This window comes from Schistosoma haematobium, chromosome 6 (genome assembly GCF_000699445.3).
Source record: "Schistosoma haematobium chromosome 6, whole genome shotgun sequence".
In the NCBI taxonomy this organism is placed as follows: Eukaryota; Metazoa; Platyhelminthes; class Trematoda; order Strigeidida; family Schistosomatidae; genus Schistosoma; species Schistosoma haematobium.
This window is the reverse complement of record NC_067201.1, coordinates 8,885,204-9,029,382: the sequence shown is the minus strand read 5'-3', so window position 1 is coordinate 9,029,382 and position 144,179 is coordinate 8,885,204. Positions and strand designations below refer to the sequence as shown.

The 144,179-nt window shown below is 32.9% G+C and overlaps 3 protein-coding genes across 4 annotated transcripts in view; 1 reads left to right on the top strand and 2 right to left on the bottom strand.

Annotated features, from left to right (window-relative positions):
* Positions 1–7,812, top strand: part of MS3_00008461 (uncharacterized protein) — an 8,099-nt gene extending 287 nt beyond the window's left edge. Inside the window, exon 1 of the mRNA XM_051216799.1 lies at positions 1–7,812. This exon is cut by the window's left edge and continues 287 nt beyond it. Within this exon, the coding sequence (XP_051065416.1) occupies positions 1–893 (893 nt within the window). The 3' untranslated portion in view covers positions 894–7,812.
* Positions 7,813–11,605: 3,793 nt separating this feature from the next.
* MS3_00000585 (uncharacterized protein) lies at positions 11,606–18,951 on the bottom strand. Its single transcript, XM_051208295.1, has 3 exons — positions 18,839–18,951; positions 18,673–18,772; positions 11,606–12,703 (listed from the first exon to the last, which is right to left on the bottom strand). The coding sequence occupies exon 3, from the start codon at positions 12,264–12,266 to the stop codon at positions 11,883–11,885; it is 384 nt and encodes a 127-aa protein (XP_051065415.1). The 5' UTR covers positions 12,267–12,703; positions 18,673–18,772; positions 18,839–18,951; the 3' UTR covers positions 11,606–11,882.
* A 20,434-nt stretch (positions 18,952–39,385) lies between these two features.
* MS3_00008460 (uncharacterized protein) lies at positions 39,386–106,723 on the bottom strand (the record flags this gene model as incomplete). 2 transcript variants are annotated; one of them, XM_051216798.1, is made up of 7 exons in its annotated part: positions 39,386–40,206; positions 41,684–42,184; positions 45,791–46,051; positions 47,411–47,663; positions 49,530–49,633; positions 77,500–78,018; positions 106,250–106,723. In XM_051216798.1, the coding sequence occupies 7 exons, from the start codon at positions 106,488–106,490 to the stop codon at positions 39,713–39,715; spliced, it is 2,373 nt and encodes a 790-aa protein (XP_051065414.1). In that variant the 3' UTR covers positions 39,386–39,712. The 2 variants fall into 2 exon arrangements, with proteins under 2 accessions (XP_051065414.1, XP_035589130.1); XM_035733555.2 differs by lacking the exon at positions 106,250–106,723 and having other exon boundaries at positions 77,500–78,151.
* Positions 106,724–144,179: the final 37,456 nt, after the last annotated feature.

Genomic DNA, 144,179 nt, shown 5'->3' with positions numbered 1-144,179 from the left:
CTACAATTCCAAATCAAAATGATATTCTTCATACAAATTTATTGTATAGAAGGGATTTACTTGATTATTTATTAAATTATATGATAAATAATAATCGAATGGATATTTTATGCTCAAACTCATTTATTATGGATTCTTTGTTAAATGTCAATTCACAATTAAATCATAATACTGTATTACATAATAGTCAATTTTATTCAAATTTAATCTCTTATTTATTTCCTATGGATTTAAATGCTAATATATTACAACAACGTCAAAATACCCAGATACAAAATTGGATTAATGATTGGTTAGTTAATAATAATCATAGCAATAATGATAATAATAATAATAATAATAATAATAATAATAATAATAATAATAGTAATAATAATATTTCGGATCCAACATTAATATACCTTAGAGTAGCTACTCAATGTATTCTACGCTACCTATTAACAACAAATCATTATCAACAAACTTTATATTTGAATTCTCTTCTTCATTCTAATTATTCATCAACATTGACTACATATAATACAACTAATCAGAATAATATATTATTTCAATCAAATAAAAATACATTAGAATCTAATTATATAATAAATGAAAATTCATCTATTACACGTATAAAACGTTATAAGTGTACTTATCCAAATTGTACAAAAGCATATTATAAAAGATCTCATTTAAATGAACATTATCATTTACATACTGGTGCTAAACCACATTTATGTAATCAACCTGGTTGTAGTGCAAGATTTACACGTGCTGATCAATTATCACGTCATAGACGTGCACATACTGGTGAACGTAATTTTCGTTGTAATGTTTGTTTAAAACGTTTTAAACGTAGTGATCATTTAAAGGTACATTTAACTAGGAATGTATGTACAAAATTTAATTTATAAAAAAAAATCTCCTATATATTTAAAAAAAAAGTATCGATTTCTCTTTTGAATAGGTGAAGAGGTAAACAACAAACAATAATATTTCAGTAGTTGAGATCATGAGTCAATTGAAGCTAGACCACCATGGAAGAACTGGAAGCACTGGACGGTTGTTTCGTTCTAGTATGGAACTCTTCAGTAGTGCACATCAACGATCCCGCCTAGCGATATTCGAACCCAGGACCTATCGGTCTCGCGCACGAACGCTTAACCTCTAGACCACTAAGCTGGCATCCAGATTTTCCATCGTGGTCTAGCTTTAACTGACTCATGAATTCAACTGTTAAATTACTATAATATCTACAAAAACCTAATCTCTATTTTACCAAAAATATTTACTATATTTTAACAAAATGTATCATTGAATAGTTTATAAGGTGTTTGAAATCAAATACTTATTCTAATAGTAATCATTTGGAATAGATATTTTTAAAAATATTTTTTACATAATTTAGTAAGCAAGTTATTCATGAAGTTGTTAACAAATGGACTGAACCATGTTGGTAGTTACAGGCTACCTGATTGTTGTCCACATGATTATTGTAACTAACAATTCAAGAGTTTAAGTGAAATAATTCCCTTAAATGCCATGGTACGGCTGAGAGTGGAGAGAGTCAGCTCTCCCTCTCCAAATGCTCTCACATGGTCACGTGCATACAAACACTGCCAGGGAAGTCCTACTCAATGAATTCTCGCGGCATTACTGTTGTTTACGAAACTGAGAGGACGGACAGCGAATGTCCGTCGCTTTAACCGGGTTGGTGGATATGGAGGATACATCTAAGAAAGCTGGAAAACACTGATTCTAAACGAATGGTGCACATGGCCTCCTGGGTCCTGAAGGGACAAATGGTGTATGAACCTATTGTTGGTCACCGACTACCGTGAGAATGCGTCTCCTAACGTTGTCGCACTACCTTATGGATCAGACCTCTTAGTCAAAGGCTCGGGGTGTGGCCTCCTAAGGTAACCACCTACTTCGGTTTGGACACCCGGGCAGCATCCAGTCCTCACACAAATCGAATGATGAATTGTGGCGCATATGTGTTTAGTGCCTCCTTGTACTAATGTTTATACAATGTTTAATACAATTTTGAAGTATATATGTCTTAACAGATGCAAACGTTCATAACATTGCCGAATTCATTAATACATGCCTTATTTTTGGCCCTTGTAAAATATCATAATTATGGACTTATAACTGTAGAGCCTGATGATGCAGTTATTGAAAACAATTGTTCCCTCAAATATTCTTCATTTTTAACGTTTATGTGTTCAAATGAATAAATAATTAATATCAGAATGGGTTTTGCGGAGATTTTAGAAATTTCACAGATTGAAATCATGAGTCAGTTGAAGCTCGACCACCATTGAAAACCTGGAAGCACTGGACGGCCGTTTCGTGCGCACTGCTGAGGAGTCCCATACTAGGACGAAACGGCCGTCCAGTGCATTCAGGTTTTCAATGGTGGTCGAGCTTCAACTGACTCATGATTTCAATCTGTGAAATAATTAGCATCACACGTAGATTCACCCTTTGTCTTTTTTAAATTTATCTTATACAGTTTATTCGGCGAATTTATCATTCCTTATCGAATCACATTGTCTATCCCTAATGTTTCCTACTATCGGTGATACTGTAACTAATTCTACTGTAACATTTGTCTTGATAGTTTCATCTTTCTGTATTGATATAGTAAGGCAACTTGAATCGATGCTCAAATGTGCTAGGTTCTTGTGTGCGTTGGAAAGTTTTATGTACATGAGGATCATCATAAATAAACAAGAAGGATTTGATGAAAATATAAAGGCATGAATTGGCAAAGCAAGGGCAGCGTTCCTACAGTTGAAGAATATATGGAACTCGAAACAACTGTCAACCGATATAAAAGTCAGAATCTTTAATACGAATGTGAAGTCAGTTCTATTATACGGGGCTGAAACTTCGAGAACTACCACAACCATCATCAACAAGTACAGGCATTTATGAAGAGTTGTCTACACAAAATACTCCAGATTGGTAGACCGGACATCATTAACAACAAGCTAGTATGGGACAGAACAAACCAGCTTCCAGCTGAATAGGAAATTAGGAAAATACGATGGAAGTGGATAAGACATACATTGGGGAAATCATCAGACTACACCACGAAGCGAGTGCTAACTTATAATTCTGAAGAAAAACGGAAAGGAGAAAGGCTAAAAGACACACTGTGTCAAGAATTGGCAGTAAACACGAAAAGGATGAATAGCAACTGGACACAACTGGGAAGGATTGCTCATGATATAGTTGGATGAAGAATACTGATGGTCGGCCTTTGCTCCTCCACAAGGGGTAGCAGGCGTAAGTTTCTTGTAGTCCATCAGTCGATTTTAGTCCGTGATATTCTGTTTTCATGTTTATTATTGACCAACACATTTTACTCTGAATAAATACCCAAAATGCCATATAAATGATACAGATTAATCTATTAAAGGTGAACTATTCAAAACAATAACTGCCTTGCTTGTTGAAGTGTTTCTTTTTATCCGAGACTTGTTATCCGGATGTACCTTCATTCCAGTATTGATATCTACACTTGGATTCGAACTTAGTTCTTATTCGAGACTTCTTGGAAGTTTCTTAGTGGTTATTGTGTAGGTGCAAACCACACCACCTACTTCGGTTTGTGTAATCGGATAGTATAGCTACCGCTCACATTTAAAGTACAACTCGGACCGAAGTACAATTATCCATACCTGGTGATGAGCAAATGATAATGGAGTTGAAATAACCAACAATTTGTTTAACGAGGATAATGTTCTCACCATATGTAAGACTTCGTATCAGTCCGTTGACAGTATTCACGATCTAAGTACACCAAAATTGAATAACTAAAATTCCGCCCTGAATATCAATAACAATCCATAATAAAGGTGACTGTCAAGTTCAGTGTGTTTTCTGAACCCATCTTGACTATGGAAAACCTTTTATCATTTTTCAATATGGTATCAAAAATAATAATTAGGATGTGATTTTGAATTAATAAATTAACCATGGATATGTGAGGTTATCTATATGTTTTTCTATGTTCAATAAGTGTCCAGTATTCAACACTTATCCATTCATTTAATGGATAAGTGCCACATATAAATATAAGTTTATTGGAGATTTCATGCTCTACACTGACAACTTCATAATAGACAGATATGGATAACTTCAAATGCATGAAATGAAATCCTCAATGACAATTATACTCTTCTATGCCCACAATGGTAAATGCCCGGAAATCTTGAACATTATACAAATATGTAACACACTATTGATTACTAAGGTAATTAAAAATCTTTAATTAAACGACATGTTTCTAAAATATTCTAAAACTAATCAAAGTATCCAAATTCTAGTTTAATCACATCTTATTATATTTTAATTAAACTAGAAATATGCCGAATTCTCTCATAAAACCGATTATAAAATGTCAATTTTATTTTCCCTCCATTTATAATCTTATGTCATTAGATATAAACTCTAATGCTTTAAACAAAAAAAAGAACAAAAACAAACCCCCTTTCAAATTTAAATATTCTTTAGAAAAATATCTATTATTGATCTTTCTGCCGAACAGAAAGAAAAACAAGACAGTGTTTTCTCCAACTAGACCATTGTTTCTATGATATTCATTAAACTTGATAAATTATCGGTTCCTTTACTCATTCATTTAAATAAAAAAGAAAAGACGTTCCGTTTTTTTTCTTTTATTCATTGAATATAATGTTCATTAGATTTGTTAAACTTACAATTAATTTGGTAATGAAATGTAAAATTTCAAGAAAATATTCATTCAATTATCGGTGAATTGTCTTTGTCTATGAATGATATTTCTAATCCTAGAATGATGACAATATATGCATTTATTCTGAGTTTGTAACGGATACAGATTATGAGTATTAAAATATACCATGACAGAAAATTAATTTCATTCGGTATACCTTTTATACAATAATGATTAATAATAATAATAATAATGACAAGCAGTATTATGGATTTGTTTTTCCCCCGTTTACTAAATGTGATGTTTCATTTAGATTAGAGGAAAAATAATGACATTTCTTTGGATAAAAATATTTTATATGATTATGAGTACTACTATTAATAACCATTACCATTACTATTATTAGTATCATTAATAACAATAATAATAATAATAATAATTGGCATAGTGAAGAAAATCATACCATTTTACAATTACATCAATATTAAATATTCATTATCTACGTTAAATCAAAAAAAATTCGTGAACAGTTGTATTTCATGGTCTCTAAATATCAAGCCTCCGTCTTTCTGATCAGTCCTGTAAATTAGTGTGGATACTGTAATAATTATATATATATATATATATATATATATATATATATATATATATATATATTCTCCATTGAATATCGACCAACAGTCAAATCTCATGCTCAATGAGCCACTGACCTGAAAGCTGTTGACACGAGTCCTCCCTTGCCCCGGTTATGGTTATCATTACCGAATGAATTTGAATTGAATGATCGATTCAGAACTATCGTTACTGTGAACTAATCAACTGAACTATGATTAGATTGTGAGAGAGAGAGAGAAGTCCGGTTTGTGTCATCAGCTCATTCTTATTCAGTTAATTATTTGATAGACACATGTATTGCATAAAAATGACTAATTTTATTGTTGTAAAGCTTTCGTGACCAGCACATATTTTGTGTCAGAATAGTTTATGTTATTAACTTCTTATGGTTGATCAGTTGGTCCAACAAAAGATGTGTGCAGTCTTATGATTTAGGCCAGTAGATTATAAAAATAGGATAATAATATCAATTACTTAACGTATATCTATTTATTTTTCATTTGAATCTTCACGTTAAGGATGTCGGTTATCAACAAATGAAATAATAAACATCTGAATCCTGGTTTCGTGCTTGTCGCAATTCCATAGACCGGTAAAAAATTACTATGCTACACATGTTTCTCAATTAAAATCCAAGATTCAGTGATCAACAATAGAAAAGTAATATTTTCATTAAATATCATTAACCTACACATTTCATGGATTTAACAATAGAGATGAGCCTATGTGCACCATTCGTTCGGAATCAGGGTTTCCTAACTCCTCTAGGTGGATCCTGCATATCCACAAACCCGGTTAAAGCGCAGGACGTTCGCTTTTCGTCCTCTCAATTTCGTAAACAACAGTAATGCCGCAAGAAGGCAGTGAGTAGAGCTTCCTTGGCAGTGACTGTATACGTGTGGCCATGTGAAAGCATTTGGAGAGGGAGGGCTGACTCTCTCCACTCTCGGCCGTACCAAGACATTTGAAGCATCACTCAATGAACAAAAAAATGTTTGAAGTTGATGAATATTGAAACTCGATCTCAATCGTAATCAGTAATCGAGAAAAAATTGTTTAAATGATAGAATAATTGAATTCTAGAATGCTTTATACAAACCTACAACAGATTTTTCACTGTAAATCCATGAATTAACAATAGTTTATCGTTGATTAGACATTGTGACTCACTTTAAAGAAAAATAATTCACTGTACTAAGCAACAAATTATTTTGACTAATAGAAAAGATTTATTTAAGCTTAGTTTTAATTTAACGTTTAGTTCTATGGTGTTAGGACCCGAGAAACATAATGAATGGTAACTTTGGCATCCTTTTATAGACCAATACTATGAGTATATGTTTATCCTATCATTATCAGAAGGGGTTTTGTGGAGATTTTTACAAATTTCTATAGTTGAAATCATGAGTCAATCGAAGCTAGATCACCATGGAAAACCTGGAAGCACTGGACGGCCGTTTCGTGGTGTTCAACCGGATCAGTTGTGAGAGTCCCATACTAGGATGAAACGGCCGTCCAGTGCTTCCAGGTTTTCCATGGTGGTCTAGCTTCAATTGACTCATGATTTCAACTATCCTATAATTGTTATGTAACTAAACTATTCATATTCATGTTCCTCTTATTATAAGCTTTATTTTGACCCAGAAACTATTATTATACGTTTTACCATTCTTGAGTTATACCCAGTATATTAATTCCTACCTCCATTATTCACAGCCACATCTGGCTAATTCTTGTACAAATGTTGTTACATATTTTATTGGTACGTTGTGGTTTGCTTGATTGGTATATGAACAGAGTATGTTTGAAATATAATGATTCATATTGCAGAGGCTGAGACTGGTGTTCTGGACTTAACTGGCTGGGCTAGGCAGAAAGCAGGACCAATCAGGACTCTAGGCTGCTCGCACGTGTTTTACGCATCCTTGGTCCTATCGTTAATTCACTGCCCTCTAATCGGCGGTCACAAGTTATAACATATGGAAACAAGTGTAATGAATCAATAAATTCACTTAATCACATTCATATAAGTAGAGATTATAACTCGGTCAATATTCTCAATATTATATTCTATAATTATACTTTTTAAACGGCACATATTTTATGGAAAATTTCCTAAATGGACAAATAGTTATTAATTATAGTTTAATGATTTAAATAAGTAGTTTCATCTTGAAGATTTTATTTCATTAGATTCTAGTTTTGAAGGCCTGCTTGAGCATCTGAGTTACCTGTTCCTGCCATCTAGGTATTTCAACAAGTTATCTATTTTTGTTTGTTTTAATATATCGTTATGTCTATTAATCGCATACCCTATTCTGCTGCGTTTCTGAAAAGTGTACAACCTTTCGTTATCAAAGTTACAAAAAACTTAATAAGAGACAATGTGGTTGCTAGCAATATACAACGAAAAGAATGCACATTATTCAGATGTTCATTCAGTGAACTGCTAACATCTAACTGGCGATCACTCAGTATTTATCGCCAGGACCGACCACGAAGAAAGAAACGGAAACTTGTTGAAATACGTTGCGCTGAGAATTCTATATTGTACCAAAAATATAATATTGAATAAAGCTTATATAATAATAATAATAATAATAATAATAATAATAATAATAATAATAATGAAAATAATAATACAGTTTAAATACGATAAAAAAGATTTAATGATTTTGTATTTGAAGTATTCTAATCTCTTTACTACAATCGATATTGGTAACCGGAGATCATTGTTTGGAATGTAGTTGCTAGATGTTGTTTAATTTAATCAATTTTATAAGAATAACTATCTCACTATAATTTTACTTGATAATGCCATCAATCCTGTGTTTTTGTCAAACTCGAATAGTTCTTCGGGTATAAAGATCACCAATAAGCATGAAAGTTCTTCATATTCTTCCAACTAATATTAAGAATAATAATTATGACAGTCATTATCATTAATTTTATTATTATTGATATTATTAGTATTGTGACTAAACAACAAAACAGCCCATTACTGTCCGAAGCCTCATCGTTTATTACAACTACGTATAAACTTGTCTGGTATCAAATATACTGGAGATTATCAGATAATGACTGTCTCTGGTACTCATCGCAAAGTTTTCTCAGTTCTTAAGTCGATATAAAGATTAGTCATGAATACATGATGTGATTCGAGAGTACAAACACCATAAAGAGTAGTAATGCCATGGTAACATCTTAAATTTGGCTCCAGCATATCAAATAATTAAAAGTTTTTGCTTAGAGCACTCTCCTACACGTTATTTACTTTTTGAATCAGCATCCCCTATAGATCAATGGATTACTCAAAAAGAGAAATATTCATATAAAGATAACATTGTTAGTATTTGGATTTACCACGGTGCAGCTAAAGTTTACGGATGTTCTTGAGCGATGCCGAAAGTGAATTGGCGGAATTTCAACCACTTACTATGTTCAAAAACTGGTTAAGACTTGGTGTCATCAGTTAGTGTTCAAATCGTCTAATTGGTTCTGAGCTGTCTATTGTATTCTGTGTTTTCCTTCAGATGTCGAGGTCCTCATAATCCAGTCGACCACCAGAAGAAAGAGGAAGGGAGAGAGTAGACAGTTTTGTCTGACTCTGGTCCTTACTTGGAATGCATCTGTCAGCTGTCCTCCATGCACGACCTTGCACTGTAGTCCATCGTATGAGTTCCGGATAATGTTGACAATCTTCTCAAGAACTCTATAGTGTCGAAGAAGTTTCCATAACGTTCTCCTATCTACACTGTCAAACGCCTTTTGGTAACCAATGAAGTTGATGTATAGTGACGAGTTCCACTCAACTGATTGTTCGACGATGATCCGTAGTGTTGCGATTTGGTCTGTGCACGACCGATGAGTCTTTCATCCAGTTCAGCAACATTTTGTTCAAGACTTTCCCTGGTACTGATACTATTGTGATGCCTCTGTAGTTTTCACATTTACTCAGATCGCCTCTCTTTGGAATCTTGGTGAGGTGTCCTTCTTTCCAGTCCATCGGTACTTGTTCCTCCTCCCAAATCTTCTTGAATAGAAGGTGAAACATGTTATAATATAATGGAAAATTTTTCATCTACTAAAATATAGTTTTAACTAGCAACAATCAGAAATATAGAACACTGCATACAACTTCATTCCCACCAAAAGTATGTGCTGAATATTTGTACTTTGTACCTCAGTTGATAACAAGTGAGTGTTCGATACAATAGTAAGTTTGAGTTTAAATCTCAGTGTAAATATCAATAATGAGATACAGGTATACAAACAGCTGATTTGTAAATAGGATGTGTAGTGTCTAGTACTGTGTCACGCGTACACGAGTTATTCTTGCTGTCGAACAGACCAGTTAATTAATTCATCTTGAGTCGCACTTTAACCTTGTCAATTACTTGCCTATGACCTTGACTGTTTTTACTTAAACGTGAGTGTGTGAGTCGCTTACTCTGTTCATCACATCTTTAGCTTTGTTGTTCCTGGCCATAAATAATGAGTCATACTTCACGAAGATCAGTTGGTACGCTTACCTTCTCTGATCCTCTTCGCTTCTCTTTCTCGCTTCCCAATTTTAATGTCTATCTGAGTAGACGAATGCTTGAAATAAATTTATCCAACTCAATCTGTATTTGGCTTCTGATTACCACCATCGCTCAAATGGAGTTAGTCTAGGTGTATTATATACAGAATTAAACGGAAGATCTATATTCATGTCATATTCATTGGTTTGTCCAAATTGAAGTCAGATCTCGAGACACTAAAATAATAAGTCACTATAGATGAAACGCTCATTCCAAGAAAATCAACCAGGGGAATAATATGCACACACACACAACATTCATGCGAACGACAAATGAGAATTCATCTTCTTCTGGTTGATTAAACAATAAACTGAATTTATACAGCAATTATTTGTGTTTCATTCTTTGAAAAATGAGGTATAATATTTGTTTAAATCAATGTGAATATAGCCTACTGTACAGTTGTATATTTCGTAGCATTCAAAATTTTTTTTTGTATAAGGAAAAAAAAAGACAATGTTGTCTGACATTTTACATTATGCTTATTAATGGTGATCAATGTAACTTGAACAAAAAAATGTTACATTTTCAATTACTGAACTGATTATTCTACTTATGTAATAGCGATTTATTTTAATGGTGTGGTTAACAACAAAAATCGTGTTTATTTGCCTCTCTCTCTCCTTGTGTGTGTGTGTGTGTGCTTGTTCAGTCAGTCATATACAACATAGAATCTAACACTTACGTGCATCGGTTCAAGTTGCCACATTATATTAGTACAGTAATATGCAGTTATCAAGACAAATGTCAGAGTAGTGGAATTAGTAAAAAAAATCGGTGTTAGTAGTATGATACATTAGGCACCGACAATATGATCCGATAAGGAAGAATAAATTAACGAAATATGAAGTATAAAATAATTTTAAATGTAAGGTCTAGAAGAAAACAAAGACTGAGTGCATCTGAGCCATGATGATCGATTGTAGATCATTCCATTCAATATCTTTAGTCATAGGTTACCATAATCGCTTAAGCACTAACCAGGTAGCTTGTATGTACCAGCATAGCTCAGTCCAGCAGTCAGTGACTTCATAGACTGGTACCTAGTTTTGGCTTGATTGCCCAGCTTTTTTCTAACTTAATCCCACTTCAGTTATCACAAATCATAACAAACACAAGGTGCTTGGATTATTTTTCATAAAATTATATCATTAATACATACACATGCGGGCTTAGTGGTCCAGTTGGATCGCACGAGACTGGTAGGTCCTGGGTTCGGGTCCCGCGAAACGGGGTCGTGGATGCGCACTACTGAGCCCCACAACAGGGAGAAACAGCCGTCCAGTGCTTCCATGTTTTCTATGGTGATCTAGCTTCAATTGACTCATGATCTAAACTGTTGAAAATACACATATTTACTTGTTCAGGTTTTAAGTGAAATGATAATATGTATCCTGTCTTATATTCTGGAATTTGTTATAAATGATCCATTCAATATTCTCCAATTTATACATTATCAGGTTAGTATTTATCTATGGGGTTAGAACTCACATTTTATTGACAATGATCAACTGAAAATATAAGATGTAATTGTTTATTCATTGTTCTCGATGAATTTCGATTAATCCCCTTTCTTCTTTGACACTATGGTTTATTGCATCTTCCTAAGATAAAAAACATCTCGTTACATATAATATTTGAACGCTGATTAGTGGTTACCGACTATTGTTATTATTATTATTAGTAGTAGTACTTTTATTGTTAGGTGGTTGTCTGTCACTAAAGAAAGTAGTTTTCGGATTTTTTCAGGGCTTACATTTTGTCCTATTTAGGACTTGTTAATAAGATGCTCTTAGATTTCAGAGTTGATATCTGTTCCACAATTCAGATTAAGTGCCTTTCACTTCCAGCCTCAATATGTTATTCCTTTAGCTACTTAGTCCAAATAGTCACTGACTTGTGTAGTGTATATGAATGTTTATTGAATTTGTGGTGGTATGAATTGTCCCGTTGTTGATATTTAAGTTTTAATATTAACGAAAAGGTAACCCATACCATCACAAATTGTATGCTGCAAACATAAGTGGTACATAATACCACTGAGAAGTAGAAAGCTTGGCAACAGAAGGTTTGGAAGATGGAATTGAAGAGAACGAGAACGTGAACAGAGTAATTGTAATAGCAATGAAGGAACGATGAAACTTGAGATAATTGATGGATGATTTGCAAATCAAGTATTTAATGCATGGTTTCTGCCATTTTATATTTATACATATAGATTGATATAATGTGTATGCTACACTGTCGGTTAGACTTATAAGAGTATTTATAATAAGATAATTAAAAAAAATTTCAAACCAATCATTCAACGAATAGTGACAACTTTTACACTTCCTCACATTGTTTCCTCTTTTCTCATTTAAGTGAAAATAACGATCCATTCAGTGTAGACAATCGATAAGGAAGAGACCTTTTTTTAAAGTAATCTGAGCTGTTTTGTTTTGCAAAGAAAATAATTGATGTATAAGTGTTCACTTGTATGTATCGAAATGAAAGAAATGAGAACAAAGAGAGAAGAATAGGGGCTAAAGAGAGTTGGTGACAACGAAGAATATGACAAATTAATTTACTATATATGTAGCTCACTTTAAGAAAAATAGGTGGAATATGGTTAGCAACAAAATCCAAGACTCGCGTTTCGTTTTATTTGGTACTTGTCATCTGGATCTGTCTGCATCCCAGAGTTGATATCCATTTCGAGATTTGAACCCAGTATCTTAGCTAACATGGATTCGATTCATTATTGTGCCATACCCAGTTAATCAGTCATAATCAACTTAGAGTATGGGGTTAACGCTCGTTAGCTTCGGTTAACTTACTATATCATCAAAAAGAGATGAAATTAACATGAGTAGAAAACAAGTCAAAATAGTGTAATAGCTTTGAGAATAGGGTTTAAAAAGATAGAATGAGAACGTATATATGAAGAAATACTGAAGCTCAAGAACTACCAGAGGATAAATAGTGAATAAATTTGTACTATTGCGACCAATTCTAAGCCATGTCATGTAATATATCTAAACACTGACTGTGGTTATTCCACTAATCCCAACCAAATAGTTTGTATCTACCGACATCGTTTGAGAATACAAGATGAAAAGGGATATTATAATGGAAGATCTAGATGAAAATGATAAATAGCAAATGCATTTGGGCCATTGTTACGGATTTTTCTGACATAAGTCTAGCAATATCATCAACCACTGATAGTAATCATTGCATTGATCTTAATCATGAACCTAAGGAATATGAGAAATACATAATCATTAAGATATAATAGATCTAAGTTTTATGGATGTGAATGTTGAAAAAGGTATGTAATGTCGATAATAACCGAGAATCCTAAGTTTATAAATCTTTTATACTACTCGAAAATAGGTAAAAAGTTAAATTTTTTGAAAAACAATACGAAAGGGAATCTATCCTCATAGACTAAATACCACTGTCCCAATTAAAAATTACAGATACAAATTCTAATTTTCAATGTTGCTAGTGTTATACTTAAAAATCGTCTGGACAGATCGATTCAAAGAATAGGTTCCACACAGAAAATCACCGTATAATTTACATATATATATATATATATATATATATATATATATACATATATATATATATATATATATAGTAGTTCACCTGTTTGCTTATAGCTAAGTACTCACACTATTTATCAAGGTCCTTTTTTCTTACATTCAACATTATCTACCGGAATTAACAGATAAATGATAACAGTAAATGAATTACATCTTCTATCCTTTAGCATAGAGTAGGTTTAGGAATCGGTATCATCTTTTAACATAATTCATTCAAACTTTTCTTGAAAAATGTTATCTACATTTTGTGAACAGTTTAACATTTACGAAAAATTAGCATAATCATTCATAAAAAGTCTTCCATTACTCAATATTCTCTTGAAGCCCATACTTCATTCAAAATTAACTAGAGTAAGAGAACGTAGCAGGTAAATTCTTAGTCAGTTAATCGATAAATACATGAACTGAGATCATAACATTAAAAAAAGGCTAAGACTACGTCACAACCCATACTCCACTAGGAGTAACAGACGTAAATAAGTAATATCGTACCAACTACTTGATGGTTGTAACACCAACAATTTAAACAGCATATTGCAAGAATCGATAAAGTACAACTTAAAACCATTGGTACTAAAAAAACATTCAGTAACGATAACTCTTGAAAATTCAATATCTACTGTTATAACGTTAGTATTATTAGTGACATTAATAAAAATTTTGAGTCAGTAAACCTGATTAACATCAAATGTTTACATATAAAATCTGATCATGTCAAACGTATATTATACTAAATTGTACTTTACAAGATTTTTTAAATAAATTACATTTTTGCTTCCACCAAACTACGTCGAGAAATGGAATCAGATATGAAAAGGATGAATAACAACTGGAATGAGCTGGAAAGGATTGCTTGGGACAGGGTTGGATAGAGAGTGCTTGTGGGTGACCTATTCTCCTCCACGAGGAGTAACAGGCGTAAGTAAGTAAGTAATAAAGTTAGTTCAACCAAGCTATAAACGAACTTATTCCAAGAAAAAAAACAACTTGAAAGACTTTTTCATATTCCAATTATTTGGCTGAAAAGAAATACGATTAAGCTACACTAAAAGCAACTTTTCAATCTAGTTGTGTAAAATAGATTTCTAGTTCGATGTTTGTAATCACTGATATCTGGTTACCTAACATACTACTCTGAGCAATCAACAAGCTGATGTAAAAAAATTACTGGTTTTACAACATCTAAGTTATATTGATCTTGTCCCCTTTGAAATTATTCCCTCATTTATTGTAATAGTTTTATTTAGTCTAGGTTTCTATTGTTTAAAATATTCATCCAAATCCTTAAAAGTTAGTCCTTCCAATTTCACCGTGGATTTTAACGCACAATTTTCTCAGACTCTTGTTTATAAATGTGTTGTAAGTAAAATATTCATTCTTCTCATATTCAGTACATTAAGAATTATTCAGACAATGAATTGATGATATTAAAACACGAGATACACGTACACAGAGAGAGTATATGTTCGATGTTTTCAATACTTAAAAAGTTTCATCATAGTTCTGACCTTTCATGGTCTTTATAGCTTTCGAAACTTTCATTGAAACTATTGATTGTGTTTTTCATTATTTAATACTGATATGATTAGAGGCATCAACTATAACGTTAATGACACTTCAAACTTGATATGATGGAAAGAAAAGTCAATTTTCGATTAAATTACTCATTATGAGTTTTATTCAACATTCAACATCCGTTTGATTCAACGTGAGGATCATTCAGTGTAGTATTTGATTGTTTTCCCAGTATGATATTTTCTTCTGTATAATGTACGATATTCTTGTATGCAGTTGATATGAACTATGCTCAGTAAGTGATTTGTTATAACTGAGTATGTGATTTAATCCTAATTATTAATCAAAATGGGTGTACAATCAATATATAAATGAGTGTATTTTAGACTATTATGATTCATTATTATTATTATCATCATCATCGTCGTCATAGTGTTTTGGGGCTAATAAATCTTCACTTATACCAGTCTTTGTGTTTTTACTTTCGCATCGTGGGAATTGCAGAGGTCCCTCGTTCCGAGTATGAATGATCCGCGTTTTTTCCGGCACAGCAATCAGCAACGACCGAATATAACAAGACTAGAATAGAACAGCTCGCTTCTCCCTTAGTTCCAACTACTCTAAGAAACACAAATCATGTATAGGAGATTTATTGATCAACATCACAGAAGAACTCAACCTTATATTTAAGCCTATTTGGTTATATACCGATTAAATTCAATGAGTAATTAATTAAAGAAATGATCAAACTGACCAATTTTCATTTAAACTCAAAAACCACAAAGTAACACAACTAGAAATTATACTTAAACAACAAATCAACTGAACAACAAATCCTATTAGAGCAAAAATCACATTGAATTCATTCCAACTCTCATGAACAAAGATATAAAAATTAACTGAATGAAATTACATTTTAAAAAATCAATATGATTGTAACATTTGATGCTGGAAACCACTAAACAATTTTCACTATACAATTAAAAACAAGAAAACTAATTACAAAAGAAGATTCATCACGAGCAAAGATAAATAGTGGCTAGTAGTGGGATCTAGTGGAATCGCGTTTCGTCCTACTTGAGAATCATCAGCTGGATGTACCTGCATCTCAGAGTTGATACTCACTCTGGGACTCGAATCCAGCAACGTTCACTTTAAACGCCATCGCGTTATCCACTTAACTACTGAGTCCTGATAGCCACTCGTTTGTGCAATGGGGTGGAATTTAAATTCACTTGGTAATGTTTATAATGCTTGTGAATTAAGGCAATATCGAGGCAATCCGCACAGGATGCACATACGCCAATAAGAGACTGATCAATTGCAGTCCTAAACATTAATGGTAAGATTCAAGTAAACAATACCAAGTAAATTTAAGATTCATTACATTCTCAAGAAAATATCAACAATTGTCGTAATATAAGCAAAGATAGATGGTGGATCTCAGTGGAGTCCAGAACACACGTTCCGTCCTATTTGAGACTTGCCAGCTTGATGTACCAGTATCCCAGAGTTGATATTCACTCCAGGATAAATTGGTACTGACTTACTTGAATTTATGAATCAAACGTAGCAAGTAAGAACACAGAGATGTTAGAAAAAAATTTATTTGACAACAAAACTAAATTAATAGGAATACCTGTAAACACTATTTTTAGTGAGTTACACGGAATAATACTCAGATCTCGTATACATTAAACTGAATAGTACTTGGTAATAATTAATCAACAACTTACTGTATGAACATATATTTACAATATCATGAAATATGGCATTTATAAGCAATAGATACAACAAATTTGACTACCTTTAACAGTTAAATTCATGAGTCGATCTGAGCTAGACCACCTTTGAAAACCTGAAAGCACTGGACGGCCGTTCTGTCCTAGTATGGAACCCCTCAACAGTACACATCTACGATCCCGCACGCGGAACTCGAATCCAGGACCTTCGGTTTTGCATGCGAACTCTTTACCTCTAGACAACTGAACCGGTATCCAACGGTGTTAATGTCTAACTTCAATTGATCCATAACCTTGCACAATCCTTCACTGATTGCTCAAGGTAGATAACTAGGATGAAACGGCCGTCCAATACTTTCAGGTTCTTAATGGTGGTCTAGTTTAGATCAACTAATGAATTCAACTATTAAAAATACTACAATCTCCACAAATTCTCTTACTGAAAATATGACTACGTCTTAAAATGTGATTACATATTTCAGACAATTGGGAAAAACCATTTTCGTGTATCCTTCGCACTGTAATCATGTAAGCCTTTGCTCATTAATATCACGTCTATTATTCTATTCAATGTTTTTTTAAAATACTACTACTAATACTTCCATCAACAACAGCCTTCTATGAGAGAGAACAAACCAGCTTCCAGCTAAAGATGTAATTACGAAAAGACAATGGAAATGGATAGGACATAAATTACGCAAATCATAAAACTGCATCACGAGGCAAGCCCCAACTTGGAATCCTGAAGGGAAGCTGAAAAGTGGAAGGCAGATATGAAAAGGATGAATAAAAACTGGAATGAGCTGGAAAGGATTGCTTGGGACAGGGTTGGATAGAGAGTGCTTGTGGGTGGCCTATGTTCCTCCACGAGGAGTAACAGGTATAAGTAAGTAACTACTACTTCCACTTATAAATTAATGAAATAATTCATCTTTTACCATTAAAATGAACTATTAGCGTACATTACAGAATTTTCGTTTCCTTCTTCCTGTATTCACAAATACAACTTGGTTAAATATTCAGTTTTTTATTGATAAACGCAGTCATTTCTATTTTCTACTATGAACTTATAAGTAGAACGAATTCTTTAACTTTAGTGTTTAGTGTATTTGTCATTTATAAAAAATAATACGAAAAATTAATGTAAAATCCTAATTTATCAATAAATAGGCTGGTTATAATAGTAATTTTTGTTCAACTACAATTATTTAGACAGAAAGTTTTTAGAAGTATCAGGAAGTGAGTACCTTTGAAATTCAAGATATGCATTTCGTCCTATTTGAGATTCGTCATCTGGATATGTCTCTATTCCAGTATTAATGTCCACATTGAGATTCAAATCTATCTACCTTTCACTTCAAACGTCAACTTTGTAATTGTACTGAGCTAATGAGCTCAAATAATTCAGCAGGTTAATAACATGTTTATTGAATAAAAAGGATGTTTGTGATGAGTTGTAATTTCCTTTTGTTAATAATTCAAGATTAATATCGACCAATCTATGTTGTCGTATACACATTCTCTGTCTAATTGTCTAAGCATGTCCTTTTAGTTACAAATTATTAATTTTATTATTATTGGTAACTTTAATGAATAGAGACTGAGAAACAATAATCACTGAAGGTTACATTAACCAACTAGTTAATTATTCTATTCATTATATTCGTCATAATGACAGTTAGTCTTTGTGTCATATGATTGAAGAGAGGATGATAAGTTTTACTGACTTTTTTGACAAATGAACACAAACCCATGTGATTCATTTTCGAAAAAACGTACACACATGGATACAATTATATGTGGGAGAATAATAAACATGAGTTTTAAACTAGATACTAAATCTCATGGTACCATTATTAGTTCGAGATACTAATTACCACAGTTAGTTATAATAATAATAATAATAATAATAATAATAATAATAAAAAATAGCTCACGTTTGTTTTTATTTATCAGATAGAATTGTAGCCCATTACATTTCACCAAAAGGTATTTTGTGTATTAAGGGGACATTCAGAGTAGTATGAATGAAAAGGACTGGAAAAGAGAGAAACAAAAGAAAAGGTGAATAGACCACTCAGAAAGTCCACACAATGCACTTACATTTGTTCAGGAAAGCAATAAACAACAATTAGAAATAACATAAGCCACAGATTAGGATCATCTTTAAAACTGAAACTAGAAGTAGACAGTTTAACCCACTACAAAGATAGTTAGTTAATTTTTCCCACAAAATTTTATCTATCCGATGAGGGAATAAAACAATAATAACAATTTTAAATGAAGATGAGAAATTGATGAATTATTATTTGTCTCGAATTGAAAGTAATTTTTAACCAGATGAACAAATCAAAACAAGGCTGATAAACGGAAAGCAGATAAGAGAGGGAAAGAGAGAGCTAGGAAGCAATGGATATAAAAGAAAAAAAGGAGAGAGAGAGAGAGGTAGAAAACAGATAGAAAAATTTGTATGGAAGCTGAATCGATCATTGCAATATATGATCATCATTTTTGTATGATGGCGGTGTTTTTGAAAAAGGATGAATTTTATTGACTTGGTACGGCAAATTACATATCATTCATTTAGATTAAATAATCTGATACAATTGTTCAACATTTATCCTTATGAGTTTTTGTTACGGTAATTTTGAATGGGTCTATGAGAACTGGATAGATCGAATGACTAATAGACCTTAACACTACAGTGTTAATAATTCACATGTGAATAGAAGAAAGAAAAAGAAAGAGAGGAGAAAGGACTTTAAGGAGAGCTTCCATATATATAAAGTTATTCATCCGCTTTTCAGTGTTGAATAAGTGTGCATTAACCAGCGCTTCTCGGCATTTTTCTGTTCGTTTAGTAGTTATGTGTTGCTTATAAGAGTGTAATTATCACAGAAGATTTCGTATGAAGCTCCAAATACCATTTTATTTATGTTTTACATCTGCGATGTTGGATTATGCTACACTGATACATTCATAGCAGACGGATATAACTAAATTTTGATGCTTTAAATGAAATCTTCAATGAAAATTCCACTCTTACTTGTAACATTCACTCAGTAAATGAACGGCAAAATGTCAGCTAATGCTGAATACTGCATAATTATTGAAAATTGAAAACGAATGGATAGCCTACCACACTTGATATTTGCAAATGAAGATAAAACTGTAACAGAACAACTTGTATGTATATCAACAAATATGACCCTGAGATATATGATAAACTATAAGTAATGATAACTGATTGCATAGCAGCAAGAACCAGTGAGAAAATATTATGCCAATCGGTCAGAATTCGTTTTGGAATTAAGAATCATCAGTAGTGTTTATTTGCTTGCCATATATAATCTATGGAGAAAGAATCAAGCATTCGGCACATTTAACACCATTATTCTTACTCATGGAGCAAGATATGAATTTTTAGTTACCATTTTAAACAACCGGATAACTACACACAAATCTCTCAGCTGCTTGGTATACATGATACGTGAATTTTACGCAAAAATCTAATATTCACCTTCACGATCCTGATTGGCTAATGCCTTCTGCCCCTGCGGTATACCTAACATAACGAAACAAACATAATAAAATTAGATAAATTACGTCTTCTTAGCTGTTTTCCTGGCTTGAATTCTTAGTAGAAGCTCATACAAATATGTATTTTTTTTCAATGACTGGAGATCGTATGCAGTTATTCAAATCCCTAATTATTGATGTTTCTCGAGGTAAAAATGTAGTAGAAATAAGCCAAAACCTTTTACACCAAGAGATTTCCATAATTGCAAGACAAAGAAAGACTCTAAATAGTGCAATCAACAAACATTTCCTTGACACAGGACATCAGGTCGATACCCCACAATCATTCAAGGTGATTAGTAAGCAGCCAAACTCCAGTCTTCTGAAGTTTGCTGAAGCAGTTGCTATCAGGTGTCAAAAACCTAATTTATTTGTTTAAAAGGAGATGGTTATTAATCTTTCCTTGTCTTGGTGACTAATATTCCTTCACTGTATCCTAATATATATATGTATTTTTTTCTTTTTCTTTAATCTTTTTCTTGCACTTATCACATCATTGAGTTTCATTTCAACTATCTTCCAAATTAATAATCTTATTTTATCAACTGAACTCTACTCATTTTATTCCTATCATTGTTTACTTGTTTCTAACCGTTTGAACTGTTGTCACAATGTTCTTTCATCACATAAGGTATATATTTACAATATTCAGTCTATTAAATTTATTTACACCCTTGCTATACTATACGAGTATGTCTTCAATATAACTTCCAATCAAACTCTTTCATGTAAGTAATTTAAACCCATTATGTAATTACGATTTCAAATATCACAGGTTGTAATTTAGCTGATGGGAACCTACGAAATAAAATGAATTCATGCTATTCTGCTAGAATCTTTGTTCTTGGTCTTTTCAAAATGTTAAAGGGAACTATGTGTATGAAATATCCCAAAATGTTTTGAAATTAAAGATACTGACATGTATTCATTACTAATGAAACTAATGATTACGGTATCGATCAACAATATTAACACGGTGCTATTCAATGTCAACAGATTTTAGACAATGAGTTAAGCTCTTCAAAATGTTTTGGAAATTCATTATGGAGCGCTGAAACCTGGCAATTGTATTGTTGAGTATAAGTTCAGCCAAACTATTTGTACAGATAATGTCGAGAAATCAACAAAGTTTCTTAATTGAAAAGAAGTTAGAGTGAGTTTGATTCTGAATGGTGTTTTTTAAGATCTCAATATGAAGTTTCATGTTTGCTTAAAGAGAATTCCAAATAATCCCAACTTTAGTTATTAGCCAGCTGTTTCATCCTACTTTGATACTCCTCATTACCAGAGTATGCATTCAAACCATGAACCAAGATTGAATCAAAGATTTTCATATTTTACAAGTACAATTACCTCAAGACTTTTTAATGTAAGCCAAACAATTCAGATTTTCAACTGGTTCATACATTTACAATAATAGTGTACAGGTTCATTCATGTCACTGATTAATTATTCCCTCATTTAAAATACGTATTAATGGATGTAAACAATAGTTTTTTTTTAATAAATCAATTATCTAGTTTTAAAGGGTTTCGTGGAAATTGATTTAATTTGTAGGCGATATTCACAGCAGACGTGTCTGGAGTGAAACAATAATCGTTAATGATATGAGATGATCATAGCGATGTATCACAAATCGACTGTAGTTAGAATTCCATGATTGGACGCTGACTTAGTGGTCATGATGGTCAGTCATTTGTTGTGAAACTTGGAGATCCAGGTTTTGATACCTGATTGGGTATTGGATGCTCATTGTATATGAGTTGCATATTAAGACGAAGTAATTATTCAATGCCTTCTGTTCCTCAATGATTTACCGATTGAGACGAGTCTGTAACGAATACAACCTAAGAGTTCATTTTTCAATTAATATGGTTTCCTAATAAAAATTAACTTACAAAATTTTACACCATCTCTGTTATAAAACTATCATGGCTTAAAAGAATTAATATTCATTGTTTAAATTATGAACATATCTCAGCTAGATCACTAGTGAGAATCAGGAATTACCTTGTAATTATTTCTCCCTAGTTCGGAACTCCTCAGCAGTGTGTAAACACGGTCTTGCCACAGGGAATCAAATCTAGGACTTCGGGTGTTGGGCATGAACGCTTAACCTTTAGACCATAGATCTGAAACCTAATGGTGTGCATGTTTATCCTTGATCAGTTCACCATACTGTAGAATCGTCTTCTATCACCTACAGTGGATAACTGTCCTATGCTCGACACGATTGAACTCCATTGGTCACAGCTTTTCACTAGAAGAAGGCCCTAGGTTCGATTCCTTGTGGCGGCATCGTGAAGGCTTAGTGAGGAGGGTTTTCCTATTGGGCCGAAACAGCTATCCAGTGCTCCCACGTTTTCAATCGTACTCTGGCTAAGATCAGTTTGTATTTTATTCTGTTAAGATCCCACAATCTCCACTAACTTCACTCTATTACAAAGATTGATGAGACATGAGTTAGATGTTCTGTTCAAATGGCCATTAACTTAATTTATGGATCAAATGAAGATTAATATCATCATGAACTAATGGATATGAGGTAGAGAGAGAGAAGTATTTAAAATTAGGTAGTACTATACAACTGTTTCATCCTATACTTTTTATCTTTAACTCATATAAGTTACAGAATTACTGGAAACTAAGAAGCATTGGACGACTATCTCTTCGTCTCAATCACGGATATTCACGACCCCATCACGTACCATATAGTATTTCAGCGAACGATTAACCACTAGACCATTGAGTCAGTAGCTGACGGTTTACATTTTAAACTAAGGTCAATTCGTGATACTGCTCAACTATTCCCCACAGATATTTGTGAGTAACTGACAGTAGTAACTTCCCATTGGTCACGGCTTCTCACTATTATTGTAGTTTAATTGGAGATAGCTCTTCAGAATTGTTCAAAACTCTCAATTTTATCTCCATTTTGGGTAGATAGATTATCAGCGTTGACTAAGCCTGTCCATTTTCAATGAATATTCGTTATAAATAACGATAGGTAAGAAACACATAATTGTTACTGGAATGGCTACATTTTATCGCTTGTCTTCCATATGATGACTCATTCATAGATTGATTGACTAACTGACTGACTGACTGACTGAAGGTAGGTAAGTAGTCCTTTTTATCTTAAGATTAAGACCAAATAAATGAACAAAAGTACAAAATGGTATTTATTAATGAGATAGCACACAAATTGTATAGACAGTGTTTAGACCATTTAGATTGCTTTAAATGTTCAACACAATTAAATTCATGTCGGGTAGCTTGTCACAAGGCCTAGATTTTGGATATTATTGGAAAGGTATGATACAGTGTTTATTTTATGCTAATATTATACTAACAATGTGACTTTAACAAGCGTGTATTTCTTTTTTTATAAACCAGGCCATACTGGACCTTCACACTATGGTAGAGAAAAACTGGTAAATTCTTTGTGACTCAGACTTTGATTGCAAAAATGGACTACATTTGGGAGTGTTGAATTTCTTTATTCACAAAAATTAAAAATTATGGTGAGGCTTATGATAACGGTATACTTTAGGAATGAACCAATGAGAATCAAGAAAGTAACTTTTGGGTATTTGCGCGAAATTCAAACATGTATGTAGCGGATTAAACTATCTGCTTCTAGATTCAATTCTAAAGATTATCTTAATATGAGGCTTATGTTATTTCTAAGTGTTGTTTATTGCTTTCCTCAACAAATGTAAGTGCATTGTGTGGACTTTCTGAGTGGTCTATTCACCTTTTCTTTTGTTTCTCTCTTTTTCAGTCCTTTTCATTCATACTACTCTGAATGTCCCCTAAACACATAAAATATCTTCTAGCTAGATGCGAACCGTTACATGTATGATGAGCAATAAAAATATTGTTGTGCACTGCTCAAAACGTTTAAAATAATTATGAGCAATTAATCTTTGCAACTGTAGGGTGAAAATAATAACTTTAAACGTATCAAACAACAAATTCTGTCTTATTGTATAGAACAAGCAATATAAACACTTTCACTAAATTCTAACACTAGTCTCTTTTGTACTGAAATAAACCTTAACCCGGTGGCACTATATTTTGTGGATAAACTGGTAAGATAGGGCTTCTTGTGCTTTTGGGCGAAATTCACTCAGTTGTATGGCTATAGAGTACATTTAAATCATAATTAATGTCTGTTCGTAATTATAACTTCAACCTTAAACCCTATAGTGACACGTAAATTTAATAATTTCTACAACTAAAATAAAAGACCATATCTTCTTCATTGCGGCATTCTGTGTGTAATCATATTTATTACTTACTTACTTACGCCTGTTAATCCTAATAGAGCATAGGCTGCAGACCACCATTCTCCAATCCACTCTGTCCTGGGCCTTCTTTTCTAGTTCCATCCAATTCTTGTTCATTTTTCTCATGCCTCTTTCCATTTCTCGACGTAATGTGTTCTTTGGTATTCCTCGTCTCCTTTGGCCTTGAAGATTCCAAGTGGGGGCTTATCTTGTGACGCAGTTGGGTGCTTTCCTCAATGTGTGTCCTATCCACTTCCAGCACTTCTTCCTGATTTCTTCCTCCTCTGGGATCTGGTTTGTTCTTTCTCACAGTATGTTGTTGCTGATAGTGTCTGGCCAACGAATCCGAAGTATTTTGCGTAGACAGCTGTTAATAAAGATTTGTATCTTCTGGATGAAGGCTGTTGTAGTTCTCCAGGTTTCCGCCCTATACAGTAGAACCGTCTTGACATTTGTATTGAAAATCCTGACCTTGATATTGGTTGACAGAGAGTTGTTTTGAGTTCCAGATGTCCTTCAATTGTAAATACACTGCTCTTGCTTTACCGATCTGCGCTTTCATATCTGCATCAGATCCACCCTGTTCATCAATGATGCCGCCCAAATATGTAAAAGTTTTTACATCTTCCAAATCTTCTCTGTCAATTGTGATTCGATTGTGTATGTTGAGACCTACTGCTACTGAGGCTGTTGCTACACTGATCGTCTTCTCCTATATTTGTTCTTGCGTGTGCGATAGGAAGTCACATTTATATTCAATATCTGTTTTTTATTAGTATTGATTATGTATAGACTCTATCAACTGATTGATTGATACCTACGTTACTGTTGATGTTCAAATGATTACTATCTACGTAGTTCTTTTTCCAGTTTGTTGACCACGACTGGTGATTGAACAATACAATCGTGTTGTAATATCCTATTAGACCATTCTGTACTCTGTCAAACTCTTAACCTGAATTACTTCCCATGATTGGATTTATATTTCTTTTTTTCGCCATCGGTGCCAACCGTGCGGAATGATATTTAATAATCGACTAAACTCTAATTGTGCTGACTAGTCCCAGAAACAACTAAGTGTCGTTCATTGCATAACTGTTGTTAACATTTTGTCTTTGATTTGAGTATTATTTCTTTTTACGGTCTCCTTAGTTGCAAACGGCCACTTCAGTTTATCGTACTAATATTTGTTCTGGTATATTATTTGCTTTGCATATTGTTAGATCTTGCTTAAGTTCCCGTACAGTTCAACCACAACTTTTAATCCTTGACCTTAATCCCTGACCCTGGCTAGGAACAATCTATGGAATCAAAGATCTGTTCAAGTCCTTTAGAGGGTTACAGAATATGGACAATCTGTAACCATAAGAACTAATTTATATCTCATTGTCTTTTCGATTTATAGGCACAGTAACTTGAAGAAGACATAGTTTTATTAATTATGTAAAATATGTTTACATTTTGTAATAGTATTGTTTTGTTTGCCATACACTGTTCATCTACAAAAGTATTAAATTCACTAAATGTTGGTACGATTCACTTAACGTTTTAAATTTCGCACAAAAATCCAATAACCTCTATCTCAAATCTGATTGGATTCTTGGTAAATTATAAGTCTCAAAATAAGATAAAATGCAAATCTATAATTTTCACTACTAGTTACCATTCGAAATAAGATCAACTTGTAGATCTAGTCCATATCGATGCATTCACTCAAAGATCATATTCGATAATGAATACCGATAGTGAAAAAGTGTCTATAGTTCGTATAATAATGAAAACGATTACTGCTATTATTATTACTCTCTGATTAATTTACTTTATAAGATGTACTCATCAAAAATTGATTTTAGTTAGGGTACTATTGAAAATCAACAGAAATTGAATCGTTGTTTCAACCTAATGTTGAACTTCTTAGTAATATGTACCTAGAGATCAAATTCACCACTTTGAGGTTTCATATTGAACGTTTAACCATTAGAACTGTTGGGCTGAGATTCACTGGTATAATTTTTAACGCTTTTTTTACTTAGTCATTGGAGTTATTTATCTCTCTTTCTCAATCATTTAACTTCACACAATTATACCAGCCTACCTGGATGATAACTTATACAATGTGTGAAATAACCTGTTCATATATAAGGAACTGTACTGAAATATCAGTATTTTCCTATGATAACAGTTGCCATGTTAGCATAATGATATAGGATTATATATATATATATATATATCTTTTCTTTAGAAAAAACATAGCTACATGTAATTGTGTATCTACGTGTGTGGCTTTAAACATGTAACTTCAGTTTATTTTTTCCCAAATATGTTCTCTGAAGTGTTATTTATTACAATAATTCTTAAAGATGTACACAAGTGTTGATGTTATTAACTATTATTAAATAAATTTATACTTAGTATTTAAATAAGTATTGTGCAACTTTTCTTATCATACCTAAATAGGTTAGTACAATTACAATAATAATTAACATTTAGAAAGTGAATTAATTACACAATTTAGGGAAATCATACTTACTACTTACTTATGCATGTTACACATCGTGGAGGAGCAATTCTTATCAGTTGTTTCCAGTTGCTATTCATTCATTTAATGTCTGCTCCAAAATCCTGGCAAAATACACTTCTTCGTCTTCCGCTTTCAACTTCACGTTCAGGATTCCAATTTAGTGCTTACTTCGTGATACAATCTGGTGATTTCCTCAATGAATGTCAAATCCATTTTCAGCATCTTTTCCTAATTTCCTTTTCAACTCGAAGATGGTTTGTTCTCTCACATACTAGCTTGTTGCTGATAGTGTCCGGTCTATCAATCTGGATTATCTTGTGTAGACAACTGTTAATAAATACATGAAATTCATAATGATGTTTGTGGTAGTTCTCAAAGTTTCAGCTCCGTACAGAAGAGCTCACTGTCTTCACGTTCATATTAAAGATTCTGAATTTGAAAAAAAAGAAAGGGAAAGAGTAGGCAGTCATGTCTGACTCCAGTCCTCAATCAGAATACGTCTGTCAGCTGTCCTCCATGCATCACTTGCACTGTAGTCCGTCATATAAATTCCATTTGATGATGTTGATTACTTTCTCAGTAACTCAGTCCATACTATTGAAGAAGGTTCCATACTGTTCGCCTAACCACACTGTCAAACGCTTTCTCACAGTCAAGCATGTTGATGTATAGTGACAAGTTCCATTCAATCGATTGTTCAACAATTACCATAGTGTCGTGATTTGGTCAGTGCACGACCGATACTTACGGAATCCTACCTGTTGATCTCGAAGTTGGGCGTCTACTGAGTCTTTCATACGATTCACCAACAATCTGTTGGAAACATTTCGTTCTACCGATAGTAGTATGATTCCTCTATAGTTCTCACATTTGCTCAGACCTTCTTTCTTTGCTATCTTGTTGAGTTATCTTTCTTTCCAAATCTGTCGGCACTTGTTATTCCTACCAAATTTTCTTGAATAGGACATGAAACATGTTTTCAGTCTTTTCTATATCTGATTTCATTCTCTAATTGGTGTTTTGTCAGATGTTGCTGCTTTCCTACTCTCGAATAGTCTGATGGCCATCTTGATTTCTTTGATCGTTGTTTTGGTGGTATCTATAGGAATGTCTGTAGCAACCGAGCTATACTGGCTGGAACAACCATCCCTCAAGGTCCTATCATGTCAGACAAGTCGGTTGAAGAGCGGTAAGACTAAAAGCAACAAACCTAAGGTCCGAAGGCGAATCCGTACTGCTGACTGTACAGAGGTGTGACAGCAGTAAGGTGTTTCCTTCAGGCAACCAGCATGACAGCGATGCTGCCTTCCCACAAGGAGGGGTGGGGTTAAAAAAGGTCGACCCTAAAAACGCACACCTCGTCTTATCCCATGGATATCCGTCTCCGGTGGTAAGGTCTCAACAAGTAAGGAGCTAACACAAAAATTACCCATAGAAAGGTCGTGTGTGACCGACCTCAAGCAGTTGTCCCTTGGGCACTGCGGTCACGCTCTTAGGTCACTAAGACCACCTCTAATCCAGTGGTGGTCTAGCTTTAATTTAACTTTGAAATTACTACAATCTCCAAAATTCCTCATACTGGTTATTTATTATTGAAAGAATGTTGATCAACAATTATTAGTAGATCTGTCATAAATTTACACTTCTGAATCAGATACATTTATTGCTCAAAAAACAACGACTATTACCACTGCAGTTGTTTCCGAACAAAGGTTTATGACTCATCATCCAAGACAGTCCGATCTTCTATCTCAACTTATTAAATTTAATACATCTATATATTTAATCATATATTAATGCATAGTGTTTTTAATTTTAAGTGGATTGGACAGATGGAATAGTGAAATCGTGCTGATAGTTTGTCGTTGCATATCAGACTACTATAACATGTTGTATACTTTGTTTATCAGGTTTTACTCTTATGAAATAATATGAATCAACAATTATATCAAGGTCATTTAAAGTACAAAATGTATCATGATAAAGATGATGGTTAGACAAGTACACTGGATATTTGTACTATACAGTATATCTGTAGACATATTTTCATACATTTCAATGTTACTTATTTGTATATGTTAGTTATTGAAATAAATATTAGGCTACATACAACACATTGTTCTATTCAATTAAAATCATTAAAAAGTTGTTGGCTGATTATTTGGATCATTGGAAATTTATTAATTCACACACCCTCAGCCTTCGACCTAAAAGTCTAATCCACAAGGTAGTGGAGCAACGTAAGGAGATGCAGTCTCATGTAAGCCGGTGACTAATAATTGGTTCATACTCCATTTGTCTTCTCAGGATCCAGGAGCCCATGTACACTATTGGTTTGGAATCAGGGTTTTCCAATTCCTCTAGATGGACTCTTCATATCCACTGACCCGGTTAAATCGCTGGACATTCGGTTTTCTTCCTCTCAATTTCGTAAACAACACCTGTGGTGCGAGTAGGCAGTGAGTAGAACTTCCCTGGCAGTGGCTGTATGCACGTGGCTATGTGAGAGCATTTTGAGAGGGAGAGCTGATTTACCTCACCCTCGGCTGTACCAGGGCATTTGGGGGCTTTAAGTTTGAAAATATGTCGTAATTAATGATGGATTGGATAGAGAATAGATGACCAAAATTGAAAATGTTAGGTGATTTGGGGTTACTGAGTTAAGAATGATGGAATTTTAGTATTACATAAGTAGACACCTATCACTGATTATTATGAGTGATTTTTGTAGATTCTGAAAATCGATAGTTTACATTGAGAACTGGTCATCAATGGCATGGGAAGATTGTTGTATAATATTGTGAATCGATTGGAGTTAGTAATTTAATTCAATGGATACTTTTCGATTGAGATCATGAATCGATTGATGTTAGACGATTGAAAACCTGGAAGCACTGGACGGCCGTTTTGTCTTATCGTGGGACTCCTCAATAGTGCGCATCCACGATCCCGCCTGTGGGACTTGAACCCAGGGCCTTCAGTCTCGCGCGCGAATGCTTAACCTACTGGATCACTGAGCCGACTTTCGATGGTGTTAACGTCTAACCTCAACCAATCCACGAAATTGCGCAACCATCTTCCATTGTACTGAGGTAGATACCTGTCTCTACCCGACACGAATTAGCTCCACTGGTCATGGATACTGACTGAGTGGTCTAAAGTTTGTGTTTTCATCACGAGACCCGTCAGCATTCCATCTGATCTCTGTAATGGTTATAGATACGTACTGCTTAGTTGTCTCATACCATTACGAGACGGTTGTTTGGTGATTTTTGGTTTCCAACGGTTGTCTAACTAAGAACAGTTCGTGATATTAACTAGAGAAGTTATCATTTAGTGTTTGAGTCACACTAACTTAATGCAGAACTGTTAGAGAAATGTACATGTGATCGGAGTATGAGAAGAGTGGAAATGCAATAAATAAGAGAGTACGTACTTATTGATGAAATTACTTAAAATTTTTGGAAAAACTCATAGTTATATTTTAATATCATTTACATATCCATTACATAGTCTAGTATACTGACGTGTTCAATGTTAACATTATCTGCTAATATCCGTTACATTCATACATGCAGTTACCATAGTTTTCTTAATACACATATTGGAGCTTGACTGGATACATTAAAGAAAACGTTTTGACCCGGGAGTTCAACCAAAAACTTGATGGGGTTACAAAAATTAAATGCATGAGAATAGTATATAACAGCTAACAATACAATTGACGGGGACTTCTTTTAATTGAGGGGATTATTTTCATTGTTATAAAGAATATGAAAAAGGCTCCAACAGAATGGTCAACGATTTTTGCTCTGAGCCATGTCTGGTAAAACATCAAGCTGCTAAGTTGTACCCAAACAGAGAGTCGTGAAGGACCGACAGATACCAGTCCTGTATAGCTTTCTTCCATACTATGTTACCATATCATACAGTGACCACCCTTCAGCTTCTACCAACCAGGACTAGCGTCTGAAAACAACGCACGAAGTGAGATCCTCTGGGATGACATTCGTTACACATATCCAAGTCATCGAGGTCAGCTTTTCAAGATGTTGACAACAGGTGAGTAGTCATAGTCATACATCGATGACTAAAGTTTGTGATCAAGTGAATCAACCAAATTAACTATATTTTAAATAAATATTACTGAATTTCAAGCCAGTGACTTAAATTTACTGTGATCACCCGGAAACTTCATGTTACTAGATGGGTAGATCACGTTTGTGTGTATGTGTTTGTGGTTGTACACTACAAGCAAACAGCTGTTCAATAAAAATATATTGATAAAAATCATTGTTTACCAAGTACGGATTACTATCAACAATAATATTTATCATTATGATAATAGTAATACTTTGATGTTTAAGCACCATCATTACTACTAATTTATGTGAGATAGTCAGTAGTAAGAAATATGTACATACACATATCAAAGATTTAATTAAATTTGCGTTAATTAAATCTATAAGAATCACTACAAACCAAAAGAGTAATTCAATAAACTCTATCGAATATTTCTGTGTATGTTTTGTACTTAGAAAAATGATAGTATTAATATTCATGGGTCAGATAGAATATGCAAACTAATAGACTAACTCAATAACTAACTGACTAAAACCCCACAGTTTTACTCTTCATAATTATGATGTGAATAGATAACAGTAAAGAAGCAGACATATATATTTCAAAGGATAGAGGGAGAGAATAATGTCCACTTTGTGACACGCGACTATAACTATTACTACTACTACTAATACTACTAATACTATTACTGTTACTATCAAACCGCCTCCAATAATAACAGCAATAATAAGAGTAATACCATATAAAGAATATATCCCATTAAAATATTTTATTTATTTATGTTTATTTATTTATTTACTAATGTAATACATTTTTTTAAATTTCTCAAGAAATAGTTGTATTTCACCTTCGTTTATTCCATACTAATATTCCTATTAGTTGTCTATTGGATACACTAGACATGTAATGTAGGATCGTGTATATAAAATTATGTGATTTCCCTATAAAGGATTGTACTATGATTATTATAATTAAAAGTGGTTAAATGATTTATTCACTAAAGTTCATTCGGGTAATGTCATATACACATACTTTCCATATTCCTCTATTCTACACACATACTCTCTCTCTCTCTCTCTCTCTCTCTCTTTCCCTCATACATACACACACATACACCGTGAACGGTCACATTCCTTTATTCTTTCATTCTCCGGAACTTCTCTTTCTTCTTTTTTCAACCAAGATTTAAAAGTAATTATGGATATAATAATAATAATAATAATAATAATAATAATAATAATAATGGTGAATAGTTCAATGATACCAACATATTTATATGTGAGCGCATTCAAACAAACACGTGTATACATATCAAACAGTTGGTTTTAAATGTATACCTATTCATTGGAAAAGATCAAGATATTAAGGCGCCATACAATATATATAGATACAGAATAATATTAGTAATAATATTCTTCAAAGATTTACTGATGTGATAAAAGATTGAAAATATTCTATGAACAATAACTTATAATTTCTCTTCGAGATCTAGTAAGTATAATATTTAATTATTTACTGACACTTTTTATATAGTTAGTCAGAATGTTTAACCAACTCATTTATCATTGGTAGTGGTAGTAGTAGTAGTAGTAGTAGTTTTAGAAGTAGTAACAGTAGTAGTAGTAGTGGTGGTGGTAGTAGTAGTGGTGGTGGTAGTAGTAGTTGCTGTAGAAGTAGTAGTAGTGGTAGTAGTACTAATAGTAGTAGTAGTGGTAATATCAGTAGTAGTAATAAACTGTGGGTGGTTATAAATAAGTAATTATCTTTACCACCAATATATACTAATTAACTTTCATATTATTTATGTATTCTAATTTAAATGTCGTACATGAATAAATATTCAACAGTTGATCATTTAAAACAAAATGTAAAGAATGAGTTTTATTTGAAATAAATGAACAGCTGGCGTTTTCATTGAACTAGTTAACATTTTTTTTTTAAAAAAAAAGGGTAACAAAAGCGGCTTTTACTTATTTTCTAAATCATTTAACCACAGTAATTTGTATGTATTTGTATTATATACAAAACTATTGAATCTATTCAATGTAGAATGTATTGTCCTTTAAATGTTCTTTAATTCTTTTTTTTATAGACGGCCAGTTTCGTGCCCTTTTTTTTCTCTATCTCTCTTAAGATTGGACTCAATGTATACAAGATGATGTTTTCATTCATGCTTGAAAATATTCCCTTTTTTTTCTCTTTTGTCTACATTACACACACACACACACACACAAGTGCATATATTTTTATACTTACTAACTTACCACATCTTGACCACCCAGAAATTTGCCTTTTTTTTTCTTCTTTTACTGGTAAGAATTTGTGTGAATGTAGAAATTCTGACAAGAAAGTTGTTCGTTACTGATGGTGGAGAAATGTTATAAAGTAGAGAGGGGTTGACAAACAATTTACACGAATTTTACACATCTATATAAATTTTAGAAAAAAATTCTATGATGTGGCATGGGTTACAAAGAAAGCTGATAATGATTATTGTTGTTATGGTAGTGAAGAGTACTGAGGTTTATTTTTACGATTCTTTGAGAAAAATTAAACTTTATATGAGGACTTTCATAACGACATTTACAATGTTTAACATTTAGGACTTTAATGTTATGTAGATATGTGTGTATAGCTATGAGGGATAAATATGGTTTTTTCATTAGTCTCACTCACTCACTCACTCACTCACTCACTCACTCACTCACTCACTCAATCAATCAATCAATCAATCAATCAATCAATCAATCAATCAATCAATCAATCAATCAATCAATCAATCAATCAATCAATCAATCAATCAATCAATCAATCAATCACCAATCAATCAATCAATCAATCAATCAATCAATCAATCAATCAATCAATCAATCAATCAATCAATCAATCAATCAATCAATCAATCAATCAATCAATCAATCAATCAATCAATCAATCAATCAATCAATCAATCAATCAATCAATCACTCAATCACTCAATCACTTATTTACTTACCTACTTACTTATTCACTAATTCACTTACCCAATCCATCACAATTTGTATGACTATATTAAACCAATTGCAGTATATATTGTGTTGACTTTGAATGAGATTTGCTGAATAAACTATTGTTCTATTTTCGCTCTATCAATCAAGCAACAACTAACATAGGTTCGTGGAGTGTTCATACAATATGGGTGACTATGGATGACCAGTTAAATAACTTCAGAAATGAAGAGATACAACTTATCAGTGCTCGGAATAAGTGAAACCCATTGGACGTAAGCTAGATAGAAAACAATATCTTTGGAAGAGGTGCTGTTGTACTCTGGTCATGTAGAAGATGCCCACACACACAAGGAGTTGAACTTATTCTGCCAAACGAATCATTCAGAGCGCTTATAGGATACAAATCTCATGGCTTCAGAATCATCAGTACATCCTTTAAAACAAAGAAAGAGGGAATCACAATGAACGTCATCACCAATGATAGCAACGACGCTGACAAAGATTATTTTTATGAGAGGCTACAATCGATCGTAGAGAAGTGTTCAGAAAAGGACCTGACAATCCTGATGGGAGATCTAAACGCCAATGTCAGAATAGACAACACCGGGTATGAAGATATCATGGGACGACATGGACTGGGAGAGAGAAACGAAAATGTTGAGAGATTTGCAAATCTATGTGCATTCAACAAATTGGTAATAGGCGGTGCAATATTCCCACACAAACGCATACACAAACTACATGAGTCTCACTGGATTACACTATACGGAATCAGATCGACCATATTTTCATCAGTAAAACATTCACATGGTCAATGTAAGACGTGAGAACCAGAAGAGCTGATATAGCTTTAGATCACTACCTGGTTTTTGCCAAGATGAAACTGAAGCTAAAGAAATATTGGACAACTGGACAAACAGCACTTCAAAGGTCCAATACAGTCTTCCTTTGAGATAATGACAAACTCAACGAATTCAGGATGGCTTTCAACAATAAGTTCAGGAGTTACAATATCTACTCACAAACGAGGAAAATACTATGGAGAACAACTGGAAAGGGATTAAAGAAGCACTAGAAGCAACCAGTCAGGAGCAAAGAAGGCAAGCCGGTTACTGAGGTTCAAGGGCAGAAGAACAGGTGGATAGCACACTTTGAAGAACACTCGAATAGGCCAGCTTCATTTAATCCACTGCACATCGATGCAGCACATACAGACATTCCTATAGATATCAATAAAACAACGATCGAAGAAATTAACATGGACATCAGAAAAATCAAGTGTGGGAAAGTAGCAACATCTGACAAAATACCAACTGAAGCAATGAAGTCAGACATAGAAGAAACTGCAAATATGTTCCACGTCTTATTCAGGCGGGTCTGGGGGAGGGGGAAACAAATGTCAACAGACTGGAAAGAAAGATTGCTCAACAAGATAGCAAAGAAAGAAGGTCTGAGCAAATATGAGGACTATAGAGGAATCACACTGCTCCAGATTGGTAGACTATATATCATCAATCACAAGCTAGTATGTGAGAGAACAAACCATCTTCGAATTGAATAGGAAATTAGGAAAAGTCACTGGAAGTGGATATGACATACATTGAGGAAATCATCAAACTGCATCACGAAGCAAGCACTAAATTGGAGTTCTAGAGGCAAATTTGAAAGCGGAAGACGAAGAAGTGCATTTTACCAGGATTTCGGAGCAGACATGAAATGAATGAATAGCAACTGGAAACAACTGGAAAGGATTACTCATGATAGAGTTGGACGGAGAATGCTAGTGGTGGGCTTATGCTCTTTCACGATGGATAACAGGCTTAAGGAATATATATATTCACGTTGTATTTTTACATCGAATATTTGTTTATTTCAAATGAACTTTATTCATGATTAGTTGTTCTTTTGTTTAATACCTACTTATGAGGATGGGAGACATTTTTGTCGATAACTTAGTTTCCGTGAGTAGTCGTCACTTGGTTATACAATGATGCACATTGATTCAGGTAATCGATTGTTTAACCATTCTTAATCATACAATATTCATCCTGTTATAAAAAAGTACACAATAAATGATCATTTAATATGTATGGGGCAAAGTTTAAAATTGAATAGAGATAAATTTAGTTGAAAAGAATAGATCATATCAGAAAATGATTGGCTCAATCATTCAGTTTAATCTTAACAGATTATAATCTATAAGATGAAAAATACATTGGTAATATTATAATATGATGAATAATTTACTGTATTGCTCTATTCTTCTGTCAAATGAATCATATAGGATAGGAAACTCTTTTACTATAGTTCAGCTAATTTATTTATATATAGGATGATGTTATTATTGTGCTTATTAAATTCAGTTAATCAGAGTTGGTGTCGAACCGATGACCTTACCAATAGAAGGTTAGTGTTCTTTTTTAAATATAAGCTATGACACCTCAAGAATTCATAATCTAATATTATCAAAATGATGGTTTGTGGAGACTGCAGTAATTTTAATGGTTGAATTCATGAGTCGATATAAGCTAAAAAAGGGCGGCCTGCTTGAGCATCTGGGTTACCTGTTCCTGCCATCTAGATATTTCAACAAGTTATCTATTTTTGTTTGTTCTAATATATCATTATGTTTATTAATCGCATACCCTATTCTGCTGCGTTTCTGAAAAGTATACAACCTTTCGTTGTCAAAGTTACAAAATACTCAATAAGAGACAATGTGGTTGCTAGCAATATGCAACGAAAAGAATGCACATTATTCAGATGTTCATTCAGTGAACTGCTAACATCTAACTGGCGATCACTCAGTATTTATCGCCAGGACCGACCAAGAAGAAAGAAACGGAAACTTGTTGAAATACTTTGTGCTGAGAATTCTATATTGTACCAAAAATATAATATTGAATAAAGCTTATAATAATAATAATAATAATAATAATAATAATAATAATAATAGTAATAATAATAATAATAATAGTAATAAACAATCATTGAAACCCGAAGGTCTTGGATTCAAATACCGAATGCGGGATCGTGGATGTGCACTGCTGAGAATTGCCATACTAGAACGAAACGTCTGTCCAATGCTTCTAAGTTTTCAATGGTGGTCGACTCACGAATTCAACGATTAAAAACTGACGTTTAATGATGAACACAACTGTGGTTTGTACTTTTTTTTTTATCTATAAACTATTTTGAATCAACGAGTGAGTTCATATTTTCATTATGATTGAATAAATACACATTATCAGTTTGATTTTAAGTATTTGGACACAACCATTCAACGATATATATAGTACACTTGAATCATAATTGAAATAAAATACTCAGTGTCGTTACACTACATATTTAATTGATAGAATTCAACCAATACCATATGTGTTAGTCAACATACTAATATAAACCACTTTTGATTGATTGCTTTAAGAGTTGGAAGTAACGGTTTATGTTTACTATAAAAATAAATGAAGTAATGAGTTAGATTATTTGAAATACAATTGTGTTCTTTGATGAAGTTGGATAATTTCTAGGAATGGATTCCAAAGCATTCTTTCCGTCCTATTCTGGATTTGTCAGCTGGCTCGGCCTGAATAGTTATTGATATTCATTCTGTGACTTGAACATAGTACCTTTCACCTCAAGCACTAACACATAAATCATTGAGCTGCTGATTTCAACTAGCCAACAACTTGTTTAAACAGGTATGAATTTTATACGTAAGTGCTTGTATTTTCCCTTTGTTAACGGTGAAGGTTATTATTAATAAGTCTTATGTGCATTAACCGGGGGAAAACTGAATCTGTTACAGAATATATTCTGTAGTTTATACTGTTCATGATGCAGTATGTACAGGTTATACGAATTTATCAAGGTATTGTTATTGAGCTGTTGACGCTCGAATAATGCCACCATTTTAGAGATTTTAATAATGATGATTATGATCACAAACACCTAAATCGAGCAGTTGGTAATTTTGAAACTTATTTAAATTATTTCTAATCTTTTTGATTAAGATTGTGAATCGATCAATGTCAGACCACCATTGAAAACCTGGGAACACTAGACGGCTGTTTCCTCGTAGTATGGGGCTCCTCACCAGGGCTCATGCACGATTCCGCACTCAGGATTCGAACCTAGGACCTTCAATCTCGCGCGCGAACGCTTACCCTCTAAATCGTGGATGCATGCTGCTGAGGAACCCCACAGTGGGACGAAATGTTCGTCCAGTGCTTCCAGGTTTTCAATAGTGTTCTAACATTGATAGATTCATTATCTCAATCAAAAACTTGACAATCTCGACCACCCCATGATGATATTCGTGATCTATTTGTAGATTTTTTCTAACTTATGTTAAGCGTTTTCTAGTAAACTTTTCATTGTTATCATTGGCATATAAACTCTGTTGATTTGGCTAGTATTTTCTAATTAGTTATCTGAATGTTACTACATATTAGTGTAGAGACTAACGAAGATCTAACTGGAAATATTATTCACTTGCAGGTGTCATAATTTACACGATGGGAATATTTATTATTTCCAGTACTTTGTTAGTAAGATCATGGTTACTTGGCACAGTTTTGCCAATATTCTAATCATAGTGACCACGATAAATTGCGGTAAATTTGTTGTAATATACAGATCAGTTAGATTCTTCATTGGTATGAATATGAATCATATAAAGGAAGACAATACTAATCGTTGAATCTATTTCTCATTTCCTAAAACCATTTCTTCTTCGCCTAACTCTGATAATGTATTACACTATAATATTACTTGTTAGTAATCAATAGTTTAAGTTGAATCCTTTCTGTATGTCATGCATAACGAGGAGGTGAAGTTGACATGCTTAGAATTGATTACTTGAAAATGTTACTCCTTGATCAGATAACGTATAACATACTTGCAATCAGTTTTTGAACAACTGTACGTGTCAACCGAGAGAACTTTATAGACACGAACAACACTGGCTTTCTAGGTTTCTGCTCTAACCGGTTGAGAATGAATTGAATTTCCCTTTAATCTATAAGGAGGTTGATCTCAAATTGATATGATATAGAGATCTGTCCGAAATGTTTAGGATTCTATAGAAGCAAATGAACTAATCGGTCTTTTCTTAGCAAGAAATAAAATCTGAATAATAGTCTTTTTTGAGGAAGGTGCCATAATATTCAAAAGAAAAATCAATAGAACAGATAACGAATCTTTTTCATTACAACGTTATTTTGAAATTAATAACATACTACTTTAAAATAAGTCAGTAGATAAAATAAATCAAATAAAAATGCATTCAAATCACATAGATACAGATATGAAATTCTTTTTGTGCGTAGATAGATTTATGGAAAATATTTTTCCCATATAATAATATCACATAATTCTCATTCAATCTATAATACCAACACAATTATATATACACACATATGCATACAACAATCTATCAGATAAAATCACAATTTACATCTTATAAGAGTAAATTGTCATCAATAATCCCAAGTTGAATTTCACATAATCACTAGGATGATATCGGAATAATAGTTTTTCTTCGACTATCCAATGAAGTTAAACCAGAATTATTATCAATTTGATTCGGTGATATGACCACAGAAAAATAAGGACTAACATTATCTTCCATGGTAGTTGATTTTGTGTTTAGCACTGAAGTTGTTGGAATTGAAAAATATCTTTGATCAATGATCGAATTAGGAAATTCATCTCTAGAATTCAATAACACATTTAAATGGTTGAATGAATGATTTAAATTGTATAGATTATCAGTTATTTGATGATTAAATTCTTTCAGTGTTTGTAAATTATTAATGAATTGTGTACTATGACTATGTGTTAAATACAATGGTAGATTAAGGGTATTTCTTTCTGTATTGATATGATTGTATGATTTAATTTGAGAATTTGATTGGATTGGTACATTCATATGAAATTGATTCATTGAATTATCACAGTATTTATTATCATTGAATTGATAATTTGCTCTTTCAAGATTGTAGTCTAAATTAATAAGATTAAATAGTAAATATGATACTTAAACAAAATGATTTCATTATAGAATGAATTTTACAATGAATGTACCAGAGAGAAACTTTAACTTGTAATGAAACAATGTATTTGAACACTTACAGTCATATTTTACAGACTAACTCTAGTTAGAAAATCATTGAAAAATAGGTTGAACTAGACAGTCTTTTTGTTCCATTATTGTATTCACTCGCACAGTTCACACAAGACCTTAATAAGGTTTAAATTTAAGACCTTAAGATTTTGTATTGTTTGCTTAACTTTTGAACTGTTTGTCTGGTATTTAGTCACTTATAGTGTTGGTTTCATTCAAATCTCAAAAATGTGAAACTACAAATTACACAATCTTCCCACCCATACTATTCTAAATTTACTGAAATGTTTTTATTAATAACCAAGGTGATCAAGTGTGTATTGAATTAATCTCATCTAACCCTTATTACCAGGTAAATAAAAGGTCATTTATTTATTGAGCGGTAGCCCCTGGCATGATAATTGTCATTTATCTACAGAACTAAAATAACAACGGTACGCGAATGGGATTTAACATCTTAACTCAAGAGATATTTAGGCTGTTAGCAATACTTCAAGATAGGATCAACGAGATAACTGAGTTCTTTAGACATGACATGAGTAATAATTTGTAGAACATGCGGTTAATCATTTAACACCTTGATAATGTGTTAAAATCAGTAATGCTAGTCAGAAAACTGAACAAGAAAGAAACCTAAGATAAACTTCCGAATACAATAATAATAAAATGGATTAAGTGTCAGAAATACATGCTAGTACTTATTAGTATTGCACATTACGATAAAAATACGACAAGCTATAATCTCTAAAATGATTTGAAAGTATGTTAACTACTGAATATTGAGTTCACATAGTATTGTTTACTTGAATCTTCCCATTGATATTTAGGACTGTAATTGATCAGTCTCTCTTATTGGTATATGTGCATCCTGTGCAGATTGCCTCGATATTGCCAAGCATTATAAGCAAAGATGGATAGTGGTTAGCAGTGGAATTCAGGAAGCACTTTTCGTCCTATTTTGGACTCGTCATCTGGACGCACCTTCATCTCCGAGTTGATTATCACTCTGGGATAGGGTTTGAAGCAAGCAGTACTGGGTTCGAGTCCCAGAGCGAACATCAACTCATGCGAGTACATCCAGCTGACGAGTCTCAAATAGGACGAAACATGCCTCAAACTGGATTCCACTGCCAACTGCTATACATTTTGATTATAATGCTTATGATATTGGTAGAAAATTTATTTACAATCATCTACAACAATTTGCGTATTCCACTTCCATCATACATTCCTCCCCGACTGGTTTCTTTTTGTTTATTAATTGTGTTACTAACATTCAGTAGCTTAAGTTATTGTCAATCATTTTTGGATACCTAAAAAGGATTTACAAATAACTGAATATCAAAATTCACTTACTTTTCATATATGAATTAGGTTCAATATGGCGATGAATTATATCATCTGTATAAATCTGATCCATTGATATGATACTTCTACTATTATATTTATTCAATGGTATTAAACTAACACAATCATAATGTAATGATTGTTGACAATTGAAATTTGGTGAATAAATAATTTCACTTTTATATTCCATAAATTGTTGAATCGAATCAAAATCTTGTGTAGATGACTTGGTTGTATGACACTGATTTATTTTTTGTTTACATTTTGACCAATGAATTAATGAATGAAGTAAATTAATTGATAGTAATGTTTCCTTTGGTAATAATTTCAACATAATTGGGCAGCATTTATTTGCAAGTATATATAATACACATGTAGCAGCAATTAAGAAGAATAGAATAGCTAATCCTAAACCAAATAATAAACTAAATTCCAAAACTGTAATTTGTTTTCTTTCATTTAGGAAATTGTTTTCATCATGATAAATTTGTTGTGAATTTGTTAAATTATCTGATAAGAAAAAAGAAGACATTTTTAGAGAAAACATTTGTACTACTTATATGTGAAAATTATATTTGAAATATTCTCAGCGATTGAAATATAACTAATTCCAACGTTTCGTCCAGCTAACTTGTCTGGACTTCTTCAGGGTAATAATCAAAATCAAAATTATCAAAGACATATATAGCTTTTAACAATCAGAATTATACTGTGTTAAACCAATGATACAGCGAATGAACTGAGGAATAAAATAATGAACACATTATTACATCAGAAACCTCACAACCCTGACATAAATAAAAATGATTATTACGCACTAAAACAGCTGAGAGAGGACAAAACGATCATAATAACGAGAGCAGATAAAGGTAATACTACAGTTATTATGAATAAAACAGAGTATGAGAAGAAAGCCAAGGAACATCTACAAGAGGGTCCATATGAAAAAATCGAAGAAGCAAAAAGTAGAACAACTCTTAATAAACTCAAGGCAGAAACTAGCAAACTCTTACAATCATTAAAAGTTAAGCTAGGATCGTCCTTATGGTTTATGTTATATCCAAAGAGTTGTAACCCATGCAGATTTTATGGACTACCAAAGATCTACAAGAATAATACTCCACTAAGACCAGTGGTAGACTATACAAATTCACCGACTTACAATCTAGCTAAATATTTAGCTAAGATTCTTAAACCATATGAAAAACGGATTAATCATGAAATTAAAAACTCTATGGAATTCAAGAATTTAATTGATACCATGGATATAGAAGAAGACGAAGTAATGGCAAGTTTTGATGTATCTTCCTTATTCACTAATGTACCTATCAGTCGAGCAATGGATATTATCAATGATTGTTTAGAATCTGATTTAGATTTGAATTTACGATGCCCATTAGATCCATCAGAGGTTATAAAATGCTTAGAATTATATTTAAGATCTACCTTATTCATATTTCGAGGTCAACTTTACAGACAGAAAGAGGGTATAGCAATGGGCTCACCAGTTTCTCCGATTGTAGCGAATTTATTAATGCATTCCCTAGAAACTAGTGCAATCGCAAAGAGTTTATGTCCACCAAAGTTATGGTTAAGGTATGTAGACGATATTTTTATTATCAATAAACGGGATGGTATGGAAGAACTATTTAACAATGCAAACAGCATTTCTGAAAACATTAAACTAACTAAGGAATTAGAATCAGTTGACCACAAACTAGCATTTCTAGATTGTCTGGTTGAACGTCGACACAATAATAAGAAGTTAAAAATAAATGTTTACAGAAAATCAACGCATTCCGAGAGATACTTGGATTTTAATTCAGCCCATTCACAGAGCACGAAAATTAATGTGATAAAAAATCTAATGAACAGAAGTACTAAGATTGTTACAGACAAGGAAGACCAATGAACCGAATTAAATAAAGTATTTTCTACTCTTAGAGATAACAACTACCCAAAAAGGTTTTTAAAGAAGATTATTAAAAATGAAAGAAAACCTAAACTAGAAAGTATACGAAAATAATGGAAGTACACCGTAGTCATACCTTACCGTAGTGAAACATCAGAAGAGATCAAACGGATTCTAAACAAACATGATATAAGAGTGTATTTTAGAGCGAATAACACATTAAGATCGACATTAGTGAAAGTTAAGGACAAATTAGCAAAGGAAGAACAACAGAACATTGTGTATGAGATTCGCTGTCATGACTGTAATGCTACCTATGTTGGAGAAACATCCAGGCAACTGAATGTAAGATTGAAGGAACACAAAAAATGCTTGAAAAATGTTCCAAAATCCTCGGTCGATTTAAAGAAACTTGAAAATAAGTCAGCGATAGTGTTACATGCGTTAGAAACAGGACACAAGATTAATTTTGAAGGGACCAAAATACTTCAGAAAGGTTTTAACACCCATAAAGAAAGATTGACAGCAGAAGCGCTGCATATATGGGCGAACAAGAACAGCCTGAACCGAAAAGATGGTATTCAACTGGCAACTACCTGGCAAATTTCGTTTGACAAATAAATTTGGAACCTATCTCTTGTTTAAACCTATTTTTAATATCACATGCATCGTTATTATTATTGAAAGAACTGAATGAGTTTTTAAACAATACAATTTATGTTTTGACATGCACATCGATCTTTCATTATCAAGTTTTCATCCTTGAACTTGAACTTTATTTATTCCTTCATATCAATCTCTCACACATACATACATACTTGCACACTCACACACAGACGATTTGTTACTCAGTTAATTATTTCTATGTAGTTGAATTATTCACATGATTTGTAGTTAACTGACTCATTTTATCCTATTTTCCAAAAAATCAACATCCAAATATGATTGGTTTAACATAGTATAATCCTGATTGTTAAAAGCTATATATGTCTTTGATAATTTTGATTTTGATTATTACCCTGAAGAAGTCCAGACAAGTTAGCTGGACGAAACGTTGGAATTAGTTATATTTCAATCGCTGAGAATATTTCAAATATAATTTTCACATATAATGACTTCTCTATACTCGGCGCTCAATTACTGTCAAACTATTCGTTTTAATCTTGACGAATGTTCGTATAAATTTGTACTACTTGTTAGTAGTATGATTTATTCTAGAGGTAAAACTAGGCGGTAAGACTAAATTTTATAGATGTTTGAGCGACGCTAAACTGACCTTGAGAGTGTTCATCTAACCAACTAGGATCAAATGAGGATTATAAACCAGTATGAGGATTTATAATTATGATTTACAGTTGAGGGTTAAGGTTAGGAATTAGATTTTCATCACGAACTGCTTACTTACTTTCGCCTGTTACTCCCAGTGCATCATAGGCCTCCAAACAGCAGTACACGATATAAAGAATAGCGTCCATAATATTTCTGGGATAAATGTGTTTTCAAACTTCACACATTAATCTAACACAATAAATGTAACATGTAAAAACTATTCTCTCAAACATGAAACTTATTCATGCCTAAGAAAATGAGAGTTTAAAAAGATGACATTTTATTACTTGGGATGTTCAGACATTAAGGCGAACTTTTTGGTGGAGTTTTGTTCTCTGAGCTGGATGGTTTGGTTGTGGAGCTTTGATCGTTCCTCTGAACGATATCACCAGAACAAACTTCAGGCAGAACTTCACTATAACTATTTGACAAACTTTCTTGAAGATTTATACTAAAACTTAATAAACAGTATTTGTATTTACGATTTCAAAAGAATAGAATCTTACCCAAGAGCGTTCTACTTGGTGTTTGTGCTGATGATGTCGTTCAGAAGAACGATGAAAGCTCCACCATTGAGGTGAACTCTTACCTATTGGAGCTACTTCTGATCATTATCGAATTAGCTTGAAGTAGCTGCTCAGTGTTTACTGGTTTTCGATCATACCTCTATTGAGATCAGTCTATGACAAATCAAACTTACAAATTAAACCAATCCTCCTAAAAAACCTCTTAAAAATAAATTACATTTCACTATAGAACTAAAATATAATATTTAGATCAATAAAAGGTTTAACCAAGGAAAAAAACTACACAAGTTTTATGAAATTATGTAAGAATCATTAGCAAATGTGTTTTCATATAGAAAAATTTCATACCTAAACAAATATCGTAACAAGACAGATGTTCAGTATTTTCACCATGACATTTTCTCCCACCTCCATGTGGTTCTGGAGCATTACACCATCTTGTACGTTGACCAAACGATTGACGACATTGTGTAGAACAAATCAATTTGTTATTATATTCTGAAATTTTACTGTGATTAAATAATTGTGACATTGTAGAGTTAGGCTGTAATATTACACAATCATTTGGACAATTTGACCATGGTGACCAGGTTGACCAATGTCCATCAGCTAAGAGAAGAATAAAAATGAGAAAAAGTATGACAGAGTTTATATCATTATCAGTACGGATTTGAATTATCTTATTGTCGATATTCAATAATGAATTCTTGATCAGTTTTTGTCTGCCCATGCATTTTTCTGTCCGGATTGCCACGATATAGCCATTCTGTCACAAGTTTTATAAATAAATGGATTGTAGCTAACAGTGGAGTCCATTACGGATGTGATTATCAACATGGAATATAGAACATACATCTAGCTGACGAGCCTCAAACAGGCCGAAATACTCTTCCTGGACTCACCGTTAACCCAAATTCATCTACTCTGCTAAGCTAATGATAAAGTTTGCTTATGTATGTATATGATTAGAAGGTCAATAAATGATTCAATCAATTTTTCTATGCATTCACATAGAGAATTCCGAAAACTCTAGCAAGGAGCTGTGAACAACGGAGTTTGATAATGTTGAGAGGGAAACAGCTGAAACCGTTGGCAATAAATGATGTCGTGGAATATTATAGATTGATGAAAGTGGGAAATGTAAATCTCTGGATGTCAACCTGGTGGTTTGTAAGTAATAGGTTTACAAAAAAGTTACGGATTTGATCACTGGAAGAGGAGTGACTGCAAACGACTAGGATGTCTCATACTAAAGGGAAAAAGCAGCCCATTTCTTTCGCGTATTCAATGATTATCTATCTAAAGTCATTTCGTAATGCAAACTGTCTTTAAATTGAGCGTTCTTCACAAATCTCTCTTGATATATATATCATACTATTACACTTTAAATACTAAAAGAGATTATACTGTACGGTCCTACTACGGCCGAGAGTGGGGAGAGTCAGCTCTCCCTCACGAAGTGCTCTCACATAACCACGTGCATATGACCACTGCTAAAAAGGTCCTACCCACTACCTTCTTGCACCAGGGGTGTTGTTTACGAAAATGAGGGGATGAAAAACAAATGTCCGGCGCTTTAACCGGGTTGGTGGATATGGAAGATCCACCAAGGGGAGTTGGAAAACCCTGATTCCAAACCAATGGTGAACAAGGGCTCCAGGGTCCTGAAGGAACAAATGACTTATGAACCAATCGTTGGTCACCGACTAACATGAGACTGCATCTCCTTACGTTGCTCCACTGCCTTGTGAATCAGACCTTTAGGTCGAAGGCTCCAGGTGTGGCCTCATAGGAAAACCACCTGTTTCGTTTTGGGAACCCAGGCAGTATCCCAGCCCTCGCACAAATCAAACGATTTATGTGGTGCATATATATTAGGTGCCTTCTTGTACCAATGTTTATGCGTTTAAATAAATAAATAAAATCGTTAACGTTATGTCTTAAAAAATATTTAGTAATGTAACTAACTATGTATTGTAAGCTGTGCATTCGATGAAATACGTCGTCCAGCTTGATTTTCAACTACACATGTATAAACACCTTCATCATTCAAATGTGTATGACGTATAATTAAACGACTAATTAATCCAGAATAATTAATATTTAAATCATGATTTATAATTTGATAATTAGGATTATTATTTGTCTGTTTTAAAGATTTCGACATTGAATCTTGGAAATGATTCACTTCAAGTTTACGTCCATTTTTCATCCAATAGACCTAGATTTCAAGAGAAAAGTTTAATTTGTTTAACATAAACATTCTTTCAAGATTATCAATAGTGACCATTTGAACAATAATGAGTAGTCGCACCAAGGTTAATAAACAATTAATTTATGGAAAATTATCACACTACTTACAAAAGTTAAGTAGCTCATAATGATATGAGGAAATGATCCCACTGATAACCAAATGTCGGGAAACATGTACCAATTTATGTAAAATTTTAAAGGATATAATTGTATTGCTCAAATGAATAATAAATGGTGATTAAGAGAAACATTCATAGAGGGTTATATTTAAGAAATGGATTGATGCTGACAAAGTATAGTTTCTTGTTTTATTTTCCTGACCAAACTGTAGTTAAAAGAGGATTGTATCAATACAGGAAAAGAAATGATTATATATTAATTTATTTGAAGATTTTTATTGTTTTCTAGTGCTTTGACCTAAATGATTTACTTGTGGAACCTTAATTGTCATTCTGGACAATATCACCAGAATTCGCTTGGTTTTGTTTACTTGAATCTTCCCATTGATGTTTAGTGCTGGAATTGATCAGATTCTTATTGGCATATGCACATCCTGTGAGGGTTGCATCGGTATTGGCTTTTAGTCACAGGGATTATAAGCAGAGTGGGATGGAATCCAGAATACACGTTTCGTCAGTGGCTGTTTGGATTCAGTAGCTAAATGGGTAACCTGGTGGCTTTTAAAGCAAACAGTACTAGGTTTAGGTCACAAAGTGGACATCAACTCTGGTATATGGTTGGCACATCCAACTGACGAGTTCCGGATGGATTAAAACATGCGTCCTGGGTTCCACTGCTAGCCGCCATCTATCTGTTGTGTCTCGTTATTGGTGTTCAGTACGGTCTAGGATCTTACGGATTTAGGAACGAAAACGGTTGAACATCTCTAATACGAACCTCAATAACAAGACACAACACTTACTCACTTAATCATATTACTCCTCTTGTAGGAGGATATGCCGCCCACCAGCGCTCTCCAACACAACACTATCTCTGCCTAAAATATTTTGTTTGTTGTTGAAGACAATTAATATTTTACACTACTTACTTACTTACGTCTGTTACTCCCAATGGAGCATAGGCCGCCGACCGGCATTCTACAACTCACTTTGTCCTAGGCCTTCTTTCTAGTTCTATCCAATTCTTGTTCATTATACCCATGTCTGTCTTCAGTTCTCGACGTAATGTATTCTTTAGTCTTCCTCTTCTCCTTTGTCCTTTAGGGTTACAGGTGAGGGCTTGACTTGTGACGCAGTTGGGTGCTTTCCTCAATGTGTATCGTATCCACTTCTTACTCCGCTGGAATCTGGTTTGTTCGCTTCCACAGTAGGTTGTTACTGATAATGTCCGGCCAAAGGATACGAAGTATTTTGCTTGGACAACTGTTTGTTTCTTCTCTCCCCTCCATACAGTAGAGCTGTCTTGTCATTTGTATTGAAAATTATGACTTTGGTGTTGGTTGCCAGTTGTTTTGAGTTCCAGATGTTCTTCAATTGTAGATATGCTGTTCTTGCTTTGCCGATCCGCGCCTTCACATCTGCATCCGGTCCACCGTTATTATCGATGATACGACACTAAGTAACATGAAATATTAAGTGCATAGTTCCATTATTTACTAATCATTTTCTACTTCTCAAAGATTGTATTATCAATATAAACTTTTAGTGAGGATGATTAATAACTTTCTGTTATTCTCCTTAACAGTTAATTTACTTAAGTATTCAATTTAACGGTTATACACGGAGGGTAGAAATCCCAATATAATATCATGTAATCTTTTTTAATTACATAACATACTAATTACAATTTATTTACGTTTAACAAGATAAAATACCTTTGGTATTGGTCTCCCATCTGGTGGTTCACATGTGAATTCCACAGTCCAACCAAGTGGTATTCTTGTTGACTCTGGATGTTTTATAAAACGTTTATTTAAATCTAAAATAAAGTTGAATAGAAAATACAACTGAATGAATGTTTATTTATATTTATTTATTTATTTATTTAAATGTGATCAATTTCAATTAAAAAAATACATTCAGAAACAAAAATGATGTAACTGTTATAAGCAAAGATGGGTAGTGGCTAGTAGTGGAATCTAGTGGAATCGCGTTTCGTCCTACTTGGGAATCATCAGCTGAATGTACCTGCATCTCAGAGTTGATACTCACTCTAGGACTCGAATCCAGTAATGTTTACTTCAAACGCCATCGCGTTATCCACTTAACTACTGAGTCCTGATAGCCACTTGTTTGTGCAATGGGGTGAGATTTAAATTCACTTGATAATGCTTATAATGCTTGTGAATTAAGGCAACATCGAGGCAATCCGCACAGGATGCACATACGCCAATAAGAGACTGATCAATTGCAGTCCTAATCATCAACGGGAAGATTCAAGTAAACAGTACCAAGTGATGTAACTATTGTTTGAATAGTTCTTCTACTAAGTTGTCACCATTGAATAATTATGTCTTGGAAAACCTAAGTTTGATGATAGGCGGTTTTTTACGAGTTAGTACTCGTCAACGTGGAGTTTTTACGATTTTGAGGAAACCGACCCCTCCCATATCATGTCACTCAGCTCCATGCTCCGAGATATTAGCCCTGATCTTTTCAATCAGAGATTTATCTTCTGTGGACCTGAGATATTTACATCAATATTTTGTTTGCCAGTTTTATATTATTGATTGAATTATATCGTTCAAGTTGCAATGTGACCATTAGTCTAAATAACTTGTCTTAGCCTTTCAGAGGGTCAGTTGTATACTGAATAACTTAGTGGTAACATCTCATAATGTAAGATTGAGTGACACCTATCTGAATCCTACAGTTTCTTAAGATACTAACCAGTCCTTCCTGAAAAAGACCAACTACTAGTGTCCGTCTATAAGTAACATGTAATTATGATCAGATAGCTGCTACATCAATGAATTAAACTGAGATTAGTCAAAGATGTTTTCATTTAGTTGATTTCGGACTTTGTAAAGTTCATTCATAAACAGAGTCAAATAAGTATTAGCCAATAACTGAGCCAACTATTTATGTCAAGCTTTAAAATAAAACCTACTTTTTTTATAATACTTAGTACTATCAGATTGTTAACAAAAAGCTTATTCTCTTATATCATCAGTCGGATTCAAGTCTCACAATATGGCTTCATTTACACATGTGTTTCTTCTTCATCTTTAAGGAATAGCTAACTAATTACTGTCGATTTCAACAACCATATTATTGATGATGAGACGAATCGTATTGTGTTTATTTAATGATCTTCGACTATATATCATTCAGTAGTATATAACATGTATAATAAACTGACATTTATTAGGAATTAAAATTAAGAAAACATTAATAGTAGAAATTAAAGGTTACGAATAATAAAGACAGTGACTCTCATATGATATTATGAGAACGGTTCACGTATGAACTCGAAGAAGCTCAAAGAAGCTCAGAAAAAGCTGAAGATATTCCATCAAATCGTCTTTTAGAAGAATATTACAGAATCCCTATGTGTAGCTTCCCTATTAGACAAATGCTAATAACCTACTCTATGCGGATTGGATGACTATAATGATGATTTCTTTTTTACTAAAAATTACAAATGCCTGACAGTTTTGTACTATAAATGAAATTGTTTTGGAATAGCATTCACTTGTCTTCTGTCTTCTCATTTGCTACTTGGAGGGTTCTAGCGTTCGAGTGCTCAAGTTATACGCGGTATATTAAGAATCTAAGCTCTAGATATAACAGATATAATGTACATTCACTAAAATCTTCCTTAAATATTTTAAAACAGTTTTCGTTGGAACAACTTTTCAGTTGTCGTTTATCTGTTACTTGAAGTAGCTGATTAAACATACTACTTACTTTTAAAGTTAACTAACTGTTTTGGAATAATGTTCAATTATATGATATGATATATGAGTATGTTAAGAAACCAATCAACTTCAGTAGTGGTGAAAAAATAACTCAAAGAACTAAGTAACTAGCTAAAATCAGTTGATGATGTAAAACTTCAAAGTCATCAATTTCAATAATATCTTGTAATAGCTATTATCTAATGATTAACTTTGAGAAATCACTCCCAGAATTCTAGAGAGATGTTGATCAATGAAGTTCAACCATGTTTGACATGAGACATTTATCACTAATCACAATGAATAATGCCGATTCACTAGATCGATATGTAAACTATCGAATGTCAACTGAGTAGTCTGATGGTTAATCATACATTATCAGGCCTGAATATACTGGGTTATGTCTTTAATAAGGTTGTGTTTGATTAATGTATTCATTTATGATATAATGGGATGAAAAAGCAAAATTACATTCTTCTATTCATTATGATTCATATTCAATAGTACTTCCATTTTCTACTTCAATATAATGATTATTCAGAGTGAAATTTGTTTTGATTTGCCTGTATTCATATTTTATTCAATATAACATTAATTGATTTGAATGTGATGTTTTATTCAAGATACATCATCCATGTATTGTTGAATGAACATGGACAATGCTGAGTATGTCATGTAGTGTGTGATTTTGTTATCAGTTTGAATATTCTTCATATATGTGATTTCATTCTAATGAATAATCGAAATGGGTGTACAATTCAATTATATAGATGAGTGTATTTTCGACTAGGGTCGTCGTCGTGTTTTGGAGTTATGAAATTTTCATTTACACTAGTCGTGTTGTGTTTACTTCACGTAATAAGAATCACTGTGATAAGCGATTCTGACATTACAATTAGCAACGACCATACATAATAATTGGCGACCTAGTCATAACAATTGACTACTAGTTATAAAAATTTAGAACTTAATCATCAAGTTTAAAGTTAAAACATTGAATGAAGTATGAAGTTTAAGCATTTATTACTACAGGTACTCTGGTTTTCACCATGACAACCATTATAGTCATACACGCACAAGAATAAACAACAAAAAACAAACAAACAAGAGAGTAGCAAAAAAGAATCAAATTACATGTGTTTAAGTGTATGATTTAGTATAATCATATTCATAATTTTCAAATCTTTCCATATTAGATCATTATTATTATTGTTACCATCACTATTATTATTAGCTGTAGTAACATGGAATCTAGTTGACATTTTGTTGTTATGTGACTAAAATGTAACTTGAACTAGTTTACCAAAAACCATACATTTCGTATGCATCATTATTTATTATTATTATTATCATTAACTATTTCGTTTCTGTCCTGCTTGTTTCCAACTCATTTCCATTTGATTATTACATAAGCATATATATATAACATGCAACAACTGTAACCTTTATCCTAATGTGACGTTGACATGGTGACCAAATTATTCTATTTAAAATATGGAATATAAAATATTCTTTTTAGTTTACTGAGCCTATTCTTCAAAATCTTCATTATTTTTAACAATGTCACTTAACCAATGAGCTAAATGGAACAATGTACAGTCTATTAGTTGTGAAATTTATGATTAAGTATTATTATTACTTATTGTCATCCTTATGCATATTAACTGATTCTAGATTTGTATCTGTTAGTTGATGTTTAAATTTTAACTGATGGAAATTTATACATGAAAAAAATACTTTTCACTTGGTGAACGGTAGTAGGTTCGAGTCCCGGAGTGAACATTAACTCTGAGATGTAGATACATCCAGCTGATGAGTCCTAAACAGAACGAATTGCATGTTCTGGATTCCACTGCTAGCCACTATCCATCTTTGCTCAAAAAATATTTTTGTTCATAAGTGTAATTTGATCTGAAAAAATGAACATTATTCAATGTAAAAATTTTCATTGTGAAGTTCATTTCTCGTTAATGATTTATAGTGTGTGCTACTGATGTTGACAAATGTAAGTAGTATGTATTACCAATCAAAAGTGGAATACCTCGAGGCAGAAATTTGAGAAAGTTGAAGAGAAAGAAAAACGAGACGGAACAACAAAGTCTGAGACAGTTGATGGATATTTTGCAAATGAAGCATTTACTGTATAGTTCTCAGATTTTACCGAGATATTCTGCAATGTTATATTAAAACATATTTACTTGACCTCATTGCTTTCATTCACTACAGAATGATACATAGTCTATTTAATGTTAAAATGTTCGAAACATTCATTAAACGTTTTATTAGCTTAAAGATCAATAGTCTTCTTTTGAAGATTATGATTATTCGCTTTAGAGTTAAAAGAAAATGGAGTAATCAGATAATCGAACACTGTGGTTTAAACTTGAACAAGGAGAATCGGATGCAGACGTAAAGGCAAGGATTGGCAAAGCAAGGGTCGCATTCCTACAATTGAAGAACATATGGAACTCAAAACAACTCTCACACAACATCAAAGTAACAATCTTCAATACGAACGTCAAGACACTTCAACTGTACGGAGCTGAAACTTGGAGAACTACTACAATCATCATCAAGAAGGTGCAAGTATTTACAAATAGTTGTCTACGCAAGATGTACAACACCCATTAGCTGGATATCATTAGCCACAGCCTACCGTGGGAGAGAACAAACCAGCTTCCAGTTAAAGAGAAAATTAGGAAAAGACGATGGAAATGGATACGAAATAGATGACTGAAATCACCAAACTGCATCACGAGGCAAGCCCTAACTTAAAATCCTGAAGGGAAACGGAAAAGAGAAAGGCCAAAGAACACATTACGTTACATTAATAATCTCTACTAATCCCCTTACTGATAATTAAACTTTAAATTCTTTTTATTACATAAAGAGACCTTGTCCACAAAGAATGAAATATCAGAGATCAGAAATCTGAATTATAATATCAAACTAAATTGTTGGGAAAGAAAAATCTTGCTTATAGTAGGATACCAATAAGTAGTTTGGGTGAATATTGTTTTTTTCAATTACAATTTATTATATTTAATATTTATTGTCGTTCATGGTCTGTGAATTAATAAGTATTTTTTGATATTGCTTTAATTCACAAGTATTATAAGCAAAGACGGATAGTGGCTAGTAGTGGAATCCAGGATGTGCGTTTCGTTCTATTTGGGACTCGTCATTGAGTGTAACTGCATCTCAGAGTTGATATTCACTCTGGGACTCAAAATCAGTACCATTCGCTTAAAACGCCATCGTGTTATTCACTTAGCTACTGAGTCCTGATAGCTACTTGCTTGTACAATGGGGTGAAGTTTAAATTCACATGGTATTGTTTACTTGAATCTTCCCATTGATGATTAGGACTGCAATTGATCAGTCTCTTATTGGCATATTTGCACCATGTACGGATAACCTCGATATTGTCTTAATTCACAAGTATTATAAACAAAGATGGATAGTGGCCAGTAGTGGATGCAGCTACATCCGGCTGCCGAGTCCCAAATAAGACGAAAAGTGCATCCTGGATTCCACTGCTAGCCACTATTCATCTTTTCTTATAATGCTTGTGAATCAAGACAATATCGAGGCAATTTACACAGTAAGCACATATACCAATGAGATAAACTGATCAACCGCAGTTCAAAGCATCAATGGGAAGATTCAAGTAAACAATACCATGTGAATTTATTCTTTGATATTGTTTCACAGGAATTACGTTTATATGTGTACAAGGTATGTACGTAAGTTAATTTTAAAACATAATAACATTTCAGGAAATTATTATTTGAGTTTCTTAAAATATAATTTAATTAAATTGGATACTGAATGTTTTGGTAAGTTCTCGAAAGTTGAACATAAAACAATATTAGTACAATGTTTTGCGGAGATTGTTAAATATTCCTTGATTAAATTACGATCTGATCTTAGCTGAAAAACTATTGAAAACCAAAATACACTAGACGGCTGTTTCGTCCTGAGATGGAACTTAGCAACAGTGTATATTCATGAACCCACCAATAAGCATAGAACTACATAACCTTCAGTCCTATGCATGAATACCTAACTTACAGACTACTGAGCTGGTATTCAGTAGACTTCTATTGACAAGCCGTGACCAATGGAATTCAACAATGTAGTGTGTGTGATAGTTATCTACCACAATCAGTGGAAGATGGTCATTCAATATCGCAAACTGACTAAAGCTAAACATGTACATCATTGGATTTCATCTCAGCGGTCTAGAGGTTCAGAATTCACTTTTGTGTACAAAAGTCTTGAGCTCAAGGCTTAGTAGTTGGACAAATCGATCCTCCAATTCTTCTTGGTTTTATATACTAGTCTAGCTAATATCAGTTTGCGATTTAAACTGTGAAAATTTGATCACCTTATCTCACGTATGACTATGTATAAACATACATATTTTGCATAACGTCTATAGAGGGTAAGGGAAAATTGTTAAAAAATGTATGCTAAGACTTATTATTTATTTATTTGAAGACATAGATATTAGTACAAGAAGGCACCAAATAAATATGCGCCACGCAAATCTCATTTAATTTGTGCGAGGGCTGAGATACTGCCCGGGTGCTCAAAGTGAAACAGGTGGTTTCCTTAGGGGGCAACACCTGGAGCATCATAAGGAGATACAGTCTCACAGTAGTTGGTGGCCAACGAATGGTTCATACGCCATTTGTTCTCTCAGGATCCAGGAGCCCATGTTCACCATTGGTTTGGAATCAGGGTTTTCCAATTCCCCTAGATGGACTCTCCATATCCACCAACCCGGTTAAATCGCTGGACATTCGGTTTTCTTCCAGTCATTTTCGTAAACGATACCTGTAATGCGAGAAAGCAGTGAGTAGGACTTCCCTGGCAGTGGCTGTATGCACGTGGCCACGTGAGAGCATTTCATGAGGGAGAGCTGACTCTCTCCACTCTCGGCTGTACCAGGGCATTTGAGGGCAAGAATTCCACATTGTATTAAACCTGTAATATTTGATAAATCGATTATTACTATTATTATTATTATTATTATTATTATTACTATTATTATTACAAACATCCTTTACTTTTGAAACTTTCAATATTCCGTTTTGTTTTCAGGATACATTATAACAAATCAATTTTGGTCAAATCAATTTTTTTTCTTTTTTTAGGTTTTATCAAGTTATCTTCAAAGAAAAACAAAAAGGAACAACATCAAAGGGTGTTCTTATGTGTTTTCAAATCCCAATCAGTTTCTTTCTTTCTTTCTCAAAGAAAATGAAAGATAAAACTTTGTTCTTTAAGCAAAGTATCTTTCTATCTATTTCTTTATTTCTCTTTTTTTTCTTAAACATTGTGAATTCATATTGATGAGGTGTCCTAAACAAGGACGAAACAACCGTCTAACGCTTACAGGTTTTCAGTGGTGGTCTAGATTTAATTGACTTATGAATTCAACTGTGAAAATACTACAATCTCCACAAATCCTTATTCTGATAATAATAATAAATAAAGATTATTTAAGTGAAACATTGATCACATTTAATTTGGTAACAATATCCAAACTGTGAAGTGAGATCGAGGATGGACACTACTGAGGAGTCTCATACTAGGACGAAATGGCTGTCCAGTGCTTCTAGGTTTTCCATGATGGTCCAACTTTAATTGACTCACGACTTCAACTATTTAAAAATTACTATAATATCCACGAAACCCCTCTCTAAATATATAAAGATTATATTCTAATACGGGATATGAAGGTTAAGTATATATTTGTTAAAAGTAACAACATTCGATACCGTCACACGATAAAAAGATACAGTGATCATAGCTTTAAGTACGTGTTCCTGTGTAATTAGTGATAGTGACCGTAAGTAGATGAATTCATCCTTGTATACCTGGGTATATGTTTTAGATTGATTAAGAAAAGTGGTCACTAAATCTTTCTAGATATTTTACAAGGAATTTCGACGAGACTCTAATTTATGGACGAGCCACTCAGAAGCGTTTGAGGAAGTTCAAGATCACGGCGCCAAGTTCAACACCTGATGCTCACATGTGATCGGTTTACAGTGGTTTACAGAGAAGAGGTGATTATTGAGCGGCTACAAGAGATGAGACTACTAAGACATTCCTGTACCTGTGACTGCGGTAATCAACTGACTGCAGTACCGTGTACACACTATCGTGATGAGATTGTATTTCGTTGTTCTTTATGTTGGAGAGAAATGTCTGCTCGAACAGAAACTTTCTTCACCCTATCGCGACTGAGACTCAGGCAAATCATGATAATAGTTGCATATTGGATTATAAGAGCACCAGTAACACTGGCTGCGGTGTTTGCAGATGTTGCTGAAACTTTAGCCGTTCAGTGGTATGAGTATTTTCGTGATATATGTGCACTTAAAATGACACGTCTACACTAATCATTCGAAGGAGTCGGAAGTATTGTGGAAATAAATGAAACAGTAGTGCGAAAGCGGAAATACAACAGGGGACGTAGCATCAGGGAAGCTTGGGTAAGCAGCACTTCCGTAAACATACTTGACAGGTACTTGAAATTTATGATCGTTCAATGCAAAAGTGGCATTTCCAGAGGATGAGAAACCGTCAAGCAAGCACAATAATACCAGTTATAAAGGAATACGTGCAGCAGGGCACTACAGTATATACAGATGATTGGAGGGCGTATAGATGCCTTCATATAGTTGGGTATGTCCATTATGTCGTAGTGCATAGACGCCATTTTGTCGACTCTACTACCGGCGTTCATACTAACAACGTTGAAGTCATGTGGTCGAGATTGAAGGAATTTTTAAGACCGTACCACGGCTCCAGAAGACGACTATTATGGAGCCATATGGACGAGTTGCTATATCGTATGCATTAGGATTTCAGAACATCTGAACCTTTATCAAACCTTAACAAGTTTTTAAATCACGTAAAAGAAGAATATCCACTGTAATTCATTAGTTTCTTACAATATATTCCTACTTTATACTAACTGTCTTCTGATTGGCTATCAGTTGTCAGGGTCACTTAAGATTCGTTCAAAGGTCGTCCATAAATTAGTCTCGCCGGATTTTCTAAACATATCTTGTACAATTTTTTTTCATATGGCTCTATGATATCAATTTTCAGATATTTGTATATCTTGCTAAGTCACTGTACAATTTACACAATTTTCTCCAGGAATTATTAGTAAGGCTTAATATAGACTCCGACTAACAAAGTGTCTATGGTCTATAACTTCATGAAGATCATAACAGATTCATTATTACAGCTAAACTTGTTACTTATGTGCTTATAATCGGAAGAAATTGTTATTTCTAGATCTTAGATTCTTAATATACTGCGTATAACTTGAGCGTTCGAACGCTAGAACCCTCCAAGTCGCAAATAAGAAGAGAGAAGAAGACTGGAGAAAGTGCTTGTAGGTAAGGGTCCAAATGTACAGAAAATCATGGATATTTATAGATAGAGTTTGCTAAATCAACATTATAATTCAGTCAATCCGTAAAGAAGCATGTTATGCTACTGGCCAGTAGCAGCATGCCACGTTTATATTCTAGAGAGCTCCATTACGTTTTGATTGGATGGAACTCTTCGGCTCCTCTAGGGCCTCTAAAGGCTTCATTATAGTTCTCGGAAGCCATCTTAATAGAAATACTATTAATATTGTGTATTGAATATCTTATGGAATATGACTGTTTCCTTCTGAAATTTATTCTTTAAGTGTTAATAATACTTATTGTCATTTGTTAAAAATAAAAGTTAGTAAGAATGCAAAACATAAGGAAGTATATGAAGTTTTCAGTAGTTCTTTACTATTTAAATAATTCACACAGCACTTATCACTGAAGTTATTCATAATCTTAGCAGTTAATAAAATCCTATTAATCACTAAATAAGCGTATAATGAACACACATTTCATTCTGACTGATTAATTCAAGGATGGTAAGGTTTTCTAATGTTACTCAATCAATCTCAAGGTATCTATGTTCCTTTTTTGTATTAAGTTTCTTAGTTAGCTAACTACAAGATAGTGATTCTGAACAGGAAGTCAGTAATATAGTAATAACTCTATCATCTTCATATTAATTCCGTGTATTCGATAGTTTATAATAAAGGTTGATATTATTTAGACAGTGATTGGAAATGAGGTGCAAAAGACAGCCGATTCGTCCTAGTATGTGACTTAGTAGTGTGCTTCTACAGACCCACCGGAAATTGAACTCAAGATCTTCAGATATCGCAACGATCACTTAACCGTTAGACCACTGGGACGGAATCCATGGTTTACATTTCTAACTTTAATCAGTTCGCGATACTACTCCATAATCTGTGTATATTGAACACACACCACCAACTTACACCACTTTACGTATGATTTATTTACAGTCAGATTAACATTCAGATCTATATAAGTTGAGCTGAGTAATACTTAATACTAATTAATCAGTAACTTACGATATGAATAAACGCAATCATTTATCTATGTCCAACAGATATAATCGACTAACCAAGTACTATAATTATTCCTTCTCGAAATCTGACTACATGTCATAGACGATCATTTTCAACTGTCAGTTACACCCCAGTCGATTGAGTGATTGCTAGACATATCAGTATATATATACGCCTATTTTCACTCGTGAAGCATAGGCCACCGACAAGAAATCTCCAACCAATTCTGTCCTGGATTATCCTTTCCAGTTGCTACCAAGTGCTGTTTGTTCTTCCCATGTCTGCCTCCAATTTCTGACCACATATGTTTTTCGGTCTGCCTTTTTCCCTTTCACATTCAGGATTGCAGCTTACGGCCTGACTCGGGTTAGGGATAAACTCAACATTATTAAACCATTTAATTACATCGTAGTGAGTAATTACGGTTATGTTTTCTTTGATTTAGTCTCTCAGTTGAGGTTTAAGACTGCAATTGATCAGTCTCTTATTGGCATATGTGCATACTGTGCGTATGCCTCGATATTGCCTTAATTCACAAGCTATTTGTAAGCAATGATGGATAGTGGCTAGCAGTGGAATCCATGACGCGCGTTTCGTCCTATTTGGGACTCGTCAGCCGAATGTACCTTCATCTCTGGGACTCGAACCCAGTACCATTCGCTTCAAACGCCATTGTGTTATCCACTCTGCTGATGATGATTTTGTTTTGAATACATAAAAGTGCCTAGGAAACATTTCAGTAGTCAGTAAACAATAGACATGTCAATACACATAAAATCTCTTGATTATATAATAATTACAAATTTGTAGGTCAGATTATCAGTAAAGTCAGTTAAGAAACAAATCAATAAATTACAACATCATATTTACACTAGTCCATGTCGTTTAGATGTTCTCAGATATTTTTAATTGTGTTTAGTCAGTCAGCTTAGAGATCATAGTAATAAAAATATTTTCCCAATCAGTTGGTGAAATACCATTTAAAGTCTCAATAGTTTGGAGATCGTTTTCAGAGTTAATGGATAGAAGAACTTTGAGTACTACTCAGAACTAAGGAACTCTAAACATTTGTTTCACTTTAATTTGTGACTTTCTTCAACAATGTATTATTTATAAACTTTTCATGGTATCAAACTCATGACATACAAGCTTAAAGTTATCGGTAAACATTATTGAGAAGTTTCAAGTTAGAATGAAACTATTATCCAACTGTTCATGACTTTCAATGATTTGTAAGTTGATATTAGCTCATATGACAATAGCGATCATTTTCAAAAAGTCATCCAAATAATAGTACATTATTAAAGTTGATCAAAAATTTTAAATATTGAGGTGGTTAATTTGATTTGACAAGAGTAAATGTGTTCATAAATTTATTATAGACTTAACATACTTGTTATATCCGAACGAAGAGTAAATCACGAGTAACTTCTGAGACATATTAATGGACTATTATTATTTACATATTCTCATGGTATAAATATTCGGTAACTAGATTGTGTATATCTATATTCCCCTTGTTATAAGCTTTATTTTGACCTATAATTTATTATTGTACGGTTTACAGTTCTTAAGTTATGTTCAGTTTATTGACTACTGCCTCCCACGTTCACAGTCACTTTTTGGCTTTATTGTGTACAAATGTTACTTACTATTTTATGGTGCGTTGCGGTCTGTTTGGTTGATATATAAACCCAGTATGTCTGAAGTAAATGATTCGATTCGATTCGGTTCGCATAGTGGAAGCTGGTATTGGTGTTCTGGATTCAAGTGGATGGGCTAGGCGAACATAGGACCAATAAAGACCATAGGCTGCTCATACCGATCGAACGTCATTGGTTTGGCACAGTGCGAAGATTGTATAAGTCGTATTTTGATTGGTGGACAAATCACGTGATAAAAGCCGGACATAAAGTCATAACAATACTTGAATCCAAACTCATAAACTATACTTAAACTCACTCTTATATATGTAAATCGACTTTATTCAAATCAAGTATTCAACTGTTGAGGAGTCTTATACTAGGATGAAACGACTGTCCAGTGCTTCCAGGTTTTCCATGGTGATCAAATTTCAATTGATTTATGATTTCAACTATTAAAAGAAATTACTAAAATCTCCACAAAACCCTTAGCTGATCTAAAATGAAATTGAATAACAACTACTCAACTATGGATTAATTATAATACCAAGTACATATTAACTTTCATTAATCTTCTTAACAACTATTAGATTATCTTACTACTCATCAGTCAACTTACATATTTATAGTGGAATGAAAAAAAGAAAGAAGGAAAAAAGAAAAAAGAAAAAAAAGAACAGAAAAGAAAGATAGAAACCAGACAACTAATGTATTAAACAATCAACAATCATTTGATACCTATACACAAAACAGTCTAATATCTAATAATAAATACCACTGAATATTTAGAGATTACATAATGGGACAAATGATAATAGAATATTTAACTAAATTTATATTATTTTCACATTGCTAATATGGAAACAAAACAAACAAACATACAACAGAACTGTTTATTATTCTCTATATTAATAATAAATTACATCTGATAATTGTAAATAGATGATGATTTATGAAATGATTAGAAAGATGTTTATCCTATATACATCCATATAGACTCATGCCATTTGATATCTACATTACTCCATAGCTTCATTAGTTGTCTAATCTAATTAATAATGAAATGTAATGATTATGTAATAAGACCACCTATCATTTAATAGATATATATGTATCAATCATAATTATAAGAAAGAAGATAAATGTTCGATAGCTAATCATATTGTAATGAATAAGAATAAACAAGTGAATACAATCGAATGTATTTCACCAACACAAATCTAAAGAATGTCTTAGTAACATTTGTAAAATGTCAGTCAATCATCTCAGATATGATTGTGTTTTTTTTTTAACCTTCTGCCTTCAGGCATTTCACTTTCACTTGATGATACATATTACTTATATCTGTCGAGATCAGTAGCACACACACCATAATATCAGGAGAACAGTGATATTTCAAATTCTACACTTATACTTTTTTTCTTTATTTACATGTTACAATGAATAGATTCAAAATGATGTTGAAAATGAATTTCAATAAGAATATTTCAGTTATATTATTAGAATGATAAATATACGATGGCTATTTTAATATCTGTATAAGCTTTTGATTGACATCATGAACCGATTGGAACTCAAAACAACTTTCAACCAATATCAAAGTGAGAATCTTCAATACGAACGTCAAGGCAGTTCTACTGTATGGAGCTGAAACTTGGAGAACTACAACAACCACAATCAAGAAAGTACAAGTATTTATAAATAGCTGCCTATGCAAGATACTCAACATCCATTGGCCGGATACCATCAACAACAGCCTTTTGTGGGAGAGAACAAATCAGCTTCCAGCTGAAAAAGAAATTAGGAAAAGACGATGGAAATGGATAGGATATACATTACGCAAATCGTCAAACTGCATCACGAGGCAAGCCCTAACTTGGAACCCTGAAGGGAAGCGAAAAAGAGGAAGGCCAAAGAACACATTGCGTCGGATTATAGAAGCAGATATGAAAACGATGAATTACAACTGGAAAGAGCTAGAAATGATTGCTGATGACAGGGTTGGATGGAGAATGCTGGTGAGCGGTCTATGCTCCTTCACGAGGAGTAACAGGAGTAAGTAAGTAAGTAAGTAAGTAAGTAAGTAAGTAAGTAAGTATGAACCGATTGATGTTAGACCACCATTGAAAACCTGGAAGCACTGGACGACCGTTTCGTCCTATTGTGGGACTCCCGCTTACGGGATTAGAACCTAGGGCCTTCAGTCTCGTGCGTGGACGCTTAACTTCTAAACCACCGAGCCGGCCGGCATCCAACGATGTTAATGTCTAAACTCAACCAATCCACGAAATTGCGCGACCATCTTCTATTTTACTGAGGTAGATACCTGTCTCTACCCGATACGGATTAGCTCTACTGGTCACGGCTTCTCACTAGAACTCAGAGAATTCCTTCACGAAGCTAGTCATTAGTGAGCATATGGTAATTATCAGTATACGGTTGTAGAGTTTACTAAGTTTTTGATTAAGATCATGAACCGATTGATACTAGACCATCATTGAAAACCTGGAGATATCATTTGTAGACACCATATGACTATCATTACAAAAACGTGGTATAGATTATTAGGATTTTATAACTCTATAAATAAGGTAACAGATAATTTTATTATATTATTCGAGTGAAGAAGAATCATTTCATCAGTTAGCATTAATTAGTTGTGTAGAAATTTATTCTCAATGTTTACCTTCTGAGTTTAGCCGTTTCATATGTACGACCGGTAAGCTCAAACGCGAAATAAAGTGAATTGGTAATCTTATAATGTCTAATACTATATTACACCCATACAGGGTCATTCTTGCTTTTAAGGTGACAAACTAATTCATTCCTTTGGAGTTTTTATCCACACATATTTTTACCTTGAGTTATTCGCTCATAACCTTGATTGTTTTTATGTGAGTACGTGTGTGTACTAACTCCGCCTGGAGTCCCTCCGAGGGCTACTGCCGGTCCCAAGCCCGGATAAAGGAGGAGGGTTGGGCATGGGGTTAGCGACCCCATCCCGTAGGAAACTAACTCGCTAAAAAAACGCTAATCAGAAAAAATTATTCAAACCTTCAAGTACGTGTGTGTACTGCTTACCATATTTATCACATGTCTTTAGCTCATTTTTCTTTCTGAACATAAATACTGCGTTATGATCGTGGAAATACTTCCAAAGGATTCTTTGTAGAGGATATTATTTATAAGGACAATTATACATAAGTCTTTGTATAGGTTCAATGAAACAATTACAAATATACGGGAAGTTTGTTTTATCATCACGGAGTAGTAACATTATTCAAATGATAATAACTGAAGTCAGTCACGGCCCGACTAGATCAATTGAACCATCTCAGAATGTGAAACTAGATGATGTGGGTTCAAATCCCACAGGGAGAACCCATTTTTCTCAAGATAGCAGGTACAACTTACTAACCAGTGCAAACTAACACCTAACCAAGTCCCGCTAATTACCTCCAAACATTAAATATATCAACATTGTGCACATAATGTCAAGTCACTCATAAAAGTGACCATACTGCAAACTAATAGATGGAATTCGATCAACACTAAGAAGTAGATAAACATGAGATTGATCAGTACCCAGTGAACAACCACTTACACAAAACAGCTAAGTGGTGATCTGTTCCCATTTTGGGATACGAATTAGCTTCATCTTCAATAAATCAACTATGAACAACCTATCTATATAAGCAGATCATGCATATAGGTAGACTGAAATATGTTCAGCAACATAAGATTTGTAATATCAGTTATGATAACAGCAATAAATTCTAGCTATGATTCGATTTCACGCTACTACAGCCCAATTATTTTTTTAACCTCTGTTACTATAAAACATAAACTTTAGAAGAAATATATTTATTTAGTAGGAATCAACGAGAAGACTAACTAACATTAGAATTCATTCAATCATGTATAGGTTATAGTCAGTGGCTACTAATTAAAGAAATGATCTCATTGAATAGATGTCACATGAAGTTAGTACAAATAATATGCGATATGACAGATTGTTCAGCTGGGTTTTTTTCTGATTATGATCATGAATCGATGAATTTGCACAGTCAGTGGATTAACACAAAAGTCAAATGAATAAAAGCTACATTCAGTCAATATGTGACGTTACATTTGATCTCTTTTAAACATATTTTATTCTGAGATTTAACAATCCTTAAAGTTTGTTACAATTATTGTAGGAAAATTTATTCCTGAACCAAATATTTTATTTTTTTGTATGGTAACTCCTAAAAGTATCTGATATCAGGAACTGACTTCAGATAGACAATCTCTGAAGATTATGAAGTACTGGACGGTAGTTTTGTCCTGATTTCAAATTCATCAGTAGCACATACTGACGATCGTTTCAGGATTTGAACTAAGGATCTTTAAATATCGTGGAGAACGCATTACTTCTAAACCACTGAGCCGTTAACAGTTGGAATTTCTCAGTAATCTGGGAAAGGGCCGAAAATACTTTGAACAGTATTTTAGAAAGGTCTCAGAGAGTTCTAGTAAAACAATGGATCATGTGTCGTGACCTGATTGAATAATTAACTACTTTGTTACTGAGTTTAGCATGTTTCTAGAAGCTTTCATAACGTTAGAATTACACAAGCCCATAAATATCTATTCTCCGTAACCTTTGAGTTAACGTTTCCCTTATTACTTCTCGTCCTTTGTTTTCCACAAAGAGTTCAATTATCGAAGATTCCTGGGGGGGGGGGCTAAGGAACCGCTAGAAATCTGGTATCAGATTTAAAAGAAGCCAATAGCATATCTCTAACTGTAATTAGTTGCACAATCAGTGCTATTGGCAACATCTGCCTCAATTCCTACTGATCGGATTCCAATGGTATTAGTTTTAATCTTAACAGTTAAGAATAAATTCAGTTGTTCGATTTTAAGTTCCATGACAATGAAAACAGATTTACACGATGTTTTGTTGCAAATTATAATACAACCAATGAAGGTAGTTAGTGATTAGGTATGATGAAAAGCAGGTGAAAACCAAGTGTTAAACTACTAAGTTTATTATCGTTACATTGATTTGCAAATCGTATAATCATTATATAATATACCCATTTTGAAGGAATAACTACAGATTGAATCCTCAAATATGTTGGGAGACACTTAGCTATCATCATCATCATCATCATCATCATCATCATCATCATCATCATCATCATCATCATCATCATCATCATCATCATCATCATCATCATCATCATCATCATCATCATCATCATCATCATCATCATCATCATCATCATCATCATCATCATCATCATCATCATCATCATCATCATCATCATCATCATCATCATCATCATCATCATCATCATCATCATCATCATCATCATCATCATCATCATCATCATCATCATCATCATCATCATCATCATCATCATCATCATCATCATCATCATCATCATCATCATCATCATCATCATCATCATCATCATCATCATCATCATCATCATCATCATCATCATCATCATCATCATCATCATCATCATCATCATCATCATCATCATCATCATCATCATCATCATCATCATCATCATCATCATCATCATCATCATCATCATCATCATCATCATCATCATCATCATCATCATCATCATCATCATCATCATCATCATCATCATCATCATCATCATCATCATCATCATCATCATCATCATCATCATCATCTTGTTTGGTTTCATCAGGATCGATGTAACCCTCGCTTATGCAAACTATCATTACCATAATACTAACATGCCCAAAAGTTTACATTGTCTTTCCTAAATTTCTAGATTGTTAACATATAAGTCTAAGTTTTTTTTCATAGGCATGATCACCTTCACAATGATTTGGCTAACAGTTATTCGGGTCAGAGTTTAATTAACTATCAATTAGTTTCTAAGCCACAATAGTTCATGAACGTGATATTTATTATTTTCAAATTAGAAGTTAAACTTGGTTAATGAATACTAACTCTAATGTTGACGCTGGTCTATTGAGAATTTAGTGCATTTGTGTATTTCTAACTGTAAGTCAGTAGAAAATTCCTTAAGAGTTAAACAGCATTTTTTCATAGTTTACGTCACAAATCGATCTTAATTAGACAACTATTAAAAGCCAAGAAGAAACAGACATCTATTTCATCTTAATACAGGGCTAGGATTTTCACAAACTATCTCTACATTAATTATATTTATATTATATGATTAATAGGTAACTGCACTGTTGCCTTTTTGATATTCACCTTATTGTAAGCTTTCAATGGAGTTACTGGTTATCACCATGCGTTTTAGCGTTACTTGATAATTACTAATTAATTCAGTACTGTGTACTCACTCTTCCACTTACGGCATAGCTGTGTTTAAAGCATGATTTTTTATTTAGTGTATTGTACAGTTTGAAAGATTTGTATACATAAGCTAATGAGTGTTTAAGATAGACTGTGGTTGATGTATAGAAAGTTGGCTGCTGATCTCTCTTATGACTCAAAGTTCGGGTTAAAGGAAGACTTGCGTGTAGGCGAGATAACACGAGTGTTCCTCATGGCTAATAGTGCCGGTCAGAACGTATTAGTGGTCAAGTTTAGGGCACTAGGCTATAGACAGAACATTAGACGCAAGATAGAAATCATAATTTGAATTGTGACTGATGAATTGAGCACGAAATATTGTTTGGAGTCTCGAGACATAATAAATATCGTTTTTAATGTATGGCTACCCGGATGCCTCCTATGCATCAAATTAGAATTAGGACAGTTCTTAAAGGCTGATACAAATAACTGATCTGTGGATTTAGTCAAATAGGAAGTGATTGTACGGAATGCGAAGGTAAAAGTAAGTCTATCTTAATTGACGAAGGAACCTCTGATTCAAAAGTTTTATTGAATTTTAAAGCTTATTGGAGAACTTTCGTCATATTACCTTACTTATTTACTTAAGTTCAGAAAGATATTTATTCTAAAGATTTCCTTCTGGATCCTTTCATAGGTGTTAATACTTTTGTAGAAAATGTATTATTGGCTACAAAATATTTATTAATAAGTCGGCCAAAGAGTTTTAGTTATGAGATATAGTTATCAGACGTTAATATGAAGAAATCATGACTGCAAATCATCATCTATTTTAGTATTTATTCTTTACCGATTCTCCGATTATTCAGTGGACTACTAATAAAAAACATAAGTTCTTTACGAATTTACTATAAACAAAGTAAACATAATAAGCAAAGATGGATAGTGGATGGCAGTGGAATTCAGGAAGCGTGTTTTGTCCTATTTAGGACTCGTCTACTGAATGTGTCTGCGTCTCGGAATTGACGTTCACTCTGGGACTCGAACCCAGGGACTCAAACGTCACGAGTTATTTACTACTGAGTCCTAATAGCCACTTGCTTGTACACTGGGGTGAAGTTTTTTATTCATTTGAAAGAATTGATTGATCCACATGTTATGTAAAACATTCAAAACACTAAACAAATGAATTTCTGTTGCTCATTTTATATAATGAAAACTAAAAAGAATTCATTTTCGAGTATAAGTATGGTATAGAGAATAGTCAATAGAAATAGAGAAAACCGCTCTAAGGTTTTTCAAGACAGTCGTACTGTATGGGACGAAAACTTGGAGAACTACGAAACCCATCATCCAGAAGATACAAGTGTTTATTAACAGTTGTCTACACAAAATACTTCAGATCCGTTGGTCAGACACTATCAGCAGCAATCTACTGAGGGAGAGAAGATACCAGATCCCAACGGAGGAAGAAATCAGGAAGAAGCACTGGAAGTGGATAGGACACACATTGAGGAAAGCACCCAACTGCGTCACAAGACAAGCCTTCACCTGGAACCCTCAAGGACAAAGGAGAAAAGTAAGACTAAAGGATACATTACGTCGAGAAATGGAGACAGGCATGAGAAGAATAAACAACAGTTGGATAGAACTAGAAAGGAAGGCTCAGGACAGAGTTGGTTGTAGAATGGTGGTCGGCGGCCTATGTTCCATTGGGAGTAACAGGCTTAAGTAAGTAATTAAGCTCTAAGGTTTTTGAATAACATTAAGCTTAAACTTTGCAGCCTGAAATTATCATCTAATCACTATGGTAACTTGAACTGTTTATTTGGATCACTAAATAGGCTCATACTTTCATACATTTAAAAAGTGTCCAACAATAAAATCATCAAACTGATATATCAGTTTACGGTGAAAATTATCTTTAGATAATTTTCGTGGTTACAATTTGTTTTCATAAAAAGAAAAAAAAACAGAAAAGCCACTAGAGAGAAAATCAAAAAAGAAGAATTATTTTATGAATTATTCAAAGAGAAAACAATTCAGTAGTATATAGATTGAATAACAATTTATAAACAAAGAAAGAAATGTGAGTGAATGTATTTCAATGTTACTTGGATTTTAGTGAATATGATTGTTTTACAAAACTAATCTAAATCGCCATATACATAAAAATACAGTAATAATATTTGTCTATAAATAGTTTCCTATTATCATTTATCACGTTGATTACCTTGTATATCTATCTAAACATTTATCTATCTATCTATCTATCTATCTATCTATCTATCTATCTATCTATCTATCTATCCACACATCTATCTATCTATCTATCTATCTATCTATCCACACATCTATCTATCTATCTATCTATCTATCCACACATCTATCTATCTGTCTATCTATCTATCTATCCACACATCTATCTATCTATCTATCTATCTATCTATCTATCCACGCATCTATCTATCTATCTACCCACACATCTATCTATCTATCTATCTATCTATCTATCTATCTATCACACATCTATCTATCTATCCACACATCTATCTATCTATCTATCTATCTACAAAAACTAAGTAGACATACATTAATAGAGATTGAATTACATAACATCAACGTACATTTAAGAGTATTCTTTTTTACTAATATCAGTATACGTATGTAATAAGGATAAAAAGTGTATTTTATTAGATTTGATGTAAGCTGGACCATCGCCGAAATCCTGGAAGAACGGGACAGTCGTTTCGTTTTAGTATGGAACTTCTCATCAGCGCGCATCTGAGATCACGTACATAAGACTAGAACCTGGGATCTTCGGTCTCCCCCACAGACTCCTAACCTCTAGACCATTGAATTTAGATTGACTCATGAATTCAACTATTAAAGTTACTACATTATCCACAAATCCTCATTCTGATAATTTTATATAGAATGAAAAGCTATTAAGTTTAAATATCATGCCGGATCGACAAGGAAATCTCAATCTTGAGTGTTGTTCATCAACCAGTACTAAATCAAGATTTTGGCAACCGATTATATAATCGGTAATTTCTGTGAAAAAAATTACTTGGTATTTATAGTACATTCGTTTTTGAGGAAAGCAATCATTTGTGAATTCGGTGATGAAATGATTGTGAACGAGTTGAAACAAATAGTATTAGGACTAAAGTTAAAAAATTTCATTTAGGGTAAAAAAAATTGAGTTACGGTTTTAATAGGAGTTGGGATTAAGGATTAGTGTGGAGATTTGTAGCTCAGGTGGATGATTTTGATCGATCGATTTTGGTCGACCAAACCATCCAGCTCAGAGAACAAAACTCCATCAAAAGGATTAGTGTATATATAAACTTACTCTATAGAGTTAAATTAATATTTATAAGTTCTAACCTTTAGCTATCAATCTAACCTTAACTCCTGAATATTAAGAAAGCATAACCAACTTAGTAAAGTTGATTCATCATGTAAACATAATTTGTTCCTATCAAGTTCTTCAGTTGTATATCATAAACCGACATTTCACAGTTCGGGATTAATAATCAAATTCTATCCTTTTCAGTCAATTTGAATTTTTAGTATCATTTAGAAAGAAATGTCCATTAATTGTGTCAAACATATACATCCTGATTGATATAGTTTTATTTATAAGAAAGACTAAATAAAGACGACAACGGTTTCTCCACTATGACCTTTAAGTGTAAATATGTCAGTCCAACAAGATGTCAATTGCTTTTCCAAACACATCATTGTTAACATTCTCACTGATACTAGATGATGCGGGTTTCACCCACATTGTAAGTGTCAATTCCCTCAGAATTACCGACGCACCTTTTTAATGAGTATCAACTAAAACGAAATCTAGATCCAGATTGTTTGTTAAATTACCTCTAATCACTCAACATTTAAAAGTGACTGATTTTCTTTAACAACTGGTACTCAGCAGAAGAATTATTGAGAAGCATAGAGCGCTGAACAGTTGTTTAGCCCAAGTTTGTGGCTCTTCGTGAGTGCACACATACTGTCATACTAGACAGGACTCAAGACCGTTAGTCCTTGTCTCAAACATTTCATATTTTGAAAGTAGATTTCAAATTCATTACCTTAAATTTTTAACCTAATCTATTTGCAATAGTATCCGGTGCTCATTTAAAACTCAAGTTTAAATTTATTCCGAAATTTTTTTAAACAATTGGGTACTTTTTACTTTCGCAGTACTCTTAGCTTATTTTAGCATAATCAAATATGTCATAGATGGATGGTGGCTAACAGCGGAATTCAAGACGCGCGTTTCGTCCTATTTAGCACCCGTCAGCTGAATGTACCTTCATCGCGGAGTTGACGTCCACTCTGGGACTCGAACCCAGAGACTCAAACGCCATCGAGTTATTCATTTAACTACTGAGTCCTCATATCTACTTGTTTGTGCAATAGGGTGAAGTTTAAATTCACATTGTATTGTATACTTGAATCTTTCCATTGATGTTTAGAACTGCAATTGATCAGTCTCTTATTGGCATATGTAAATCCTGTGCGCAATGCCTCGACATAGCTTTACTTCACAAGTATTATAAGCATAGATGAATGGTGACTAGCAGATCAATGCAGTCCTTAACATCAATGGGAAGGTTCAAACGAATAATATTAAATTACACACATTTTATTATGCTGTTGGATTTCTCCCTTGAAAATATCGTTTTCTATGTTTCATAATATTTTGAAATCATTAATGTCACAGTTATTTTGATTCCTTTGCTACTCACCACATTAAATTCATCTCGACGTGCTGATTTGATGTGACATCTTGAGTCGTTGCATATTTGTGTCAGGTCCTACGTTGAAGTATGGTTGACTAACTAACCGACCAGCAATGGTTTACTGGTTAGTGGGTACAGTTAAAGTAAACCAAGTGGTATCTTTTGCTCTTGAGTAATAGATCTCACTCAAAGTGGAATTTACAAGGATGTACTAGAATATGGGGTATTATTATCATTACTATTATAAAGCCCTTAAAATAAAATTTTGAGTGTTTTGTTGGCGATTGAAGAAGTAATTTACATTTATTTAATATAGGATTTAAAAAACTGAAAATAATTGATTTTCGTCCAGATGCCAATATAACACAAGATGAAATAGAATCAAACATTAAAGTCCCTTTTCCCAAACTCTTACTTCATACATATGATCATGAAAATTGGTAGAATAGTTGAGTCGTCACCTTGTAGTTATGAAACTTGATGATGTGAGCTTATATCCTTCTAAAAGTTTTATCTGTTTTAAAGTTTCAGATACTTTTTTACTGACGGGTTACAACTGACATATGATGTTCAAAGCCGACAATAAAAACAAGAAATGAATTGCAACGTTGAGTGACGGACGTTCACTAAGTTAGATACTACCATGTTCACTACAGTATACACAATCTTGGCGAGAACTATGCTTGGGAACTGCGTTCAGGCTGCAAGCCCCTGTTTAAAAGTTGACTCGGATATTCTGGAAAAAGTACGGAGGGCAGCTACCCGTACAATTCTAGAACTCCGGGGTTTACTATACAAAGAGCGGTTGGAAAAGCCGGACCTCTTTACTCTGTACTATCGCAGATTAAGGGGAGATCTAATTTTGATCTTTAGAATACTAAGAAATGATTTTGAACCCAACATATTCTCTCTTTTTCTTCCCACTATATCGGGACATCTCAGAGGACATAGCAGGAGAATAGAAAACCCAAGAACGAACAAAATACCCGTGGCATACGCATTTTCACACTGAGTCATCAATACTTGGAACCTTTTACTCGAAGCAGTGGTGTCCGCACCTTCGATTGACTTATTCAAGAGAAGACTGGACACTCACAGAAGCATACTAGAAAAGGAATAACATAGGCTGTAGGCCTTCCGTTCTTACTACAAAAATCTGAATCTGACAGTGTGGTGGTTACAGTGCAACTTGGTCCATAAACTATGATCAGTGCTCAAAACTAAACGACATAATACCAGCTACCGATCAATTATCAATGATCGATATTCATACAAATGTTTACGAATTTTTCAAATATCAAATTTATTGTGAACCAATATAGAACCTGATGATATCGGCAGATAGATAAATAATAAAACCTCTAGAATAGATACTACTTCGGTCAATAAAACATCAAACATGTACGGTCCGTTGTACTTTTTAATTGTTTATTCATTGTCTAGGTAATGAACTAAAATTAAGTAGATCTTCTGTAGGTACGAATTTAGCCAAACATTTAGAATTGGGAAATAAAAAAAAACTTAAAACAACGACATATTTGTGGAGTATGATTTATGAGAATCTTTAGGAATGTTTTAAATCATAGAAAATGATACTGAACAAGTGTAATGCTACAAATGAAGGGGACTCTAGTTAATGTATCCTAAATTACTTAAATTTATAATATGGACATTGTAATTGAGGTGTAGTGTGATTTTACTATTTGATTTTAACACAAGGTCAGCTGTTAATAAAGTAAATGAACAATACAAAAGGAATCATGATCATTAATCGTACACTAAGACTTATATACACACAATATGTACACAAGCACATAAACATTTAACTAAGGTAACTATAATATGAATGATATATCTTTATTACCAAAATGGAATGCATGGATTCAGATTATTATTATTATTATCATTATCATTATGTGTTGTACTTGTACGTGTATGTATACATACATGAATGTATGTGATTGTGTGTGTGTGGGTGTCTAGACAACAAAAGATCAAAACTAAGAAGAGAACAACAGAAGCAACAACACACAAAAGAAATATTATTGGTTTCATTATCATCTGTTACTCTTCGTCATTCTATCTTACTTTTAAGTAAATTGTCATTTTGGCGCCAATAAATGTCAAACAGTACATAAAAGTGGTATATGTATATATATATGTACACACACACACACGCACATATATGTATATGCACATGCACATATGTACACTTTTAACTTACTATTACAGTTGTCTAGTTTATAGATTTATCATTAGTTTATTGCCAGATAGAAAAAGATAAGCAGTGTAAAAATATGACGTTTTTAACCTCATTTCAAAAACAAACAGAAAAATGGGCAATGGGCAACTGTTAAATACATTTAAGGATAATTCATATTAATTGAAAGATTTCATTAAGCATCAAGTCAAGGAAGTATATCAGAAAGATATAAAGAGTGATGTGTACAATTTCAGTTTGTAATAAGTCTAACTGAGCATTATAATTTAAAAAAAAATCGTCAAGACTAAATATTACATTTGGACTTCACTTATATAACATTCAATTGCTTACATGTTTAGGAATTGTTCCATTTAATTTGAAAGGTTTATATTTAAAAACTGCTGAGGAGTCTCATACTAAGACAAAACGGAAATTCAATGCTTCCAGGTTTTCAGTGGTGGTCTTGTTCACATCGACTCATGAATTCAACTATTAAACATTATTAATTATAACAAGTTTTAACATCTGATTACTTTCTTGATGATATAAAAAGGATGAATGATATCTTTTGTATTAACAATTCATTGATTTACAAGATATAAAAATGTATCGGTTAGGTGTTCATCTAATCAACATATTTTAACTTTAAATTTTTTGATTAAGATCATGATTCGATTGATGTTAGACCACCATTGAAAACCTGGAAGCATTGTATGGCCATTCCATTCTAGTATGGGACTCCTCAGCAGTGCTCATCCACGATCCCGCTCCCGAGATTAGAACCCAGGACCTTCAATCTCGCGCGCAAGGTAGATATTTCAGACAATCGAAGATGGTCGCACAACTTCATGCGACTGGTCAAAATCAAACATTAACGCCGTTAGATGGTGACTGAGTGGTCTAGAGGTTAAGGGTTCGCGTGCGTGCTTCCAGGTTTTCAATGGTGGCCTTACATCAATCGATTCATGATCTCAATCAAGAACTTGACAATCTCCACAACCCTATACTGTTAATGTTAAATGTTAGTTAATGGTTAGAATTTCCTAGGTTTGAGTTTCATACTACTTACTATTTATCAACAAGGTATTTTTGAGATTTTGAAGGAGCTGTTGATCTCTTTTTATAATTTGAATCATCCTTTTAAAATCACTTACATGTATGTTTGTACTGCTACCTGATCCATAGATTATGAACATTATTAAAAACTAGAAAATATGACAATGCTTACAAATGATGAATCAGTCTACATAGGAAATCAGTGAAAATCAAAGAGAAATGGACATCTATGTCATCCCAAATTTTTATTTTTCAGCAATTTACACACACAACAGCACCAATGACATAACTCAGTAGCATTAAATATTTAGAATTTCAGCTTCAGTCAACTTATAGCACACAGAGAATAATAGCTTCAAAAACGTAGCCCATGTGGAACTAGTTTGGTAAGTATTACTCATTTCAAACTAGATAAGATCGTTCTATTGTAGTGAACGAGAACACAAGTGGGGGCAACCAAACGAGTTTGGACACAAAATTACAGAATCTCTTAGTAAAATCTGAGAACCATACTGTAAATAATTCATTAGCAAAATATCAGTCTCAGACTTCGTTGTTCCTTCGTTTCCACATTTAATCATTCACTGATCTCATTCTCTTTTCTTCAATCTTAAATTTTTGCTACTAGGCATTTAACTTTCGACTGATGATACTTATATCTATCGATATCTCTAGCACATACCACACTATGATAGTTAATATTGATCTCGATACTTTAAAACTGTAACTTATTAAAACGAGATGAAAATAAAAGCTTGTCGTGCATGACTTTCGATCTCTCGGTTTCAAAAATAGCTCAAACGTACAAAATATCAACATAAGGATCACAGGTTAAAACAACAGGGGACTTCAGGAGATGAAGAGACTGGAAAATAAGCTTAGTTTAAAATTAAGAATATTCAAAGTAATAAACTTAGCAAGTGAAATCCTGTTGGAATACTAATAATTTTCCTGAAAGAAAGTTTGTATAAAATCTTAAATATCGTTTTTTTTCCACTAATGTTAGAAAGTGTCTCAACAGTTGGAACAGATTACTTATTCTAATCGTCGATCCCTAAAAACTGTTCACACTATAGATTATTCACTATGATTTCAATTATCATTGGAGTTACATAGAAAATACTAATGAAACAGTTTACTACAAAATAGAAATTTGATAAAATTTACGATTAGATAATGATTTACGAATAATACATTTTATAGATTTGATTATTACCTAGTACCTTTTTTAGCTACATTATACTAACTGTATAGTTTGAATAACGAACTAACCTTATTTAGACAAACACTAAAGAGCACTAAATAGTTGTTTCATTCTAGTTTGAGACTAATCAACAATACACACTTGCAATATCACAGGAGATCCAACCCAATACCTTTTGATCTCATATGAACCACTTAAACTTTCAACCATTGAATTTGGACTCAACAATTTACCTATCTAGCTTCAATTCACAGTTATCTTCTAAAGCTGTTAGTAAGTGATTATCTTAACAACAATAACAACAACAACAAATCAATATAACTTACATGCAATACGTATATGTGTTTGATTACTAATTTTTACACGTGGTTCACCTAATTTTAAAATATTATTCCATGCTTCACATTGACACCAATAATCACCAAACCATTCTTCGACTGTATTTTCATCAATTAAACGTATACTTGTTTTACGATTTTGTTTATTTGATATATTAATATTAAAATTTCTTGATAATTTTAAATTTAACAAATTACTATATTGTTTAAATGTTTGATTCATTAATAATTCAATATATTCTTTATTATATTCATAACGTGCATTTGAATGAATTGGATTAGTAACACAAACTATATATAATAATATAACAGGTTCTGCAACACAATGTACTATTGCTGGTTGCCATTTAGATGTATATAATATTGATGGAGGTTGTATAATATATTGTGGTATATCTGTATATAATATTTCTTCATCTGGTTTTAATTCATATGTTTTTATATTAAGTTTATTTGATGTAGTTTTCATTTGATAAATATCATTATGTATCTCCATTAATGATTCACCTGTAATCATTAAATGTTCAAATGAAGATAAATTTAAATTTTCTTGATTTAATTTATAAGTAAGAGTATTACAAGTAGTAAATGAAACATTTTGAAGTAAATAAATATTTAAAATATAAAATATTGGTGACATTTTTTTAACTAATTGTTTATTTATTACATATTGCAATCACTGAAAACAAGAAAATCTAAGTCAGCTGAATTTCTATCTTTTATTTGATTGGTCAATTTAATGAACCAATTACGTGTAAGTATGATCATGATTGGTCAATCATGTCTGAAGTTGTAAACTTGATTAGACCGTAGATATTATTACAATGTGATCGTACTCTAAATAAAAAAAATCTTTTTTTAATTATTCCATATTTTTTCCATTAGTCTTATTTTTCTTTTATCTGTATTATACTACTTATGAGTAACCGTAACTTTATCAGCTTGCTAGAAATGGTTACTTACCTGTTTCTCAACTGTATTAATATTACAGCTGTTGTTACTTGAAATTCATTTTAAGTGGATAGTTATTGATGTCAACCGTAGATTGCGGAATACGACTGATATATTTAGATACGCTGACTTATATGACCAAACTAATGACACATGCACCAGTATGAGCAGCCAAGAGTTCCGATTGTTCATTTTTCCTGCTATCTTTGCCTGTTAAGTCCAAAACGCCAATCTGAGCCTCCTCGACATGAATCATATACTTCAAACAAGCAAAATTCAGACTACAACACACCATAAAATGGGAAGTAACATTTGTACGAGATCAAACCAAAAGCAGCTGTGATTACGAGAAACTGTGACTAATAGATTGAGAATAACTTCAGAATAGTAAGTCATATAAAAGTAACCAATAGGTCAATTAAGAGCTTATAATAAGAGGAGTACATGTATGCATAGCTTAGTTATTTAATCATTGTTTAATAAGAATATATGTAGAAGTATTGGTTCATAAATATATCCCAACAGATACCATTCATTATTATTGTTGGGATATAACACGTAGCTTTTCATGAAGCTGAACACGTAAGAATCGAGGGTAGATAACACAGTTAAGATATTTCTAGTCAACTCCTTATTTCATGCCATATTTGATCCAGACAAAATATCGGAGAAGGGAATGGAATAGAGAGAAGCGAAACGACGAATAATTAACAAGGTCAAAATATGACTCAAGTAGAATGAGTAGATTGGCCTGTCCGAAAGTCAGAACAAAGTATATGGGCCTAACATGATAACCGACACTACACCATCTTCAATAATGATTTAAAGTTGAAATCACTTTCAAATATAGATATAAACAGCGTGTAATGTGGATAGTTTAAATCTTAAGCGGGTCTTTCATTTTTTAAACGATTAGATCTTTATTCAATGAATGATCTACAGTTGAGATAATGAATTGGTTGAAATATTTCAGCCAATCAGATGCTGGTCGGCCTTGAGAAGGATATAAATAAAATTGGGAAAAAAATAGAGGAAATAAACACGTCAGTAATCTATCCCACAAATTCCTAATGTCATATTGTTTTCATTATATAGACCATACTAAAAGTGTAAAAAAATGCTTATTAACTGTCAATCTATTTTGATTATGCAATAGACAATCAATAAAATAAATTAATGTACATAATTGAATGAAGGAAGACAATCACTTTTGAATGAGCATAAAGACAATTTGGGGGAAAGAAATAAGAATGACAATTTTATTTGTTCTAATCATTGGTTACCATGATGTTTAGCCAGTTTATTTTTTCACTTTTATTTCTATCAGAAGGGGTTTTGTGGAGATCTTGGTAATTTCAGTGGTTGAAATCATGAGTCAATTGAAGCTAGACCACCATGCAAAACCTGGAAGCACTAGACGGCCATTTCATCCTAGTATGGGACTCCTCAGCAGTGCGCATCCACTGATAGATCCTGTGTTTGAATTTCGCGGGGGGCGGGATCGTGGATGCTCACTGCTGAGGAGTCCCATACTAGGACGAAACGGCCATCCAGTGCTTCCAGGTTTTCCATGGTGGTCTAGCTTCAGTTGACTCATCATTTCAATTTATATTTCTATCTGAATTAGAATGAATAAATAAATAAAACAGTTTGTTACTTTAAAGAAGTGCAGTGAACAAGAACACAAGTGGGGGAAATAGAATTTATTTGAATGCAAAATGAGAACACCTTACTAAAATGTGAGAACCATACAGTAAATACTTCATTTGAAAAAATGTTAATCAATTGTATCAAACTTGACTGTTCCTTTTGCAAATATCATTCAATCGTCTCAGACTTCATTGTTCTTGCATTTTCATACGAATTGCTTTCTGTTCCCGTCCTTTCCTTCTCGATCTTCGTTACATACTATCCATGTCGATACAAGTGGCACACACCACAGAAGTATGTCTCTTTTGAAAGAGTTTATGGTTTGTTCCATCCGTATGGCTAAACATATCCGTTGATTTAGGATAGATTATAGAATGATAATTAATTTGACCTATAATGAAATGTCTTCAATGTACTAATATATTTCATCAAAAGAAAGTGATTCTGATGACCTGTTCTCTGAACTAGTTGGTTGAATTCTGGAGTTTTCATATCATTAGCTGATACCTCTTTGTAGAAATGAACTGTTCAGTTGTTTAATGAATGTTATATCAAATTGTTTGGATTGACTCATTTATGATTGGTAGGTTTCGTATATTTTGATAGCACTATTTTCTATTACATTTATGTCGAATGGTTTTCTCTGTTGATCTCTGATCTTGTGATTGATTTACCTTGGATCGCTTATTGGTAAAATCTTTAACTCTTATATAGTGTGATATAATTCCCATTTCCACAGGGAGAAATACTTTCTTCAAGTATATGAATACACTTTGCTAACCAGTACTAAGTTAAAATATACTAAGGTTTCCTATCGAATACAATTAACCATTAAATATCAGAAGAACTGAATGAATAAGACGTCTAAAGGTTAGGTGCTCGCCATAAAGCCACAAAATTCTAAATTCGAATCCTGGTAGGGTTGGGCATCTATACAACTGAAGAGTTCTCTACTAGAACGAAATAACTATTCAAAACTTACTAGTTTTTAATATTTGTTAAACCACATTTAGTTTATTATGTAAACTATCAAAAACGCAATTAATTTAATGTTTTAAATTGTAGAATCTAAAAAGTAGAACAGTTTTGTTTTTGTTTTTTTTTTCTGTTCATATTAAGAACAATATTATTAGTCATCATCTATTGTAGGTTTAATATTCTACCCAACTTTTTTCTCCTTTTCTTTTCTTTTTCTTTTTACTAATCTTTTCTATTTTTTCTCTTTACTTCTTTCTGTTTTTCGGTGAAACAACCAAATATGAAAAAATGGAATGATATTGTAAAGTAATTTAATTAACTATAATTACATCCATTAGTAGTATAATTAAAGATTTGGCCTAATTAAACATTAATCATTCTTACTGGTATATATACATTTATATATATACGCTTTATTAAGCATGAAGAGATTAAAACACTAAATTAAATACCTAGAAATGAAGTGCTGTTGTTGTTGTTGCCGTTTTGTTTGTTTGGTTTTAGGGATAAACGTTTACAAATATTCAATGAATCCCTATTCAGTATTGCCTATTATTTGCTTAGTTGACTACAAAATGAATTTAATTAAAAATATAATATGAGTATATCTCATTAGGGAAAACAAATAAACAAACAAGCTAATGTTCTGTATAATTCTGTCATTACAAATGAATGATTTCATTATAATAAGATTGATCATCATTCATAGGTTAGCATGAACAACTAATAATTTATTAAGGAACTATCATTTAATAGGATACATAAATTATTATACATATATTTGTTATAAGATGACTGAAATAGAATTGATTAGTATTGTGTAGATAATATACATTCGAATGTTGTTATAAACGTCAAGACAATCCTACTTTATGAAGCTGAAACATGAAGAACTAATGAAGTCATCATCAAGAAGGTACAAGTACTTATAAATAGTTGGCTACATAAAATACTCAACATCCATTGACTACATATCATCAGTAACAGCCTTCTATGGGAGAGAAAAAATGGGCTTTCAGCTGGAGAAGAAAATTAGAAAAAGATGATGGAAATGGATAGGACATATATTACGAGAATCATCAAACTGCATCACGAGGCAAGCCCTAACTTGGGATCCTGAAGGGAAACGGAAGAGAGCAAGGTCAAAGAACACATTACGTCGGGAAATAGAAGCAGATATGAAAAGAATGAATAACAACTGGAAAGAGCTGGAAAGGATTGCCTAGGTCAGGGTTTGGTGGAGAGTGCTTGTGGGTGGCCTGTGCTCCTCCACGAGGAGTAACAGGCGTAAGTTGTTACTAAATATCATTACTCAAGTTGATTGGGACATGTGTTACATCAGTTAGTTAATTGATCATAAATAACATTGATCCCAGTTGCCATAGATTATCAGCGTAATGAGATGAAGTTATCGAAATTAATAATTGTTCTAATTTCTTTGTAGTAACTATTGATCTTAGGTTGATATTTACCTATTTACTATTTACTATCTAGTCAAAAGTAGCTATGAATGTGGAAGACTGTAATTCATAGACTGGGCAGAAATCAAGAAGAATAAATCGTTATAATACTAGTCTATGGGTTGAAATAAAGCTTGTAACAAGATGAGTTTAGTTATACATAATCTAGTTACTGAATAGTTATACAATAAGAATCTGTTGGCTTTAAATACGTTTTCTCTGATAAAGGTAGTCTATATTTATGAAAGGAAATAGTTTTATTTATCAAAGTTTTTATTTATCATTCTGAAGAAATTCATTAGTTGTTATTAGTCAATTAAATTTACATTAAAATCAGATTTGAATTCGGAATTCCATCTCTGTGGAGTTCTAATAAACAGAAGATTAGATAGTGCATTAAGAAGGTTAGTATATGGTAAGTCCAACTGGAATGGACAACATATAAATTTTCATGCTTGAGTTACGCTAAATACAAAGTGAGGCCTAATTCAGTCATTATTCTCAAAGGCTAGGCGAATATATTTCAAATAACTGATACGGTCTTGGTACGGCTGAGGGTTGGAAAAGTCACCTCTACCTCTCGAAATACTCTCACATAACAAAGCGTACACAGTAACTGTCAAGGAAGTCGTATTCACTACTTTCTCGCACCAGGAGTGCTATTTACGAAGTTGAGAGGACGATAAACGAATGCTTGATGTTTTAATCGGGTTGGTGGATATGGAGGATACACCCAGGGAAGTTGGAAAACCTTGATTCCAAACTAATGATACATACGGGCTCTTGAGAAAACGAATGGTATATGAACCTATTATTGGTCCCCGGCTACCATGTGACTGCATCTCCTAACGTTGCTCCACCGCCTTGTGGTTCAGACCTTTAGGTCGAATGCTCCGGGTGTTGTCTTTTAAGAAAACCACCTATTTCGGTTCGAGCACCCGCGCAGTATCCCAGCCCTGACACAAATTTAATGATTTATGTGGCGCATATGTATTTGGTGCATCTTTGTACCATTGTTTATGTGTTTAAATAAATAAAATCTTAATTTATACTTCACTATTCTTATATATATCAAGTGGGCAATTATCGTTCATGCATTTGGTTTCATCCTATTATCTTCCTTCAACTTCGCGATCTTGGCGGAACTTTCATTTCACACCTGAAATGATGTAATTCTCATTTCATTTTTGAATGAATTCTTTTATATGTTAATAAACTATTACTATAACTGTACAGTTTGGGTAAATCATATTGTCAAAAAGAAATTTTCCTTCTTTTGTAAAAGTCCTTTAATGTTTTTTTATTCAATATTATAATTTAGTGCAATATAGAAATTCTCAGCACAGGTTATTTCAACAAGTTACTTACACGAAAAAACCAGTAACAAAGACAAAAAAAGGAAAAACGGTTTAAAAAAACCCCGAAAAACTGTACAACTTTTCAAATTAGAGACATGTTAAGAATGCAGGTTATTGACTAGGTTAACCCTAACAACCTGTTCGTCGCAAAGCATATTTGCTAGGTAAGGTATTATAGAACTTTTATACTTTTGCTTGCGTGCATGGATTTTAATGTAATTACGTCTCGTTCTACCAGAAGATATACAAGGAGAAAGATAAGAGTGAAGGGGATGGTTAGTATCTGATAAAATAACACCTGCCAGAAGTTTCCATGACTTTAGATGTCTATCCACAACTGTATTAATTATGACCTCAAAAGTTTTACCACACACCTTGCTAACTGCCTTCAGCACTCTCCACAATACAGCAAAGTCTTTTCTCAAAAGCCCGGGGAAGAATAATGGAGAACAGTAAAGAATAACAGGTAATATGCAAGAATTGACAAATTGTAAGAGCAAATGGCGAGTAATCCCAAGAGTATACAATCTCTTTATGTAGTAAGTCAGACGGAAAACCTTCTTCGATAACAATAAGACGTGAGAAGACCAAGAGAGATCAGAGGAAAAAGTAACACCAAGATACTTGACCTTCAACACTGTGTTTATCAAAGTCTCCAATGGCACAAGCATTATGGGGTCTCAAAATGGTGTTTATATTCCGTTCATGTCTCATGCTAAAGTTAACAACTTGACATTTAAACGGATTAAGTATGAGACCATTACCAACAGACCAACAATCAATACGAGACAAAAACTCATTCATTTCTATAGGATGTAAAAAGGAAGAGATAGGCATACATACAGTGAGATCATCCGCATATTTCACAAAAGTGTTTTCTGTGGAAGATGGCAGATCATCCAGAACAAATGAGAAAAGAAGGGGTGAAAGAACAGCTCCTTGTGGTACACCTTTATGAGACAGTACAGACTCTGAACACTTTCCTCCAAATACAGTGTACTGTTCCCTTCCAGAGAGGTAAGAACATAACCAGTTGGTTATCCAGCTGTCAGTGTTGACGCTGATTAACTTGTTAATTAAACGTTGCCTTGGTATAGAATCAAAAGCTGAAATATAGTCCAGAAATCTTGTTTACTTTTTGTCATTATACCAATTAGATGCTTAAAATGGAAGTTAGTTAATTATATTGGTCTATTTGTCTTAGAAATAACAAAATAATCAGTTATCTATGCAGCGATTTCAATTGAAATTATAATAATGACTAGTTACTAACAAATTGTTACATCATTTGATTAACTTAAAACTCATAGTAATTTATGCAGCTTGTATTTAAATTTAGTAACATTAAAATTTTCATTGCATAACTCAATCATTTTTTGATTGAAATCATGTACCGATTGATATTCGACCACCATTGAAAACCTGGAAGCATTGTACGGCCGTTTCGTCCTATTGTGGGACTCCTCAACAGTGCGCATCCACGATTCCTCTCGCGAGATTCAAACCCAGGGCCTTCAGTCTCGCGCGCGAGCACTTAACCACTAGATCACTGAGCCGGCCGGCATCCAATGGTGTTAATGTCTAACCTCAATCAATGCACGAAGTTGCGCGACCATCTTCCATTGTATTGAAGTAGACACCTGTTTCTATTCGACACGGATTAGCTCCACTGGTCACGGCTTCTCATTTTTATCAAGATCGGCATTATAAACTTGGAATGTATTCGATCAAGACAAAGTGTGGTATTAGAAGTCTGAATATAAAATGATACAGAATTGTTCATTAAACTAGGAGTGATTGTTTCTTTCGTTTGATGTAACTTTGCTTTTTTAAGTTTTCGTTACTTTGTTTTACAGGGATCTAGAAAACATTGATCGATTTTACTGTTTACATCGAATTTTTCCTACTTAATTAGTCTAAAAGTGATAATTATATTTTATCTAAGGTAGAGATAATTTGTAACTCAGAAGGGTGATATAAACGAAATCACATTCTCTGAGTGTGTGTGTGTGGGGGGGGGGTAGTTTAATCGTGAAGTTTTCATTATCTTTGTATATACTATATTATCAAGATAAACTTCAGAGAGACGTGGGCTATGAAAATTCCTCTAAAAGTAACGACTATAAAATTAAAAATCAGGTTCAAAAAGTGAAGACTAGTTTTTAACTGAACATATTGAATACAATTTCATGATACGTCATAGATATTTCGATGAAGAAGGTATTTTACATCCATGTACAGCCTCAAAGATTTGACGAAGAAAGCAGCGACCACTCAAGAGATATTCATGAAACTTTAATTTCATTAATTCTCTAGATCAAAGTTTCTTGATTAGTACTTGAATGATGGCTGCTTTCCTTGTCAAATCTTTAAGACTGTACGTGGGAATGCAAAATATCTTCTTCATCAAAAAATCTACGACGGGTAACAAAATCTCAATTCGAATATACCAACGGACTTATCTGTAAACTCAAAATAAATATATATATAACCAATGATAAGACAAATATTCATAATGGCCAATCAATTTCATGGTTAATATATATATGCAGTGCAATTCTTGTAACTCATTTCTATATGAAGTTTGTACCAGTGATATTGTCTAGAAACACAATTAAATCTTTTCGATTAAACCATCTGGCTAAGACAATGTAATTTTAACAAGAACATATTATCCATTTGGTAATTAGATTTACGTAGATGACACAATTCAAAGACGATATCAATTCAATAAACATGTTATGTAACTTCATGTAAATATGTTTTACATGGTTAGTAGTAAGGTAGAAAAGTAAATTATTTATAAAGTAAATATTTGATTGTAAAAAAGTTATCAGAATAATTTATAGTATACCGTAAAGAAATGGCAAAACAAAAACACACAGTTAGTACGATTTTCAGACAAACCATCATGTCACTTTAATACGCATTGCTAATGAATCCCATACTAGGATGAAACGACCGCTCATTCCATTGAAAGGTTTTCCATGGTGATCTAGCTCCAATTGACTTCATGAATTCAATTATTATTATTATTATTATTATTATTATTATTATCAGAATGGGTTTTGTGGAGATTTTTAGAAATTTCACTGGTTGAAATCATGAGTCAATTGAAGCTAGACCACCATGGAAAACCTGAAAGCACTGGACGGCCATTTCGTCCTAGTATGGGACTCTCACAACTGACCCGGTTGAACACCATTGGTCACTATTTCTCACTAGAGCTCCAGGAAATACCTCTTTAATCTCGCGGGAGGCGGGATCGTGCATGCGCACTGCTGAGGAGTCCCATACTGGGATGAAATGGCCGTCCAGTGCTTCCAGGTCTTCCATGGTGGTATAGCTTCAATTAACTAATGATTTCAACCAGTGAAATTCGATTATTAAATAAAAAACAACTTGTAACTAAATACTAATATTGAAATAATCCACTCAAGATAGTCATACCCAAGTAGAGATTGATCAATGAATTTCTTCATTTCAATAAATCTTTACAAACAAAGTGTAATCTTGATTCTGTTACCAATTTACTTCTCAAATATACACACACACGCACACTCACACTCACATTCACACACATACACACACAACAAAACACTTATGATACATTAGCAAATTAAGAAATTATACACATGGTTTTCTTGTAAATATCATAAAACTATATGTGATTATGTAATATCTGTTGTGAACAGATTGTTTAATTCAAGTAAACTGTTGATAAGTTTTCATTATTAATTAATATACACTTAATTTATTGTGCCTTATGTGTATGTATGTATGTATGTATGTATGTATGTATGTATGTATGTATGTATGTACGTATGTATGTATGTATGTATATGTGTTTACAAACTACTCTAATTTTCTTTTTATTTATCTCTCTCTTGTCTTTAATAACACAAAAATACTCCCATATGTTTCACATTTCTATGTGTTACTGACTGAAATTTATTTATATTTATTGTACACTGAACATGTTATGTGCTAATTTATTTACATAAATCTTATTTTTAGAAGGAATTTAGGTGTATATATATAAAGAATGATATTAAACTACTTGCTCTTGTGGTGAAAGATACATTAGCCATAGCCAACACTCACTTTCAACTCGGTTATGGAAGCATGTCCAAGTTTAGTTTAGTTCTACAAGGATAAAAGGAAAGTAGTTAAGAGTTCTATATTTGAACATTTAAACAACTGTAATCATTCTATTGATCTACAGTTTGATTTTAATGTTGTATATAAGATTCTTACAAATCTACCTAGATTTTTTCGTATCCAACATTTAAAATTAACTGAAGCTCTTACTATACATGAGCTTAAGCCAGAACTATGCATACAAAAGAAGTACGTGGATAGTGGCTAGCAGTGGAATTTAAGACAATGAGAAGATACAAGTAAATAACACTAAGTGAATTTAAAACTTTGCGCCATCGGAAAAACACAACCGGCGGCCTGCTTGAATATCTGGGCTACCTGTTCCTCCGATCTAGATATTTCATCAAGTTATCTGTTTTATTGTTTGTTTTAGCACATCACTATGTCTATTGTGCTCACAACCTATTCAGGCGCGTTTATGAAAAGTTTACAACCTTTCGCTATACGGGATACAAAAAGGTACAATCAGCGACATCATGGTGGCTGGCAATATGCATTGAAACAAATGAACAGTAATCAAATGTGGATTACCGAACTTCTAACATTTAACTGGTCATCATTCAAAATTTATCGTCACAATCGATCAAGGTATAAGAAAAGGAAACTTGTTGAAATACTTTATGCTGAGAATTCTATGTTGTACCAAAAATATAATGTTGAATAAAGCTAATAATAATAATAATAATAATAATAATAATAATAATAATAATAATAGTAATAATAACCAAGTGGCTATCAGGAATCAGTAGCTAAGTGGATAACACGATGGCGTTTAAAGTGAACGGTACTAGGTTCGAGTCCCAGAGTAAACATCAATTCTGAGGCGCAGGTACATCCGGCTGACGAGTCCGAGATAGGATTAAACGCGCGTCCCGGATTCCACTATCCATCGTTGATATAAATTAAGAACGTTTATAAAAATTTGTTTTTAAAATTTGTGCAAGTATAGTTAATAATCGGATAACAGATAGTGTACATTGCAAACTGTTCTCAGTTGAAGAAAAATATTGAAAATGTTCATTAACCAATCTAAGTTAGATAAGTCCATAATTTTAATAGAATTCATTAATCTTCACAACCCTAATACTGATCATTATCATGTGATCACTAATGACTAAATTTAAGAGGAAGTTATCGGTAATCTAGGAAGAAGGTGTGATTAGTGGAGCTAAACCGTGTCAGATATGAGTTATTTATCTACCAAAGATTATGGAAAATGATCACACAATATCATGGATTGTTTGAAGTTAGACATTAACATCTTTGAATGCCGGCTCAGTGTTCTAGGGGTAAAATGGAAGTTTAGGTTTCGGTTCCTATGAGAGAGATCGTGGATGCGCATTGACGAAGAGTCATATAGTAATGTGGTGTGTGCTGCTGATGTCGACAGATATAAGTAGTATGCATCATCAATCGAGAGGGAAATATCTGGCAGAAGAAGGTTAAGAAGATAGAAGAAAAGAGAACGAGAACAGAGAATGATTGATGTAGAATCAAAAGAACAATCAAGTCTGGGACGATTCATTGAAATTTGCAGAAGGAACAGTCAAGTTTGAGACAATTGATTGACATTTTGCAAGTCAAGGATTTACTGTATGGTTACCAGAATTTAACAAGACGTTCTATAATTTTGTGTTGAAATACATTCGATTGTCCCTGTTTGAGTTCTCGTTCACTACAATTGTTCAGTAGTTCCAGATTTTCAATGGTGTTCTAAATGAGATCGCTTCATAATTTCAATGAAATTACTGAAGAGTAAGAAATTTTGGACAGTTATTTAGTTCTGGCTTATAACTCGTTAATCAAACATACCTCAAACTGGAGAGTGAAGCTGTTATTTATATAAATCTATGATAAAAAAACTTATTGTAAGTTACCGGAAAAATAATTCATTATTGATGGGACTGTAGATGAATTAAGATGTCAGGCAAACTGAATTAAAATGTTATTTGATTGAGATCATAAATCCATTAGTGGTAGATCACCAGCGAAGACCTGGAGACACTGGACGGCCATTTCATCTTAGTATGGGACTCCTCAACAGTGCTCATCCATGATCCCGCTCTGCGGGATTCGAACTCAGAACGTTTGGTCTCACGTGCAAACACTTAACCTCTAGACTACTGAGCCGGCCGGCATCCAACAGTGTTAGTATCTAACCTTAAATAATCCACGAAATGAATATTTAATGCAAGAACCTTTTATCTTCGATTGAATGAAGTGAGTTATGATAAAATTTACTTTTATTTTATTCGTTAAAGCAAGTGTTATTATTATTAAATCACATTTGTTCAGTTTGTTCTATAATTCATTGTTAGTTAAACTAATTTTATTCAATATGCATAGAATAGATGTGTATTTTATAATAGTCTGGAATTTAGCTTACGGTTGCTAGTATAATCTGTTCGGTTAATTAATGATTCCTTTTGAGGGGAGGGGTATTATCGTCTATTAACTAGTTATCATTGAATAGATTTTATTTAGTTATGACGTAATATTTATGTATCTATGAGGAAAAAAGAAGGTATATTCCTTTTGTTACCATGCAATAATAATAAACTGGTGTACGTTTAAAACAATGAGTTTATTTGATAAATTTCGATAATGTAATAAAAAAGATGAAGATGATCAGAACTATATGGTGATATATTAGCGTAATACATTTAGAACAATCTGATCACATATAATATACATGTACTAGATTAGAAATGGAGGGTAAGATAAAGCAAAGATAATAAAGGACATATTATGAAAAATAATGTGAAATTCACCGCTCTGGATACTAAATTTGTTATATCCTAGTGAAGATCAAATTACGAGTAACTTCTGAGAACTATTAATCGACTAATATTATACATATATTCCTATTATATAACTGTTCCGCAACTAGATTATATATATCTATATTCCTCTTATTATAAGCTTCATTTTGACTTATAGATTATTATTATTATTACGATTTACTGTTCTTAAGTTATGTTCTACTTATTGATTACAGTCTCCCACGTTCATAGCCACATTTTGGTTTGGTCTTGTATAAATGTTATTTCCTATTTTGTGATGTGATGCGATCTGTTTGACTGGCACATAAACGAAGTATGTTTGAAATAAATGATCGGCATAATGGGAACTGTTATCAGTGTTCTGGACTCAACAGGTAGGGCTAGGCGAACATAGAACCGATAAAGATGCTAGGCTGTTCATACTGGTGGAACGTCATTGGTTTTGTCATAGTACTATGATTGAATAAGTCGTATTTCGATTGGTGAATAAATCACGTGATAACTATCGGAGCTTAAAGTCACAACAGAACTAATATTACCAGGATAGATTTAAGGTGAGAACAAACTGTTTTTAAATAAATGAATAAGTTTTGGGTTTTTGTATGGAAAAGGCTTCAATAAACTTTATCGTACCCCATTTAACACTTTTGTACAACGCTACAAAAGTTGTGTTAAGATCAATCATCTTATGACCTGTTTCAACCATAGGTTCAGCAACAGAGGATGATGGCTGTTTATCATCTATCCTTACTAAGTCGTTTTTGCAACCAATTAGGTACCTGTTCAGACACCATAATTTGAAGAATACAATTACTCCTTATTTATATATGGCCACACACACATATATATTGATTCAATATTTATTACTGTTCTAAATCATTAATCTTTAGAATTGATTAAATTTAAAATTAAGAATCATTGGAATTAGCCTAGAACCTAATGCACTTACTGTGAGACGTGAGTTTATTTGGTATATTTCGTAGCTGAGATATTTGTAAACAGTACTGAATATATGATTTCAAATTTCCAGTTGAATGACTTAAAGTTTCCAATGTGTACTGCTAGACGTTGATAAATTAGAAAGTTGACAGTGTTTACTGATGAAGAAATACCGATTAGGTGAAATAAATTTTTTCGGTAATTTCTGAACTAGAAATTTACACAACTTGTCGATTTGTAGCCCCCCCGATGCCCTGATGTGGCCGAGTATGGGGAAATATAGTTGTCCCTTTCAAAGTGCTGTTACATAGTCACGCGTATGCAGCCAGTGCCAGGGAAGTCCAACTGACTGCCTTCTCGCACCAGGGATGTTGTTTACGAAAATGAGAAGACGAGAACCAAATGTCCGGTACTTTAACTGGCATGGTGAATACAGAGGATTCACTTAGAGGAGCTGGAAAACCTGATTCCAAGCCAGTGGTGCATATGGGCTCTAGGATATTGAGGAAACAAATGGCGTATGAACCAAGTATTGGTCACTGGCTGCTACGGGGAATGCATCTCCTGACATCACTCCATGGCCTTTTGGATTAGACCTCCAGGTCAAATGCTCTGGGTGTAACCCCCTAAGAAAACCACCTGCTTTGGTCCAGGCACCCAGACAGTGTCACGGCCAACGCACAAGTCAAATGACTTGTGTGGCGCATATGCATTCGGTGCCCCACTGTACCAATATTTATGTATTCAAATAAATAAACAAAATAGCCAAGTAGTCTAAACTAATTTAAATATAGCCCAGTGGTAACGTCTCTGACTGTGAAGCTAGGTGACACGAGATCGAATCCGTCAGGGAGCACCAGTTCCCTCAAGATTACAGGTACACCTTGCTGACGAGTGCCAAGTAGCACGAAACCCGGGTCCAGGGTTTCCTGTCGACTACCTCCAACCACCATCTAATCTCAATATATAGTGCCCACAGTGTCGAGTCACCTAGACTGGTGGCCACATTGCAACATGATCGATAGCATTCGATCTGCACTAATAAGGACTAGACACGCATGAAATTGATCGTCACCCAGTGATCAATCAATTGTAATTTAAATATACCATCATGCATACTAAAACTATAAATGAATAAATCTAATATCCCTTGATGGTGTAATTTAGATGACAATAATATAAACAAGCTAACTAACCTATTTTGATTATACTTAGTGAGTTTTCAACAAATTTATTTAAAAATCCATATAGTTTAATGAATTTTGTTCTGAAACAACTTGGTGGAATCTTTTGATATTTATCACATGCTACTGTAAAATTAGCAAGTAGTCTAATTCTGCCATGATCTTTAGTATGTCTGTAGTGACACATTTGAAGTGACAATATTGTATTTAGTTAGGTATTTATCAGTCTCTACCCTAGTACATGGCAATATTTATGTGTATATGTAAAGGATACTATACTAGTCAAGAAAATTTATAGATTAGTAATATCAATGAAACATATTTCACAAGAAATTGATAGCAAGATGACAGTTATACTAATAATGATAAGAATAAAAACAGTTTGGATTAATGTCAAAACCAGAGGAAACAAGCATTAAAACAAAAACGAACACAAGACTGCGTAATAGGGACTACGTGAAGTATCCTTTTAAGTAATATATGAGTAGCGCAGGAGAGAGCCGAAAGCAATGGGAAAAGCAATCAGCATGAAATATAGATAAAATCATCTATTAAGTTTTATAAAACCAAAGATGGAACAAAGTTAGTTCAGTTTATTTCTGAATATGTAGATAAGCGTTTTAGACTCGAATTCCCACAAAGTCTGAAAAATGTAGGATTGTTTTGAGAAACTGCCAAGTTCCACAGTAGATCATCCAGAATAATTTATTTTCATCTGTCATATAACTACTTTCTATAAAATTTAATAAAATGCAGCTACGTATTGTTTTTTTTTAACATTTGCAAACTATACAAGGAAATATTCACTGATTCATTGGTAAAGCTAATGAATGATACAATCAATACAGCTTTCTTTACATCAGTTATTGAATCAGTAGACGCACATCGAAGTGGAAAACTCGAGTTGAATAGTGAGAGTGGTTTAAAAAATATTTTTGCACAGTTAATCTTAGCTCGTCAATTTCTAGTCTCCCAGTGACGTCTACTCAATCAAAGGATAGGACACTTGATGTTTTGCACATAATTGTAGAAAGTGACGACAGCTTGAACACTTAGGAAATGAGTTATTACAGTATGATAGATATGTTACACATATGTATCCGAGTAATATATAAAGTCATTTAGCTAAACAATATTACCAACTAAAAATTAATCGGGATCCTGTTAGTAGTATTTGTCTTCTAGGCTTTGAATGAATTCTCTACAAATGGGTAATACACCAGAAGAAATTATGTTTAGACCCATATTTTTCTAATGGATAACCTGAATCTTCAATACGAACGATACAAAAGCCCACTATTTCGCAAATTATTAGACGGATGGTGCTTAGAGGTTGAAAATAATGTTTTTGATAAGCGAATGGTGTTAAAGAGGATCTGAACGAATCCGAATTGCTGTTCACGTAAGTGTTTAAATTTACCTATATCGAGTTCCATGGATATCTCCTGCAAAATCAAACTGTAGTGAGTGTGAGATAGTTATTTTACTACAAGCAATGGTGACGGTTTCAAAATGTGGTGAATTGAATGAATTTAAACATAGACATCATTCAGTGCCGGCTCAGATTTAGCATTCGTGAGCGAAACTGAAGGTCTTGGGTTCTATTCCCAGTTTTGAGATAGAGGATGCGCACTGGTGAAAAGTTCCATACTAGGATGAACGACTGTGTGGTGATTCCAGATTTTCAATTGTGCCTTAGCTTAGATCAGTAAATGATCTGAAACCCATGAATATTCCAAAATCTTCATAAAACGCTTTAATTAAAACTAGATAACTTGAAGTCTTATTAACAAGCTCCTGTATTATTTAGTATAAAATACTGTCTATATATAAATTATTCGTTACTCACTTAGTGAGACCGGATAAATTCTATGAACAACTTACTAATTATTACTTAATATCAGTAGTATAGTTATTAGACGGTTAAATCTGAATGTTATGCACAGAAATTTTACACTTTTCAGTAGTTGTGAAAATACATTTCGATTTAGTGTAGTTGGGTGACTCTAATTAAATAACTTAGGCAATTTCATTTAATAGTCAAACGATCGATTCTTAGTTATTTCGTCATATGTATACAATTATTTAATATTGAAATCCTACTGTAGTGAACGAGAACACAATAGGGGGCATCATCTGCAAAATGAATTGTGCCACCTGAGAAAAACACTACAGTGGATAAAGCGGACGCTCTCTTCGTCTTCACCTACATGAACATTAGTTAGCGACCAAACTCCATAACATACTTTTTAATTTACCTACGCCTGTTATTCTCAATGCAGCATAGGCCGCTGCATAGCCCACTCTGTCATGGGCCTTCCTTTCTAGTTCTATCCAATTGTTGTTCGTTCTTCTCATGTCTGTCTCCATATCTCGACGTAATGTGTTCTTTGGTATTCCTCGTCTCATTTGGCCTTGAAGATTCCAAATGATGGCTTATCTTGTGACGCAGTTGGGTGCTTTCCTCAATGTGTATCATATCCACCTCCAGCACTTCTTCCTGATTTCTTCGTCCGCTGGAATCTGGTTTGTCCTCTCCCATAGTAGGTTGTTGCTGATAGTGTCTGGCCAACGGATCTGAAGTATTTTGTGTAGGAAACTGTTAATAAACACTTGTATCTTCTGGATGATGGTTTTCGTAATTCTCCAGGTTTCCGCTCCATACAGTAGAACTGTCTTGACATTTGTATTGAAAATCCTGACCTTGGTGTTGGTTGACAGTTGTTTTGAGTTCCAGATATTCTTTAATTGTAAATATGCTGCTCCTACTTTGCCGATCCACGCCTTCATATCTGAATCAGATCCACCGTGCTCATTAATGATGCTGTCCAGATATGTATAGGTGTTTGCATCCTGCAAAGCTTCTCCGTCAAATGTGATTCTGTTGGTACATGCTGTGTTGTATCGGAGAATCTTGCTGCTGCGACACTGGTCCTCTTCTCCCGCATTCGTTGTTGCGTGTGCGATAGAAGGGCCAGACCATCTGCGAAATCTAGATCGTCCAGATATATCCTATCTGTTCACTGCATCCCATGCTTCCCCTCAGATGTTGACGTCTTCATAATCTAGTCGATCACCGGGATAAAAAAAGGATGAGAGTAAGCAACCAAATGCTCTTGGCGTCAATATATGTAGATCAATTAAGTTTTTTTTCATTATTTCATGTCTTTTCTTTTAATACAATATGTAATAAACGTTATCTAGTTGTATTTCATTTCAAGTTTACTAAAATTAGTTAATCTACAATTCAATGGGAGAATAAGTTTGATTTATTTAAAATATCGATATTATCAATTAGATTCATTTAACAAGTAGATGGACTTTTCAACTTTTTTATGTCTCCAACTAATTGTAAATGTGTTTCATGTAACCATTCATTTGATTTAATGAGATTTCATGTGTATGAATTTGGTGTTAGTTATATTTTCTGATTAATTATTTTTTAATAATTTTGATGATTATATATTACATTGCATGTTAAAGTATTGTTGCTAAGGTGTATGTGATCGATCCTCGTGATATACTATTTAAATTGATGAAGTTAAAATTACCAGGTCGTTAGTGTGTTATAAACGGTTAGCATATGTAGCAGCAATTCAAAGAAGAACACAAGGTGAGACTATAATTTATGGAAGACTTTTAAGCGACTCTAAAGTGACCTTGAGTGTCCACCTATTAATCAGGACCAAATGAGGGTTATAAACCTGTGATGGTTAGAAATTAGATTTAGGATTTTCATCAATAACTGACATCAGCTATAATGCCAAAACTCTAATTATCTAAATGGATGAGTGAATTTCGCTCCAAAATCCGAGATCTGTTATCTTATACCTGATTGGTTCGTCCATAAATTATGAAAGCTCACTAGGGACTAGCTTCGTGAGGGAATTCTCCTAGTTCTAATGAGAAACCGTAGCTAGTGAAGACAGGTCGTTCAATTTCGTGTATTGGTTGAGGTTAGACATTAAAACCGTTGGATACCGGCTGGCTTAGTGGTCTAGAGGTTAAGCGTTCTCACTTGAAACAGAAGGCCCTGGGTTCGAACCCCGTAGGCGGGACTATGGATGCGCAATGCTGAGGCGTCTCATAGTAGGACAAAACGGCCATCCAGTGTTTTCAATGGTGGTTTAAAATCAATCGGTTCATTATCTCAATAAAAAACTTAATAATTTCCACAACCTCGTACTGATAAAAAGAAGTTTGATAGAAAGAGGCTGCTAAGTTTTTACACTAAGGTTTTGTTATAAATCACAATGTCTAAAGCATGATAAAGGACTTAAGACTCCAATTTAAACTTAATAGGAACTTTCATGATATCTCCAAGGAAGATACAATTTGATGAGAAGGAATTCCATATTAGAACAAAATAAGGATCCAGTATTTGTTGAATTTCATTGGTTGTTTAGTCAACGTCATTTTATAGTGGAAATTAGTCAAAAACTATTTATAAACGATAAATTCATGAATGAAATCAGTAAGAGGAAAATTATCTTTATAACCATTGGATTTCCATAAATGTTGAAAAATAGAATGGAGATTATCTCACTATTTTATCATTAATGTGTATTTTCATACAAATGAGATTACACATCAAAAATCGTAGTAATAGTGGTTTAAGTAAAATTGGAAAACGGGAAGAATCGCGCGGCTAATGTTAGTTTGTATTCTATGAGAATACTGAGCAGAGTTAGATGGTGGCTAGCTAAGGAGTTTAAGATGAGTGTTTCGTCCTATGAGGGACTCATCAATGGAGTGTACCTACACTTCAGTGTTTACTAGGATTTGAATCCAGTACCTGGATTACACTAATAGACACTACTCTACTCTACTCAACGTATAATTGAGGTTTGGAAACTTTGTGTATATCTATATGGGTTAATGAATACACACAGATACTGATCAATTTCAGTTCTAAACAATCTGAAGATCCAAGTAAACAATACCAAGTGAATTTGTGTTCTTATTAATTCCGTGATTTACTGAAAGACTATTCATTAAATAGATTGAATAATTCGCATACAGTTGATAGCTTTCCTAACATGGTATCATATAGTTTTGTGCCCTTCACTGTCTGATTCTGATACTGATATAGGAAATTCCTGTATTTGAAAACCAGGTAACCATTTGAGTGTAAAATAAACTTTACTAACTAAACTGAGTTGAGAGATACATGTACAGTTATTAATATATGTATATATGTCCCTTAGAAATTTAGGCCAAATATCCAATTAATGATGTGTTTCTCGTTTCTTAGAAAACAGAAATAAATCATGGCCAATACCGTACGCTTATCGTTTAGCTGATCTTCACTTTATCGGATAATCATTTAGATGTTTGCCTCATTTTTCTAAATTGATACATTTTGAGATATGGAAATTGGTTCTATGAACAAATAATCAAGTCAGTCAACTTCGTCGTTTTGTCGTATATGCTACTTATGCCTGTCGACAGGTATAAGTAGCATGTAACACCAGTCAGAAGGGTAATGCCTGATAGCAAAAAGTTGAGAAGATCGAATTGATGAGAACAAAAGTATAAACAGAGATTAATTGTAACAACAATGAAAGAAATGATGATGTTTCGGACAATTAATGGAAGATTTACAAATGAAGTACTTAATGTATAATTTTTCTCATTTTGCAAAAGAATACTGGGTTTCACAGTTACTCTTTATTCACTTCAGTTTTATTATTTTCAATGGTAAAGATCATGATTCAGTTGAAGATAGACCACCATGGAAAACCTGCAAGCACTGGACGGCCGTTTCGTCCTATTGTGGGACTCCTCAGCAGTGCGTATCCACGACCTCGCCCCCTGCGAGATTCGAACCCAAGACCTACTGGTTTCGCGCGCAAGCACTTAACCACTATCAATTATGAATTAAGGCATAGCAACAACGATACAAATGGATTATATCTAAACACAAAAAAATACGCATTTTTCTTTCAAAATAATTTATATTTTACAATGATTCATTTGTGTGTGTGTGTGTGTATGTTAAGACTTCTGTCAATCGCATCAAAACTGAATTCATCTCTTTTCATTCAAATGGAAATATGCACTTCTTTTTCGTCATTATCATGAAGTGATAGATACCGACAGTTCTATTTCTTTTCATATACTTAAAATTTATTTTGATAAAACAAATAAATAAATAAAATAAAGAAAAACAATTACCAACCATTTGACAGAACTCTTCATTTTAACTGACATATTTTGGTTTAGTTAATAGATTTTTCAATAGAAAGGAGAGAAAAACAAAGCTTATCATTTACACGTAGATCAAAGATAAACAATGATGATGAAGATAATAAGATGATGGTTTATACTACTTATATCGACACATATAAGTAGTATGTAATACCAATCAGATATAGAGTATTTGTTAGTAGAAGGTTGAAAAGATTAAACTGAAGAAAACAGAAAGAGAAACATTAAGAAGTTGAGAACTATAAGAATCATGAAAGGTGTAAGGGTACAATTGATGGAGGATTTGCATATGAAGTATTAAGAAGGAACTCTGTAATTTTGTATTAAATAATAAATTGGTCTTGACCGTTTGACTTCTATATGCATTACGAGATAATCGTAAACTATCTTTGAATTCGGAAAGGTGTATCATTCAGCTTTTATTATTTTTTGGAGACTAAAGCAAATTCGATTTAGTTTTATTTGGAATTCGTTAAGTGTTAACTGGAACAGATTTTGAAAATCATAACTGAAATAAAGTTTTAGTCAAGTTACGCAGTGTCTAACAGTTGAATTTACAATGCGTAATGCATTTTGTTCGTGACTAACCAGTCAGATATACCTACATCTCAGTGTTGTTGTTTATATAGACACTCTGAATCAGTATTTATCACCCAAGACGTTGGTAACTTTAATGGGTTTGAAGTTACGTATATACATACATGATACTGTTTTAGTTTTACTGTTAGTCATATCAAGGAATTCATTTAATCAGTCTAAAATAGGCTAAAATATAAGTCATGTATTCAAATACTTAATACAATACAACTTTGTCAAGTTTTGTATCTAAAGTCAATATCAAGGCAACACACTCAGGATGTACATAGTTCAACAGTGGCTGATTCAATTCAATTCGTGATATCAATAGTGACAAACTCAAACCATTGTGTGTACGACTGAAATCAAGTTAAATATTTTTATATTCCATAGGTTGAGATAAATTCGTCTCATGTAGAACTTAGTAAAGAAATTGACTATTACTTGATCCGATAGTAAATCATGATATCAATATTTCTAGATTATGGCAATAAAATTCTTCTTGTTTTTGATGCTATCCTCTACATTTTTATACTTTAGAAAGGTTATATATGCTCGAAGGCAATGGACAAAAAGCATCCAACCGACCAATTATGTTTTTTATACTCGTTATCATTTGGTATCTGTAATCGTCACAGTACTGGTGCTCTTTAATTTTGTATCACAACAGCAAAGCATTACCGTTTGATCCTAGTTCAATGAACTACTTAGTACCACTTAATATACTAATATAACCTATTCAGTATTTAGTTACTTTACCTAGTGGCTATAAAACGACTTGACCAATAGAATTCAATCAACACTTAAAACTGAATAAACGCAACACTAGTTATTACTTCATAATTAATCAGTATAATGACGCCTGGAGCCCCTCTAAGGCTACTACCGGTTCCAAGCCTAAATAAAGAAAGAGGATTGGGCATGGGGTTAGCGATCCCATCCCGAAGAAAACTAACTCACTAAAAAAACACTAACCAGAAACTAATCAGTATACCACTTTCAAAATGCACAATTGTTTCTTTTTGTTTTAAACATTGTAGAATAATTTCTAAGTTGTTAGTAGCAACAACAAAAAAATCACTTTCTCATTATCATAATTTTTGACTTGATTTAATCTTGGTAGAATATACTCATTTTAATATGCATATTTGTCTGATTTTCTAAGGTCATAAAAACTATGAATGAAAATATTATTGTTTTCTTCACAGTTGACATTGACAATATTTACATAATTAGAAATCAATTGTTTTTATAGGGTATTTATTTTTTTAATAGTTGAATTCATAAGTTAATTAAAGTTAGACCACCATGGAAAACCTGGAAGCATTAGACGGTTGTTTCATCCTATTGTGAAACTCTTCACTAGTGAGCATCCACGATCCTGCCTCGTAAGATTCGAACCCAGGATCTATGAGTTTCGTGTGCAAGCGCTTAACCTGTAGACCACTAAACTGCCCAACGGTGTTAATGTCTAACTTCAACCAATTTGATTGCATAAACCATTTGTAACGGTGAGGAACTAAACCAGTATTATTATTATCTAGATAACTCGTCTATTGATATTTATAACATATAGTTGTTATATAAGAACTTTTGTCTAAATATGATCGAATAGTTTCACAGTCTGTGCACTGAGTTGATGAGACATTAAAGAGGAAGAATGTATTTGCAGAATCTCAGCAAATGAAATTAAAGTAAATCCAACGTTTCACTTGGCAATCTGGTCCAAAATCATAATCAAGCATCCTAATTATCAAATACAGTTTCTCTTTGTTTTAACAAGGGATTCATGGTTTTATGTGAACAGTCTTTAAATAATTAACAGTTTATCATATTAACCATTTTGTTCCCTAAATGTTTGTTTCAGAAATAAGCTTACAATGTATAAAGTACAAATACATCTGGAACATATTTATTATATAGTAGTTAAGAGTTTTATTCAACAAAGTACAAATTTGTTGTTAGTTGATTAGTAATAAGTAAAAAGTCCCCCCCCTTCCAATACAAATCATATTAATCCCTATAAGCAACGTACACATACAAAAGTTCGTTTTAATTTTAAGTTGTTTCCCTTCCGTAATAAAAAGAAATGAAGTAATTTATTGTATATTTATTTTGTTCGAAGTCATTGTGTATAATACCGTTAAGAAGATCCAGAAAATTCCTCGAAAAAAGTCGAAAAAAGCTATGAAAACGCTAAGAAACATCTTATCCAATCAGCATTCAATAGAAGTTTTGTCGGAAACATCAAAAAAGTGAAAAGTAACATGTCCCGTTTCTGATTGGATGATTACCTAGACTGCAACTATATGAAGTAGCGTTCCAAAAATTTCCGGAAGCCAAAAACCATCTAAAATATTACAAATACCCTCAATTTTCTATATATAAACGAACCTTAGAGTAAAGCGTTCTTTCCATATTTCATCCCTTTTTTCTCGTATTCAAATCGGCATTTTGATAGATTTAGCTTATGATTTACTAGAAGAGCTTAGGAATAGAATCTAGTGTACAATGAGAAGATTTATCAAATACAACATATCAAAGATTGAATAATGAATTAATCAGTGATTATATTCTATGATGAAAAATCAATATCTCACTTAGTATCTAAGTCATGAATGACCTTGACCATTTAAATTATTTTCTATCAAAAAAATATTGTTTTACAATTTTGTTAAATTGTCAACTGAATGATTGTTTCGTAAGTTGTTTATTATTATTATCCTTCTTTAATTGATGAAAATGACACGAAGTCTATAAAAAACAAACATTCCATAGAGAAAAAGTCGAACACAAAACTAACACCACCACCACCAACAACAACACCGACAACAACGCCAACAACAACGCCAACAACAACTCAACATTCTTAAATGTTAAATAGATAAGTATGTTGACTGAGGTCATACATATAGTGGTAACATTGGATATTGATTAGTATTGTTTTTTTAGTTTTTTTTTGAAGAATGTTGTATATGATTGAAATTCTGTAAAATAACATCATGATACTTGTACTAAGTGGTCATTGATTAGTGACTGATATTAAATCTTTCTGGTATTCTGTTAATTAAGTTGTAATATAGCTGATCAGTCTTAATGACTAGGTATCTCGTGAATTATGTTTTAATGTAAAATGATTGTAGGTAGTCGATATGAAACTGGAGATTTAGGCTTTTGTTTATTGGAACTCATCATTTAGGGATACCTGTCAAATTTAGGGAACTGTTGGTTCCTAACGGGTTTGAAAACGAGTGGGTTTTTTGTCTTTTACCGACTACTTCTGTCTACTTAATATAATGTTGAAGAATCTTTAATCAAGGGGTTATATTTATAGATTGATTACAAAATAACAGTTGATCTTGGAGAAAATAGCTAGTTTGGTTGTCAAACCAAATTCGCTTCTGTCTAACTGTAAGGTATAACTGGGTGTAAAATAAAAACTATGAGAATTGAATGCATAAATCTGTACTTAGTTCTTTAGTCACATTTGTGTAATATCATTGTTTATTACTTTATTTATGGCTATTGATAATAGAAATATCATCCATAGTAAACATACTATTTAGTTTTCAAAACTTTATTCATTTAGTGTTCAAGTTAGAAGGATTAACGATTACCTATGTGAGTCATGAGCAGTTTTCAGTATGGTATAATTTTTTTAATGATTTGAGTCACAAACTGATCTTAATGAGATAAACAGTGAATAGCTGTAAGCACAAAACTGTATCACTGAATATAACATTCATAAAAATTAACTGAAATACTGACTCTTAGGTATTTCATCTAGAGTATAGAGATATGAATTACAGAAGAGTAAAAACAAAACATGTATTCGGACTATCAAGGGAATCTGAGAAAATGAAGAAGGTTAAACAAGGTTGAAAACGATGAATTCCTCAAAATTTGAATAGATTTAATACTGGATTCACTTGAACTAGAAAGATTACAGCTTCTCATTATTTCACCGAACTAATAATATTGAAAGAGAGATATCATGTCCTTGATTGATAGTGACTGATATATGCAAGATGTATTTTATGTATATTCAGCTGTTTAAACCAATAAATAGTTTAATTAATAGTTAAAATCTGTAAGGCAATTTAGATGAACTTCATTTCCTTGGCATTTAGAATATTCACCATAATTCTAAATAGTTTCCCATTACTGGGAGTATTTGTAGAAACAATGTTAAAATTAATTACATTTGCATAAAACACTGATTGGTTAGAAATATTCTGGAAAATTTCCGGATTCTAAGTAGAATTCCAAAGATATTTAATATTATCTCGTACAATCTAACAATATAATGTTCTGAATTCAATATACGTATGAAAAAAATGAGTAAAATATAGTAGCCATGACTATTAGAATTCAAATATATCGGGTATGAGACATTTATTCCCTATAGACGATCCAAGATAGTAACACAACATCGTGAATTGTTTAAAGTTAGATATGTACTTTATTGTATTTCATCTTAGTGATCTAGAGATTAATCGTCCACTCACAAAACCAAAGTTATTAGGTCCTATCCTCAGATATGATGTTGTAGATATGCACTATCAAGGTGTCCCAAACTAAGATGAAACGGTTGTACAGTACTTACAAGTCCTCAATGATGGTCTAACTAGGGTCAGTTTACGATTTAAAATTTATGAAAATTCTGTGATCTTTACAAGACTGTATACTGAGAAATATGTTTAAGAATAAAATGATTCAGCTGTCAATTTTAATGTGAAATAAAATTTATTTAACGTGACTTCATTCATTCATACTACTACTACTACTGCTACTACCACGACCACTACTACTACTGTGCTGAGAATTCTATATTGTACCAAAATATAATATGGAATAAAGTCATTAATAATAATAATAACAATATTAATACTCGTAGTGGCTTTACTTCGTTAATCGATCATCTCGATAAACGTTATAATATAAATCTCAACGGTGTTTAAAATCAGAAGGCAATGGGAAGCGACAACTACAGTTTATTAGGCGATATTGCTGATTTATTTATTTATTTTAACACATAGATATTGGTACAAGGAGGCACCAAATACATATGCGCCACACATATTTCATTTGATATGTGTGAGGGCTGTGATATTGCCCGGATGCCCAAACCGAAGCGAGTGGTTTTATTAGAGGGCCACACCCGGAGCCTTCGACCTGAAGGTCTGATCCACAAGGCAGTGGAGTAACTCCAGGAGATGCAGTCCCATGGTAGCCAGTGACCAACGATTGGTTCATACGCCATTTGTTCCATCAGGATACTGGAGCCCGTATGCACCATTGGTTTGGAATCAGGGTTTTCCAACTCCCCTAGGTGGACTCTCCATATCCACCAACCTAGTTAAAGCGAGGGACATTCGCTTTTCGTCCTCTCAATTTCGTAGACAACACCCCTAATGAAAGAAGGCAGTGAGTAGGACTTCCCTGGCAGAGGCTATATACGCGTGACCATGTGAGAGCATTTCGAGAGGGAGAGCTGACTCTCCTCACTCTCGGCCGTACCAGGGCATTTGGGGGCGATATTTCTGATCACAATGCTATAAGCACATCGAGCTTATTTGAAGAAGAGAAGCGAATAATTATATGCGAGCAACTACATAGGCAAATTTATTACAAGTTGTATAAGTGCGTAACAAGGCAAAACAAGGACTAATAATAGGAATTGAGTACATATATACGTGGGGAGCAAGACTTAATATGGTAACATTTTAGCTAGTCTGTAATAGACGATGGAGATGGATAGGACATACATTACGGAAATCACCAAACTGCGTCATGAGGCATGCCCTAACTTATAATCCTGAAGGGAAACGGAGAAGAGGAACACCAAAGAGCACATTACATCAGAAAATAGTCAGTCAGTCAGTCAGTTACAACGTAGCACCAGGCACGTGTATGCCACACCTCATTAGCACAGCAATACGAACACCGATTTCATAGAAGCAGTTAACTCAATGGTATAATATATAAAGGAAAGGTTTTATGTAAGGATATAGTACAAAAAGAAAGAATAAGTTGGTAGGAAGAAAGATATGAAATAATTTTAATTTCATAGTTTGAGGGAGGACAAAGAGTGTATACACCTACACCATTGTGATTAATCCTGAGCCATGTCACCCAGAGTCTCCAAACATTAGTTACGATAGTCACACAGACCCCAACTAAGTAATCTGCATCTACCAACATGGCTAAGACTAGAAGTTAATGACTTCAAGCACTGATGCCACATTTTGGTTTGGCTACCCCCCTAACTTTCTTCCAACCATTTCCAACACTAGTCAGCATTGCACATCATGGTAATCGATGTTCAAATATGAGAAGGATGAATAGGAAGCGGAAAGAACTGGAAAGGATTACCCAGGACATGATTGGATGTAGAGTGCTGGTGGGTGGCCAGTAGCTCCTCTATGAGGAATAGCAGGCATAACTAAATAAATAAGAAAAAAAAGTTTTTATTTATATTTACTTACCATATAATCGACTAATTGCATCTTTTTCATTAATATTAACAATTTTTAATTGTTCCGGTTTTAATGATGATATTGTTGTAATATGTACATTATCATTCATATTATTACCATATAATGTATTAGTTCCCATTGTAATAGAATGAATATATATCATTTGTATATTAAAGAAATTAGTTAATATACTAATTATAGTATACCATGGTATAATATAATGTATCTTTATTATGAAATAACATATCATTGTTTATTTATTAATATAAATGTACTATTATCTTGAATCAAGCTTAAACCAGATGATCAGCTGAAAGCGTTGGATTTGCTTCAAGTCCTCTCGTTGAAATACATATTCTTTCTCTTTAATAAATATACTAATTATATAGTCATTAATCTTATTACAATGAATAGGTTCAAACAAGACAAAAATGCATATGCATATTATTAGTTCCATTGAATATCAAATCATTTCTTCTATACTACTGATTTTCTATATCTGTAATATACTGCATGGTTATTATTTTTCTTTTGTTTTTTTGTTTGTTTTTTTTTGTTTGAAAGGGAAAAACAATAAAACTGGGATCACTGAGATCAATTGTTTGTGTTAAACAAGATTAGTTTCTAGGAGTTTATTCAAGCACTTTTTATTTATTTCGAAAATAAAAAAAACAAAAAATAATCTGTACAAATGGTATTCGTTGCTTAGTTCTATAACGATACACACAACCATACAAATATATATATATATATATATATATATCCATGTATGTTTGTATGTGTATTACACTAAAGTGTGCTAATAAATATGTGCATCATCATTTTGTTTAGTACCAATTGTAAATGAAGAATTACAAATTGGTTCATCTTCTTATTAGTTTTTTTGGTCTACTAAATTACGTTGACCATTCCTGTATAAAGTATAGTTTTATGACAAGAAGAGAGAAAAAAATAAACACCAGTATATTTGGGGTCTTATATGTGATATCAAAAGATTCAACGGTGTTTTAGTTTATTTTCTTTTTTTAAAAAAACAAAAGAAAAACACAACTCATTCGAACAAACCGTCACTATTAATACAATCTTTCAATAGTTGAGATCATGAGTTAATTGAAGCTAGACCACTATGGAAAATCTGGAAGCAATGGATAGCTGTTTCGTCCTACTATGGAACTCTTCAACAATGTGTATTCACGATCTCGCCTCTCGAGATTCGAACCCATGGGCTATTGGTCTCGCGTAATACAATCTTGTATTTATTAATTACATTTAAAGAAAATAAAGCTATGTTACGATAGATATCAGACCTACTGTAGGGAGCTGAAACGTGGAGAACTACTATAACTATCATCAAGAAGGTACAAGTATTTATAAATGGTTGTTTACGTAAGATACTCAACATCCATTAACCGGATACCATCAGCAACACCATTCTGCAGGAGAGAACAAAGCAGCTTCCAGTCGAAGAGGAAATTAGGAAAAGATGTTGGAAGTGGATAGGACATACATTGCGGAAATCACCAAACTGCATCACGAGACAAGTCTTAATTTGGAATATTGAGGGAAAACGGAAAAGAGGAAGGCCAAAAAACATATTACGTCAGGAAATAGAAGCACATATGAAAAGGATGAATATGAAGCGGAAAGAAGTGGAAAGGGTTGTCAAGGTCAGAGTTGGATGTAAAGTGCTGGTGGGTGGTCAGTGCTCCTTCACGAGGAGTAACAGGCTTAAGTACGTACGATAGAGATCCATTCATAAGAACATAAGTAAATGAGTGACTATCAAGACTGTACATATTAATAAAGATGGAATATAATTTTTTAAGAGTTTGAAATTTGATCGATTTTAGAGTCTTTCCATTAACTTCTATGATCAATCAAAACACTTAGTTCTTTGAATGTTTAATGAAGCGACTACTAAAAATAAATACTGTCATTCTTTTGAATTCAACAACAAATTGTTATTCTTATTACCCTAGTCATGTAATCTTGTACATCTACTTTAAACATTGTAGTTACGAATTTAATTGGCTTGTTTGATAGTTACTATAATGTTCTATGGTAATGAGGTTTCACTTACTATTAAATGTTATTTTGATGTACATATTTACAACCTACTTATTTTAAAAATAGTTAACTCATAACTGTCAGGGAATAGGAAAATTAATGTAACGATGATAACTGGGAAAATAAATCGATTCTCCAAATATAAACTGATTTGTGTAAATTACCCACGTATCACTGAGTCACAATTTTATGACCGTAAGGTTCCACTTTTTGTCATCAAAATATAAAATGATTAATGTTGTGGAAATTATGGTTTAAGATCTTGATAGCAAAATATTTTACATATAACATACTACTTGGGTTATGCAGCTAAAGTATTAGCGATGAAAGACCTTGACCAGTGTGTAAATCGTTAATATCCAATGTGACCTTATCGTGATTGACCTTGAGGAGTCTTTATGAATGTAAAACATAGGCAGTTGTGTATTTGATACGTAACATTAAATAAGAGATTCGAAACTTGGTATTTTTGGGTCAATTTTATGATGACGATGTATAGTTGTCATTGAAATGAGGTGATAGACAGGAAATTGAAGTCTCAACATTTTGGTTCTTTTATGATCAAATGATTAGGATAGGAAAATTATTTAGTTAAGTATTTATGTTTGTCTTCCTGCTTATTTGATGATCTATGAAGCATTCGTTTAGGAGCGTTGTCGAAACTACTTAATTTTTAGTTTAGATGACGAATTTAGCTGTAGAAGGCTGTTACTCACAGATGAGATTGGAAGATGACTAAACAGTGTCGCTGATTGACTCATGTTAAAAGTGTAGACCATTAATTAAATCTCACTTCAATTGTCCAAAGGTTAAGTGATCTCTGAAGATCCGTCTCATTCTATGCAGAAACAGCTGTTCAGCTTTCCAGTGATTGTCTAAAAAGGATGAGTTCATGATGTCAACTATAAAAATCTAGAAAGTATTTAACCTGTGAGGTTTGATCAAGTCAGTTGAAACTTCAAATATTAGACAATTGGTAACATAGTCCTTCATCATCGATTCGGTGACCTGTTTTAAAATTCTTGTGGAGTTTATAATTACTTACAGTCTAGATGCACTTTTATTTTGGGATGATATTAACGATACTCACTTCATTCAGTACCATGTATTTGGTTACAAGAAAGAATTTTCAGTACAAAATATACAGGGATACAACAAAATTCCTGTCTTTTGGCCAATTAACTTGTGAATACTATATATACATACATTTGTAGTATTTTTTCCAGTTGTGAAGAGTTGCTGTTCACCATTGTCCATAAAATCTTCCGACCGCTTCAGAAGGATTTACATTCAATATATGAATTCGAAAGTGAACACTATTTTCTGTACGACTGACTATGAAGAATATTCCTTAACCACCATGAGATTTATGGAGTATCTGGTGACCTGCCTGAATATCTGGGCTACCTGTTCCTACCATTTAGATATTTCAACAAGTTACATGTTTTTGATTGTTTTAACACATCATTGTGTCTATTATTCGCATAACCTACTCAGGGACGTTTATGAAAGGTTTAGGACTTTTCGCTGTCCAACTTACAGAAAACTACAATTACAGACATCATGGTGGTTGGCAATATGCATTGAAAATAATAAACGTTAATTCATATATCGATTCCTGAACTACTAACATCTACCTATCGACCACTAATTGGCGAGGTGGACTATCTTCAATTCCTGCTTAGTCTAATCTTGTATTGTGATTGTAGTGCAATCACAATTCAAGAATCGTAGTTAAATGATTTACAAGTCGATTACTCAGTATCACTACAAGATTTCAATATTTGTCGTCAGGATCGACCAAGAAGTACGAAACGGAAACTTGTTGAAATACTTTGTTTTGAGAATTCTATATTGTACCAAAAACACAATATTGAATAAAGCCATTCATAATAATAAAAGCACACAGTATTAAGCACTGAAAGTCATATACCCTTGTTTAAGAACGTGATTCCGTTATTCAGTTATCCGACATGGTCAATCGGAAACAGGGAAAATTTCTCGACAATATTCAATCGGTTGTTGAATAAATAACCCCGAGATTTAAGCATATCGTCATCATATCAGAATTGTTATGTTGATTATTCATCACAACCGTAAAACTTCACGTATATCATAAAGAAATTGTATTGAACACATTATATACTTCTGACAACAAGTTGGTCATAACAAATATGTTGAACTTAGAACAGTATACTACTAATATCCTTTTAAAAAATAGTAAAGATCACAAAATCATGTTTTTACGCTTCCCAAAAATCATCTTTATATAAATGTAAGTAACAAATGTATATGGTGCCAAAGAAATTAACGATGACATTCAAGTTAACACATAAATACGTTTACGAATAGTGATATAACTAATGTAGTGAATGTCACGTCTAGCCTTCCATATATATAATATGGATACGTAAACCGTATGATTAATGTCATAAATATTCGAGAAGAAATTAATGTACGATCATCATCAGACTGTATATGTAAATTTATGCTTGTGTGGGCTTTATTAGACAAGTATGAGTTATCTCAGTTATCAAGCAGAATTGAATGATGGTTAGCATTGGAAACTGTAAAGTAGATGTATCTACCATCTTTTTGATGTCCACACAAGGATTCGAATCCAGTTGCCTTTTACTTCAAATGCTCAACTCATCATGCATTTAATTACTGAATCCAAATAGTCACTAACTTGTGTAAAAGATGAATTTTAATTTTTTTATGAGAGTTGTTTGGGTTTTCTCGTTGTTGGTGCCTAGGATTACAAATGATATGTGGATCTGGTGTAGATCACCTCGATATTACCATTACGTTACTAACAATATTAAGAAGTTGGGTAGTAAAATTCAGGATGTATGTTTCGTCTTATTTGACAGTCGCTGAACTCTGTTTAATATAATCATGACTTAATGAAAATACTGAGGCAATCTGCTCAAGGAGTACATACTTTAAAGGAGTTCGATTAATTTTAGTCCTTAACATTAACAACGAAGAGTATCACAAATCCCTCATAGGTGAATTATTTTGAAAATCATTAGATAAAGCATGAAGATAGTTCATTCAGTTCATCAGTGTAACAGATATTACCTATGGTATTATAAAATGTTTGTAACTGATGTTAGAAATGAGGATTGGTGAGCTGTAACTCTGTGGTTCAAAGTTATTAAATTCATTATTTGTAGGTGAGCACTGCTATTACTTTGAAACCAAAATAAAACAGCTGTCCATTACTTCTCGGTATTCCGACCGTTCTCTGGCTAATATCGATATGATGTAATCAGCACTAAAGTACTAAGCATATATAATGTTGGGTACCAGTCAGTGATCGATCAATTGTAAATATTTTAGTTCTTCACGAAGTTATTCGTAGCCTGATTGATTCATCAGTGACTTTACGGATGGTGAAGCTAAGTGAGATGAATTCCAATCTCACAGTAACCATTGTTGCACTTATGCTTGGAGCTATGTCCCTCCCAAGGAGTCTTAACAAGCATGAAACCCATGTCAACGGTGTCTTGCTGATTACCTTTATCCTTTCAAATTGTTTTATTCTCAATTACCTAATACAGTTTTTATTTATCTATCTCAATCTCTAAGATTAGTTAGTATTTCATATAAAGGAAAGTGTTTGTTTCAGATTGAAATGCCATGTTTATTTTGTGTCATATTGTTTTGAAAGAAAACAACTACATGCTATCAATGTAATTCTAATCTTCCATCTATGCATGAATAAACTACATCCTATTAAGCTTATTCTTTAATCTCTTATACATTCTAAATCTTACAAAATTAATACTTATTAGTCGTAGTAGTAGCAGTAGTAGTAGTGGTAGTAGTAGTAGTATCAGTAGTTGTAGTAGTAGTAGTAGTAGTAGTAGTAGTAGTAGTCGTAGTAGTAGCAGTAGTAACAGTAGTCGTCGTGGTGGTAGTAGTAGTAGTAGCAGTAGTAGTAGTAGTAGCAGTAGTAACAGTAGTCGTGGTGGTGGTAGTAGTAGTAGTAGCAGTAGTAGTAGTAGTAGTCGAAAGAGAAAAAGAAGACATACAATCTATTGAAATAAATAGAATTATGATTATTTCAAGGTTATATACATTAAAACATTGTAACTAACGGTTAAAATTTTAGCTAATTGACTTTAATGATTGATATTTGTTTATTTCCTTTTAAACTGAATCAATTAATTTCATTACAGAAGAAAACGGACTGATATGTGACATGTTTCTCTGTATGTTTTATATTCTTTTTGTCAGTTTACTTATCAATATGATCATCATTGTTTCCTATAATACAAATAATAATAATACTAACCGACTGTCGAAACTGACACCCTACACCCCATGAAGAATGTATTGAGTTGTAGACAGTTATACTTGAATTGTTTATTTATTAACTAATAGTGATTATTTTGTTCTTTTACTATATTTATCCATTTTTCCCATTGTATTATGGGATTATTTTATTCTTTATGTTTTGACTAAAGTTCATATCACAGCAGGATTTATTTATTCAAACTGTTGAATATGATTAGTTAAGAAAGAGAAGGGAGATGGGAAAAAAATAATAAGTAAACCACTAATTACTATAGAGAATAACAAAATATTGATTTCTTGCTTATAACTAGATAGTTACAGTGTTTTTTTGTTTAGTGTTTTTGTTTTCTAATAAATATTGTACAATCATGATAGAAAAATTTCAGATAATTTTAGATATGATTTCACTTGGTGTTGTTTTACATGTATCTTCCTATTGTTATTCAAGACTGCGATTGATCAGTCTCATGTTGGCATATGTGCATCCTATGCGGATTGCATCGCTATGATGTTGAAAATAGTTTATGTCACAAACTGATTTTAGTTAGACCCCCATCGTGAAACGAAGGAGTAATTAACATGTTTGTCATGAATTTCAATTAAAGGGATTAAACATAGTACAATCACGTCTAGAAATTAACGTTTTATCCATAAATTACTGCAATAGAATCCCATGTTTCAATGGTCAGTATTTCCTAATTCGTTTAATGCAAAATTTAACGTGAATTTCACGACAAATTTCAGAAAGTAAATGCTCTATATCATTAAAACATTTGTCTTTTGACGAATGATTTTTTAAAATATATAGATACTTACTTACTTACTTACGCCTGTTACTCCTAACAGAGCATAGGCTGCCGACCAGCATTCTCCAACCCACTCTGTCCTGGGCCTTCTCTTCTAATTCCGTCCAATTCTTGTTCATTTTTCTCATGTCTTTCTCCATTTCCCGGCGTAATGTGTTCTTTGGTCTTCCTCGTCTCCTTTGGCCTTGAGGATTCCGTGTGAGGGCTTGTCTTGCGACGCAGTTGGGTGCATTACTCCACGTGTGTCCTATCCACTTCCAGCACTTCTTCCTGATTTCTTCCTCCTCTGGGATCTGGTTTGTTCTTTCCCACAGTAGGTTGTTGCTGATAGTGTCTGGCCAACGAATCCGAAGTATTTTGCGTAGACAGCTGTTAATAAAGATTTGTATCTTCTGGATGAAGGCTGTTGTAGTTCTCCAGGTTTCTGCCCTATACAGTAGAACCGTCTTGACATTTGTATTGAAAATCCTGACCTTGGTATTGGTTGACAGAGAGTTGTTTTGAGTTCCAGATGTCCTTCAGTTGTAAATATGCTGCTCTTGCTTTACCGATCTACGCTTTCATATCTGCATCAGATCCACCGTGTTCATCAATGATGCTGCCCAAATATTTAAAGGTTTTTACATCTTCGAAATCTTCTCCGTCAATTGTGATTGGATAGGTTCATAGTGTGTTGTATCGGAGAATCTTGCTTTTCCCTTTGTGTATATTGAGACCTACTGCTGCTGAGGCTACTGCTACACTGGTCGTCTTCTCCTGCATTTGTTGTTGCGTTTGGGATAGAAGGGCCAGATCATCTGCGAAGTCTCGATCTTCCAACTGCATCCTAGATGTCCACTGTAATATATATATATATATAAGGGTGGGCTGACCAAAACGTGGCACAAGTCCATGAAGTCACTGACAATTGGATTGAGTCATGTTGGTAGGTGTAGACTACCTGGTTGGGGACCGCAAGATGATAGCAACCGATGGTTAGAGACCCTGAATGACATGACTCAAAATCGTTTGCAGTGGCGCAGGTGCACACACTATTTGTGTTCTCCCAAATTTTGATCTCCTTATTCCTCCTTGTCTCTTTTTTTTCTCTTCCCAAATTTATTTCACTGTATTATACTCTTTAAATAACAACCCCAAACACTAATTTTCCTGATTACTGCTTATACTCTTATTACCTCTACCACTACGGTATTTGAATCGACCACTGCATCTCTGTGCTAATGTGGTGTGGCAACTCGAACTGATGTACGTACATACGAAGTTCTACGTTGTTACTGACTGACTGACTGACTGACTGACTGATATATATCGGTAAACAATAATTCAATATCTGTTATTTATCAGTTTATACATAAATTAATATATTCAATTTGTTTTAATTTATGTCATGAAGTGATCATTAGAACCTATTAGAATCAAACAACTTAGAAATAAAAAATCGAAAACAAATGATCTATAGGATGATGCATTACATTCTATGTAACTACTTCCGAAACAGTTGAATAGAGAGCAACTACAGAATCGCATTCTACTAACCAACTTGAAAAAATTAACATGATCATTCAAAAACACAATGTAATTTTTAAATAAAGTTGTACGATAGTTAACGATGGAATCAAGGACACTTATCTCAATTCCACTTTACTCAGAAACTTATAATTTAATGATATTATAGAGGTACTTCATTTAAGATTCAAATATACACAATCACAGTGTTTAACATCAATAAACGAGAAGATTAAAACCGATATAAATAAAATAATGTAGTTCATGATGAAGTTGTGTACTCTGAGCTGTATGGTTTGGCCGTGGAGCTTCAACCGTACTTCTGAACGACATCATCAGCCCTACAGGACAAGCTGTGAACCATATGTGGGGAAATTCGAACACTTCACTTCTACCTGAAGTTTGTGCTCCATGGCCAAACCATCCAGCTCAGAGAACAAAACTCCATCAAAATCATCCACCTGAGCTATAAAGCTTTTCCACCATCTCAATGTAGTTTATTTCAGATAATAAATAACTGACCACTAGACAAAATACTTTGTAAATTCAGAATACAGATCAACCAATGATATTGGATTACGATTTACTGAAGTTGGTGTCACTATGAAAATTAGCATACTACAACCAAATAACACACAGTCCATTAACATTCAAGTCAACTGATTTCGGTCAGTATGGAATCATTTATTTATTTATTTTAACATATAGATATTGGTACAAGAAGGCGCCAAATACATATGCGCCACACAAATCTCATTCGATATGTATGAGGGCTGTGATACTGCCCAGATGTCAAAACCAAGGCAGGTGGTTTTCTTAGGGGGCCACACTCGGAGCCTTCAACCTGACCCACAAGGCAGTGGAGCATCGTGAGGAGATGCAGTCCCATGGTAGCCGGTGACCAATGATTGGTTCATACGCTGTTTGTTCCATCAGGATACTGGAGCCCATGTGAACCATTGGTTTGGAATCCGGTTGGAGCACCGGACATTCGCTTTTCGTCTTCCCATTTTCGCAACCAACACCCCCGCCACGAGAAGGCAGTGAGTAGGACTTCCCTGGTAGAGGCTATGTACACGTGGCCATGTGAGGGCATTTCGAGAGGGAGAGCGGACTCTCCCCACTCTCGGCCATACCAGGGCATTTGGGGGCTCAGTATGGAATGTTTATACATAGTATGAATATAGTGTGTTTTATGGAGACTGACGAATTTTCATAGTTTAATTCCCGAACTGATATCAGTTAGACCATCATTGAGAAACTTGAAACACTGGGCAATGATTCCATTATAATATGGGACACCTCAGAAATATATATTCACCACTTTGAACCTGAGAATGACATCTAAGACTTTCGGATTCGCACGTGAATGCTTAAACTCTAAATCACTAAGACAGAATCAATTAGTGCACATATCTAACTTCAATAAATTCAAGATATTATGTTAAAATCTTCGACTGCCTGTGGTGAATAACTGGTTGAATTCCACTGTTTACAGCTTGTCATACAATATCAACCATTATTTGGAAATCAGATTATCAGCATATTGTTCATCTGATATAGTATTACTGCCAAGTTATCTTTCCGTACAAGAAGCATACTTATATGGTTAGTTCTCTGTCACAGCTTCATTTAAATAAAAAAGCAGACATATTAGTGAAGATTCAATCAACACAACACAACACAATATAATACAACTCAGCACATTTCAATCTAATTCAATTCAATTCAACTCATTCTAACCTTATTTGTATTCAATCATATTCTATACAATAAACTCTCTCAGGTCATCTAACATTGTTAACTTCAAGTATTAATCTATACTTTATCCTAACAATATCATTATCATTCATGATATGAGATTAACACCATTACATTTACAATCTCATTATAATAAAATGGAATCATCAAAAATATACTGATCATTTGTAAGAATTAAGTGTTCTAATAGTATAAAGGCTCATAGTGAATATTTCATTTTTATTATTCTGTAATAAGTGTGTTATATCTAGAGCTTAGAGTCTTAATATACCGCGTATAACTTGAGCACTCGAACGCTAGAACCCTCCAAGTAGCAAATGAGAGGACAGAAGACAAGTGAACGGAATGCTATTCCAAAACAATTTCATTTATGGTACAAAACTGTCAGGCATTTGTAATTTTTAGTAAAAAAGAAATCATCATTATAGTCATCCAATCCGCATACAGGAGGTTATTAGCATTTGTCTAATAGGGAAGCTACACATAGGGATTCTGTAATATTCTTCCAAAAGATGATTGGATGGAATATCTTCAGCTCTTTCTGAGCTTCTTAGAGCTTCCTCGAGTTCACCCATGGACCGTCATCACAAAGTGTATAAAAATGTTACTGTATTTAGTGATTAGAAACATTGTAAAAGCAGTCTAATCCTATCGGATATATTATAGACCAGTTCATAAGTTATTAATTAACATGATTTCAAATATTTTGCAAGCTTAATTTCTAGTGAACTGTAATTGTCAATCTTGTAGTGTCTGTTACTATGTTAAGCCCGTATAACTTATTCTACCTTCTGGATAGGCCGGTCTGTCGATTCTTCTTGAGCTACACTTTGACCTTGTTAATTATTCACTTATCAACCTTGACTGTTTTTATATGAGCGTATGTGTGTACATTGCTTATCTTTTGTTTGACTATAAATATCGATTCACGCCTGGTTAAATAGAATTGGCTTACTCGCCTTCTCCAATGTGCGTCATTTTTTTCGCTTCGCTTCACAATCAACAAATGTAAGTAATATACGTATTCGAAATCCATTCTCATATTTGATTTATTTAATTATGTTATTCACCAACGTGATTGAAGTCGATAATTATATGCTAGAATAGTCAGGATGTATATTTCGACAGCATCCATGCAAACGATATAAGTGGAGTCAGACCCCTGGCAACAAAAACCTAATACAAGCTTTTATTCTATTGTTAAATGTTTCGTTTACACACCTTAGTTGTTCTTTTTTTCTTGATATTACGGTGAGACTGTAAGTTATTGACGAACCAATCACACATAAGACAATGGGTCTCGGATTTCGGGGTGAAATTCACTCATCCATTTGGATAAATAGTTTTGGCATTATTGATAATGTGAGTTCATGATGAAAGCCCTAAATCTAATTTCTAACCTTAATCATTAAATGGAAATCATAATTATAATTCCTCACACGGGTTCATAAGCCTCATTTGATCATGGTTATTAGGCGGACACTCTCAAGGTCAATCTAGTGTCGCTCAGTGGTCGTCCATAAATTATGGTCTCACTGATATTACATATATTCTTATTGTAAGGGTTTATATTATTCAATTGGTCATGATCAGTTTCGATTTACCTATAGAATATCGGATTAAAAACCTAAACATTTTCGATATTTATAACATGATTACATGTTTTATAAAGTGGACAGTTGAGGAGTCTAGAATGCACGTTTTACTCAGCTCCACGGTGACTGGTTACATTAGTTTGCATTCTCATTTATGCATACATCAAGATTTGGATTTATTACTAAACGCTTTGAACATCAGAACATAGTAAACTGATTTAATTAATTGTAATAGTCACTAGCATATTCAACCACCATGTATTACTTAAATGAATTGTTTGTTGTTATTCATGACTGAATTGAATTAGTTTCTATCGACACATGGATAATTCGACAAGATCTCTGAATATTCCCTAAAGGCAGGAATTACATTTATTCGTTCTTCATCATAGATAAGACAAATATTGGTTGAGTAAATCCAGGACTTCGAAAAATATTTCACATAATGACAGATAACGAAAAATTTATAGTTAAATAAACTAGTTCAGAGGATATAACATATTGAAAGTTCTCATTTTGAGCTACAAATATTCTCTATCATTCCAGTCGTTATAAGTTTTAGATTTAAAAATATATATTGACAAACCTGTTACTATTCAAAGATGGGCAGTGGTTAACAGTGAAATCCAGGACGTGCGTTTCGTCCTATTTGAGACTCGTCGGTTGGATGTACCTACATCCCAGAGCGAACATCAACTCTCGGATGTAGGTACATCCAACCGACGAGTCTCAAATAGGACGAAACGCACGTCCTGGATTTCACTGCTAACCACTATCCATCTTTGCTTATAAAAGCTTGTTAATTAAGGCAATATAGAGGCATACGCACAGGATGCATATATGCCAATAACAGACTTATCAGTTGTAGTCTTGACCCTCAATGGGAAGATACAAGTAAAACAATACAGAGTGATTAGGTTTCAAATTATGTTCATTCTTATTATTATCCTTGTCTCCTCTTACCTCATTTCCAGTCTAGTTGACCTTTTATTTTTATATATAAATGTTCTTGACAAGTATATGTATGATCAGATTGTTCGAAATGTATTACGCTAAAATATCATCACATACTTCTGATAATCTTCGTCTTCTTATTACATTATCAAAATTTATCAAAGGGACTAATTGCTTTAAACACTCAATAAAATAAAATGAAAACTAGAAATAGTTATCTGTAAATTTTCCTTAGAAACTCAGTCAATAAAATATAATGATTACGACATGTGATATAAAGGCCTATGCCATAAATTACGTATCCATGACTCCTTCTTTTTTGCGAATATTCATTAGCTAGAAAATAAGAACGAGAAAGAGAGAGGGAGAGAGGGAGGGGACACATTTAATTATTCATATATCGATAGATCTATTCATTTAATAAGACTGTCATTGAATAATAGTAAAAGAATTAACTGATCATAAACACATTTCTTTTTATCGATGAAGGTAAAAGATGCTACTACTACTACTACTACTACTACTAATAATAATAATAATAATAATAATAATACTATTGCCAATACTAATACTGATACTAATACCATTACTACTACTTCTACTACAACCTGTAATGATAACAAGAGTCATAAAAACAAAGATTAGATATAAGAAAAGAACAACAAGAAATATTTGTCCATTCGAATTTCTACACCAGTCAATTTACATCTAAATATATATATGTATAAAGTGCTTAAGAGAGATTTTCATTCATTCCAAGTGTTAATGTTTGTTTGTAAGCTCAATAATGGTAAGTTGGATGATTTTTAATACATAATTAAAAGTTTCCATAGTTATATGGTAGAAGAATGTGTAATGGATGAGGATGTGAAGAGAACAGGGGTATCTTGTCTGTTTCCTGTATTGTTGTTTATTGTTATTTCTAGATAGCGTGAATTATTTTATTCATGATGAATTCGGACAAAAATTTTACTGAGAGTAAACTAAATATGGAAAAAAAATGGTAGCATAATTTCAAAGCCCTTTTATTAGACAGATTTTCAACGTAAGGAAAGAGGTGTAAACATGAAAAGTTCAAATCTTTATTTATGTGGATGTTTTATTACTTCCATTGTATGTAAAAGACAAAATCTTGAAGTATTAAGCAACGTAGATGAGGTTTGACTAATAAGTTTAGAACGATACATTTATATCAAATTAGTATCCAGTGTTTACTAGTCACGTAAAGATATGGTTACCTGTTGTTATCCTATTTCGTTTTTTTATTCACCCAATGTGATAATCCATCATAATATTAGTTCAACTTGCAAATATATGTCCAGGAAGAAATAATTTTTGTATGCAATTACTGACTGAAGACAACGGTGGACAGTCGAGTAATATCGTTGATTGTTTGTAGTTAGATATTAACACTGTTAGATGCCGGCTCAGTGGTCTAGAGGTTAAATGTTCGCACCTAAAAGCAGAGGTCCCGGGTTCAGGTCTCTTTGATGTGGAATCGTAGGTGCGCACTTCTGATGAGTTCCATACTGAGAAGAAACAGCCGTCCAATGCTTCCAGGTTTTCCATGATGTTCTAGCTTAAATCGACTCATGAATTCAACCATTATATATTTATATTTTAGAAAATCAGTATTTGCTACATAGGTAGTGCTGTGATTTTAAGGCCAGCTTATCATCACGTAATTTATTCGCCGATTGAAATAAAACTTATATAATCTTAGTACTGTTCCAAACCAATGACGTTCCACCGGTATGAACAGCTTAGCGTCCTTATTGGTCCTTTGTTCTCTTAGCCGTTCCAGTTGGGTCTAGAACGCCAATAACATCTTCCACTATGTCAATCATTTATTTCAAACAAACTTCGTTTATATACCAGCCAAACAGATCGCATCACACCACAAAATAGGAAATAAAATTTATACAAGATCAAGTCAAAAAGTGGTAGTGAATGTGGGAGACTGTAATCAATAAGCTGAACATAACTTAACAACAGTATATCGTATAATAATAATCTATAAGTCAAAATGAAGCTTATAATAAGAGGAGTATAGATAGACATAATGTAGTTACTGAATAGTTATACAATAGGAATATATGCATAATATTAGTCCATTAATAGTTCTCAGAAGTTACTCGTAATTTAATCTTCACTAGGATACCACATGTAGGAAGTGTCTCTTTAAATAGCATTAACATTCAAAAAAATCTGAAGATAATTTCTTACAGAGGAAACTTAAATTTTTCATTCAAAAACTCTCTGGATAACAATATCGCAGCAGATATCCATTTTAATTTGGTACGAGTTAACTTAGTATCGCTTTCTAGTATACAGTAATTCTTTAGGTTTTAATCATTAGAAATTATTAATTCATCTAAGATAATCAATTGGTTAATAATGTACTTTTTTCTTTGATTCTTTATGTAAGTATATATTTAAAATTCTTATCCAATACCGACTACAACCAATCTGCATTCAAAAGTCAATTCTTCTTGGACTTATAAATATCAAGAAGGGAGTTTCGTGAAGATTGTAGTGATCTAACAGTTGAATTTATGAGTTAATTAAAGCTAGACCACCATGGAAAACCTAGAATCACTGGACAATAGTTAATTTTATAATTAATTCTGTCTATTTGTTTTATCTTAGTAAGTGAGTTATAACAGTCTTCTTAAAACGTCTGACACAAAGTGAGATTTCTTGAACTTTTCCAAAAAGATCTGTTATCAAAAGGATTATAAGCAAAGATACATAGTGGCTAGTAGTGAAATCCAGGACGCGCGTTTCCTCCTACTTAGTACTCGTCAGTAGCTAAGTGGGTAACGCGATGGCGTTTGAAGTGAATGGTACTTGGTTCAAGTCCCAGAGTGAACATCAACTGAGATGCAGGTGCATCCATCTGGTGAATCTCAAATAGGACGGAACACGCGTCCTGGATTTCAATGCTGGCCACTATCCATCTTTGCTTATAAAGCTTGTGACTTAAGGCAATATGGAGGCAATCCGCACAGGATGCACATATGCTAATAAGAGACTGTTCAATCACAGTCCTAAATAACAATAGGAAGATTCAAGTAAACAATACCAAGCAAATTAACAGGATTAGTTTACAAAAAAGTTAATTTATTGCAAGTTGTCAATCCTGAATTATGTAATTCAGTTGTGGGTGTCTATTTGTGGTGTAGATTTACTAGTTATTCAATAACCTTTCCCGTACACGTTCTTTATTTATCTACTTTCCTCAATTTTAAAACTGTAAATATTTGATCAAACCTTAGACAGTATGATGATGCTCTCTAATCTTGAATATGTCATATACCTGAATGATTGTACGTACATCTTTCTGACGATAGACAATCAGAATGAAATCTGGGTCTTATGTCGAATACTTTCAACTATCTAAAACTTCAACATAATACTGTGTTGCAACTAGATGGATAGAATTCAATCAGCAACAAAAACTAGATACACATAGTATTGACCATCAGCTATTGATCAATCAATTAAGATATTCCAGTCCGACAGGAAATTAGTCGCGGCCGAAAAAACTAAATGAAATAGGGTGACTCTGGTTGAACTCCACAGAGAGCATCAGGTCTGTCATGACTTCAGTTTCTCCTTTCTGATGAATGAATTTAAACTACAGTAATTATCTATAATAATTCAGATGGTTTAGCTTCGATCTACTCGTGAATTCAACTGTGAAGATAATTTATTTGACAGAATCATTCTTCTATGATGAACGATAATCTAAAAGATTGAATTATATGAAAAATAACTATTGTTTTTGATAGACCGGGCCAAATGGACATATCATTTCTAGTTCAAATAATAAGTGAGAGATGGTAACGAGTGAACGCTATTAGTCAGGATTTGGTTTAACTTTCTGAAGAAACAGATAATTTGTCATTTCATTTTTGTATTGTTTTTTTTAAAATCTTCCCATCCATGTTTAGGACTGCAATTGATCAGTCTGTTATTGGTATATGAGCATCCTGTACTGATTGCCTAGATACTGCCTTAAGTCACGAACATTATAAACAGAGATGGATGGTGGTTAGCAGGAGAATTCGGGGGACAAATTTCATCCTATTTAGGGTTCGTTAGCTGGATGTATCTGCATCTCATATTTCAAAATTCATTCAATCGGAGTCCTAAACGTTAATGGGAAGATTCAAACAATCAATGCAAAAATGAATTATGCTTCACCTTATTGCTAAAGCTAATGGTTATCTGAGCTCGGTAGCAGAGTGGATAACGCGATTGGATTTGAAGCAAACAATACTAGGTTTGAGTTTCGGAGTGAACATCAACCCTGCAATATGTCTGGAACATCCAACATCCAATCATAGAATACAAGAATCCTACTATTATTCTGTTATAAATAAAATTTACTATAGTATATATTTGAAACAAGTTTATGGGAACTAATTAATCACTAATACAATCATTTGTAGACCTAACATTAGTTTTCTATTCAATAATTAAGTGAATATAAATTCACTTGGTATTGTTTTGCTTATATCTTCCCATTGAGGTTTAAGACTGCAATTAATCAGTCTGTTATTGGATTCAGTAGCTGAGTGGATGACGCGATGCAGGTACATCCAGTTGACAAGTCCCAAATAAGACGAAACGCTCGTCCTGAATTTCACTACTGACCACTATCCATCTTTTTTTATAAGTAAATGTAAAATTTCATTGTTGAGTTCACTTGTTCACTTCATTTAATATAATGAAACAGTTAAGAGAAAAGAAATAAAGGAAATAATTAACTAGAAAATAATGTAATAATCGTAACACTGTTAATCAGTCCAAAAATAACAGTCATTGAACATTCAATAAATAGATACCATTCATCAGTTCTCAGCATGTGGTTAACCGTTATAAAAAAATGGATGTAAGTTCTATATTTATTATGTACTATCTTTAAAATTATCTTATCTCTTGTTCCAAATGTGTATTTGTTTTTTCTTCTTCCTATTCATCACAATAACACAATCAGGATTACACACACACATACACACATATACGCACGCACACACGCGTACATTTATGCATACATGTCTATTAAGTTGTAATAGTATCGAATCACTTGATGTACAGTTCATCAATGTGATAATATAATAATAAGCTTGTAAGTAACTAAGGCAAATCAGTCGCCATACTTATATGTGTATTTATACAAATGTAATAATAATATTTTCTTTTAGTTCATCAACTTATATCTAATTTACATTATTGTAAACATGCCCACACACAAATATCCCCCCTTAGGTAAATACAATATACATACAGGTAAGTCATAAGATTTAAGATTTTCACAGAATTTTTTTTTTAAATTTAGAAAATAAGTAGTAAAACTTGAAATCATTAACAATCTCCTTTAACAGTTTAGGGGTTGTGGAGATTGTTAAGTTTTTGATTGAGATCATGAACCGATTGATGTTAGACCACCATTGAAAACCTGGACGCCGTCTAACATCAATCGGTTCATGATCTCAATCAAAAAATCTCCTTTAAACTGACATGTTTTTCTTTTGTTGTTGTTGTTATTGTTGTTCAAAACCTGTAAACTGACTGATATGTAGTTGATAATAACATTTATTAAACTGATGACCATTATATAAAATGAATGGATAGAAAAAATGATAACAAACATGTTTTAAACATGTTAACTTGTCTGTAAATTTAATATCTAGTCACCTATTATTACATTGTATACATTGAAAAGAGTGAAATTACGTAAGGACTTTAGATACATAGTTTTTCTAACAAGATTTTGTTCAGTAGTAGACTTTTGATTGACAAAAGTAGCGGGAGACAATTTACACAATGTTTAGAAAAAAAAAACAACAAACTAACTAACTAGTTTTAATATATAATGTATTATGCAATTTCAACAGTTTAATTGAAGAATTCAATGGTATGTTGTCTATCGACTTAGTTTGATTTCGACACTATAATCTAATAGAAAATCCACTAATAGCCAAATAGCTATATCATTAAAGAGAACTAATTCATCTTTTATTCTGTTACGAAAATTAATAGTTTAGCTAAATAATTTTACCTAATTACAAGATCCTCTATAGGTGTTAGAATATACATTTGTATGTGGATATCTTGGTTTTGGTTAATAGTCATAAGGGATGTTTTCTTAGTGAACTGCATTGTTTAGTAGAAAAAAACCCAGTTTCGGTGAGACTATAATTTATGGACGAAACAATCATGTATAACATAATAGGTCTCGAATTTTGGTGAGAAATTCACTCAATCATTTGGGTAAATAGAGTTTTGGCATTATAGCTGTTATCAGTTCGTGATGAAAACCCTAAATCTAATTTCTAACCTTAACCATTAACTGTAAATCATAATTTGAATTCCTTGCACTAATTTATAACCCTCTTTTGCTCCTAGTTATTAGGTGGACACTCTCAAAGTCAATCTAGCGTCGCTTACAAGTCGTCCATAAATTATAGTCTCACCACAGTTTAAATAAAAACCATGTTCATGTACAAGAAAATTGCAGTTATTCTTCTTAAACCCTTATAAATGTACACATACATGTTAACCTATGTCCATTAGAAGAAATGAAATATAATAGAGTATAGTGTAATACCTTCGGGATAATTCCCAGTACTTTGTATATCACTTATTCTGATAACCGTTATTAGATAACTACCAACGGTGTATAAATTTCAGAAAACAATATGAACTACTGACTACAATTTATCATTGTACAGAGCAAATCACAAAGCCATAAGGATACAAAACGAATACGAATGAAATGCGAGAAAACATCAGGGAATAAGTGAATAAAGTTTAAGTGGCATATATATAGGAAAGCAAATAAGTGATCGAGAAATTTAAGCGACTAACATTTAAGCCAGTAAAAGGGATATTAATGTAAGCTGTATCAAGTAACTAAGCCTGCATATTCCGACAAATATAATAATAATAATGTTAGTACAAAGATATAGATTTGTCACTGATCAAATAACACTTTCACTTCAATATGTTAATTGAAATGCCTGATAAAGTTAAGGCATAAATACACATGTTTAAGTGAGGTACTATGAACAAATGATGTATGTTTGTATTCTTCAGTACACATCAAAAGATAAATTGAGATTCAAAGACAAATGTTCATAATTATCTAATTGAATGATAACCAGCTGATAGAGATCAAGTTGAAAATTTTTTAAAATATAGAGACACGGGAAATATTCCGAATTCAATTATTCACATGATCGAATGATCTCAGTTTGATAGGTATTAAAAACCATGAAACACTGACATATCTCAATCAGACTGTACAGACTATACTCAACAGTGTACATCCATGACCATTTCACAAATCGGAATCAGCAAGTTCGTCGTTACCACAATACCTGATATTCATGGATACAAACTATCATATGATATGTTTTCATAAAACACTTGTTATTAAAATACACGAAACTCACTAATGTATTCACACAGAAAGAAGCATTCGTTAACTATTCTTAATACTTACAGTTACAATCTTCAATTCTCAACTTGATTGATTTTCGTTGTATTATCACTTGGTTATTTGTTAATTGATCCACTTCAAAATCATCCATTGAATTCATTGTTTGATTTTCATGCATGTAATTCTCTACCGTGAGTTAAATCTTCCCAATCATTTGACAATTAATAAATGGTCACTTTGTCAATTTTCTATTGTGAAATTATTACAGGCTTAACTTTACATTTTGACATTTTGGTGGACCAAATCATCAAGCTCAGAGAACAAAATTCCATCTGGACCATCCACCTGATCTACAAATCTTCCCAACCGTCTCATAATTTAATGTGTTCCAGGAAATTTCTGTAAATTCCTCACTGAGAGTTGATTGTATGAAGTTGTGTCAATCTTTCTTAAACTTCTGAAAGTCTTGTTCGAGGAGTTCCCATAGGTTCTTTGAAAAAATATAGATAGATATCTATGAGACATTTAATAATAACAAACCATAACTCACTTATCATTCCTGACTTTTAGTAGTTTTCTCAGGAGAATATTCCATCCACATTTGAATATCAAACTTTTGTATTATAATCTACTAAGTTGAACAACTAACCATAAACACTGTGAAATGCTTAGATGGAACAAATTAAAAGATAGCATTAGAATTAGAACTCCATATTAAGACTATGATCGATACACAAATTGGCAATTTCAATAGTTGAGATCATGAGTCAACTGAAGCTAGACCATCATGGAAAACCTGGAAGTACTGGACGACCGTTCCGTCCTATTGTGGCACTCCTCAGCAGTGCGCATCCACGACCCCGCCTCGTGTGATTTAAGCCCGGGTCCTATCAGTCTCGCGCGTGAGCTCTTAACCACTAGACCACTGAGCCGGCCGGTATCCAACAGTGTTAATGTCTAACTTCAACTGATCCACGAAATTGAGCGATATATCCACCATTGTCATCAGTGAGTTAATATCTCACAATTGATAAATAGTCATTTTTATCAGTTTTATATTTTGAAATTATTTCAGGTTTAACTTAACATTCTAATTTTTTCAGATAAGTGTTGTAATGATCCTACTTAAAGGTAAACTCATTGGTAGTTAGGGTTAACTCATGTATTGAGCTAAGTGAAATTAAATATGAAATGTTAACCATTTAGATAATAAATTTTCTCAACTGATTTATCGTTTCACTGAATGTTAGACAATCAGGAACTTAAAGATGTTTTTGTTACCCGGTAGCTGACTCTGATTGGACCGTATGAATGATTGTTGTCAAAATGCACATATCGCTAATCCTCGTATATAATTATCGACTTAATCCACGTTAGTGAATAATAGAATTAAATAAGTCAAATACGAGAATGGATTTGTGAATGAATATATTTTGTACACTCATTGATTTGAACAAACAATGAAAGGAATGAAGTGAAGAGAAAAGAGCTAAGTGAAACGGCATACAGTAGAGAAGACCTATGAGCCAACTCGATTTAACCGAGTTGTTAATCTATATTTTTAGTCACACGAAAATAAGCTACAGACATGTGATGAATAGAATAAGAAGTGTACTCACACATACACTTATATATAACGTCAAGGTTGATAAGCGAATAATTAATAAGGTCAAAACGTGACTTAAGAAGAATCGATAAATTGACCTGTCCAGAAGTTGGAATAAGTTATGCGGGCTTAACAGTAGTAACCAACACTACAGTGCCTATAACCTTGAGAATTACAGTTTTTTCTAATTTTGATATAGGCTGTAAACATGGATAATTAGCTGGAGTCAAATCAACTTGGAATATTTATTGAGATGTACCGTAGGTAACTAACCGATTTTCACGAATTAGCCAATATAGAAACCATAGATTTTTATTCATACTATAACATGATCGTAATAATCTTGTTGAATAATATATAACCTTCTGTTACATAAGTCATCACAAACTATTAATACAGTTTCTCAGTGTAATTTTATATTACTTATTCTGAATTTATCTTTTCTTTACAGTCACACTCCATTTTGTATCTTCTGTCATTTCACTATTCAGTTAGATATGATGAAAACTTTTAACATCACTGGTGAAATATGTGTGAAATTGTTGAACAAAAAAGTCAGATTTACTTAGCATCACGCTATGTTCACGGAAAATTAGAGAAGCATTCATAATTAACCAAAAATTTCACATTGGTTACTACAAAGTAATCAGTTAATGTAAAGATTTTATTATTAAAACTCAGTAGAAACGTCTCAGACTGTAATATTTGGCGACTAGAGGTTTATATCCCATACGAAATATCATTGTCCCCAAGACCATCAATATGCTATACTAACGGGACTTCAACTAAGAAGAAATCTTGGCAAAGCGGAGTTTGTTGCACACTACCTTCAAATACCTGACATTAAATAATCTCCAGCTTAAGGTCACTGGTTGTTTCGAAATCAAAATTAATGACTGACAATCAGTGTATAAAGTGTAAGGGGAGTAAATAAGGAAAAAGTAAAAAGTTCATTATCCGAATAAAAAACTATAAAAAAAATGACCAGGAAACAGAGAAAGCTCCATATAAAATTTAAAAATATTTTGTAGAAAACTTTTACTACTTGCCAATTATGAGTAGGTTAACTCGTAATACACAAATGTCAAACACATGAGAAATGTTAATGAGGATCGTGACATGGACCTCTATGGTTAACAGTTGGTAATATGTCACTAAAATTGTAGAAACACTAAATGCTGAACTAAATAACAAACTTAAAATAAAGTATAAAAGTTTCACCCGTCTACCTAAACTTGTGTACATGCTTTTCTTATATATCTCATTTTTATCCTCTGTTTTAATTGTCACTAATATGACCCTATCCCATCAAGAGCCACTAACTTTTCCCCAAATGGTTACTTTCTATTATAACAAATCTATCATATGATTAGTTATCTTCAAGTCACTCCGATGAATGATTTAGTTGGTTACGACATATGTCACATCCTGTGGCCTTGATTATTAACTCATTAAACGAAGGAGGGCTACATAGATTGAGGTTTTCACATGAAATTATACATTTCATATTTGAATTTGACAACAGCATTTCTAAATTTTTATCCTTATAAAGTTTGATTCAGTGATCATGAGAAACTATTCGATGAAAACAGAGAAAATTATAGTGAATCTTTATTAATCAACTTAGATAAACCACTAAACTGTAAATTATAAAATTGTTATTCTTAACTGTACTGATTATGAAATAGCTTCTACAGGATGATAATATAGCTATGATTTTAATCTACGCTTCTAAAGTGAATTACGGCGAGACTCTAATTTATGGACGACCTTTCAACGAATCTTAAATGACCTTAAGAAATATTAGCCAGTCATCAGACAGTCAGTATGGAGTAAAAATATGTTATACAAAACTAAGGAAATAAAGTGGATACACTTCTTGGAAATGGATAGGACATACATTACGCAAATCGTCAAACTGCATCACGAGGCAAGCCCTAATTTGGAATCCTGAAGGGAAGCGAGAAAGAGGAAGGCCAAAGAACACATTACGTCGGATAATAGAAGCAGATATGAAAACGATGAATTACAACTGGACGGAGCTAGAAAGGATTGCCCAGGACAGGGTTGGATGGAGAATGCTGGTGAGCGGCCTATGCTCTTTCACGAGGAGTAACAGGCGTAAGTAAGTAAGTAATAATTGTCGTAATTTGCCTTAGATAGGAATTATATATGGGGTTTTCATCACGAACTGACATCAGCTATAGTGCCAGAAATTTATTTAGCCAAATGGATGGAAGGCTTTCGCGTTAAAATCCGAGATCTATTATCTCATACCTGATTGATTCGTCCACAAATTATAGTTTCGCCGTTTTATTTGTTATAGCCGCTCAGTTATCATGTTTTGTACAAATTTCCCTGTGAGCCGATCTTACGTTAGCATTAAGCACTGAAGTTGACGCCGTAACCTTGAAATCTCCAAGACGCTTCTGATTGGTTCGTCCATAAATTAGAGTCTCGCCTAAATTACTTGTTTGGTCGCTTTTTGCGTGTTGTTTCACACTACTAACTAGTATTCAATAGTTCATTTATTTTCTACGATTTATTTACACATCAATATACTGTATACTTATTCTTTCAAGTAATTATCTTGTTATTTAAATTCATTCTTCCCACTTTTGACAATATTTCATCAATGAAGCTGCTTTGTACATATTATTGTTTGGAATTTTAATAATGTTCAATGGCTTGGTTAATTTTTGGATTCTATGTGAACTGTGATCTCTGATTTGTAGTACTTGCTTAATTGTAGGACGCACTCTCTTTTCGATCGTAATTTTGAAAGTGAAACTTCGTGGTTTAGTGTCTGTTAATTTGTACTATTGATATTATTTTCTATGATTATATCACAGCATCATAATATCATAGATCTAAAGAGTCTTCTGACATCTGAGTTAAACCACTAAATTATTTTTTTACTTATTGAGGACTTAATCTGTATGACGTTTCTTTAGATGGTTTAAGGTTATTAATACTCCAAGGCTGAATAGCAAAATGTAGATAGTCAATATGGTTACCTTTAAATGAAATGGTTTCATCAGAATTTTCATTAGAATACATAAGATTTTTTCTTCGGATATCCTAATACAATGCAGGACTCTTCATATAAATGTTAGTTGTTAGACTGAATCATTTGAAAAATAGTTTATGGTTATATCTGGTAGCTTTTTCAAAGCTTCGAAAAATATAATTCTGTTTGTAACCGTATACTGAAACGTTAATTTGTATATCGATCATAGTCTTAATATGGAGTTCTAATTCTAATGCTATCTTTTAATTTGTTCCATCTAAGCATTTCACAGTGTTTATGGTTAGTTGTTCAACTTAGTAGATTATAATACAAAAGTTTGATATTCAAATGTGGATGGAATATTCTCCTGAGAAAACTACTAAAAGTCAGGAATGATAAGTGAGTTATGGTTTGTTATTATTAAATGTCTCATAGATATCTATCTATATTTTTTCAAAGAACCTATGGGAACTCCTCGAACAAGACTTTCAGAAGTTTAAGAAAGATTGACACAACTTCATACAATCAACTCTCAGTGAGGAATTTACAGAAATTTCCTGGAACACATTAAATTATGAGACGGTTGGGAAGATTTGTAGATCAGGTGGATGGTCCAGATGGAATTTTGTTCTCTGAGCTTGATGATTTGGTCCACCAAAATGTCAAAATGTAAAGTTAAGCCTGTAATAATTTCACAATAGAAAATTGACAAAGTGACCATTTATTAATTGTCAAATGATTGGGAAGATTTAACTCACGGTAGAGAATTACATGCATGAAAATCAAACAATGAATTCAATGGATGATTTTGAAGTGGATCAATTAACAAATAACCAAGTGATAATACAACGAAAATCAATCAAGTTGAGAATTGAAGATTGTAACTGTAAGTATTAAGAATAGTTAACGAATGCTTCTTTCTGTGTGAATACATTAGTGAGTTTCGTGTATTTTAATAACAAGTGTTTTATGAAAACATATCATATGATAGTTTGTATCCATGAATATCAGGTATTGTGGTAACGACGAACTTGCTGATTCCGATTTGTGAAATGGTCATGGATGTACACTGTTGAGTATAGTCTGTACAGTCTGATTGAGATATGTCAGTGTTTCATGGTTTTTAATACCTATCAAACTGAGATCATTCGATCATGTGAATAATTGAATTCGGAACATTTCCGGTGTTTCTGTATTTAAAACAATATTTTTGAATTGTTTTATTAGTTAATCATTTTAAACGACATTACAAATTCTCCACCTGAAACAATGGACTTCGTTTCACATTCTTATTGGATATTTATCTATTTTCTTAATAGATTTAATGAGTTTGCAGTAGCTTTAATAATGGGCAGGACACCAAAGAACCTGTTAATACTCTGTATCTCTGCTCGCAGTTTAACTGTACACGTGAAGCCTAAGTTCATACTTCCTACGTTTTATCCTCCATCTGTTGCTCAACTTAGATGATTTCTGGGTAACTAGGAAGCGATTAGAAAGTCTGTATTAAACTTTCATCTAACAAATTTATCATAAGCAGAGATAGATACTAGTTAGCATTATAATCCACGACACGCGTTTCGTCTTATTTGAAATTCGTCAGTTGAATGAACCTACATTCCAGAGTGAATTTCCACTTAAGGACTCGAAGCCATTCATGTCCACTTCTAACACCATTGCTTCATTCAATTAGCCACTGAGTCCGCTATCTTGTTTAGTGGGGTGGAGTTTAATTCATAAATATTGAAATTTGATGGCTGAATTCATGAGTCATTTGAAGCTAGACTACCATGGAAAACCTGGAAGCACTGGACGATCGTTTTGTCCTGGTATGGGACTCTTCAGCAGTGCCCATTCACAATTCCACATTGCGAGATTCGAACCCAGGACATATCAATTTCCCGCGAGAGCGCTTAATCCGAGCTCCAGCACGTCCAATGTTTCCAGGTTTCCCATGGTGGTTTACCTTCACTTGAATCATGAATTCAACTATTAAATTACTACAAAATCCACAAAAGCCCTTGTCTAATAATAAATGCTGATTGCTTGAATTTTCGCATTGATTTTTAAACTATAATTGACTCGTATCAGTCTCCATAAGACGTCCATTTACCACATATCTATGATCCGAATGCATCGATTTCAAACTTTTGAAACCTTTAAATTTAGATCAATATTCAAATAAAATACTGTCTATATTAGTATATAATAAGTCTAAAAATTAAATCAATAATTCATTTTATTGATTTTTTATCTATTGTATAAACTTGATCTGATCCTTTTTATAATTAAAAGATACCCAAGTGATAATAATTACCAAAATATAATATTATCTTATCTGTTATTAGGTGTGTACACAAATACTGGGTCAAATAAAAAAGAAACTAATCAATTACAATAGCATTAAGAGAGAAGACAAGTGTAAATTGGTAGTTGAAATCATGATTTGATTTAGGCTAGACCACCATTGAAAACCTGGAAGTAATGGATATCCGGTTCGTCTAAGTATGGGACTCTTCAACAGTGCGCATCCATGATCCCGCATCGAAAGGAATCGAATCCATGACCTCCGGTCTCGAAAGTAAACGTTCAGTGTTTCGAGGTTTTCCATGGTGGTCTAGCTTTAATCGACCCATGAGTTCAACTATTAAATGAACACACTTTCGAAAAACCATCTTTCTGATAATAATCATCATATGTTTACTAGTGACTGGCTTTAGGAGGTATTTCTTGGAGTTCTAGTGAGAAGCAGTGATCAGTGGAGTTTAAGCGTGTCTGGTATGACGCAGTAGCTCACTGACGACAATGGAGAACGGTTGAAGTTAGACATTAACACTGTTAGATGTCATCTCAATGGTATAGAAGTTAGTCGTTCACACCCGAGACTGAATGTCTTGGGTTCGGATCCCGCGTGCAAGATCGTGGATGCACACAACTGAGGAGTCCCATACTAAGACAAGATGGCCACCCAGTGCTTCCAGGTTTTTCATGCTGGTCCAACTCTAATCAATTCATGAATTCATCTATTAAATTACTGCAATTTCCACAAAACCCCTATTCTGAAAATATAAATTAAAACAAACAATTATTGACGAATCAATCAAACAAAGTAAACACGCATCGAATGCATGACTAAATGAATAACATCAAGAAAAATCATTTTATGGACAAAGGTCAATTAGATTCACATTATATATATATTCGATAAATTCATACACAACTGCGGTTATATCAATACGAAGTATTCAAACCTTTAGTTCTTTCATTATATGTATTAATGATAATGATTACAATGCTAAAACGCATCAACTGTGTAATATGATATACTCATAATACTAAATAATACATGTATCAATAAATATATTTAACATTATGACTAGTACAACCTTGTTAGATTCAAGGTCATTCAACAGTAAGATAGAATGACCTAGAACGATACATTCATTATAGAGATGTTTACATTTCTGATATTCAGTACGAAGTAAAAATAAATAAACATGGATACAGATAATGTAATCATTATAGTTTTAAAAACATATATAGAAATAGATGGCAAGTTTTTATTGTTGTTTATTTTCAAAGGATACTTCGTTAATTTGCTTAAATTAGATTTGAAGAAGTAAGTTAAACATCTTTGGTTATTCTTGGTATATAATTGAAATTCTTAAGTAATTTTATTTATTATCAGAAAGGGGTCTTGTGGATATTACAGTTATTTTAATAGTTGAGATCATCAGTCAATTAGAAGCTAGACTACCATGGAAAACCTGGAAACACTGGACGGCCGTTTCGTCGTCTAGCAGTTAAGGAAATCAAATTCCAGTTGCTTAAACAAACTTCGGCTGATAAATGAATGATAATGAATTTTCATTTGCAAATATTATGCTCCATTTCACTTTTCAAACCATTTATATTCAATAAGATACATGCTAACTTATCTTTGGTTAAACTTCTCCATCCAGCATTACATTTATTGAATCGTATATGTTAAAAAAACCTTTCTCATAGACAATATTGAAGATGAGGATGAAGTGACTGGGTAAGACCAGATAAATTCAGGCAATTAAAGAATAACAAGATTCCGAATAACCATGTATGAATATATTCATACTTCTGTAACTGACAGCCGTCAAGATCATAAATAACACAAAACTATCTTTAATTAAAATCTCATGAAAAAAATAATGGGTATTATGTTAGACAACCGAAAACAGTTCAAGGAAATCTCCAATATCTGTTCTGTATGCTAGTTGACACTTAACAACAAGATAGATCCACAATCTTTGGAGAATTGATGCCCCTCACATAATTCGAACCTGTCTCATCATCTAACCTCGAACATATTACATCGCTATTTCAAAAACACTGATTGCATCACTGCTCGATCTATAGAATTTCACCAACACTGAATACAACACTCGGTTACTGTTCATTAATCGATTAGTTTGAAATTAAGGAAAATAAGTTGTAAATAGAAATCGAGAAAGTAGATAAGCGTTTTAATAACTAAACCAGGAGAAATTTGTTTATTTTAGTAGTTATTTGGCTAAACCATTGTACTGAATTCCCTGTCAAATTTAAGGTTATCATCTCGAGATAAATATTATTCAAAAGGGAACTTTCTGATCAGTGTTGTCTGAAGTTACGTTTTTATGTTTTTGGTGCTATTACTAAATAAATATTATATACCTGCAATCCCCTAATTTTAAGCTTTTATTTGACAAGAAAACCATTGTTTTATGTTCTGCCGTTCCCAAGTTATTGTCAATTTATTATATATCTGTCATTCAGTTCTCTTCAACTTATCATATAGTTGTGCTCATATGGTAATTTTTTAATTCTCTTTATGTGTGGTCAGTAGTTTTCTCTTTAACATTGTATGTATGATTCATAAATTCAAAATATATGATCCGAAGTTATCGGTTTGATGAGTCGTGCTCTTCTCACTAGAGCTCAAGGAAATACCTCTTGAAGCTAGTCACTAGTAAGTCTATGATGGTTATTATCAGAAAGGCGTTTCTGTGTATATGATAACAAGTTTATCGATATCAGTAATTAGGACTCATTAAATTGACACTATTATTGATTTAATTAAAAGGAAACAAAAACAAATCGATCAAATTGTATTAAAAGAAATAAAAATTAATGATATTGTCTTGTATTCATATTATGACGGAAAGAAATATGGAATCCGATAATATATCCTTCCGAATGACTTTATTTGAGTCCAAGATGTTAAAATTTTAGTCAGTATTGATAAGTCTTGTCTATTGAACGCCATATTCGTTTCCTAAGCTAATCTGGTAACCCACAAGCTAGAACTACACAGCGACCTGAACACCAGAGAGAAGACGCAAAGTATGAGAGAAATACTTTACTCCAAGGTTCGTTTTTGTACAGAGAACATGGGTGTTTATAGATGTTAACGTTTGTTAAATCAACATCATATTTCGGCCAATCCGTTGATCAGTATGGTCCTGTAAATATGTATTCACATAGCAAGTTATTGATATTAAATACTACTCATTTTAAATTATACAAATCTAAATGTTAATCTGACTGTAAATGAATCATATAAAAAGTAGTATATTTATGTATCATTTAAATTTATTTTTGGGATTAAATAAATCTTTTTCATCAATAATTATGCGCTCACTATGTGTCATCGGATTCTAGATTTCAGTAGTAATCAGTAGTAGTCAGGTGAGGTGAACATTCAATGGACATAAAAGAGGTAATCTAAGAGATTCTTTGTTTCCTATTATGAAATAATTATTAGGTTAAATCTATCAACGTTCTGACGTTTATCATTTTACTAAATGTAAATTTTAATCTAGATTTATGGACTCAAATGGTTAGAGTATTTTAAAAAAAAGTGATTTCATAGACAAATGAAGGAATCAAATATCATGATCTTTAGTTGATATGCTAGATCTAATAATACTAGTGTTTCGACTCAGTGACTTGATATGTTAATGTCTATTGTCCCATGCAGAATTCGTCTATCCCTAACATCTATTAAGAGCATAAGAATAAAACAACAAATTTAATCTCTATATCTTTGATTGAAACACTTACAATACATGAATTACAAGACCATCATGCATCATAAATAAGAAATTAACTGGGACGTTTATAGTCAAAAACTGTAATGATACGTTTAAGAGTACTTTATAATACTCGAAGGACAATAAAATATTATGACACTAGTCAACAAGTCAAATGGTTGCTTGAAATTCGAAGACGATAAAAAATATCGTAAAATAAGTATCTGGTAAATATACTTTAAATATATAAGTAATGATCTCCTAAAAAAAGTTTTGTCATTCTCACTTATCTGCATTCTTCTAATACTAAGAGCTCTTGGATATGAAGATAAGTCTGTTTAAAAAGATTGTGACTGTACAACTTAATGGTCCTTAGATTCTGTGTTGGTTTAGGCCAAGTAATAATAATTTGCCCTTTATTTTAGATGAGCAAATTATATCTAATATAAGAGAGCGATATCATCGATAGTAGTGGATAATGGTTGAGTGCTATCATGAACTGACTGAAACCAAAAACGTAAACCATTCCTTAATCAATTCATTTTACAAACTGATATGAGCTCGATGACCATTGGAAACCTGGAAGCAGTGAACGGCTGTTTCCTTTTGATGTGCGACTCCTCTGACCAGATTTATTTTGTAGAATTGATGATTAAGGAAAACTATTCTTTTCTCAATCTTGAATAAAAGTACAACATCTTGCGTTTTCAGACATTTTCCCCCATCCATTTAGAGTTTGAATGTTGGATATGCGAGCATAGTTTTCATCGGGGTTTTCATTTCACAATCTAACGCTATCTATATTTGTCATAAGTATAAATCGAATCCTTCGATAGAATGTCAGGTATCAACATGGTCTCAAAAAATTGATAGAATTGCGTAAATACTTATACAAAATATTTTTGCGATTTGTTGTAAATGAATCAGTCACTATGCCATAGATTCAACTTTGCTGAAATTTTAATTATCCCAGTTCGTTCTAACCAAACTTTTATTGTATAATATTTGTTGTTATGTAAGTAAACAAACAGTCCGCACTAGCGCATCCAAACACTTACACCTCCATGAGAATTACTGACATTACATTCTGTCTGACATGATCACATACTAGTGATCCTTGAAATGAAATATTTATTTTACACTTCAATAGAATATTATCCTAGCCCAACTTTACCAAATAATCCATTTCATTTATCTTCTGACACTTCATTTCCACACATATACACACACTCAATATACATCTTCTAAGTTCATGTTTGTTGACATTAAATTTGAGATGGTGGGGAACATTTGTAGCTCAGGTGGATGATTTCGACAGAGTTTTGTTCTTTGAGCTAGATAGTTTGGTTGTGGAGCTTTCATCGTTCTTCTGAATGACATTATCAGCATAAACTCCAGGTAGAAGTGAAACCTATCAACGACGGGTTTAAGATCAACAAGAGCCAATCAACATCGAGGCGCACAGGACAAGCTGTGAACCATATGTGGAGAAATTCGAACACTTCACTTCTACCTAGAGTTTGTACTGATGATGTCGTTCAGAAGAACGATGAAAGCTCCACAACCAAACCATTTTCTCCTAAAATAAATATTTTTTTATAATAGAGAAATACACTATTAATTACATATTACTGTTACTTATATTACTGATACTAAAAATTTAGTAGTAACTATTGTTATTAAACAGTATGATTCAGAGGTAGGCGGATCTTTTTAAATGTATATCCAAATAAAAGCAAAAAAATTAGCGGACGAATGAATCATATTTGATTTATGAACATAACCAATAATTGTAGGCGTAAACTTTATCGTATCCATTTATCAGTTTTATTTTCAAAATTACAAAATACTTTTAAATGATTGGTTCATTATAATGAACATATGATTGTAACTAACATCTTAATGGAGGCGTAAATTAAATTGGTTACTGAGTGAAACATATGCTTATGTATATTATGTAACAGTATATTTATGATATAATGACTAACAATGTCATGGAAAAAGGTTTAGAGTAGGAATTTACCAATTAATCCGTTTAGGATTTATTCGTTCAGTCAGTCAGTCAGTCAGCTACAACGTAGGATCAGGTACATATGGGCATCTGTCCAAGTTGATATACCTCATTTATTCGTTATGATTTCACAAGTTTTGTATTTTCATGAGTCTTTTCTTCTTTGATACATTAAATGATCCGATGTAATGGTTGCCAATTTGATATGTTTTGTAACTTGGTAAAAAAAATATATTGACAAGTTTTTGTATTCTATGGACACAACTGGTTATTTGCATTCCTTCCACCATTCTTTATTAACTGAAAAGAACTAATGTGGTTCTATATGAAGAATAAGACAATACTCTTGGTGAAGATTAATTCTACACTTTAAAATCAATCCAAAACAGATTCAACTATCATATCATCACAAATTCCAAACCTCTATAAATTATATCACGTTATACATAATTATATCAAAAGGGGTTTTATGGAGACTTTAGTAATTTAATAGTTGAATTCGTGAGTCAATGAGAAGCTAGACCATCGTGGAAAACATAGAAGTACTGAGTGACCGTTTCGTCTCAGTATGAGACTCCCCATCGGTGCTCATCCACGATCCCGCATCGCGAGATTCGAATCCAGGAACTACTGGTCTCGCACGCAAACTCTTAACCTCTGGATCACTGAGCTGACCAGCATCCAACGTTGTTAATGTCTCACTCCAACCAATCCATGAAATTTCGCCACCGTCCACTATTGTTTTCAATAAATTACTATCTCACGATTAAGCCGGTTGAAATCCACTGGTTACTGCTTCTCACTAGAACTCAAGGAAATACCTCTTGAAGCTAGTCACTAGTAAGCCTATGATGATTATTATTATTATCAGAAAAGGGTTTTGTGGAAATTTATATATACAAAATTTACCTAATTACTTAATAGTCAAGTTTGAAAACATCAAACTGGGATTACTGAACATGAATTAATCATTAGTTTAACACTTGACATTAGATCAACTGTTCTAATTGATAAAAATATAACTAAATTACTAAGCTACATATTTGTTTCTTTTTTCCTGACAATTTTATTTATACTCTTAGTTCTAGAAATGAATATCAGTTAGAAATAATTAATGACTAAAATTGATCACTGGTATAGTTTCTTTAAGTAAATATAGAATTTATCCAGAGTTCAAGTAATCTAATCTGATAATTATTTTAGAATCTTTAATTGATAAATTTAGCTGTCCTTAAAAGTAACATTAGTTACTATTTGCCAATTAGTAAATTTAAATAATAATGGTAATAATATTGGTAAAAATGAGAGATTCTAAGATAAAACTAAGGATACTATAACATCTTCTTACTAGTGATTATCTCTGTGAGGTAATTCTCGGAGTTTTAGTGAGAAGCCGTGGCCAGTGCAGCTAATCCGTGCCGGATGTGAAGCAGAGACAATGGAAGATGGTTGCGCAATGGTTAGATATTAACCCTGTTGAATACCGGCTCAAAGGTCTAGAGGTTAAGCGTTCGCGCGCGAGACTGAAGAGCTTGTGTCCGAGTTCCGCCTGTGGGGTCGTGGACGCGCACTGCCGAGGAGTCCCATACTAAGATGAAACAGCAGTCCAGTGCTTTCAGGTTTCCAATGGTTGGTTAACTTAGATCGACTCGTGATTTCAATTGTGAAAATACTGTAATCTTCCCAGATTTATATATTGAAGATAATTATTTGTATGATATCATAAATAAAAAGATTTTGAGTTGTAGAAAATCTCTGACAAATCACTTTCCTTATTTAATAACAACTGGTTGGATACATTGTGGGTGAGATGCATATGATTATTGTAACCAACGTTTGGAGACTTTAGCTAATATATCTCAAAACCGTTCACAATGACGCAGAAGTATTCGCTCTTTTCCTTCACCAAAACCTTAGGTTCCCGAATTTCTTGTAAATTTTTTTATTATTATTTTGCTGCCTTATATTTTCTTCTCGGACTGTATCTTCGATGATGAATCTTTTTCTATTATTGATACTGCTACTGCCTCTACTACTCTGTAATTCGCTCTAACAATTTCATCTCTCTGTGCTAATAGGGTATGACAATTTGAATATATATATATCAGAATTTGCGTTACATTTAACTGGCTGGCTGAATGGTTAACATTACAAACTTGTTAGGGCTAAACAATCATTGGTAACCAAGAAGCAATGAACAGTTGATTCGTACTGTTTTGGGATAATTGCTGACTAGTATGCATTCATGATCGTACAAGGAATCGATCAACGAGGGCTTTAGGTCTCGCAATAAGTCGGCAGTCAATAAGTTACATTTCTAACTCTGGTTAGTTAGATATATTACTCAACTATCGTTCGGCAACCGAATTAATACAAAGTCATTAATTTGTTTGTTTACAGAAAACCCAATAACTAAACTGAAAAAATATAAATGAACTCCGATTGTTTGATAAAAAGTTTTGATTGTAGAAAGAGCAGGTTTTGAACAAGGATGGAAATAGTTCTTTGTCATGAAATCTTATCGCTGTAAGATATACATGTTATATCCCGGCAAGAATTATGAATGGTAACTTTTGAGAATCATTTATGGACAAATATTATACACGTAAAACTATTCAGAAGCTAGTTTGTGTACATCTATACTCCTCTTATTACAAGCTTTATTTTAACCTATAGACTATTATTATACGATTTACCGTTCTTGAGTTATGCCCAATCTATTAATTACAGTTTCCCACATTCACAGCCACTTTTGACTAGATAGTGTACAAGTGTTATTTTCTATTTTATGATATGATGTGATCTGTTTGCTTTGTATATAAACCGAGTATGTTTGGAATACATGATTTATATTGCGGAGGCTGAGATTGATATTCTGAACTTAACAGGTAGGGCTAGAAAGGAAGAATGACCGATAGAGACTCTAAACTACTCGTACAGGTTTTATGCGTCAATAATTGGTTCAGTCGATAATTCACTGTTCTCTAATTGGCGGTATCATTACGTTACTACATTAATAGGTCACATGGCCAGAAATTATAACAACATCTAAATCATTTTATTGATTACATTCAAAAATTTATTATCGTGTAAAATATTTTAGAATATTGAATCATTAAAATTAGTGATTAGATAACAATTCATGTTCAAAAACTGTAACCAAATTTTTTGTTTAGAACAAGCTAATGAGGTGTATAAGACGGACAATCGTTTGAAAGGTTCTGTCACAGTTCAACTTACAATTAAAAAATCATAAGAAATTAGATCAAGGTATACAAAGGATTGATTATTTGGGTTGAATGAAAACCAATAGACTTACAGTTAGATATAGTATAAATCATTGATTGAACTATAGTGCACAAGAACAAAAGTTTGTAAAACCAAGATGTATTCAAGTACAAAATTACAAAGTTGTTTGGTAAAATGTAAATAATATACGTTTAATACTTCATTTGCAAAATATTTATTAATTGGCTTAGACTTTGTTGTTATTTCATTTTTATACCAATCACTCTCTGTTCCTGTTCCCTTTTTTTTCTTCGACCTTCTCAACTTTCTACTGCCAGGCATTCCACTTTCGATGCATGATACATACTGCTTATATCTGTCAACATAAATAGCACATACCACAGGATAGATATCTTAGATAAGGAGCGAATAGACAGCAATCCGTGAAGTCATTACAAGTTGAACACTTTATAAACATGGAGTGCTAGCTTTTTGAAAGTCAACTTGCATTTGCGAATAAAAAGCTTCATGTATAGTTTTCGATATGCTGAATGTTTAAATCTCAACTCATTGACATGAATTTAGAAATATTATTAAGCATGACAACAAGCGAAAAAAAACTGTAGACGGTTTCACTCATCTTACTGAAAATGAAATAATAAACAATCAAATATTCATTTAAGTAGCAAAATTTATAGAAGCTAATATTTGTAATTTTTGTGGATACAGGCTCTCTCGTGTAGTAGCTGAGTTAATTTAGATTTTGATTAACAGTGTCAATTCATCCACGTCTTGGATGATGATGATGATGAAATTTAGAAGAAAACGTTGAATGATAGTGTACATATCTGATGGATATCCCTACAAGGCTTTGACCAATAATTAATGACCACGAACATTCATATATATATATATATATATTATATATATATATATATATATATATATATATATGCATGTATCGAACGTGAACTGAAATTTGGACATAAAAGTGTGATTTTTGTTTGAGAAAAGATAAAAAAAAGTTTTTCTTCTCTCAGATAAAACGAGGTTGTATTTACTTATGGAATAAATGATCATAGTAAACTGTTTTTATTATTGCTTTTATAAAGGAAACAATTCAATTAAGAAAAGAGAACTGTTTTCTGATTGTTTCCATTTACCACACAATACGTGTGTAGGCAATTAATTAAAATGATAAAGCTAACGAAAATTACTGATTAACTTGCTTGAAGGAATTTCGAATAATGAGTAATTATTTTCATGTAGGTTGAATGATGATGATGATGATGATGATGACTGTGATGGTGATGATGATGATGATGACCATCTGGGCAAAGATTCTAACAAATTTCATATGGCACTCAGAAGTTAATATCTAAATTGAACTTGGATCATTAAATGAAGTATGAACTGAACTTAAGTTTATCAGTGAATACAACTACTCTTTTGAATATATGAAAAATGCACTTAGAAAACCATCTGTCTAGAATATAGCGGTGTATGTTACTTATGTTGACAGATATAAGTAGTATGTAACACCAATAGGAAGTGGAAAACCTGAAAGCAGGAGGCTATAAAGGTTGACTT

Coding starts and splice junctions, on each gene's coding strand:
- MS3_00000585 (XM_051208295.1), bottom strand. CDS start 12,266: ATGGATCGTTATTTTCACTTAAATGAGAAAAGAGGAAACAATGTGAGG.